We start from the raw sequence: 144,179 nt of genomic DNA on the forward strand, positions 1-144,179 counted from the left end.
TGCGACAGTGCGAGTGACTCTACGGTGATAGTGTGGAGGTGGAGCTTGGAGGTTGGAGCTTAACAAGCGAGCTTGGAGGCCTCAAGGGACTCAAGTTCGAATCATTGGTAAGTGCCCTACGACAGGTGTGGAGCTTGGAGGTTGGAGCTTAACAAGCGAGCTTGGAGGCCTCAAGGGACTCAAGTTCGAATCATTGGTAAGTGCCCTACGACAGGTGTGATCTATTGCTCATCCTCCTTTAGATGAATGTGTTGAGTTCCCTCTTGGAGATGTGGTAGCCCATAACACTTATAAATCTCAAGTATGGACAACTGGTCAAAGAAGAGCTAGACAAGATCATCAATGTGGGATTTGTCTATGAAATTGAGTACACCACCATTGTCACCCATAGTGGTTCCTCCCATGAAGAGAAAAAACCTTAGAGTGTGTGTGTTAACCTCAAAAAGCTAATGATGCTACCACAATGTGCGATCATTACCCTCTACCTTACACCGACCACATGTTAGAAAGATTCACCAGAGCAAAAGCTTACAACTTCTTGGATAGCTTCTCAAGTTGCAACTAAGTTGACACTCAACCCAGCCAATCACCACCTTCCAACGCTTGATGTGTACAATCTTCAAGGATCTCTTTCAAAAGCTCTTGGAGATATTCATTGAAGAGCATCTTCGAAAGATCTTGGAGCTCCTGTGACCTAGTGGGCACTCCAAGTGGAAGTGCATCTTGCTCAGCTCAGGCTAGTGTTTAAGAGATATAAACTCCACTGCATCTTGTTAAACCCACTCAAATGTAAATTTTGGGTTAAACACAATGTCACACTTAGACACAGTGCTTTGACATCTCTAGAGAACAAAATAAGATCCACATGATCTTGGAGTTACCACTACCCACATCAACTACAAACGGGAGTGTAGAGATTCATGATGGGGCATGTAGGGTATTATAGAAGATTTATCTTCTAATATGTCGTATATGCCAGAGCCTTATATACGCTACTGCTAGCTGTCTTCGAATGGAGAGACGAATGCTAATGGGCTTATGAGAAACTAAATAAGGTATTAGTACAAACACACCCATCTTGAGATCTAACTTTCCATGTGCATATCAATGCTCTTCAACCACAAAACATACAAAATGCACGTGCACACTCCCCATAAAATAAAAACTTGCACATCTAGACTTGCTACCCACACATACAATATACACACCCCAAAAACTAGGAAAGAGGGCACATCGGGACCCAGGCTTCTAGAGAAGAAGGCCCACAAGCCGATGAGGCACACTCTTTTGGTAGTTTGGGCAACAAAGTAAACACCCCCCAGGAGCCAAACCTAACCCCAGCCACCACCATGAGAAATCCCACAACCACCCCACCCACCACTCTTCTCGAGATCCAAATCTACACCCCACCCATACCCATAACCCATTTGCATGATCCTTCAAGGGATTCCTCCACACGATTCCCCCACCCTCCCATTACCCATAATCCATCTGCATCAACCACTTAGGAAGAAGCTAGTGAAGACGATGGGAAGGACCCAGGGGTGTCCTTGCTATCCATGAATAGCAACTCACATATCCCCACCCAATATGTGAGATCTCACATTCCAAGGAAACTTCTATAATAGCCTTGATATACCCTTCGACATGGCCAAAATTTATCTGGTGAATCAACACATGGATCACGTGTTTGCACAATGGAAGATCGATGGAAGATTGGCCACCCAGAGGAGGTTGGGATGTTGTTGACCTAAGGCATTGCAGATCACATAGGAGTCTAACTCAAGTTGTGCATGCCCTATCTCCTCAATAGCCACCAAATGTGGTGAGAGTACATGGCTACACTTTGTTGATCTAAGGGATTACACAACCACATGTCACATAGGAGTCCAGCTTAAGTTGTGCGTGCCCTATCTCCTCAACGACCACTAAATGTGGCGAGAGTACCCAAGCTGCACCACCCAGACAAGTTTGCATCAACCCCAAGTTCATGCCAAGCAAAAGAAGGTGGCCTTGGCGCAAGTTCTTGCTCATGGAAGGAAAAGTACATGTCTACAACTTCCCATAAACACCATATTGGGGAATATGGGAATTTCTCATAAGTTTGGGACACGTGGTCAAAACTTTGGATTTGCCATAACTTGAACACCATTACTCCAAATTGTGCGCTTTAAAGCTTAATAGATCCCTCTTTTCAAGCGCTTTCCAATGATAGGTCACATGATAGGGTTTTGAGAAACTTATAGACATGTTAATCGGGTCCCACCTTTTTAGTATTACAAAAATGGGACTTGGGAGATTCCCAAACTCACGAATATGGTGTTCATACATTGACGGCTCACATGACCCCGCTATACTGGCCACATGCCGGTTCTTCTAGCTCAACATCCTCATCCATGAGGAGGTGCCCAAGAACCAATGGGCAAGCAAAGAGCGGCTAGTCTAGAGAGGTTCTAGAGAGGTTGGTCTTTGACCTCAATGAAGGTCCTGTCTTCTACCAACTAATGCACACACATCAAGGAGTTGCATTGTGGAGACCCAAAACGACACATGATTCGGTAAGGCTAAGGTAAGATAACACTTAACCTTGGTTGCCAATTTTTGTATTAGATTGCTTAAGGTGTACAAAATCCATGACGGTATCACAAACTCTTATGCATAGCCATGATGCAAGCAATTCTCATAAACAACTTTGTTCTCCAAAAACAACATTCTATTTTATTATCTAGTATCAATGTATGCAAATAGATTTAGTGCCATGATTATGATTTTTTTTGTAGACCCAATGCAAATTGACACTTATAGGGCACTACTTTTTCACAAGACTCTTTCATCTCACAAGAAATTGGCACCATGTAGGAAGCTTAATTAGAGAGAGAGCCCTAAAAATATAAGCATTGTACTATGAAGAATGGAATGGTTTGCCCTAAGCTTTTGTGCAATTAATGAATTATATGATTGCCTCATTCCATAGAGTTCAAACCCATCCATTCCTTTTAAGGATGTATGATTGGATAGTATGGATTGTTAGTAAGGAGGAGTGTTGTTACATGTCCCTAGGAGAGAGAACCTGCAACTCTTGCATTAGGGAATCTAAAGGGGTTTATGGCTCCCTTGTGTGGGTTGATGAGGGCTCATACATAACCTTTTGGCTAGCTCTCTGCCATTTTTGCTTTCTTTTCTTTGATTTGCATTCAAAGATACACAATTTTCATTTTTGTTTCTTCGCTTTACTTTCAACATTGATACGCTACACAGTAATTCTCCCTTCTCCTCTTCGCGACCTTCTCTGGTCGCTTCCCGCAACCGCACAATAATAATTGCCTCCTTGTGGAAGCCCTCGAAGCCATTTCCTTTTACCCCTCTTTTATGCAAGTTTTTAAACACCACCTTATTAATCCTTTCTATCAAGCCAATTTTTGTACCTTTCAAATGTTCCATATAAACAAACCCAACCCTCAAGGAGGGAAGAAGTCTTTTGCTTACATGGAGTTTTCAAAGGAAGCTTGGAGACATCTAAGTGGTAAACCTTCAAAGAAACCCCCCCCCCCCCTCCCCCTCCCCTCTTTCTTCCCCCTCATAGCATTTTTGCTTCCTAGTTTTTTTCTTTTTTTTTGGGGAGGGGGGGGGCTTTGACAAGGTTATCTGTTTAGCCTTGGTTATGTAAGGGTTGTTAGGGGACTTACCTCTCAAAGCTAATCGCTCAACCTCCTAATGGCAAAAGCTACTTATACTCATGTTACCACTCCATTGTCACATTGTTGTGGTCCTCAATTCGGTCATTGGATAAGAGCTTAGAGGATAGGCTATGTGGGTGCTTTCAATCTCACCACACCGCTAACCCAACACACTCTCGCCATAGAGAAGAGTAGAAGAGCTTACTCTACAAGGTATCCCTCTCTCACAATGTTTGGAGGATAGGCTATGTGGGTGCTTCCATCTTCACCACACCTGGCCATAGAGAAGAGTAGAAGAACTTACTCTACCACTCAATCATGCAAAAAAAAAAACCCTCTCACACACACAATGAGAGCATCACACACAAGAGAGTAATAGAGAGTACCCTCTAGTTTGGATAATGGGTTTTTTCCCTTTCTTATTAATCAAAAGTGTATTATATACATGACCGCCTTTATATATGTGGTCGTTCTTCAAGACGATGTGTCTAGGGTGCCCATGGTTCAAAATTACTACTTACAAGGTGATTTCAGCTCGTAGATTTATATACTTTAGACCATGTGTACCCATTATCTTATATTTCAGCTCGTAGATTTATACTTTAGAGCCTATATACCCACTATCTTATATTAAGCTCATAGATGTATACAGTAGAGCCTATATACCCACTATCTTATATTAAGCTCATAGATGTATACAGTAGAGCCCATGGTTTCAGCTCATATACTTATACTTTGGAGCTATATACCCTTACCTTGTATTCATTAAGTACTATGTTGTACCATCACACTTACCAAAATAAGGATGTAATACAAAAACAGCCATGGGGTGGCTAATATATCCCCTTCCTATCTTGGATTTCTCAAAATCAATCATAAGCTAGAGTTGAAATATCTAATGCAAAGCATGCTTATGATGAGGCACAATTGTGAGTGAGGCTCCCTCTTAAATTAGAGGATTGACAAAGAATCAAAGCTTGTAAAAGATGCCATCACTTGTGGAAGAGTTGACTCCATGTTTAAACACAATGCAATTGGTGGTATCAACCCAGCATGTGGATCAACTTGAAGAATTGGATTGTAGGCATTGTTGGGTCCAATCTTATATAGTCATTGATGAACTTAGTCATTTTCTCCAGAATTTTGTGTTCCTCTATCTCCTAAGGGTTATGGAAATATGATAAAGTTGCCTGAGGGAATGTATGATATTACATGCATGCATATGAGACCATTTTTAAAGAAGATTAGTTTACATTGTTTACACTTACAAGAAGTGTCATATTTATTAGCTACTAGTGTATTCAACTTACAGTATTGGGCATATGAAATATTCGTCGTTGCTATAGGAAAGGTGATATGGAGACTATCTTAAGAGTGATTTCTCCTTGGTTTTTCTTTCCCTGCATTTCACTGACCTCCTTCTAAGTCCATCTTCTTGTGATTGGCATGTGACTTGGATTGATCCTCGTATATTTGAGAGCATGGCCAAATTTTTTGTGCATTTCTCAAAATGTGGCTTTTCCCCCTCTAGGATGCAAAACCATAATGTTCCTCAATGGGGTTGTCAACTACATTGTATGGGGGCACTGATATCCTCCTCTTCTTTATGCCATTGACCAATGTAGGGATAATGGTGGAAGCTCCATGAACTTTTCTTTTCTCCATCCCACTCAATTACTTACTCACAATTACTACCCTTGTCTTTGCTTTTTGACCCTTGTCTTTGTTGCCCTTGCCTTTTGACCCTTATCTTACTTATCTCATTTTTGGGCTTCATGTTTTCAAAGAGATAGTGAGCATCGTCTTCATCTTCATCATCATCCACATAGGGTACATGCCTAAAGCTTTGATTGTGTCCCATGCAACCGAGTGCAGACTTGATATAGTGTATATTGCTACTTCTATTGCAGAGCCTAATAGGTCTATTTTGTGCGCCCCTAGCCTCTCTCTTCCATCCACTCTATGCCTGCCGTTATGGCTTCCCTAGAAATCACATAATCTGTTCATACCTTAACAAATTCCACATTCTTCCCCTATGTAACTAATCTTCTTGACTTTTTCGTTCTTATGTTATGGGCTAAGAGGACTGTTGAGGCAGGGGAGTCTGTATTTGTGTGTTGAGCACTGAGTAGTGTGCCATGTAGAGGTCCTTCATGGCTTTGTACATCTTACTATTACACTGGTCTTGGCCTCTCTGCTCAATTTTAAAATTTTGCACTCTATATGCTACTTTCTTTGACATTTTTAAATTTTGAGTCCTTTCACAAGGTTGGTTCTAATGTGGAAAGAGATATTTACAAAAACCCCTTAATCTTAACAATTTTGACATCAAAGGCTGAGTTTTTGTGAGTTTAGGCTCACCCAATTTGCACCAAATTTCATAAGACAAGAGGTTTTTGTGCAAGCTTTAAAGTTGTGGGGAAAGTTGCGTTTATGATGTGATGGCATTTCTAATCAACCATTCAAGTCTCATTCTCAATTGTTGACAAGGGTTGTATTCCCTCATGTGTGAAAGGCTTTGTCTAGATCAACACACTTGCATGTGTGATTGCATAGTAGTATTATCTAGATTTCCTCCAAGAAGATCTCCAAAATATCTAGATTTCCTCCAAGAAGATCTCCAAGAATGGTCGGAGACAAAGCTCCTCTCTCAAACTTCAAGAAGGCATTTTCTCAAAGATTTGGTGAAGAAACCCAACCAAAATCTAGATATGGGTAGAAGATGGGGTGGTCATAGTTTTTTTCAAGCACCTCCATCTTTTTGGTGAAGGATGTGACACTTTCATCTTTTTGATGAAGGATGTGACACTTGCATCCACCACTTGTACTTGGGAAATTTTATTATGATCATGGGAATGTGAGTAAGGTGACCAAGTGTTGTCCTTATAATTCAAAGCATTGTTATTAAGAGTCAGAGTCAGAGTCAGAGTGAGATGGACTATCCACTGTGGCGGGAAATCTGATACACCTTCTGCAAAAGTTGTATTGTGTCGCTATGGAGACTGACCATTGAGTGAGTGACTCTATGGGCTCTATTGGAGAGTGAGAGTGAGACAAGTTACTCGCTATGGAGATAGACCTAGGTGATCAATGAAAGTTTGAATCTTGTGTATCATTCATATGTGTTTGGGCAATGTTTTGAAGTACCTTTGGATCATTTGATGAAGGGTATCTCTTGTTTATAAATAGTGGATGTTTTAATTACAATGTGAATGAGAATTGAGGTTCCATAGTTAAAGTACACTCTTATGAAAATTATTTTAAGAGTGTGTGAATTTTCTATGTCTCAATTATTGCAATACTTATTTAAGAGTGTTGGTGCCTCATATCAATGTTCTAGTAATTAGAGCTTCATTCACATATGAAAATTGGATATTTCGACCATGAATTTTGAGTTATAGAAGGGAGCCTTACAATGTGGTGTTGGATATGGTGTCCTCTTTCCAAATGGCTAGGTTGATCTTGGTATGACATCAATAGCTTTAACCAAAAAAACTATTGTTGTCTTAGAAGAAATTCACAAAAGTTCATTTTCTCATGACCCTCGCAACATCTAAACAATCCTATGGGAAAGAGACACCATATTGTAATGAGGCTTTTTGTCTTATCCTCAAGGCCACCATAGATTTGTGCACATAAGACATCTGCTACTCATGTCGTCTATAGATTTGGTTCCCTTTACCCTTCATCCTTACCATGGAAATTTTGCTTCTTTCTTTAATATTATTATTACATATGCAATAATAACCCCCTATAATCTCATAGAGCATTAGAATCCTACATCTCACAACCTTCTTCTCCCCAAAACATTCTAAATTATCTCCATATGCATTCAAATGCACCAAGCACACAAATTTTGATTCCCACTTCATCCAAAAAATAACCACCCATCTCTTGGCACTTCATCACGTCGCTACGCATGCAGCAATAGTAAGGAGATTGATGTTGCATGTCTTTGTTACCTTTACAATATAATAGATATTGCAAAGACTATGCAAGGGAGCAATTGCAAGCTTGTGGAGAAAAAATATTGGAAGAACATAGTTAGATATTTAACCACCAAAAAGGACTATGTGGGCACAGGAGAGAGTAAAATTGGCAAGGAAACTTATGAAACTATTTCCAAATACAATTGACTCGAGAATCCACTTGGGTAAAGTTTTGTACTAAATACTAACTCAGGCCAACTTCAAGGTTCAATTGGATTAATCGACAACTTGATCAATAACACACAAAGTGCCAAAACAAAATCAAGGAAAACCTCAAGTTGCTCTTTTTTAATGCTTCAATACTTCATTGCATACTGCACATTGGCTTGTTTGGCGTGCCTTAGTAAAAAGATAGGCCTTAGACAAATTTGGCCTACCTTATCTAAAAAGAGAGAAATTCGTGATATGTAATATTTTCTAAAATAGAATCCCCATTTCTTTCCCTTTTTTTTTTTTGCCATTTCTCTACATTGATGAGATCTCGAGCTTCATTGATGTATTAGGCAGGGCTGGTCCCATACTGGCAGGCATATTGATCCCCATACTACTTTATGCAGATGACATCGTCCTCCTCTTAGACTCAGCCGAAGGGCTTCAGAGACAGTTGGATGCCTTACATGACTTTTGTACTCAACAAGACCTCTCTTTTAACCTTGGTAAAACCAAGGTATGGTCTTCAATACCTCTCGCCCCGCCAAAACCAAATTGAGCTTCACATATAGAGGGGATCTTGTGGAGATTGTTCCTATGTCTACCTTAGTGCCACTTTCAATGGCCCACGCTTTACCATGCTTCTCGTAGCACATGCTAAAGTGACGCAGGGATATGCAACCTTGAGCTTACTTGAGTGACAGTGCTTCCAGGCACATTTCCAGGAGCCCAGGACAAAGGGCTGGCTTTTTTGACACCCTCGTCACACCAGCCTTGATGTATGGAGCAACTTTCTGGGGGGCCAAATTTATCCGATGAGGATTGGCAGCGAGTTGAGAGGCCCCAGGTCATGATGTTCTCCCGTATGATCCGCAGCAAACCATGAGTCCCACACCAGATTATCCAGGCAAAGTTTGCTGCAGCCCCGATGATAGTGAAGGCACTCTTCCAGACATTCACATACCTCCATTGCATCAATCACATGGATCCCCACAAGTATCCGAGGCTTGCCCTGGAGTCCTCCAGATAGCTAGCACTTGAGGGGCACTCTGGAGTATGGTATGCACTAGTTTCCACTTGGTTCTCAGTATATGGGCTCTACATGGACTGCCTGCCCCCCCCTTCAATACAGTTTGGACTCCCCTTTTCTCCGGCTATCTCACAAGGATACCAATCGGGTTATCCGATCAGATCTTCTTAGCCTCTACACATATTGCACATGGATCACACTCCCGGAGCTCCCCACGAAGATGCACTTTTACAGAGACCATTTCCTCACACTCACTGAGGATGGATTCATCCAATATACTATAAGATCTGCGAGAGGTTTCACTGTCTATTTTGTGAGGGATTGGGATTTGGTCCTCTCCAGGATCATTGACTTCCAGGACTAGCGTAGCCTGGGCCTCTTCTTGCTTGAGCTCCGCAAACATAAGGACACCTTCTTGAGACACAGGCCCCAACCACCCCGCCCCCTCCCTCGGCAACCAACCAGTTTCTTTTGGACCCAGGAGAGGTGGAGGACACCTACATAGTGGATCTTGTGGACCCTCCACGAGATGCTTTGGACCTGCCTCACCCGAGAGGAGTTACCGTAGACAGAGCCTTACACTCCAACATGCCCAACGCCCTTGAACCCCCACCAGCCACGATCACCTCATCAACTCCAAATCTAGGACATGCTCCACCCCCATCGAGCTACCTTTCCACGTGACATAGCTGAGGGAGACCTCTCGGCCATACTCGTCCGCCGCATGCTTGACATTTTGGAGAGTGGTATACGATCTACTCGGAGCTGATGTTGCTCCCATGTTTTTTCGTTCTTAGTATTCCATGATGAGTTTCCATGGACAGTTTTGTATCACCCTAGTGAGATAGCTATATTTATGTTTTCTTTCTATTTTATTTTCCATTCCATGATGAGATATGCCATGGACATTATTGTATCACTTTGGTCTCATAGGCCCATTGGGTCTTTAGTAGACGCTTAATCTCTCTCTCTCTCTCTCTCTCTCTCTCTCACACACACACACACACATTTTGATATCTTAATGTTCTCCAGTGTTGTAGATGTTCTTTTTTTGCTTCTTCTCACCTGTGCTCCTTGAGTCAATGCAGAGACTAGTCTACTTGCGTTCCATGAATTTTGCTTCTTTGCATTTATGCTCATGCGCTCTCTCTCTCTCTCTCTCTCTCTCTCTCTCTCTCTCTCTCTTGCCACACAGGCTTGACAAATTGTGACCACAATGATCTTCCAAAGAAGAAGTTCTTGATGTGAGTAGAAAGCTAGAACTACTAAAAAGAGCTCAAAGCATTCATGGTTCTGTCATGAATCTTTTGGTGCTTTAAGTTTGGCCAAGGGATCAATCAAAACCTGTCCCAATCTTAAGACAGTTACCCTGTCCATACCTTGAAAAGTTAATATATAAACTATTTATTGAATAACCACCTCAGGTCCTAAATAAGCTTAATAGACCAATCTTCAGCAATTGGAATATTAGGCTTCCTTATGATGTGCGCATTAACTTGAGCTCCTGAACGAAGTAACAGAGAACCAGCCTCAAGTTCGACTCTTCTGTTAAGAGGCTCCACAAAAGCATGCTTAGCTCCTGCCAAGTCCTTGGTCCTCAAACCAAGGACAATGATCCTTTCAACCAAACAAGGTGAGATGAACACCTTTCCATTCTTTTTTGGTCCAAAACTGGATGATGTAAGGCGGCCCTGAGAGAAGACAAATTTGCGATGAATGTAGGCTCCTTCTGCAAAGTCATAACTTTTTCCATCGTCTACATATAACTCCCCTTCAGCTTCATATGAGCTATTCAAGGCCACAACCTGCACATCATCCCAGGATTTTGAAAAAGGCAAATAGAACCTGGTAACGAATCATTTGACAAATAAACAAGCTCAATGATGCTTTGAAAAGAGAGGAAGGGGAGGGAAAAGGGGAAGATGGGGAGGCAGTATCATCAGTCTCCCTAAGCATGTTGACAGAGTGGTTATGGGGTCAGAGTCCCAGCAAGAAGTCAGGGGTTTGACAGTTGATCCCCCTTCGATGCAGCAGTGGACGTTGCAAGGACTAACAGGCTCTTGCTAACTGGGGACCAAAAACCAGATCTGGTGAGCCCTAATTGGAGGCAGTAAAAGGCATGCCGATTTGGCAAGCCCCATGTCATATCCCTTGGTGAAAAACAGAAGACATCACAACTAGTTTACAGGTGATACAACTGAGAGTACTCATAATGACAAGTTGAGAGAACCTTTGAAAATGAGGGGAGGCTTGCTTACCAAGGTATAGGGGTCATTCAAAGTTTGAGTGGAGCTCCGTCGAGGCCTGTCCTTCCTTGGTATTACTGTACCACCCCTCTGGAATACAGGTATTGCCTCCATTGTGACAGGTATTTTATGATAATCACCTCCCATGTAAGTAGCACCAGTCTTCACATCATACCAAGGTTCCACACCAGGCAAGTAGACTGTCTCCGAAGTTGCTCCCTATTATCAAGCATAACAACATACATAGATGCCACCATGAAGCACCTCAGAGATTTGAACCAGAACAGAGGTCAAACAATGCTTACTGCATATCCATTCTCAAAAATTTAACACAAACCTCTGTGTAGACACCATGAACCAACAAGCCACTTCCCACCATACACTCCTTGTCCATTGCAAAAGTCATTTCCTCCTCTGGAAATTCCATCCACAAGGGGCGCATGATCGGAACACCAGTTGTGCTCGCCTCCCTGAACAAGGTGTAGAAGTATGGTAGCAGAGTATATCGTACACGAATGGCCTCACGGATAAGGCTTGTATATGGTTCCCTACAAGGTCAGATGATAAAGGGTTACAAAATCAGCAATTAAACTTGCCTGCAAAAACTTGTCCAAAACTACTATTTGTAATAGCACCCCCATATTCTTCACAGACCCCGCATATGGAGTAAATATATGCAAGCAAGTGCTCCTTGAGACCCCCAACCTAAGCAAAAACAAGTACAGAAGAGCCCGTAAAAAGGGCATGTATGATCGACTATGTAAGAACCTTTTTCTTTCTTTTGAATGACCTTCAGGTTTAGTGTCTGAGGTAAGAGACCCAACACTCAAAATACAACACCCTGCTGAGTTTCAGAAGACCGGGCATAATGGAGGAGTCACGTGCATCATACTCCATTGATGCAAGTTGACATATCCATTCACAGGCTGCTTGTGAGCCCCTAAAAAGGAGGTAAGCAATGAGCTTTGAGTTGCACAGGGCTGTTGTCCATGCATATCCCACACTTGGACACCACATGTACATACTGTACAGACAGGTGCAACAACCTGAAGCCAAATATTGTGCATTTTGTGAGCCCTTGTCCACGGACAAGTGTGACGCACCTCACCTGTAGTGGTGCCACCTGGCAGGCTGACAGCCAAGATACCAGTCGAGCTGCAGGTACAATATGCGCGGCAAGCTCACCGATCGGTCTGTCGGGCAGTGTTGCATAGAAACGCGTTTCGTACAGGTTTGAAACGTACAAAACGTTTCGTCCTATACGAAACGCGTTTCTTATTCATCATGCATATTTTAAAAACCTACAACCCGTCGCATCGAATCGTTCCGTACGGTGTACCTTTTCTGTTCGCGTTTCCCAGTGGCGGCCGCCTGTACGTTTTCGCCGTTTTGTGTGCCAGCTTGCCATCACCTGTGTCAGCGACTCAGCCCACCTGCTCCTTGGTGTCCTTGGGCCTTGTGGAGGTCTTCTAAAGGGGTAATGTCATGTTTTGCTTTATGTTGGTTTTCTCTGCAGCACGACTCACAAAGTAGCACGCTTTTTTCTCTTCCATCAATATTTATGGCATATCTTCCACCCTTGCTCTATTGAGGCCTAAGGCTATCTACCTTCTCTTCCCCTTGCTCTATTGTTGGCCAAGATGATAGTTAAAATCATGAATCATATAATGAGATTACTTTATGTTCTGTGTCACACTTGTAGGGCCAACAATCTGCATTTATCCCCGCCTTGTAGGATGCCTCGAACAAGTGATTCTCTTTGGAACAATGTCACCTTTGAGTCGAGATATGGTGGCTCGGGCTCCGGAAAGTGGAAATGCAACTTTTGTGCTAATAAGCACCATGGCAGTGTCACCAGGCTGAAGGCACATTTGTCACAAACAAAGGGTTTTGGCATCGGGCCATGTAAGCATGTGTCACAAGAAATCTATGATAGCCTAAAGGCTTGGAAGGCCATGCAGCTAGGTATCCCCTTTGAGGATATCCCCAATCTGGGAGAGCCTGAAGCACGTCAAAGTCTCCAAGAGGACTCGCAGTATCAAAGAGGAAGATACCAGTGGTGAGGTTGCAGGTGGTGTTGCAGGTGGTTCTAGCTCGGCACCTCGAGCCAAAAGAACTAGTCTTCCAGTGTTCAAGAAAGGACATGTGCAGGCAGGGATGCAAAAGGCTGCCATGAAAGAGGCAACGAGGGAGTTGATGAAGTTGTTTATTCAAAGTGGATTATCCTTCCACATTGTCAAGACTCCTCAATGGAAGAAGGCAATCAGGGCTATCTCCCGCATTGGGTGTCAGTGGGATGGCCCGTCCTACGAAACATTGCACACTACTGAGCTTCGCAAGGAGCAACTGGCTGTGGAGATGGAGATGGAGCCTCTCAAGGCCACTTGGGCAAAGTATGGTTGTACTTTGCTTTGTGATGGATGGACAGATGTGCGGAAGAGAAATGTGTACAACATTCTTGTATCCTCCTGCAAAGGCACAATGTTCATTTGTGCCATAGATGCATCGGTGCCAGGGACAGTGGTTACAAAGGAGTTCATTATGTCCCACATGTGCCAGGCAATCAATGAAATTGGGCCTGATAACATTGTGCAGGTGATCACGGACAATGGGTCCAATTGTGTATCCATGGGCAGGATGTTGAGGAGTTCCCCAAGATTGTGTGGACACCTTGTGCAGCGCACAGCCTTGACTTGATGATTGAGGATGTGGGGAAGCTTGATTGGGTGAGCAATGTATTTTTTCAGCTGCATCTACCATGGTGAACTTTGTCACAAAGAGGCCAAAGGTTTTGACCATGTACAAGGCCAATAGTGATCTTGAGCTTCTAAAGCCCTCCAAAACTCGGTTTGCATATATGTTTATTGTGGTGGAGAGACTAGTGAGAGTGTGACATGGCTTATTACGCACTATTGTGTGTCGTGAATGGACAACATGGGAGGACAAGGATGAGCCCAAGTCTATAGCATTCTCTCGTATGGTCATGAGAGATACTCGGTGGCAAGATGCAGAGGGACTTGTGAAGGCACTTCAGCCCATGTATAGTGTCCTTTGGCTCACAGACATGGAGGGGAGTACCATTGGGTTGCTTTATGAGTTCATGGATAGAATTGGTGAAGCTCTCAATGATTGCACTACCTTGTCGCGTGACAGGTGCTCACCCTTGGGCTTTAACTTTAGTCTTTGAGTCTTTCTCTTGAGTCTTCCTATAAGTTATTCTATAAATCTTGATCTCTTATGTATGTCACATGTAGAGTTCAAGATATTAAGGAGATCTCGAATCCGCGTTGGGATTGGTTTCATAGGCCAATCCATGGTGTTGCTCACATTTTGCATCCCCTTTGGAGGAATGAGGAGCAATACCTCAATGAGGAGCTAGAGTCAGGATGGACCGAGTACATTACCAAGTTGGTGGGACTGGGAGGTGATATACAGCTTATGAGAAAGCTTGAGGATGAGCTTCTCATTTACCGCAACGGTAGCTATATGTTTGGGCGAGCTACTGCATTGCTCAGGGGGAGACAGTTGGAGCCAGTGTCTTGGTGGGAGAAATACGGTATTGGGACACCCAACTTGGTAAGGTTCTTGTTTCTTGAATCTTGTATCTTTGTCTCCTATTCTTTCAAAATCTACATCCAAATGCTACTCTCTTTTTGACTCTAACTTAACATTCTTTTTTGTACAATTTAGAGACGGATTGCATTGAGAGTTCTCTCCCAGGATTGCAGTTCAGGGCCTTGTGAGAGGAGCTGGAGTACATGGGCTCTTTTTCACACGAAAAAGAGAAATAGACTCTCCACAGCACAATTGGAGAGGCTTGTCTTTTGTCATTGCAATCTCTGATTGCTAGAACAAAAGGGTCATCCCATTGAGCCTCGCCAAGTGAATCCAGATAAGATTAATATCATGAAGTGCAAGGAGATTCCCGACATTCCTCAAGGAGAGAGACATCTATTCTATGCTCTATGAGGAGGTCATGGCTCCGGCTCGCACTACACGATCTTCTCGAGAGGCTTGTAGTAGTGGTGCACCTGCACCTCTAGAGGATGAGGCATTTGAGGACTCGGCTACCGGCACTGACCTTGAGAGTGAGGCTGCAGAGGCAGACGATGCAGATGAGGATGAGCATGAGGATGCAGATAGTAGCTAGCAGCTGCCAGCATCATTTTATTTGGACATGTTATTTAGTTTGAACTTTGGACATGTTATTTATTTTGATCTTGGATTTTGAGTCACAACTCATCACCCACGTGGTGATCCTTTTGATTTCTGTTTAGTCATCAGTGATCACCCATGTGATTTGTGATATCATCATATCTTACATGTATTTTGTTTTTATTGAAATGAATTCAATGTGGTCTCTTATAAGTTATGTCAATAGTCTAAACCTAGGCTAATCTCCCTACTCTAGGCTAATCTAAGATTAATCCAAGCTGATTCTAGGATAAACTAGTTATTGCTTTGTTTCATAGCTTAGTTTTGAACCATCTTCAACTTTATTCAAGAAAAATTGAGAAATTCTTGGATTTCTTGATCTTTCTTGAGTTTCTTGATTTTTCCAAGATTTTCTTGAAGAATTTGGTACAAAGTTCAAACATGAAAAAATCATTCAAGTTGATGACAAAAATCAAGGCAATGGTGATCTTGAGTGTTGGCCATGGCATTAGGACATGATTTTGATCCCAAATTTGAGCCATCTGCTTTCATGTCTCGGGCTATGGAGCTGTTATGGAAAACAAAGTCTTCTGCTAAAGCTTTAAGACTTATGCGGATGGCAAAAGTTTGCTCCCCGAGGATGCATGGCGGATTGAATGTGCTGAATATTGCGCATCATGTCTTGGCAAGGAAAATTCCTCTCCTACTCACCTTTTTTCGTCAGACGCAACCATGGACTCATATGCTTGCAACCATGTGCACGGCCTTACGCACTTCTGCACATGGTGCATGGATCACTGATCACTGGGAGGTCATTTTGGGCAGATTTGTAGGTTCTACCCGGGTTGCCCTTTTGCCACTTCACTTATTTGCAATTGGAAACAGGTCCTTTCGCATGCTCATTGGGCACCCTTCCTTTTGTCTCATGCCAATTCCCTTCGGCAGGAAAGCATTTACTGGAGTGCTGTTTTTGATTCTCCATTGGCCCTGCAAGAGCCGATTCGGGCATACAATCTCAGCAAATTGGGGATTAGGTGCATAAATGATGTTGTTGATGCTACTGGTCAAATGCTTTCCTTCCCTCAGGCTATGGCTTCCTATCCACTAGCCATGCATCACAGGTTCATTTGGAGAAAAATTGCTGACTTGTTGCAGCCTTTTCTTCCCATCCCTCCTTTATCTAACAGGGACAGATTACAGGATTGTCAGTTACACCAGGTGAGCTCAAATTCTCGTCCTGTTATTCTTTCTGACCTAACGGTTAGGACGACATACTCTCTCCTCCAGCCATCACCATGGATTCATTCACATGCTAATTCTCTTTGGCATATGACAAAATCACTTGCTTGGTGGCGAAAGAATCTTCGCAATTTATGGAGGAGTAAATTGCCTCTCAAGCAAAAGCTTTTCCTATGGCGTTGTCTTACAGGTTCCTTATCTGTGGGGGTCACTCTTGCTAAACGAAGGATTGCATCTGCTTCTTGTCTTCGATGCATGGCCCCTTCTGAAACGATGCCTCATTTGTTTTGGACGTGCTCCAGCACTAAGACCTTCATCCGCAAAATTTCCATGTTACTTCGCCTTCGTTTCCCTAACTCTTTTTTTGGGAAACACTTTTGGCTTTTTGGCATACTCCCTATAGCCACGGTCCATTACTCTTTACTTTTGTACTGGGTCAGATATTGGGCTTTCTGGACCATATGGCAGGATCACAACATGAGATATTTTGGGAAACCGTTTTTGCAATCTTATCAGTATTTTAGAAGCTCCTTAAGGCAATTTGTTTATGATGCTTGCCACCAAGGAGATCTTCATCAGTCATGCCTGGAAATAGTTTCTCTTTGCTTCTGATTTCCCGTTGAGGCTCTCCGTTTTGGAGACTCTCATGTAAAATTCTTTGATAATATACTGTTCATGGATTTACAAAAAAAAAAGTGTGTGTGTGTGTGTGTATCTATCTTTCAAAATATGATGTCATCCTACACATTCCAGGTATGGTCATTTTTATTGTGGTAAGACATTGTGGAATAATGAATTTGAGATTAGATTTATGGGATTAAAGGGAAAAAAGGGAGGAAGTGAAAGAAGGGAGGAAGGAGGGCATATGGAGCCTGACATGACATACATGTATGGCTGGTAGAGCCTGACATGGTGTGTCTATGTGGCATATGGAGCTTGACATGACAATACATGTATGGCTCATGGAGCCTGACATGATAGTACATGTGTGGCTTGTGGGGCCTGACATGGTGTACATGTATGGCTCATGGAGCCTGACATGATGTGATTCCCTCGGACTAGCTATCCTGGAGATCTTCTGTATTTATGTTCTCGGAAGGTTCTGGAAGGATCATGAGCCCTGGACATTTTAGTTGATACAACTGAGCAGATGGGTGTTTCTTCAAGTCTAACTGCACTCAGGTGTGTGCATGACCTTAATTTTACCTTTGGATGACTTGTTTTGTTTGCCTGGACAATGCCTAAGATTTCTGCATGCGTTGTCCATAGGGCAAGGGACGCCTGGGCACCCTGTGGACATGTATGTGCACACCTGGTGGTCTACATGTGTTTTTGCAAGTGGTAAGTGTCCCCAAAAACCCAATTTACAGCTTTATTATTTCACACACTAATAATTATGGGTGCAGGTTCACACACACTTATAAGTGACCGGACAACTTATAAGTTGTACACACCCGGCAGGACTTATTTAATACACATGGTGGCCAAAAGACGGGTTCTAGACAATATTTGGGCCATCTTCAAGCAGGTGCCCCCTTCTGGACCTAAAAAGCACACTTTACAGCTATTATTGGCAGAGGAGCTCTATTATTGAGAAAAACTCCAGATTTGTGGTAGGCACCTGCTTTTCTAGGTGCATGGGAGCTGGTCGACTGGTCCTACAGGCTGTTTACAGCCATCTACCGCAACAAACACCCACAGGGGTGTGGGAGATGCTCGCCGGCTCCGACGGGAGGTTTCCCTACTGCTGGCAGACTGGTTTACAGCCCTGAAAAGTGGCTGGTCAGGTCCAAAAACAAGGGAGAAGAGCTGGTCGTTTCATCTAGACAGGTTCTCTACTGACCAGAGACTTGCAGGCTTGTGTACTGCTGCTGGTTGCTTCCTTTTGTGGCTACTGAGGGCTGGTCGACTGCTGTAAACAGCCTCTCAAGGCTGGTTGACTTGTTCTATGAGCCATACAGGAGGAAGGTGAAGATGCAGGGTTGTTCCAGGCTGATGTGGGAGTGCTATGGGCTGTCCATAGTTGTCTTGCATGTGCTTGATGCTGGAAGTGCCCTCTTTTTTCGGTTGATCGTTAACGAATTCTGCATGTGTTTTTGTTTTGCTTTCATCCTGTACTGGAAGAGATAGGTGCTAGCCAGTGGAGAATCCTTGGGCACCCATGCAGTTGTATTTGGAAGCAAACTCCTTTTTGGTAATCTAACCATAAAGAGGGGGAAGAGGGGGGGGGGGGGGTCAGCCCATCTTCTGTGCCCTAGTGTGGTGTACTGTGCAGAGTTGTCATCTTTCTTTTATCTGGCATGCTTATGTGTATTTTTCAGTTTTCTTGATTGATAAGATTTCCATGTTACAGTTGCCCTTCCGTTTACATTGGTATCAGAGCTAGGCTTTCTACAAAGCTTGTGCCTTATATGATGCTGGATATGGCTGTAAGGAGTCACATCCGTGAGAGAAGGTTGGGATTATGAGGTAGCCCTCGTCTTATCGTCGTGCCTCGAAAGAGGTTACTTCTATTTTAAGGGACAGTGAACGTGTGGAAAGACTTCGTGGCCCTCCTGTTTGTGTAGGGACACTATTGTACCTTTGCAATATATTCAGTATCATACTTGGGAAGCTGGTAGAGAGCGGTTCCGAGGCACGGAAATTCCTTTTTCTGAAAATCTGGTACACATTATGGCCAGCTAGTCAGATCATTCTCTGAAGGACTCTATCACCCGTAATCACCACATGCGGGAAGAGGATAGAGACAGGGACCATGTTGAGGCTTTGGCGGATAACGATCCACCGTTGTCTGCCAGCACTGAAGATCAGCAAGATATTGATGCCTTGATGAATGAGCTTGAAGAGCTCCGTGCTTTGCAAAGGGACCCAGATGTACAGAGGGTCATTGAATCAAAGTCTCATGTCAAGGCTGATGTGGTCACTTTTGATGCAATTGCCCAACAGATGGGAATTGACAAACCTCGAGAGTTGGTTGTTGCTTATTTGAAAAGTCATGGCGATGCTGTTTCCAATGACGAGGGCAAGTGCGTCTTCACACGGCAACCTCGCAGGCTATCTCGTGAAGGGAATTCAGATGATGTTGTGAGGGGGCATGCATCCCACACCAATGATGTGAGAGGACATGCAGCCCGCACCAGTGATGTAAGAGGGCATGCAGCACGAGCGAGTGATGTAAGCGGGCATGCAGCCCGAACAGATGTTATGACGGGGCTTGCAACCCATGGAACAGATATGAGGGGGCATGCAGGCCGAGGAGATGATATATATTGACATGTAGCTCGAGGGGATGATGAGGAGTTTTCAGCCCATGTGAGAGATGCAAAAGATTTTCATGCATTGTCGGTGGTATCTCCACCTTCTAGATATGTTCCTGCTCCCAGAGTTCCATCCAGAGTGGAGGGTGTTGCACGGGAAACCAACCCTAGACCTGGGCACTGTCGCCATCGTAGACATGACGAAGAGGATGATGTTTTAGAGCGTCGGGATGCTCGCCACAGCAAGAAGGCCAAAGAGTTCAAGTCAAGGCACAAGGACATCAAATTCGAGAGCTATAATGGAAAGTTGGATACCACCAAGGCACTTGCTTTCACAAGGCAATTTGAAATAGACTTTTGCACTGAGGACTTACTGAGAAATCTATGCTCAAGCATGTGGGTATGCATCTTAAAGAGACTACAAGTAATTGGTGGATGGCAAAGCTTTTGGACAAGACGGCTACTGTCACTATTTGGGCATTCTCTGCGCTTCAGGCCTATGGACGAGTTCTGTAGGATGGACTGGCATCTTATGGTTGGGGACTTATGTCTACACCGAGAGCCAGTAGGCTGGATATATGGGTTGGGATTGTGTATCTGCGCCCAAATCCAGAGTGTGGTACCACGGACTACAAGCTAAATGAATAGGGAGACTGTTCAATGCATCCTTGCATAACATGTTTGCAAGTTAAAAATCCTGTCTTTGCATGAACTATTTGATTGCATGCAAGATTTGTTTGTGTAGTTCACATGTAGGGGACGCCCTCTTGTGAACCGTGCGAGTGAAACTGTATTCTGACCTCGTTTGTGGGCTGTAGACAGGTGGTAAGTACACCACTTTACTCTTTTATGAGTTAAAGCAATGTATTCTTTGTTTTGCAGGTCCACACTTTAATAAGTGTGTCCGCCCAAGTTATAAGTGAGATTGGGCGTCCACACTTCATTAAAGCTCGGGCGGACAAACTATAAGTAAGAATAGACTAGAATTCCCTTCCGGTCGGCTAGGCGAGTGTCCAGGCACCCTTCCCACTAAATTTGTGTGGAAAAGGGATGGTTATGGACTGGGTGGCAGTATGAGGACCTGCCACCATGCTATTACTCATTTTGAAAATTACCTCTCTCTACACTCTCTCTCTAGAAATAGGCGCCCCCCTTCAAGAGAGCCTATTTTTGTTATTCTCTCTAACTTTTTGCTTGGTGAGAGTGCTGATTTTCATTCCCTCTTGCTCCCAGCTCCAATGGAAAGCTTGAAGATTCTTCCTTTCACAGTTAAGCCTCCAGTTGCTCACCTTTTCACTCTATCTCTCTCTTCTAAATGAATATGGAGTCTCCTAACCATTCTACCGCCCCCAAATTCTGCTGAAACCCCAATTTTCAGAAACCCTAATTCTGCAGAAACCCTAATTTCAGAAACCCTAATTTTGGAGGAAACCATACCAAGCTGTGCCCCTTACTCATAGGCATCTAAAGAGCCCAAAATGCCCAATTTTGGACTCATATAACTTGCTTAAAACCCTAAAAATCAAAAACCCTAATTTCAGCCGGAAGTGGAAAACGGTCACATTCAAGCTGTAGTTCGTCCGCACGGAGGTGGAGCTCGACATTGATCGTCCAATACTTGGTAAGAGCATTTTGCGAGCAATTTTCAATTTGAGATTCGAATGCTTTGTCAATATGGTCTCCTATGTCTCGGTCCTGGCACACACATGTGTATGTGTATGGATGCCAGTGGAGCATAGCTGCGTTTGACAAGCTTCAAGGAATCAAGGAACGAAGCTACTCTCAAGTGAAGCTATGGATTCCATCGTCTACGACAAATTTGTTTGCAATGCTGTTTTCATGATCATGGATGCACTTGAACAGTTTGGCATGTGAATGCCCGTGAGGCTTGTAACAGTTTTCCTTGATAATAAAATCTATTACAAGGGGGGTCGGCCCTTTCCGGCCCTAGTGCAGTGTGCAAAAATAAAATTCAGCTTCTTACTCTATTGTGTTGCGCCATTTAAAATTGTTTAATTATGTTAATAGCTTAAGTGTTTGCCAAGATTGTGCTCAACCCCGACCGGGGGAATCTCATTGGTATCAGAGCCTAGGATCTTCCTCCTTTCTGTGTGGAAGACGGTCCTAATCTAGCTTACACTAGCTGTTAGCATTCTTAAGCATTATGGCGAGCCAAACAGGTACTTCACGGGATGTAAATCCAAGGAAGAGTACATATGTGAAGCCAAGAGGAGACAATGTGCATGATGATACTCAAATGCATGAACAATACACTGCTGAAAATGTTTTTCTTGGGTCACATGATGGTATTGCACATGCCGGACAGCCATCTTATGTTAGAAGGGAAGGAAATGCAACTCATGTATATATGGGACAGCCATCCCGAGGTAAGGAGAAGGCTATACAGAGTGATGCACATGATGCTATGCAGGCTGAAATTGCAGACCTCAAAAGGCAATTATGTATGATGCAAAAACAACTCAAGGATATGCATGAAGACTCACAGTCAAGGCATGTATCTCGTGTGTCAAAGCATTCTCCTTTTGTGAATGATGCATTGGAAAATGTTGCCATGGAATTGGGGGTTCAACCAAGAGATATGGCTGTCTCTTACCTCATGGGACAAGGTGATGTAGTTACTCGAAAGGAAGGAGGGCTTAGATTTAAAAAGCCTCCTCTTATGAATCAACATGCAGCTGAAACATCAAAGCTTAAATCTATTGTGCGACAGGAAAGAGAAGAGGCGTCTGCTACCTCTCATCATGCCTCTACCGCACATGTTTCTCCTCCCCACAGGTCATCTATTAAAGCTCATGAAAGTCTTCTCAAGGAACCAACTCATAAATCAGCCCCTCCTCATGATGGAATTGAGCGATATGTTCCTACTAATGAAGCAAATAAGCAACCAATCGAGAGAGATGAAGAGGAAACGCATCAACATAAGAAGAAGAAGACTAAAGAGTTTACTGCAGGTGACAAAACAGTTAAGTTTGAGTATTTTCATGGAGAATATGATTCTACCAAAGCTCTATCTTTTATCTCCCAATTTGAAATTGCTTTTCATGAGGGAGAATTTTCAGAATCATCAAAACTCAGACATGTGGGCATGTACATGAAAGGCACTGCTGCTCATTGGTGGTTGGCCGAGAAGCTTTCCGGCAACACCATTTCTACATGGGCTGAATTCAAACAAAAGTTTTATGATCAATTTTTGCCTCCAAATTTTACTCAGGATATATGCAGGAAGTGGGACAGGTTGGAGCAAAAAGAAGGGCAATCCATTACCTCTTACGTCTCCAAATTTTGGGAGGTATTAATGGAAGTGTTACCCTTCATGACCGTTACTGAAGAAGAAAAGAAGAGGAAATTTGAGTCAGGATTGCAACCCATCTTCCAAAGAGGACTACAAATCTATCCAAACCAAACTCTTCGTCAACTCATAAACTCGGTCTTGGCTTCCGAAGAGCTTAATGTCAAATGGGTGCAATCTAGAATTGACCAAAGCTTGGGCAAGGGTAAGAAGAAAGCTGGTTTTAATGTGCAAAAGGGTGGACAGCCCTTTAGAAGAGATTTCAAAGCCATGCACAAAGCTGAAAATTCAGATTTGAAGGATGTAAAGCCCCCTCAAAGAGCTGAAAATGCAAAAGAAAAGAAACCGTGGCAGAAAAAGGGTGTTTATGGCTTGACTCCTCAACAAAGGGTACAATACATTCGTGAAGGCAAATGCTTTAGATGCGGTAGTAAAGATCACATCTCTCCACAATGCCCTAACAAGAATAAGAAGCCAGAAGAGCCTAAAGTGCATGTCAACATGGTATATGATGTACAGGGCAACACGGGACATGCAAACATGCATAGAATGGTATGCAAAGCATGGGGACAACTAAAAGACCAGCCAGCTTTATTCATGTTTGATGACTGCTCCACTGACAACTTCATCTCCACTGATATGGCTGCTCCCTTGGGGATTGAAGTAGGTGACATGGGACCCGAAATTCATGCATGTTCAACTTTTCTGGAAAAAGATGTGACGGTTACACCCCTTATTGGAAAGCTGCGAATGCATATCCAAGGATACCTCGACCACGAGAACTTTCTCGTTGCCCCTCTTAGTGGATGTGATGTATTACTGGGAAAACCTTGGCATGCACGCCTTGAGCCTACCAAGAATTACAAGACCAACAAAATCACTTTTATGTATAAAGGTAGAGAGCATCATTTAGATGCAGGTGTGTCGGGTGATACTATCCCCATTGTATCTCATATACAAATCAATAAAGCAATGAAAAAGAGTGTTTCTTCGTACTTGGTTTTTGTACGTGATAATGTGGAACACAGTAATGTACATGTGGACACTCTTACTAAAGAGAGGCTGAAATTTTTAAGCGAATTCGGGGATTGTTTTGCTGACTCTTTACCTAATGTAATGCCTCCTTCACGGCCAGAAGATCACCGCATTGAATTAGTTCCAGGGAATTCACCTCCAAATAGGCCAGCATATCGTGTTAGTGCTTGCCAACAAGAAGAGATTATGAAACAAGTGGGTGAACTACTTGAGAAAGGCTTGGTGCGGCCTAGTTCTTCGCCATTTTGTTCACCCGTTCTTCTTGTACAAAAGAAAGACGGTTCATTCCGTATGTGTGTGGATTACAGGGCATTAAATAAGATTACCATCAAGAATCGGTTTCCCATACCGAGGATTGATGATATCTTGGACAAGCTGGATGGATCATCTTGTTTTAGTCGCATTGATCTTAAAAGCGGCTATCATCAAGTGCGAGTGATGCCACAGGATGTACATAAGACAGCATTTCGCACTTCTTTTGGTCTCTATGAGTATTTGGTTATGCCATTCGGTCTTACAAATGCCCCGGCTACTTTCAATCGCATGATGGACCGAATTTTCAGAAATCATAGAACTTTTACAGGTGTGTTCTTTGATGACATTCTTGTATTCTCCAAGAATGAGGAGGATCACAAAAAGCACTTAAGAGTGGTCTTTGAAGAACTAAGGCAGCATAAGCTTATGATCAACGCCAAAAAGAGTGAATTTTTCCTTTCAGAGATTCACTACTTGGGACACATAGTATCAAAGGATGGTGTACGAATGGATCCTGCAAAGATCCAAACCATCAAAGATTGGCCAGAACTTAAATCTATTCATGAAGTCCGAAGCTTTCTTGGTCTATGTTCATATTACAGGAGATTTATCTTTCACTTTGCAATGATTGCTTCGCCATTGCATGAACTCACCAAGAAACGTCCTATGTTTAAATGGACAGAGGTTGAGATTAATGCTTTCAATAAGCTCAAGAATGCCATTATCACAGGGCCAGTCTTAATCATTCCAGACTTGCAAAAGCCATTTGTGGTAGAATGTGATGCTTGTGGCAATTGCATTGGAGCCGTCTTAAATCAAGAAGGACATGCCATTGCATTTGAAAGCAGGAGATTGCAAAATGCTGAACTTACTCTTGATGTTTATCAGAAGGAATTATTGGCCGTCATTCATGCTCTCACAGTATGGAAACATTACTTATTGGGAGCTGAATTTGTTGTCAAAACTGATCACCAAAGTTTGCGGTACTTTCTTACGCAAACTAAACTCTCTGAGAAACAAATGAGAATGGCCAATTTTCTCTCAATGTTTCATTTTCAGATTTTGCATACTCCTGGCAAGAAAAATGTGGTAGCAGATGCATTGTCCAGAAAACCATATGTGGCTGCAATTTCGGTTGCTTCTCATCAAGACTTGTCTACTATGCGAGAAATGTACCATTTGGATGCTGATTTTTCAGATTTATGGGCTGATTTAATGACTGGTCATACACATGCTTCTTATGTGGTCAAAGATGGTTATATCATGAAGGATAACTGCTTATGTGTGGTTTCAAACATGAGACAAAAAGTTTTGGAAGAATGTCATGCACCACCTTATGCAGGGCATAGAGGGATACTCCCTACTACTCAAATGATTGAGAGATACTTCTTTTGGCCAGGTATGAGGAAAGATATAGAAGCCTATGTACGTGCATGTGTCACCTGCCAAAAGGTAAAATTTGATAGGCAAAAGACTCCTGGTTTGCTTCAGCCTTTGCCTATTCCGGACCAGCCATGGGAAAGCATTGCAATGGATTTTATTATGGATTTGCCCCGCACCCCAAATGGCAATGATGCAATATGGACAATTGTGGACAGGTTTAGTAAACAAGCACATTTTCTACCTGTCAAAAAGACCATAAAACCAGAACATATGGTCAAAATTTTTGTGTCACAGGTATTTAAACACCATGGTATGCCCAAATCAATTGTGGGAGACAGGGATCCCCGAACAACAAGCCTCTTTTGGAGAGCTCTTTTTGATAACATGGGCACAAAGCTGAATTTTTCTTCAACTTATCATCCTCAAACGGATGGACAAAGTGAAGCTGCAAATTCAGCTGTGTTGGATTTGCTTAAATGCTATGTGACAGATCAGAAATCTTCTTGGGAAAAGTATCTACCGCTTGTAGAATTTGCATACAATAATACGGTACATGCTTCTACAGGCAAGGCCCCATTTGAGATCATTTATGGCAAAGTGGTATTGCCACCTATCTTACGCACAAAAGATGAGATATTTGCTGCTGATGACTTTGTCAGGGACCTTGATATTGCCTTTTCACAAGTTCGGACAGCCATTGCACGCTCTCAAGCAAAGCATAAGAAAGCTGCCGACAAGCATAGAAGGCAATTGGACATTAAAGAGAATGACTTGGTATTGCTAAAATTTGAGAAAGCTAGACTCAGGAAGAGGTCTGGCAAGGAGAGAGCATGCCCAAAACTCTCTACCAGGTATTATGGACCCTTCAAGGTGATCAAGAAGATCAATGATGTGGCTTTTCGACTTGCTTTACCGGATCATTGGAAGATTCATAATGCATTCCATGTGAGCCTCTTGCGCAAATATGTGGGACCGGAACCTTTGGAACCGGTTATGGAAGATCCACCAGAGGTGGAAGAGCTGGAAGAGGTATTGCAGCCAGAGCAAATTGTGTTTCATAAGGAGCGAAAGTTTGCAGGTGGCAAACTCCAGAGGCGCTACCTTGTGAAATTCAAGAACTATTCTCCTATGGATGCAAAATGGATGGATGAAACATACTTTCAGGAGTATCCGCAGCTCCTCCAAGCATATTTGGAAGCATTTCAGTTGCGGTCAACTGTTTAGAAGCAGGGGAGGATGTCACTATTTGGGCATTCTCTGCGCTTCAGGCCTATGGACGAGTTCTGTAGGATGGACTGGCATCTTATGGTTGGGGACTTATGTCTACACCGAGAGCCAGTAGGCTGGATATATGGGTTGGGATTGTGTATCTGCGCCCAAATCCAGAGTGTGGTACCACGGACTACAAGCTAAATGAATAGGGAGACTGTTCAATGCATCCTTGCATAACATGTTTGCAAGTTAAAAATCCTGTCTTTGCATGAACTATTTGATTGCATGCAAGATTTGTTTGTGTAGTTCACATGTAGGGGACGCCCTCTTGTGAACCGTGCGAGTGAAACTGTATTCTGACCTCGTTTGTGGGCTGTAGACAGGTGGTAAGTACACCACTTTACTCTTTTATGAGTTAAAGCAATGTATTCTTTGTTTTGCAGGTCCACACTTTAATAAGTGTGTCCGCCCAAGTTATAAGTGAGATTGGGCGTCCACACTTCATTAAAGCTCGGGCGGACAAACTATAAGTAAGAATAGACTAGAATTCCCTTCCGGTCGGCTAGGCGAGTGTCCAGGCACCCTTCCCACTAAATTTGTGTGGAAAAGGGATGGTTATGGACTGGGTGGCAGTATGAGGACCTGCCACCATGCTATTACTCATTTTGAAAATTACCTCTCTCTACACTCTCTCTCTAGAAATAGGCGCCCCCCTTCAAGAGAGCCTATTTTTGTTATTCTCTCTAACTTTTTGCTTGGTGAGAGTGCTGATTTTCATTCCCTCTTGCTCCCAGCTCCAATGGAAAGCTTGAAGATTCTTCCTTTCACAGTTAAGCCTCCAGTTGCTCACCTTTTCACTCTATCTCTCTCTTCTAAATGAATATGGAGTCTCCTAACCATTCTACCGCCCCCAAATTCTGCTGAAACCCCAATTTTCAGAAACCCTAATTCTGCAGAAACCCTAATTTCAGAAACCCTAATTTTGGAGGAAACCATACCAAGCTGTGCCCCTTACTCATAGGCATCTAAAGAGCCCAAAATGCCCAATTTTGGACTCATATAACTTGCTTAAAACCCTAAAAATCAGAAACCCTAATTTCAGCCGGAAGTGGAAAACGGTCACATTCAAGCTGTAGTTCGTCCGCACGGAGGTGGAGCTCGACATTGATCGTCCAATACTTGGTAAGAGCATTTTGCGAGCAATTTTCAATTTGAGATTCGAATGCTTTGTCAATATGGTCTCCTATGTCTCGGTCCTGGCACACACATGTGTATGTGTATGGATGCCAGTGGAGCATAGCTGCGTTTGACAAGCTTCAAGGAATCAAGGAACGAAGCTACTCTCAAGTGAAGCTATGGATTCCATCGTCTACGACAAATTTGTTTGCAATGCTGTTTTCATGATCATGGATGCACTTGAACAGTTTGGCATGTGAATGCCCGTGAGGCTTGTAACAGTTTTCCTTGATAATAAAATCTATTACAAGGGGGGTCGGCCCTTTCCGGCCCTAGTGCAGTGTGCAAAAATAAAATTCAGCTTCTTACTCTATTGTGTTGCGCCATTTAAAATTGTTTAATTATGTTAATAGCTTAAGTGTTTGCCAAGATTGTGCTCAACCCCGACCGGGGGAATCTCAGCTACTCGTACATGGAGTGCTTTCAAAGAGCAATTCTATGATCAGTTCCTTCAACTTCACTTCGAGAAGGATGTACGAAAGGAATGGGATTGGCTAACACACGGTGAAGGCGAATCCGTTTCCTCTTATATCTCAAAGTTTTGGTGGATTCTTCTCAAAGTCACACCTTTCATGACGATTAGTGAGGATGAGAAGAAGAAAAAGTTTGAGTCAAGGCTGCAAAGAATCATTCAAAAGAGCCTTGCAATGTATCCCCACAACACTCTACACGAGCTCATATACTCGGCTACTATTTCTGAGGAGTTACATGGTAAGGGAGCATCAAAAAGACAAGAATTCAGCTCATACAAGGGAAAATTTAGAGCTGGAAATGAGTAGAAAAAGGGTGGACAGCCCCCTAAGTTTATGCCCAATGAGTCCAAGGATGTAAAAGGGGGCTCGGAAAAGAAGCCGGGGGGTAAAAAGGATGACCCTAAGCTATCCAGACAGCATATTTTTGATTGCATAAGAGAGGGGAAGTGCTTCACATGTGGGAGCAAGGATCACATGAAATCTCAATGCCCCCAGAATCCCAAAAAGAATAATGTGCAGGATGCAAAACTGAGTGGGAATATTATACCCGATGTACAATGTAACACTACACATGAACCAAAAGCAACATTTTATGCAAAGCTCAGGGCAAGTTAAAGGATCAAACAGCTTTGTTTCTTTTTGATAAAGCCTCAACAGATAACTTTATATCCATACAGATGGATGCTGCTCTTGGGCTAAAACCCAAGGAATTGGGTATGGACTTTCATGCAGATGCTGCCTTTGAGGGCAAGTCAAGGTCAGTCCGTCCCATCATCGGGAGGTCAGTCCCATCATTGAGAAGCTTCGCATACAGATACAGGGATATTTGGATCATGAAGACTTTCTCGTAGCACCACTTACAGGATGTGATGTGATACTTGGGATGCCTTGGCATTATCGTTTGGATCCCAAGATTTTGTACAAAGAAAAGAAAGTTATGTTTACTCATAGGGGTAGGGAAATTTGTATTGATGCAAATACTACTGGGAGTACCATACCCGTTGTAAGCCACATTTCTATTTCCAAGGCAATAAAGAAATTAGCTTGTTCTTACTTGGTCTTTGTACGTGATAATGTTGAGCATGATGCTGTAAATCTCGTAAGTCAAGATAAGATTGATTTCTTAAGTGAATATAATGATTGTTTTACTGACTCCCTACCAGGACAATTACCCCCAAAGAGGCTAGAGGATCATTGTATTGACATAATCCCTAGTAGCTCTCCTCCTAACCGACCTCCTTATAGGGTGAGTGCTGCCCAACAGGTGTAAATATTGACTCAAGTGAATGATTTGCTTGACAAGGGGTTGATAACGCCAAGTTCTTCGCCTTATTCTTCTCCAGTTTTACTTGTGCCCAAAAAAAAAAAGATGGAGTTTACAGAATGTGTGTTGATTACAAGGCCCTTAACAAGATTACCATCAAGAACAAGTTTCCAATTCCTCGAATTGATGATATTCTTAATAAACTTGAGGGAGCTGCTTGTTTCAGTCACATTGATCTTAAGAGTGGCTACCATCAGATTAGAGTAGTACCTCAAGATGTGCACAAAACGGCTTTCAGAACATCATTTGCGCTATATGAGTATTTGGTGGTGCCATTTGGTCTTACAAATGCTCCCGCCACTTTCAATAGAATGATGGACAAAATTTTCAGACCTCACCGTAAGTTCACAGGAACATTCTTTGATGATATTATTATCTTTTCAAAGAGTGAGGCTGAGCATAAAGAACATCTCGCCATTGTTTTTGAAGAGCTTAGGAAACACAAGCTTTTCGTCAATGGAAAGAAGAGTGAATTCTTCTTGTCAGAGATCCATTATTTGTTTCAAAGGATGGTGTACACATGGATCCCGCAAAGATTCAAGCTACTAAGGACTGGCTAGAGCTTCAAAATGTTCATCAAGTCATGAGCTTCATTCGTTTATGCTCTTATTATCGTTGATTTATTCGACACTTTGCTTTCTTGGCTTCTTCGTTGCATGATTTGACGAAGAAGAAAGTTGCATTCCGTTGGTCTGATTCAGAAAAGACAGCTTTCCAAAAGTTGAAGAATGCCATCATCTCAGGGCCTGTTCTTATTATTCCAGATTTGCATAGACCTTTTGTGATCAAGTGTGATGCATGTGGAGATTGTTTGGGGGCTGTTTTGAATCAAGAGGGACATGCAGTGGCTTTTGAGAGCCGCCGCTTGCAACATGCAAAATTGCATATACCTCCGTGTGGGTATTGATTCTTTCCCAAAAACCACGGGTCTTCATGCAATAGAGCTGGTACAACAGGTTCAGCTCTCCATTCAGCCGAAACAATAGGTACAGTGGCCAGTACAGTAGGTACAATGGCTGGTACAGCCAGCACAAGGGCTGGTACAGCCAGAACAGTGGCTGGTACACTCGGTACATCAAGTACAAATGCTGGTACAACAAGTACAATGGCTAGAAATCATAATAAATGATTGAATACCCTTGCCTTCAGTATTTCTTCGCGATGGAAGCCTCCAAAACAGTCCCCAACAGTCGGTATTCTTCATGGGCAGCCTTCAAGAGAGAGAGAAAGAGAGTAGCCATCATTAGGGCAGCCTGTAATGGTGGTAGAGGCTAGTGTGCAGCAAGAGAGATTCCATTAATGAAGAGAGAGGGCTCCAATTTATAGATTTGGGCCTCCCATGAGCTAAAATGGCAAGAGAAGGCTACAATGACAAGTGGAGAGCCACACAATAGCTGAAGTGACAAGTGTGAGGCCACTTGTCTCACTTTGATCCACTTTCTGACAAGTGTCAGGCCACTTGTCTCACTTTGGTCCACTTTCTTGCCACATGTCCCAATCTAAGAGATGGGTCCTTCCATAAACTTTATCTCTAAAAACATTCTGTCATAGGCACTTTGCCAACTCTTGGTATCTCCTCAATTCCAGATGTAATGACGCGAACAGAATTTCCATCGGAGTCGGGCCAAAAATAGCAACTCTCCTAAATTTTAGGAGTGTGGTCCTTTGTATTCTAGGATAATCCCCCATTCCCAAAGCTTGTACTTTCCAAAAATTTAAACATCCTGGAGTCCACCAGATCCCTTTCAGGCGGGGAAATGTCCAGGCTGGTGACAATCATTACCATGTGCCGATCGCGGCAAGTCCATAATGAAATTCATGGCAATGCTTTCCCATGGTTTATGTGGAATGGGTAAGGGTTGAAGAAAAGCAGTTGTTTTGTGCTTGTCAAACTTGACTTTCTAACACACTAGGCACTCACGAACATAAGCTTCAATATCCCTACATAGAGCTGGCCAAAAGAAATATCTTTCTAAAGCCTGTGTAGTAGCCAGAATACTACGATGGCCTGCATATGGAGGAGCATGACACTCTTCCATAACCTTACACAAATACGGTTTTGCATCATTAGAAAACCATTTAGAATCGAATAAGATGGGACATCATTACCATCATTCAAATTAGCCCAAATAAGCTGAAAATCTGTGTCCAAAGCATACATATCCCACATTCCGGACAAGTCCTGATGATAAGCGGTAGTCACTGCATGCACCTGAGGCCTACGTGACAAAGCATCTGCTATCAAATTCTTCTTGCCCAAAGTATGCAAAATCTGAAAATGAAACATGGACAACAAAATTTGTCCACCTTAGATGCTTTTCTGAGAGTTTAGGCTGTGTAAGAAAGTGCCGTAAACTCTGATGATATGTTTTAACCATAAATTCAGTCCCCAAAAGATAATGTTTCCAAGTTTGAAGGGCATGAATAACGGCCAATAACTCTTTTTGGTAAACCTGCAAATAGATTATGTTATTGGCTCGGCATTTCTACAGCCTATGTTCCGGCTCAGTTGCCTTGTGTTGGGCTGTGTTATGGCATTTGTATATGGATAATCCGGCATCTCCCGTGGGGAGAGTAAGGCCCTCAAAGCTTGTACATGATATTATTCTCCTTGGGTAATAAAATACTCCAAGGGGGGGGGGGAGGGGGTCGGCCCATTCCGACCTCTAGTTGCGATGACTCCATTGGACTGTGTAACCGCTCCCTACTGGAGGCCTACAAATCGGAAGACAATACACATTTTTAGAACACTTAACTAATATCAACAATGGACATTATTAGGACATTATTAGCAACATTAAAACTGAAAATGACCAATAACACTTGACACCAGCTCTGGGGCCGGAAAGGACCAACCCCCCCCCTCCTCCCCCTCAATACATTTGTATTTCTTAGAGTATTTATATGTACAAGTGTCACGGCGGGCCAATAGGCCAGATTTCTCCTCACATGGAGTGAATACAACTCAAATAAATTGGGTACTTGTCGATGAAGTCTGGACAGTCGAAGAAGTCCCAATTCACAGGCACACTCCCCCCTTCACTGGATGCACACCTACCTTTCACTGGTCTTCCGGAACCGTGCACCAACAGGCACGCCCGTACTAACACAAGCAAAGGGGTACACCGCAGAGGGAACTTTGCCGCCTAGTTCTCCCAGATAAGCTTTGCTCCCAGATTCCCTAGTGTGTCTAACCTTCACTGGCTCTCAGAAGTTCTGAGGGCGCGGTTAGCACCACCACATTAGGAAAACTAACACCACTAGGAAAACTTCATAAGCATGGCTAGGTTAAACATGCTTTGTTCCTGCTCTGCACAAGACTTAAAGAAATCTCTAAACTTAATTTAACAAATTTTAAGTTTACACAAATAAGAAACATGAGGCACCTGGTACAGCAAGTATAATTCAAGTACAGCAAGTACAATTCAGGTACAGCAAGTACATCACACGTGTGCAAGTACAATCAACCAAGTACAAGGAACATCAATTACAATTCAGGTACCACAGGTACATCACACGTGTGCAAGTACAATCAACCAAGTACAAGGTACAACAAGTACAATACTTACAAGTACAAGGTACAACAAGTACAATCGACTAGGTGCAGCAGGTACAATACTTGCAACAGGTACAATCAGCCAGGTTCAAGGTACAACAGGTACAATCGGCCAAATACAAGGTGCAATAAGTACAGTACTTACAGCAGGTACAATCAGCCAGGTACAAGGTGCAGCAGGTACAGTACTTACAACAGGTACAACAGATTCAACACAAGCGGATACAGTTTACAACAGCCGTACAGCTCACATGTGCAAGTGGGAGGCGGGTACAGAGCAGCAAAATTTCAGCAAGCGATGGAGAGAAAAGTGATGCCAGCCACCCACGTGGGAAAAATACTAAAATATTTCATGCAAAACCTTTTCCAAAGGTTATATAACCTTAATACCTATTTAATACTATGGACACCTACACTAGAAAATGTCCAGCCCCTCTTTTAAATGTGTGTAGACACATTAGCTTATAAATATTAAAGTGACCGTAGCTTATGGATTTTACATTTTAAAAAGGGCCAAAATGGTAATACCTACCACATGTTCACATGCCACACCAATGTGTCAGCAAGCAGCACTCCCACGATACACTGGGGGCATCCCCGTCCAGTGTACTGGCACGGCAAAATAGGCAAACACGCAAACAAATCATGCGAAAACAAGTTTATGCATGCAATCATAAATGCATGTGCGCATGTAATGGACGAAATCTCCCTTTCATGAAACTTGTACAAAGAGTTCCTGTCAGGCACAAAACTGGCATGACAAAAATATGAATATATGTCCTGGTCTTCCTATGGAGTGACAATCCCATAGGTAAGATGCCATCCTGGCCGTACACGGGTGGCACCAACAAGCTCCCGTCCATCCAACACGAAGTAGGTCACACACGGGTGGCGCAAAACTGGTTCCCGTCCATGTGACGCAGTACTGGTCACACACGGGTGGCACAAATCTGGCTCCCATCCATGTGACATCGAAAGACTGGCCCTTTCACATGGAACACCGGCCTGGCCCCATGTGAACATGGCACAAATCCGGCCGCTCTATGGAGTGACAGTCCCATAGAAGTGGCTCCAAAAATGGAGATGGACCAAATGGTGACATCCCCCCGGGCTTCTAAACAGTTGTCCTCAACTGAAAAGCCTCAAGATATGCCTGCAAAAGCTGAGGATAGTCAACAAAATAATCCTTGTCTACCCACTTTGCATCAATTGACAAATAATTTTTAAATTTCACAAGATATCTCCTGGAAAGCTTCCCATGTGGTAACTCTCTCTCCTTGTGAAATACAATCTGCTTTGGCCGGAGGATCTCCTCAAGCTCATCAACTTCTGGCGGATCTTCTGTGACAGGCTCCTCTGGATCTGGCCCCACATGCTTCCGCAAAAGACTCACATGAAAAGCATTGTGAATCTTCAAATGGCTCGGTAAAGCAAGCTTGAAGCACACTTCATTGATCTAGTCAACCACTTTGAAGGGTCCATAATATCGAGTAGAAAGCTTTGGATATGATCCCTCTCGTCCTGGCCTCTTCTGAAAGCCTAGCGTTCTCAAATTTCAGCAATACCCAATCACCTTGCTTGACTTGCATGTCCCTTCTATGCTTGTCAGCAACCCTCTTATGCTTGTCTTGTGACCTTGCAATGGCTGTCTGCACCTAAGCAAAGGCTACATCCAAGTCACGCATGAAGGAGCTTAGCTGTTAGGGTTAGGGTTTGGAGGGTACTTCAGCAAGAAACGTGAGTGACAGAGAGAGGAACACGACTTCTCTTCTATTGAGTTGTTATAAAATGAAGTACAATAGCCACATAAAGAAGTGACCTAAAAGGTGTGTTCACATGGTCCGGCCATAAAGTGTGCCAGGTGGACCAAATCACTTATAAACTATTATAAGTGGAACTAAGCTAAAACTGGGAGAAAAAACCTCCACTAACTGAAGTAAAAAGTGCCCCAGTAACCTACTAATGATCACTAGCACTCCTCTGGGTGCATACACAGCATAAAACCCAACAAACCCCCCTGGAGTGATATGTGATCACTGTACATCATCCACCAAAAGGAAACAAATTCAAAGCAGTGCGGAATGCTTTGAATTTCGGACGTGGTAATGCCTTGGTGAAGATGTCTGCCACATTCTGATCTGTAGGACAGTAGATCAGACTGATATCACCTGCCTGGAGTCTCTCCCGAACAAAATGATAGTGAATCTCAATGTGTTTCGTGCGAGCATGAAACACAGGATTCCTGGCCACGGCAATGGCACACTGACTATCAGTATAGATAGGTGTAGGCTCCTCCACTGAAATATCCATATCAGTCATGAGACGACGCAGCCAGATACACTCAACGGTAGTAGTGTAGGCTGTTCTGTACTCTGTCTCACAAGACGAAGTGGCCACTGTGGTCTGTTTCTTGCTTAGCCAAGAAATACATGAAGAGCCAAGAAAGAAACAATTTCCACTAGTGGAATGTCTGGTATCAAAATCACCAGCCCAATCTGAATTGTTGTAAGCATATAACTGCATATCACCCCCCTCAGGATAAAGCAATCCTAGAGACAAGGTACCCTGCAAATACCGAAATACACGCTTCACAGCTTGTCAATGTGACAATCGCGGGCTGTGCATGAATCTGCTCAACTGAGATACGGCATACTGAATATCTGGCCGTGTAGTACACAAGTAAATAAGGCACCCAACAGCCTGAGCATATGTAGTGGCATCAAATAAAATATTGTCATCTTGTAGTGACAGTTTCATCCCAGGCTCCATAGGAGTGCTAATAGGCTTGCAATCCTGAAATTTAAACTTCTCCAGAAGTTTAGCAACATACCGAGATTGCAACAACCCAATGCCTCTGTTATCCTGCACAAACTGTATGCCCAAATAGTAGTGTACGAGCCCCAAATCAGACATGTCAAATGTCTTTTGCAGTATCTCTTTAAAAGCTGCAATTTTGTCATCATTTGATCCCATGAGCAAAAGATCATCTACATAAAGACTGATGACCAGCAGATCTTTCTCTTCTTTCTTTACATACAAAGTGGCTTCTGATGGACTATTCACAAAGCCTTGAGTGAGCAGGAAAGCATCTATTTTTGCATACCAAGCTCGTGGAGCTTGTTTCAAACCATACAAGGCCTTTTTCAGCCTGCATACTTTCCCTTCATGACCATGTTCTGCAAAACCTATGGGTTGATGTACATAAACTTCCTCCTCGAGGTCCCCATGTAGGAAAGCAGTCTTGATGTCCAACTGATGAACAACCCAACCACGATGTGCAGCCAATGCAATGACACACCTAAGTGTCGACATACGGGATGTAGGAGCAAATGTCTCCTCATAATCAATGCCCTTCTTCTGTGCATAGCCCTTTGCAACTAGACGGGCTTTGTACCTCTCAATGGATCCATCTGCATGTCTTTTCAACTTATAGACCCACTTAGTACCAATGGCTTTCTTGCCTTTGGGCAGATCAACCAAATCCCATGTTTGATTCCTTTTAATAGAATCAAGCTCATCCTGCATGGCTTTATTCCAATGCACATTGTCTCGTGCATCCACAAATGAATCGGGCTCATCATCATCCTGTAAACTGGCTGCCATAACCATATTTAAATCCATGATGTGTGCATGCTCATTGGTCTGTGTCTCCCTACGAGTATGGCCAGCAAGAGGACCCTCTAGATGGCTGTCCTGTAATGTCCTCAAACAGGTATGTGTCCGACCTGTGGAGCCTGCTGCCCCATATTTGGCTCAACTACTGGCTCAATAGCCTGCTGAATTTCTGCACCATCTTCATGATTAGCTGGCTGTCCTGTACCCTCATGGGTTGGATCACCAACTGTGGAATGAAACTCCATAGGTAGTAGACCTTCAAACACATCATTTTCAGCCTGATTTACATCATAACCAGCCATGGATATTTCTGATTTTTCATCAAAAATCACATCCCGACTAGTGAATATCTTCTTGGATAGTGGGTCATATAACCGGTAGCCCTTGCTCTCACGGCTATACCCAACAAAAATACATTTTGTGGCTTTATCATCCAACTTCCTCCTCAACTCTTTGGGTATGTGTGCATATGCAAGACACCCAAAAGTACGAAAATGTGATACCGAAGGCTTGCGGCCATGCCAAGCCTCAAAAGGAGTAATGGAAACCAATGCCTTTGTGGGACATCAATTTAAAATATGACAAGCACACATAACAGCTTCCACCCAAAAGATATGCGGTAGCTTCTTTGCCTTTAACATACATCTGGCCATCTCCATGAGTGACCGATTCTTCCTTTCTGCAACCCCATTCTGCTATGGAGTATAAGGAGTAGTATACTAATGTTTGATACCTCTACTCTCAAGAAAGGAATTCAACATATGTGACACATATTCCCCCCCTCGGTCAGAACGGAGAGTCTTAACCTTGCATCCTGACTCTGTTTCAGCAAGTGCTACAAAGGCCAAAAATGCATCATATACCTGTGATTTCTGTGTCAACGGATAGACCCAGCATATACGAGAGAAGTCATCAATAAATGTAGCAAAATAGAAGCAACCTCCTAATAACTTCGTCTGCATGGGACCACAAAGATCACTGTGTATAAGCTGCACCTTTGCAGTTGCTCGTAGAGCCTGATCACGTGGGAAGGAAAACCGATGCATTTTTCCCAAAATACATCCTTCACATATGTGATCTGGAGGCATCTCCATAAGAGGTAGGTCTGTCAACATGTTCTGTCGCTGCATAAGCATAAGACTTACCAAAATTTACATGCCCCATGCGAGCATGCCATAACTCCACATCAACCATAGCTGGAGTAAGAGTGAATGCATTATCCACTGGCTGAAATGCATCCAACTGATAAAGTCCATGACATAATGTACCAGTAAGCATCAAGGTCAAAGCATTAGCTTTGTCTCTGACCATGCATTTGTCATCATCAAAGTGGACTTGCATAGCACACTGTGCTAAAGAAGAAATAGACAACAAATTCTTCTTTATCCCTGGTACATATAAGGCATCTGTAAGGCGAAGAATAGAGCCATCAATGGCTGTGAGCTGAATCTCCCGAATGCCACGAACTGGATATGAAGCATTATTGGCACACTGAACGGTTTTGCCAACAGGGACAGGGCCTACATGACAAAACAAATCCCTGCGAGATGTAATATGCTTTGAAGCACCACTATCAAAATACCAAGTACATGCATGCTCTGTCACACTGAGTGCCTGTGAAGACCAAGAGGCATCATAGCTGCATGTGTAGAAACAGTAATCCCTGTCCTCAATAAAAGAAGCAGTCTCCGGAGGAGCTTTAGAGGCATCATTTACAGACATTCCAGATTCCTTTGCCTTCTCTTTGGCAATCCTCTTCCTACACTCTGTGATGTAGTGACCTGGCTTCTTACAGTAATGGCATTTGCCCTTCTTCTTGGGCTGTCCATCACCTTTCTTGGTATCCTGAGATGAACCACCATCACCTGAATTCTGATTTGAACTCTTTGGCTGAGATTTGCCTTTCCCTTTTTGACCTATAGTAAATGCTTGTTCAGCACTTGTGTTCATATTCATGTTCTTCCTGATTTGCTCTTCTTGTAGCAAGAGACCAACAAGTTCCTGATACTTAAGGGGTTCAACAGCATTCCTCATGCTGAGGTTCAAAGAGGTATGAAAAGCCAAGTAAGATCTTGGCAAAGAGTTCAAGATGGTGGACACAAGCTGTGTCTCAAAAATAATCTCATCCACATTGATGAGTTGCTCTAGTGGCTAGACATATCATCTCCTGCATGCATTTTCTGATTTTCCAGCTCTCTTTTCAAAAACGAGATCCGAGCCTCATTACGAGCACCATACATCTGCTCCAAAGTCACCCATGCATTCCGTGAAGAGCCAGCTGAACGAATATGAGGTATAATAGACCTCTGTACTGACAATGCAATAAGTGACAAGGCTTGTGCATCTCTGGCATCCCATGTCTTCTGAGCATTTGTTCTTTGAACAGGCAATGGCTGACCTGGTGCCTGTACCTATTGTCCTCGTCCACGAGCACCCCCTTGGGGAGGAGTCTCTGGAACCAATGGACCTGGACGTGGTTCATCACCACTAACAAAATCCCAAAGACCTTTTGCCACGAGCACATTTCTAAGCATAAAACTCCACAAGGAGTAGTTCATGCCATCCAACTTGTCTTCCTTAGACAAGTACGTAAACACATCACTTTGCTGTTGATTTGCCATTATGCCAATGCACAATGTTGTACCTGTGTATCAAAAAACCCAATAGCAACAACCCTGAAAGCAACTGTACTCCACTGAATACAGCTGACCCAAATATGCCTGCACTCTCAATCCTCTGAATGTGCAACAAAATGCACCACTGACTGAGTAGAGCAATGAAAATGGCTCACACAGTGCCAAAATGCCCAAAATTTTCTGCACCCAAAACCTTGCAAAAGCCTGTAGAGATTTCTTTGCAAGGAAACCTCCCTGTATCTGCCAAAAACTTTCACATAGAAAATTCAAAAGTTGTAAAGCTTACCACAAATGTGATTTTGCAGGTACAGGCGGCTGTAGACTGTACAGAGTAAGTTTACGGTACAGTGCAGGTACAGGTCGACTGCACGCTGTACGAAACAGTTGTACGAAAACCGGTCGCCTGTACGGCGACTGTACGGAGTAGGGACACGCAGCAAGTACTGTACGAAAACAGCAGTCGACAGGTTGGCAGCAGGTACTGTACGGAGCTGGGCGAGCAGCTGACGGCGTGTGTAGGTCGCCTACAGGTACTGTACGGGGCTGGGCGAGCAGCTGACGGCGTGTGTAGGTCGCCTACAGGTACTGTACGGGGCTGGGCGAGCAGCTGACGGCGTGTGTAGGTCGCCTACAGGTACTGTACGGGGCTGGGCGAGCAGCTGACGGCGTGTGTAGGTCGCCTGCAGGTACTGTACGAAGCTAGGCGACTGTGTACGGAGCAAAGTACAGAACAGGACAGGCACCTGTACGGAGTGTACGGCTGAAGGCGACTACCTGTACGTGTGTGCAGCTGAAGGCGACTAACTGTACGAACACTGATGGCGTGGAACAGTACGGGCAAGGCACGTGGAGCAGCACGGGCAGGGCAAGCCAAGCTGGGAGCTCTGATACCAAATGAAGGAACTTAGCTGTTAGGGTTAGGGTTTGGAGGGTACTTCAGCAAGAAACGTGAGTGACAGAGAGAGGAACACGACTTCTCTTCTATTGAGTTTTTATAAAATGAAGTACAATAGCCACATAAAGAAGTGACCTAAAAGGTGTGTTCACATGGTCCGGCCATAAAGTGTGCCAGGTGGACCAAATCACTTATAAACTATTATAAGTGAAACTAAGCTAAAACTAGGGGAAAAAACCTCCACTAACTAAAGTAAAAAGTGCCCCAGTAACCTACTGATGATCACTAGCACTCCTCTGGGTGCATACACAGCATAAAACCCAACAACGCACATACTCATCAGCTGCAAAAATCTCATCCTTTGTACGAAGGATGGGTGGCAAGACCACTCTGCCATAAGTAATCTCAAACGGGCCCTTTCCCATGGTGGCATGAACTGTGTTGTTGTAGGCAAACTCTACAAGTGGAAGATATTTCTCCCACGCACTCTTTTGATCTGCCACATAACACTTCAACAAATCCAACATGGCTGAATTCGCAGCTTCACTTTGGCCATCCGTTTGGGGGTGATAAGCCGATGAGAACTCAAGCTGAGTGCCCATGTTATCAAATAAAGCCCTCCAAAAGAGGCTCGTAGTCCAAGGATCTCTATCCCCAATGATGGACTTCGGCATACCAGGATGCTTGAATATGTGAGCAAGAAAAAGCTTCACCATATGATCAACTTTTATGGTTTTCTTGACAGGCAAGAAGTGAGCTTGCTTGCTAAACCTGTTCACAATGGTCCATATAGCATCATTTCCATGCTGGGATCTAGGCAAATCCATAATGAAGTCCATAGTAATGCTTTCCCATGGCTGCGAGGAAATAGGCAATGGCTGAAGCAAACCTGGAGGCTTTTGCCTATCAAATTTCACCTTTTGGCAAGTAATACATGCGCATACATATGCCTCAATGTCTTTACGCATGCTTGGCCAAAAGAAATATCTTTCGATCATGCGTGTCGTAGGTAAAATACCTCTATGACCAGCATAAGGTGGGACGTGACATTCCTCCATAACCTTTGGACGCATATCCTTCACGACACATAAGCAGTTATCCTTCATAAGATAACCCTCTTTGATCACATAAGAGGCATGCGAGTGACCAGCCATCAAATCAGTCCATATATGGGAAAAATCAGCATCCAATTGATACAAATCACGCATGGCAAATAAGTCCCCATGAGAAGCCACTGAAACTGCAGCTATATAAGGCTTCTTGGACAAAGCATCTGCCACCAAATTCTTATTTCCCAGAGTATGTACAATCTGAAAATGAAACATGGAAAGAAAGTTTGCCATCCTCATTTGCTTCTCCGAGAGCTTAGTTTGAGATAAAAGTACCTCAAGCTTTGATGATCTGTCTTGACTACAAATTCAGTCCCAAGAAGATAATGCTTCCATATCTTTAAGGCATGAATTACAGCCAAGAGCTCTGTTTCATAAATGTCCATATGGATCTCGGCATCATGCAATCGACGGCTTTCATAAGCAACTGCATGACCCTCTTGATTTAGGACAACCCCTATACAATTTCCACATGCATCACATTCCACCGTAAATGGCTTTTACAAGTCAGGAACAATCAACACGGGCCCACAAATGATAGCATTTTTGAGTTGCAAGAAGGCATCTTGCTCATGTGAAGTCCATTTGAAGGTGGCTTTCTTCTTTGTAAGATCATGCAATGGCGAGACAATGTCAGCAAAATGCTTGATAAATCCCTTATAGTATGAACATAACCCCAGAAAGCTACGCACTTAATGTACATTTTGCAACTCTGGCCAATTTCGAATGGTTTCAATTTTAGCAGGATCCATTCTTACACCCTCTTTGGATACGATGTGCCCCAAATAGTGTATCTCTGAGAGGAAGAACTCACTTTTCTTAGCATTTATGAAGAGTTTATGCTTTTGCAACTCTTCAAACACTGTAGCCAAATGAGTCTTATGCTCCTCATTCTTGGAGAAAACCAAGATATCATCGAAGAATACACCTGTGAACTTACAATGGGGTCGAAATATCATGTCCATCATGCGGTTGAATGTAGCCGGGGCATTAGTAAGGCCAAAAGGCATTACCAAGAATTCATACAATCCAAAAGTTATCCTGAATGTAGTCTTGTGGACATCCTGGGGTACCACATGTCATGTGCACAGTGGGTATCTACCGTGTGCTATACGCATACAAGACTAGTTTCGAGGCTTGGGGAAGCTTGGAACTAGGCAGGCTGATTGACGAGCTGAGTTAGGGATATACTAACGGGCGGGCACCCAAGTATGGACGGGCGGGCACCCAAGTATGGACGGGCGGGCGGCCAAGTGTGGACGCCCGATGACCGGCCAAGAGCCTATAAAAGGGTGGCCAAGGTTAGTTATTGTATTATAGAGAGTCTCGCGAGTTTGTGAGAGCTCTATGGTCTTGGAGCCTGGATCTAGTGCAGACGTGCACCTGCTTTGTGCAGCCAAGGCCGGCAGCAATCTCGAGGCCTGCGAGGGCAGCTTCGTGGCGGTATGGGACGTCACGAGGAGGAGATTGGTCGGTACATCATCCTAGTTAGCTCAGCTCGTGGCTCGGTGGGGACAGCCAAGACTGTGGGCTTGCCCACGACTGTCATGGTTGGGAGGTGAGTCAGGCCTGCACCCCCTTGCTTGTTTGTTGTTCGTTTGTTTGCAGGATTCGAGTTTCGAGCCAAGATCGATCACGAGGGGATCCGTGGGGATTTGACAGTGGTATCAGAGCATACCTCGTGAACGAGCAAGTCGGTAGGTAGAGAAGAAGAGGTCGAAGAACGGTATGTGTTTAAAAACTTGCTGTTTTTTCTGTGCATACTGCAGTTTTCAGTTTTTGTATGTGTTTTTCCTTCATCAAAGAACCCCATGTTGATGGGAGATGGTAGGTTGGATAGGGTTGATTGCTTTTGCAAAGAAGAGGCCTTGTGTGCAATCGCATATCTTGCAGGAAGAGAAAACAGAAAAAAAAGAAAAAAAGCATGATGCTTTTCGTGGCTTTTTGGCGCATGAGAGAGAGAGTGAGCGGAGAACTGCTTGATTCGTTTGTGGCGGGTGTGCGTTTGGCCGCAAGAGGCCCTGTTGGCAGGCGCCTAAGGCCGTGTAGGCGGGCAGCCAACCGCCTAGGCTTACATAGCCAGGCCTTAGCGGCGCAGGCGGCCCAGGCCAGGCAGGCCAAGCACGCCAACGCTCACGCCAGGCAGGCCAGCGCCCAGGCAGGCCAGCGCCTAGACCAGCACAGGCCGACGCTCTGGCCACGATACCTGGTCTATACAGGCGCAGGCGCAGGCGCAGGTTGGCGCAAGAAAGCTCATGCGACGTCAGCAGCAAGCGCCGGCTAATCCAGGCGCCAGGAGGGAAGCGAAGAAAAAAAAACACACGTAAGGAAAGCAACGTTTTTTATGCTTTCGTTTTTGTTTTTTTTTAAGGGGAGGTTAAAATTTTTAAATTTTAAAAGACCCCCCCCTCTCTAAGGTTTCCAAGGTTTTTATTTTTTTTAAGACAAAAGAATATATATATCCATATATATATATATATTAAAATATATATATTTATTTATTTATTTATTTATTCAAGAAAAAAAAACAAAAAACACAAAAGCTAAAGCAAAAGCTAAGCATAGCTTTTCGAGATTTTTTGGCTTTTGGGAAACCTTTATAAACCCCCTCACGTGGACTTCTTGCCACACATCTCTCGAGTTCTCGAGTTCTCAAGTTCTCAAGTTTTCAAGCTCTCAAGCTCTCAAGTTCGCTCGCACTTTTGTTGTGCAAAGACCAAATTTTCTCTCCACGTACCCTCTTCACGATGTCGACCCAAGAATCAGAGTTGGAGCCCCTCGTGGAACGCGAAGGCTTGCCGGCTACGGAAGGCACTGATGCCGATCTTTTTGACGAGTTTGTGTCAAAATCAGATTTCCAAGAGTTCAAAGTAGCTCTCGAAGCTTCTTCGTCGGAACGTCAGGCACAAATCGCAGCCCAGATGCAGGCTTTGCAGAACTCCATCGCTCTCTTGACCACTACCCTCTCTACTTTCTCGGGAATGGATACCTTGGCTTCTGCTTTAGGCCCCAATATTACTCCGGAACCGTTCGGGGGCGAGCAAAAGCAGAGAACCAAGGAGATCGTGGACACTTGGCTACACAAGTGGCAAGTTCACTTTCAGTTTCATCCATATGATGATGGAAAGAAGATACAGTTAGCAGCAGGTTTCCTGTCCGGCAAAGCTTTGCTTTGGTGGAAGGAATTGAACCCTAAGCCAACGACTTGGGCACAATTTGAAGACATTTTCAAGAAAGAATTCCTCAAGAAAGAGGATGATTATGATGTTGTAGCCCGGTTTTCAGCTTTGACCATGACCTCGCAGCACCTCACTTATGAGGTCTACCTCCAGAAGTTTCGTGACTTGCAGATGAAGGCTACAAAGATGGATCCCACTACTCTTTTGGGGTTTTTCGTAGCTGGTTTACCAGACTCGTACCGATTACAGGTTAAAAATAACAAATGCAAAACATTGGACGAGGCCATTCATTCAGCTCGTATCTATGATGATACGATGGTCTCTTCCAAGTCGAAACCCGTTACCGAGCAGGGGAACAAGCATAAAAGAAAGTTCTCCGCACCTATGGCTAACACGACTGAAGGCAAGTCTTCGGACCAACCTTCGAAGAATACAAGTTCGACACTAGCGAAGAAGAAACGACTCCTTAGGGCTTTAAAGCTCAAGAAGGAAGGACGTTGTTTTATCTGCGAAGAAAAAGGACACATGCGTAATGAGTGCCCGAAGCAAAAGGGTACCAAGTCAAATGCAGGACCCAAGCCAAAGGCAGCTAACCAGTTGTCTTTGACAGGTAAGTCAATTACTGTACTTTCTCGCCCTAGTACTTGTTCTGATTGTCTGTTCAATTCTAAGGTATTTGGCATGCATGATCTTCTCCGAGTTTATGGAGAAGTGAATGGCCATAAAATTCACATTCTTTTAGACCCTGGCAGTTCGCATAACTTTGTTAACTACAAACTTGTGCAGAAATTGAGTCTTGATACGACACTTAGCGACCATACCTATGAAGTACGTCTACCTGCGGGAAGACAAGTTTGGGATCGCAAGGTCGAGATGCTTCCAATCCAGATTCAGGACTACAAAGATACTCTGGAATGCTATGTTATGCATCTGGAAAATGTAGACTTGTTATTAGGGATTGAGTGGTTTAAGACTCTTGACGTCCAAATAGATTAGTCTAGTCATATTTTTTCTTTTCAGCATAGGGACACCAAGTATAGTATTTTAGGTGATTGTATTCATCCCTCTCAGGGACCTCTTGTAAATACAATTGATTTTGAAAATATAATGAATTCTTCTTTGTACACCGCTTTCCATTGTGTCTTGATTCCACTTTCTTCTTTTCTCATCCCTTCCATGGATGTGAATGAATTAAGTGTGTTTGAAAGCAAAGAATTACAGAAGATACTTGTTTCGTTTCAAGATGTATTTCCTAAGGAATTGCCATCGGGTTTACCACCTGAACGGGCAGTAGATCATCGTATTGACTTGATCCCTCGTGCTCATCCTGTGAGTATTCCACCTTATAGGATGAGCCAAGCTGAGGAAGATGAGTTGGCTAAACAACTCGCAGATTATTTGAGGATGGGCCAGATCCGTCCAAGTAAATCACCTTGGGGTGCACCTGTGTTGCTTAGGAGAAAGAAGGACAATACTTGGAGAATGTGTATAGATTACAAAAGATTGAACAAGTTGACTATTAAGAACCGTTATCCTCTCCCGACCTAATTGACCGGTTAGCAGGAGCGAAATATTTCACGAAGATAGATTTGCGTACTGGCTATCACCAGATACGTATTCATGAAAGGCATGTCGAAAGAACCGCCTTTAGGACTAGGTATGGCCATTACGAGTTTCTCGTATTACCTTTTGGGTTAACCAATGCTCCAGCTACTTTCCAGCAAATGATGAACGATCTTTTTCGTGAACATTTGGGGAAATTTGTGGTGGTGTTCCTGGATGATATTTTGATTTATAGTCGTACTCTTGAGGATCATGTCAGACACCTCACCATTGTCTTAGCTATTTTAAGACAGAATCGACTATATGCCAAGTTGAGTAAATGTGAGTTCTTTATGACCGACATCATTTACTTGGGACACAAGATCACTAGAGATGGATTGAGCATTGACTACGACCGAGTTCAGAAGGTTTTGGACTGGCCTATACCACGAACAGTGAAACAACTTCGTTCTTTTCTCGGTTTTGTAGTTTTTCTTAGGAAATCTGTACGGGAGTACTCTCAGCTCACACTACCGATGACCGACTTATTGAAAGGTCGTGGACGTAAGTCCAATCAGCCTATCACTTGGAATAACGATTTGGATATGGCCTTCAGACTTTTGAAAGATAAAGTCAAGGAAGCACCTATCTTAGCATTGCCTGATCCTAGTCGGCCTTATGTTCTTGAAACTGATGCCAGTGACTATGCTATCGGGGCTGCTTTATTTCAAGATGGTAGACCAGTTGCTTTTGAAAGTAAAAAGCTAGACGACACTCAATCTCGTTGGCCAACCCTTGAGAAGGAGCTTTATGCTATGATTCATGCTCTCAAGGTTTGGAGACATTATTTATATGGCTCCAAGTTTGTGGTATTGACTGATCATCAGTCAATCAAGTATGTGTGTGATGCGGATGATTTGAGAGGAAGGAAAGCTCGTTGGGCAGAGTTAATGCAAGATTTTGATTTTGAGATCCGTTATCGGAAAGGGTCCATGAATAATATTGCAGATGCGCTTAGTCGGATTAGAGAGGTGAATACTTTGTCGTTCACCGAGATTTCTATTGACTTATTTCAGTCATTGAGAGGGCTCTACAGGACTGATAGTTATTTTGGTCCATTTTGGCAGAAGATCCAGGACGGGAGCTCATTGATTGACCAAGACTCGGTGACTGAGCAGTCTACTATACAGGCTGCAGGAGGTCAGTGGATGATTCGGAATGGTTTGCTATTCCGTAATGACAAAATTTGTGTACCACAGATCCCGGACATTAGGTCCAAGATTCTGAGGGAGTGTCACGACGCCCCTTCTGCTGGACACCCTGGGGTACACAGGACACTATCATTAGTGAAACACACTTTTTATTGGCCGAAGATGAAAGGGTATGTAGAAGATTATGTTCTCAAATGTCAGATTTGTCAGGCAAATAAAGCTGAACGCTTTAGACAGGCTGGGTTGTTGCATCCTTTGCAAATTCCAGGTAATAAATGGGAAAGTATTTCCATGGATTTTATTACCGGATTGCCAAGAACACATCAAGGCCACGATTCTATTTGGGTTGTGGTAGATCGCTTGACAAAGATGGCTAGATTTTTACCGACCCGGAAGACTATTACAGCTACGCAATTAGCTCGGCAGTTTATCGAGCAATTGTTTAGACTGTACGGGTTACCGCAGGACATAGTCAGTGATAGGGACTCTAAGTTTACGAGTGACTTTTGGAAACTTGTTTTTGAGAAGTTGGAAACAACTTTGAATTTGAGTTCCTCTGATCATCCTCAATCTGATGGCCAGACTGAAAGAGTGAATCAGATTTTGGAGGATATGCTTCGAGCATATGTATCCAAAAGACAAAGTTCATGGGAGGATTATCTTCCTATGTTACAATTTGCATATAACAGTACTAAGCATACGAGTACAGGGTTTAGTCCTTTCATGCTTATGTATGGTTAGGATTCTCAGGACTTCAGCATGATGCAGCACGTAATTTTTTGCAAGATATGCAGGAAATGTTACAAGTTGCGAAGGAATCTATTAGAAGTGCTCAAGACCGAGACAGGTTTTATTCTAATAGACATCGTTCACCTAGAGAGTTCTCTGAAGGAACGATGGTGTATTTGCGAGTTCCGAAAGATTCTGAGACTTTACGGACAGGTAGATCTCCAAAATTATCCCCTAGATACTGTGGACCATTTCGTGTTACACGACGAATTGGTTCAGTTGCATATGAATTGGATTTGCCTTCTCGTGTGAAAGTTCATCCTGTATTTCATGTCAGTAGACTTAAGGAAGTACTGGGTGGAGCAGATCAGTTAGTTACTCCTCAAGAAATTATAGATGTCCAGGACATGACATTTGTTTCGCACGAACCTGAAAAGATTCTTGGATTTCGTGAACGAAGATTGCGTCATACGCTTATCACGGAATACAAGATCAAGTGGAAGGATCGTGTTGAGGAGGACGCTACATGGGAAACACTGACTTCTCTTCAGAGAGATTACCCTGGCTTTTTAGTGAGCTCAAGAGTAAGCTCTTAGAGGAAGGGGAGTATGTCGTGTGCACAGTGGGTATCTACCGTGTGCTATACGCATGCAAGACTAGTTTCGAGGCTTGGGGAAGCTTGGAACTAGGCAGGCTGATTGACGAGCTGAGTTAGGGATATACTAACGGGCGGGCACCCAAGTATGGACGGACGGGCGGCCAAGTGTGGACGCCCGATGACCGGCCAAGAGCCTATAAAAGGGTGGCCAAGGTTAGTTATTGTATTATAGAGAGTCTCGCGAGTTTGTGAGAGCTCTATGGTCTTGGAGCCTGGATCTAGTTGCAGACGTGCACCTGCTTTGTGCAGCCGAGGCCGGCAGCAATCTCGAGGCCTACGAGGGCAGCTTCGTGGCGGTATGGGACGTCACGAGGAGGAGATTGGTCGGTACGTCATCCTAGTTAGCTCAGCTCGTGGCTCGGTGGGGACAGCCAAGACTGTGGGCTTGCCCACGGCTGTCATGGTTGGGAGGTGAGTCAGGCCTGCACCCCCTTGCTTGTTTGTTGTTCGTTTATTTGCAGGATTCGAGTTTCGAACCAAGATCGATCACGAGGGGATCCGTGGGGATTTGACACCACACGAATCTGGTGGAACTCCTGAGGAGAGACAGGCTTTGAGGGATGCTCGGAAATGTTTTTACTGTACAGAAGAGGGACATATGTCTTTTAATTGTCCCAAGAGAAAGTCCCAAAAGGACTCTGACAATAAAGGAGAGCCCAAGTCAAAGAAACCAAAACCTTTTGCAGGGTTAGTTCCTGATCTTGTTGGGGAACAGCCAGGTGGTGAAGAGACTGAGTTGTGTAGGGCATGGGGCAAAGTGAGAGATCAAAATGCCTTGATATTCTTTGACACAGGTGCTAGAGCCAACTTTATTTCACCGGATTTGGCTGGCCGATTGGGGATTCGTGCAGAGGAGATGGGGCCGTTATATGAGGCTAACATGGCAACGGAACCTTGAAACCGGCCTCTAGTTAAAAAAAACCAAAGTGCGGTAGACTAGCAGTCACCCTTCCACTTGTAGTCCAGATATGAAAACAAATTTGATTGGAGCTAGAGTGCCCCAAATCTGAAATAAAACCGACACCTGTTGGCCCCAAAGCTTGGCGCCCCTTGCGGTATTTCTTTATTCAATTTCAAAAATATGTAAGGCTGAGTACAACAAAACCAGCCAAGAGAATACACCTGTATGTCCAATCTGGCAGCCCACAATACCTCTTAGCACAGAGGATTCACACACACACAGATCTGTGTCTCAAAGCAACACTCTGTGCTTCCCTCTGATCAACCAAGACCATTCAGCAAGACAGCCTTGAGCATACATCTGGCATATCTCATGCACATGATTCCACAACTCAGTTCACATATACATCCACTGTCCAATCTCTGTTTCCACCCTTTCAAACTGCCATACCCCTCCTCTCACAAGGGGCCAGATAACACAACTCTGCAGGCAGACATAAGCCAATGGAAAGAAAGACAGATGAACAAGTTCAGAGCTTACCAAATCAGCCCGTGGTTTTGCACTCGTGGGACAGTTCGTACCAATCTGTACTTGACGACTGTCTGTACTCTTTCCCCTGCAACCACCTGACTGTTGCACCAAATAAACTCTGACAGAATCCCACGTGTAGCTGGAGACGCGCCGCTTTACTGTCCAGAACTGACAGGTCAACGCCGGCCTGTACCTGTCCGTACAACACAACAGAGTCTGACTGTACCTGTCCGTACAGAGCTGTACGGACTGTGCTGCAGTTGCCTGAATCAGCCTGCTGTACCCGACTGTACCACCTGTACAGTTCAGCGCCTGCAATCAGCCGCCTGTACCTGCTGTCCGTACGACTGTACCTGCAGCACAGCCTGTACCCACCTTCAGTCCCAGCCAGCGCCGCCTGAATCAACAGTAGCTGTACCCTGTACTTGCAGCAGTCGTACACTGTACCTGCTGTCATACAGATCTGTACGGGCAGTTTACACATAACTGTACGGCCTGTCTAATCAGTTTTCTCCTCTCACACACAGCAGCAAGCATATGCAGTCGACCAGCTTCTCTCCCACGCTTGAGAACTTGCACGACTCTCCAAAAAGCAAGAGAGAGAGAGGGATGAGAGAGGCGTGTAACTCCAAAAGTGGAGTTGCCCCCTCTCCAAACTTATCCTAGGGCCCCAACTTTAATAATCATTAAAGTTCCCTAGGGGCCACTAAGGCCTAGGGGTAACCATAAATAAAACATTAAAAACATTAATGTTTTGGTTCCCCTTCACATCTGAAGTGTCCACACATCATTCTCATTTGTCCGGGCACCCCACATGTGAATCTTTTAATATTTTTGCTCAGCAACCACCATGCCCACACTTGTGCTGTTCCATTTTCACAGGGCCATGACATACCCCCCTCTTGAAAAATGGCAAGCGTCCTCGATTGCATTCTGGTGATACAGCAAAATATCCAAAGTGAAATATACAATATGGCAAGATCAGCGTCCCAATCTCTCTAAGCCATGCACATGTATCAACATTCACTGCAAACCAATGGCGTAGTAGTAGTCCAAGTTGTATACCACTGTGAACCATACACAACCACAACATCCAATGTGACTAGTACACATATATCATAGAAGTCCCATAAATAGATGTACTGTCAGCCATCAGTACCTTCGGGTGAGATAAAAACTACACCAAGCGACCTCTAGATGTCATCTGAACCTGTCTGTATCAAGGGAGTGGAGGTGCTACCCCCCTCTTGAGCATCGGGTAATGCTCCAGACCCATGCTCTGCTGAACCTGAATGAGCCACAACAAGAGTCGGCTCTAACTCAAAGGCATCGAGATAAAGCTGCAAAACCTAAGGTGAATCTGTTAAGTCACCTTCCTCCATCCACTTCGCATCCATCGGTGAATAGTTCTTGAACTTCACAAGATAGCGACGGGAGACTTTACCTCATACCTTTCTTTCCTTATGTGCCAGTATCTACTCTGGAATAAGAACCTCATCAAGTTCCTCAACTTCCGGCTGAGCCTCATTTGATACATCCTCAGGCACATCCCCACGGAAAGGTCTAAGGAGACTCACGTGAAAAGCATTGTGAATCCTCCAGTGATCTGGGAGCTTCAAACGATAGGCTACCTCACCAATCTTTTCCAATACCTGAAAAGGCCCATAATAACGCATGCTCAACTTAGGGAATATGTATGGTGGTATGCAGTCCAGAATGCAAGGAAACATGTTTGGAGGCATGCAACCAAGAATGCAAGGAAATATGTATGGGGGCATGCAGCCCGGTATGCATAATGGTATGTTTGGAAACATGGCTGGAATGTATGGCATGCTAGGTGTGGGAATTGGTAATGTTGACCCTATGATGGGCATGAATGCTGGGGGTAGCAATCTTGTGAAGCCACTTCCTTACGATAATCTAACGCGTATGGGTAAGGCGAAGGATTATAAGGAAGGGGGAGCTGCTGTGAAATTTGATACATTCAGTGGGGCCAAAGATAAGTTAAAAGCACTTACCTTTTTGCAGCAGTTTGATGCTGCTTTTTCTGGTGGTAATTACACGGTGTCCTCTAAGGTGAGAAAAGCTGCGACTTTTCCCAAAGGCAATGCATTGCAGTGGTGGTCTACTCTTCTTCTGCAGGGCATAGCACCCACTACTTGGGTACAATTTAAACACGTGTTCTCTTCCGTATGGCTCACATCTACATTTGAGGTGGATGTAATGACAGCATGGCACAAGTTGGATGCATCAAAATGTGAAAATCTTGAAGATTATAACAAGAAGTTTTGGGAAGCTTTACTCTCAGTTACTTCTTACCGTGCAATGCCTTTGTCTGAGCAGGTAGAGAAGTATTGTTGTGGGCTGCCCAAGGAAGTGCGTGACTATTGTATCAAGACTCGAGTAACAAACATGTCACAGATGATAGAGAATGCTATGACAGCTAATGCGTTACTCATCACTGGAGTCTCATCTCGATTTAAAGGCAGTAAGAACTCGAGCAAGAAATCTGAAAAGTCAGGGCATGCTTCGCGTGATGCAAAAGGGTCTACAGAGACGCAGTATAAGAAATTGCCAATGCCCAAGAGAACTCCTGAGGAGGGACAGGCTTTGAGGGATGCTCGGAAATGTTTTTACTGTACAGAAGAGGGACATATGTCTTTTAATTGTCCCAAGAGAAAGTCCCAAAAGAACTTTGACAATAAAGGAGAGCCCAAGTCAAAGAAACCAAAACCTTTTGCAGGGTTAGTTCCTAATCTTGTTGGGGAACAGCTAGGTGGTGAAGAGACTGAGTTGTGCACGGCATGGGGCAAAGTGAGAGATCAAAATGCCTTGATATTCTTTGACACAGGTGCTAGAGCCAACTTTATTTCACCGGATTTGGCTGGCCGATTGGGGATTCGTGCAGAGGAGATGGGGCCGTTATATGAGGCTAACATGGCAACGGAACCTTGAAACCGGCCTCTGGTTAAAAAAAACCAAAGTGCGGTAGACTAGCAGTCACCCTTCCACTTGTAGTCCAGATATGAAAACAAATTTGATTGGAGCTATAGTGCCCCAAATCTGAAATAAAACCGACACCTGTTGGCCCCAAAGCTTGGCACCCCTTGCGATATTTCTTTATTCAATTTCAAAAATATGTAAGGCTGAGTACAACAAAACCAGCCAAGAGAATACACCTGTATGTCCAATTTGGCAGCCCACAATACCTCTTAGCACAGAGGATTCACACACACACAGATCTGTGTCTCAAAGCAACACTCTGTGCTTCCCTCTGATCAGCCAAGACCATTCAGCAGGACAGCCTTGAGCATACATCTGGCATATCTCATGCACATGATTCACACAACTCAGTTCACATATACATCCACTGTCCAATCTCTGTTTCCACCCTTTCAATCTGCCATACCCCTCCTCTCACAAGGGGCCAGATAACACAACTCTGCAGCAGACATTAGCCAATGGAAAGAAAGACAAATGAACAAGTTCAGAGCTTACCAAATCAGCCCGTGGTTTTGCACTCGTGAGACAGTTCGTACCAATCTGTACTTGACAACGACTGTCTGTACTCTTTCCCCTACAACCACCTGACTGTTGCACCAAATAAACTCTGACAGAATCCCACGTGTAGCTGGAGACGCGCCGCTTTACTGTCCAAAACTGACAGGCCAACGCCGGCCTGTACCTGTCCGTACAGCACAGCAGAGTCTGACTGTACCTGTCCGTATAGAGCTGTACGGACTGTACTGCAGTTGCCTGAATCAGCCTGCTGTACCCGACTGTTCAGCGCCTGCAATCAGCCGCAAAATGTCAGCAGTCGTACAGCCACCTGTACCTGCTGTCCGTACGACTGTACCTGCAGCACAACCTGTACCCACCTTCAGTCCCAGCCAGCGCCGCCTGAATCAACAGTAGTTGTACCCTGTACTTGCAGCAATCGTACACTGTACCTGCTGTCGTACAGATCTGTACGGGCAGTTTACACAGAACTGCACGGCCTATCTAATCAGTTTTCTCCTCTCACACACTGCAGCAAGCATATGCAGTCGACCAGCTTCTCTCCCACGCTTGAGAACTTGCACGACTCTCCACTCTCCAAACTTATCCTAGGGCCCCAACTTTAATAATCATTAAAGTTCCCTAGGGGCCACTAAGGCCTAGGGGCAACCATAAATAAAACATTAAAAACATTAATGTTTTGGTTCCCCTTCACATCTGAAGTGTCCACACATCATTCTCATTTGTCTGGGCACCCCAAATGTGAATCTTTTAATATTTTTGCTCAGCAACCACCATGCCCACACTTGTGCTGTTCCATTTTCACAAGGCCATGACAATAACCCATAAGTCACTTATATAGTGACTATTGCCACTATAAATAGCCAGTAACTATGGATTATCACCAATAATGAACCCTAGCCGTCTGCAACCTCCCTATGGCCTTCACCAGATTAAGACCTAATCCCGAGGATTAGTGTTAGGTACAACATATGCCACATGTCAAACCATGATGCCAAGTGTCCCTACATACATCATTGCATACATAAGATCCTCTTAAGAGGTTGTTCCCACACACAAAAACACCCTCACACTAGCGGTTGTTCACACACACTAGAACCGATTTATATAAACCTAGAATACTATGTTATTAGGTGCCAATTTACACAACTACCTAGCACCTGTTTGTACGCCAAATATTCCTATAAAAAGGTACTACTTCTGTATAAATGCTGCAATGATGATCATGCCAGTGTGTCACTGTGTACCCTAGCGCATGTGTACCCTAGCGCAGGGTGCACGCGACATGTTTATTCCCACATTCATCACTATTAATATTTAACATTCCCCCCCATAGTGATAATGTGGCTAGAAAGCCCGGTCGTCCTGGACTAGGTTGGCTGCATCTTCTTGTTGGTTGCTTCTCATCGGAGGTAGACATGGCAGAGTTTACCGATTCATCTTCACTCTTCAGCTTGGCAAGTCGTTTACAACACTCGTTAATGTAGTGCCCAGGCTTGTGGAAGTAATGACATTTTCCATTTTTCTTGGTGTCACCCTAGAAGTTCACTTTGCCTTTGCCCCTGGAGAAGTAGGTTGGTCTTCTCTACTAGCATCTCCTCTCGCAATATGTTCTTCCATGTACGCTCTTCCAGAAGGAGTAACCCAACCAACTCTTCAAACGAAATAGGGTTGCCTCTGACTCTCATGGACAGATTTAAAGAAGTGTGAAAGCTTTGATAGGAAGGAGGTAAGGAATTGAGAGTAGTGGTGACCAGCTTTATGTCTCCTACTATCTCATTGATGTTCAGCAGCTGTTCTTTCAGGTCCTTTACCTTGGTTAGATACTCTGCCATAGAATCTCCTTGCATATCAAGGTTGTCCAGACATCAAGTACATGACTCTAGCTTCATTGTGGGTTTGGAACGTGGCTTCAAGGACCTGCCATGCAGCCCTAGCAAAGCTGGAAGAGCGGATGTGAGGTGCTTCACAAAAAGAGCGACCATGGACATGGCTTGGGCATCCCTGGAGTCCCATCTACGTTCTTCTTCAGTAGGAGTAACCTCTGAGACTGCAGCTACCACCAGAGGAGCTGTATGGCTTGTGCAGTTGTTCAACGGGATGGTGAGTCCAATTGATTGTTAGTCTTATACTTCTGTGAAGGCACTTTCTGGCATCCATTTGCGTTGAGCTTCTCATATGCGTGCTTGATATCGTCATCTTCTATGGCCAATGCATGATGCATGCAGGCGGCACATTCCCTCTCTAGGCATGCAACCAATGTGAAACTACCCAACTCATTCTTCACTCCCTAGCCATCTGTGCACCCTTTGAAGGGCACACAACAGGGTGTTTGGGTCTCAACCTTCAAGAGCTAGTACTAAATTTTCGCATGCATCTATGACAGGCCGTGATGCATGCAACATCTGTGGAAGGTGGTGATGCATGTGACAAAGGAGGAGTGTCAGATCATCAATTGAAACCACCAGTGAAATTTGCCAATCTTGAGCAGTAGCTTGCCAGTCCATTGCAGATATCAGAAAGAGTCGAGCAGAAACCTTCTTAAAAAATTCAAAGCCAGAGCTAAAATGCCATGGCAAGGAACTCAAGCCAGCCGCTTCTTCCATTGGGTCACTATTTTGAGCCCGTCACTAACTCTATGAATACAAGGACCAGCACTCCTCTTAGAAGTCCAGCAATCCACAAGAACCGACAAAACAAAAAAAGTGGCAAGGATATATGGGTCCAATGCTTCAACGAGAAGCACTCCTAATGCAGTGAGGTGGAACATTTTAAGTAAGTAGCAATAAGCAAGAAACACATAGACAAAAGGAAAAGATTCGAACATCATAACCCACACAATAAATATATGTAGTGCAAAAGTCCTACCCAAACAGCCAGGGTTCTCTTCGCTTCGTATCAAGGTGTGCATGTGCTCTGAAGAATGGATAAAATGTAGCCAACTGATACCAACGAGTCAACAACTCTGGGTCCGGGTTCCCAAAAAACCCCCCCACATCAGCACCTACAAGGAAGGCCAGCATGACAATAAGCCTCTTTAGTAAAAGACTTAAGAATTGCCCGTCAATCATGATGTATCAATGAAAACAAAAGCATACTTGCCTGTAAAAGCCAGCCCTGTAAGACCAAGGCTCAGGACCATTGGAACTGAAACCTGTAAATGATCCCAGTCAGCAGTATTATCCCCTGTCCAAACTGGTCCAACCTTTTGTGAGCCAGCAAAGAAGGCACGTGAAAGTACAAAAGGCCTGTCCTTGCCACCTCCTCTGTCCAGCAAACCATCAGCCGTCGCCTTATGGAAATAATATCCATAGGCGTTATGGACATCACGGTGCTCCACACCCCCATAATGCACACAGTCCCGAGGCATTGTTGCCTACAGTGGCATTACAAACATGTAAAATCTGGCGTGAGAAGCCTGAAACACTCTGCTTAAACCCCCAAAAAAAAAAAACATGCAGTTTACCACTAATTGAAGTACTTCCACTCAAGGACATATACCTCAGGGCCATTGAAAACAGATGGCTCGTTCATGTCATTCCAGATGTACAGTGAAGGAGTGGACCCTGCATAATTGGCATAGGCAAACTTGCCTGCCCACCATTTCTGAATCTCCGGATTTAACATGTCAGGGTATGACGAGGAACCAGGCCAACACCACCCATCATAGTCCCTCCCATGAACATCTTTCACATAATACCCCTTTGAGGTAGCTTCCTTGTGTAAGAAAAATCCATCGTCTCTCTTTATATGGGGATCAACAATGGTTACCAAGTGCCGCCCCTTCGCCATAAGCTTGTCCTGCATCTCCTTTGGATTTGGGAACATAAACTTATCAAACGTGAAGTACCTCTTACCATCTGTGTGCTCAATGTCAAGCCAAAGCACATCATAGGGAATGTCATTCTCATCGAAGGTGGCATCAACATTGTAAACATCTGCCTCGTCTTTGTAGTTCCAGCGGGATTGGTGGTAAGCTGTGGCAAAAAACTGAGGCATTGCAGGTAACCCAGTCACTGTGGTATACTGCCACACTAGATCTTTAGGTGTAGGACCTATGAAAAAGAAGGCATCCACAATGCCACTTTCACTGATCCACTGTGTGTCAATCTGATTGGCAGCATCATTTTCCTCCTTAGGATCCCCTTTTTCCCAGCCTGGAGCTAGTACATCAATAAGCATCTCTGCAGAGTTCAACCAAAAAAAGCCAGTGCTTCGGACTGAGCTGTGTGAGAGCATGAATGGTATAGATCCATAAAGACCAAACGGCGACTCCTCAATATACTCAAACACGTCAAGGTTGAAAAGTCGGTAAGGCTCAGAGGTGATATCTGGGCCGCGGGTGGGCTTCAAGGCCAGACTGGTTGCGTGTTCAGGGATGCCGTAAACTTGGTCTGCTCCATGGAAAGTCACATCAAAGCTAATGGATTGGGGGCCGTATGGCCGGGAATCAGTGTGACTGCGGAAATTCTCTTCCCACTCATCCCCCTCCTCTTTCTTCTCTCTTAACTGCTCAAAGTGAAACAGCCCTTTGCTGTTGAAAGACAGGAGGCGTTCTTCTCCATCCTGCACATAGATTTCGAAAGGCTTATGCTGCACGAAGACCTCTAGCTTAGAAGCCAGGTAGAAAACAGATGCACCCTCCTTCTCAACGACCTTCTGGAGCCATAGCTTCTTATCATCGAGGCTATTTTCAATCACATCAGGGACTTCAAACCTCTTTCTCTTGCCCACTTCATTGGGATCGTGGTGCTCATTGATTTTAAACCTAAGGATGCCATCAGAGTATACTGTTAATTGAAGAAACAGAGGGCTGGAAGGTTCACCTTCTGGATCGGTGAGGGGATGGAGCTTCGCGTGCACATGGCCATCAACGAGCGCAACATCTGACACATGGTAGTTGGATTCTCCAGCCTCCAGAGCTCGAGCTTTTTTGCAGAATGGCGTCTGATTACAGTTTCTAAATTCCTCTCTGCGCCAACAGCAGACATGACACACTGCCAGAAAAAGCACCAACAGCCGCAAGAGAAGCTTCTGCAACCCCAGATTTCGACCCATCGCAAGCAGAGAACTGAATCAATGGGCCATTTTTCCCGATGCGAATCAGACCTGTGAAACCCTAATCTGTGGGTGGGTTAAAACCCTAATTCGAGAGTTAGAGGCGGGGCTCGCACCTCCTAGCAGTGAAAAACACAGAGTCCGAGGGGCCTTCCCAAAGTCTTCACTCTAGTCTTTCTTTACTCCTAGCAAAGCCCTTTACTAGCAAGGGTCTCTAAGCCCAAAAGATGATATGGACATTGTACATCTGCTAAGAAATGGGAAATAGAGAAGGTGAAGATTTATTTATTTTTTGAGAGAGAATTGAATTTGTGATGCCATTCAAACCCATCCCCCCTCTAGAGAAACATGGGTGCTACTTCTGCACTATAGCTGAGGAGGCACATGAAACTTTTCGGTAGGAAAATGGCTTTATGCAACTAAAGGCAAAAATGGTTGGTTTAGATCCAAAAGAGTCACGTGTAATTTAAAACTTTCAAAGTGCAAGGCACTAAAAATATCTCAGGGTGCACGTGTTAGGCTTAACATGGGAAATAGAGACACTATAGAGATCTCTTCTTAAGATGCAAGTGTTAGGCTAAACCAAGGGAAAAGAGACTATGTAGAATCGTATGAATGGTTGAATGGGGGGAAAGGCATGCATACCAAACTAGTGTTTACTTTGACCATCTACATGCTCGTTTTGTGGCCTCGTGTTGTGAGCATCATAAGAGAAATGGAAAGATGGGGTAGGTATCCAACTGCACAAGGTTTGCATGAATATATCTCAAAGGGTAGTAAAGTTTTATGAATATACAAAAGTTAGGCTTCACTCCCATCAATTAAATATTGCAATAGCTAGTCATTCCTCTAAAAAGCATGTCCACATCTAGATAGCAGTGATGAATCGACTTAAAAGATCTCTATATCCACCCTGGCAATAAGTTTGAATTAACCCATTGTATTGCCATTTCGATTCTTGATTGTATCAAGCATGTATGTATTTCCTATCTGCACAAAGGATTCTCCATGGCATTAAAAGATCGTGTTCATCTGCCATTTTGTTTAGTCTTATATAGAATTGTTTTCTCATAGAAAGTGTTGTGTTCATCTAACCACAAAATCTAGACAACTTTCATATTTGTATAAGGGACTCTCCATGGCATTAAATGGTCATGTTCTTCTATTGAGTTCTTTTAGTCTTCTATAATTTTCAATTGTTTTCTCATAGGAACTATTGTGTTCATCTACCATGTTATGTTTAGCCTTATACAAGTTTTATATGTTTTTTTTTGGAACAATAAAGTATATATATTAACTATTGAAAGTCAGACCAACAACATATATCACACCCATACCCGACTTTCTCACGACCTCTAATACCCCACATCCACACTATTGTACTCCTTTTTGATCTCGTGCAGAATTTTACAAAGGAAATCCCATCTATCATCTTCACATAAAAAGCTGGATTGATCCCAAGAAATCTGATGTCCCAGCAATAAACAAGCCTCCATTATAGCCTCGGTAGTGCAGCCCCGGGGAGACTATTTCTCCAACAGTCCTCCGTGTTTTGACCACACCTTAACAATAGGTCTTGTGCCAACTGGGTTCTCAATAAAAAGGCCCCCCAGATTTGGGCACAAGTTTTATATGTTTTGTCATACATTAAGAAAGGGCATACATTAATTTAGCGTTAAATTATTAGGGCTATGTATAGAGGATCTAAGACAAGTAAGGGGCATTTATACTCACTATGAAATAGTTGTGCTTCCTAAAAAGTGAGCTATCACAAGTGCTGGCATGATGGTCAATAAAAAGTGTTTTAACCTAGGGAAAACAACAAAAAATAAAGGGAGAGTGTCAATGTTTAATTCACGTGCAAGGCCACATAAGTTGGGAAGTGAAATATTTGGGCCAGATTGGTGACCTACTAGCCTGAAAGATACCACTAAATGAATTGCATTTCTAGACCGTCGAAGCAATATGATATATGTCATTGGCTAGCCAAATATTTTCAAAAATTACTACATGTGCATCTATATCCTCCTTCTTCTTACCCTAAAACTTTGGTTATTTAAGGGAGCCACGACTGGTAAACAAATGAGGTAGGGATGCTTCAACGCGAGACCAACAAGACCCATAGAGGTCAAATGCCGTGTCAACTACACCCAAGCCAACAAACAACAAAAGTCTCGAAATTAATAGATTTCCTGCCACAATTAGCTTTAATGGACTTGGTTCTAGATGTGGAATCATCGTCTGTGTACTGGCTAACATCATCTTTCGCATGCTGGCTACATCATCTTCCGCATGCTAGCTACATCATCATCTACCTGAGAGTCATCATCCCATAATTGCTTCCGGACTTAGCTCTTGGTGTAGGGTGCATTAAGCTACAGTGATGCTCTTGCCGAGAGTCATAATATTGTTTCCTATTCTGCATAGAAGAACAAGGACACATTGGCTACAACTTAATAGAAGTCATTGCTCTTCCGACACTTTTGTCGAGTGTCATAACATCATTTCTTATCCAACATAGAAGAACAAGGACACTCTTCCGACATTTTGTCGAGTGTTATAACGTCATTTCTTATCCAACATAGAAGAACAAGGACGTGTACTGCAGCTTAGTAGAAGTCATTGTCATGCTCCTCCACTATAAGAACAAGGACACACCATGCTACAGCTTAATAGAAGTCATTGTTGTGCTCCTCCACCAAAAGAAGCAATTCATCCACGTCAAATTGGAGCTATTGAAAACCACATGGGAGAGAGATAAAAACTGCTTAAACACCAAAAATGGCAGGCAATCACAAAACATGACTACCTCAACATCATTTACTAGATGCCAAAACAAGCTAACAAGACAATGATACATGAAACATGTGCAAAAATGATAATAACATGTAAAGAATACACATTGACATGTAAGACAAAAACAAGATAACAAGACAATGATACATGAAACATGTGCAAAAATGATAATAACATGTAAAGAATACACATTGACATGTAAGACAAAAACACGACCGCCATCAGAAAGTTTATGGAAACAAAGATGAACCGAAGGATGCACTTGTAGATAGTAAAAAATCTACGACTTGGATGGCAAGGAGAGAGCATCTACCCAAGCCAAATCCATGCACAAGATTGCATGATTCTCAAAACATCAACTAGAGCATGTTCGAGTAATTGGTTTGCAAGATCGCCAAATTTGTTGGTGGTGGTTAAACCAACACAAAACTTATAGGTTATTAAAAAAATCTCACTATGAAACATTAATTAGACATGCAAGTTTACACAACATGGATTACTAAACATTGTGATATTTATAATCAAGATTATAAATATAGAAAACGTGATGGTTAAATGTGGTTAAACCAACACAAAATTTTTAGGTTAATCAACAGATCTCACTATGAATATAAATTAGATATGCAAGCTTACACAACATGGATTACTAAACATTGTGATATTTATAATCAAGATTATAAATATAGAAAACGTGATGGTTAAATGTGGTTAAACCAACACAAAATTTTTAGGTTAATCAACAGATCTCACTATGAATATAAATTAGATATGCAAGCTTACACAACATGGATTACTAAACATTGTGATACTTACAATCAAGATTATAAATATAGAAAATATGATTGTACTCAAGAGTAAACTATATATTTATTCATCATTATGAATATCATAGAAAGTTTAGCACTTAGTGCAGTACCTATAACTTCCCAAATCGAGGAACAAAATGCCACCTCTAATCGGCATGACTATTTAATTCTCATTCTTAAGCTACCCCTAAGCTAAGGTATAGAAGAATAAACTATGAGCATGAGCTCTCCCTCCTCTACTCTTTTGCTCGTGTTTTATTGGAATCTTAAATAACTTGATGGGGATATTAGTTTGGATTAGGAACCTTAATCACCCCCATAAGCTAAGGTATAGAAGAATAAACTATGAGCATGAGCTCTCCCTCCTCTACTCTTTTGCTCGTGTTTTATTGGAATCTTAAATAACTTGATGGGGATATTAGTTTGGATTAGGAACCTTAATCACCCCCATACAAACCAAGGAACCTTGAAAAATCACAAAAACCATGCCAGACTACTATGACAGAGAGATGAGTCTTCCTAGCTGAGATATGAGCCAAGTATAAGACGTTATATGTGCGTAGGGGTAGTTGGAACCCAATATTGTACTTATTAATTAAAATTGCCTTGAAGAATTGTAAGGACAAACCCATACATCCTTTAAAGGTTTACTTGTCATACAATCTGTACCGATTTTCATATTATACAATCTACACAAGTACCAAACTCAAAGGAAAATAATTACGCTCGCCAACCCTATCATAGGCATAGAACCCCATGCACCACTTGTAGCATTATTATCCTTTTCAATTATTGTTAATAATTATGCTCACACCAACCTTGACATAGGTATGGAGCCCCATGCACCACTTCTCACACCAATCTTGACATAGGTACAGAGCCCCATGCACCACTTGGAGCATTTAACATAATTATTACTCACAATTATACTTACCAACCCTATCATAGGCATGAAGCTACATGCACCACTTGGAATATATGCCCAAGTGTGTCTACTTCATAAAAATAAGTTCCATGAGCCTATTTTATAAAAATATCATGAGCCTAACTTATCATTGTGACTAGCCATGACATGAGCCCACAAGACACGAGACTTCCACACAAGACATGAGGTCTAGATGTGGAGCAATGCCATTGGAAACCGCACAACCTAACTCCCAGCCCCCAACTCCATGGGGCATGAAACTCTAAACCCAAAGATAGAGGGCTTTATGTAGCCACTCCCTTACATTCTACTACCACATGAATATGCAAAAGACATGCCAGCCCCCAACTCCATGGGGCATGAAACTCTAAACTCTAAACCCAAAGATAGAGGGCTTTATGTAGCCACTCCCTTACATTCTACTACCACATGAATATGCAAAAGACATGCTAAGTATGGCATTTGAAGGGGGAATTGCCCACAAACGTAACACCCAAAGGCCTAGAAGACATGCTAAGGGTGGCATTTGAAATGGGAGGGGGGTTGTTATGAGCATAGCACCTAGAGGCCCAGATTTGGGCAAGACTAAGCTAATCCACATGGATGAGAACCAAATTTTATGGAATTAGAGATCCCATTCAGTACCTAGAGTAGTTTGATCAAGTTTGTGAAGCCATGGGAAGATCCCACCAGGGTCTGTTCATTTAGAGTTTTCTTTGAAGCCAAAGCAAGCTATTGGTTTAGAGAACTAAACCCATTAGAAAAGGCTAATTTTATGAGGTCTTGAGACATACCTTCATTGCAAGAACCAAGAAGAACAAAAGAGCTATGAGACTTAAGAACACAAGAGCATAAGAGCTATGCGACTTAGGAACATACGAGCTATGAGACTTATGAACCTACACGACTCATAATGTAAGGTCCCCGCCCTAGATGGGCCAAGGGCATCCTTTTGATAGGCAACTAAGTCCCCTGGTCTCTGATTGACGATACCTGGATCTCTTGGAAACACGAGGATACAAGCAAACAATGGGACTTAACTCTATCTCATCGGGGAAATGTAGTCATTCTAACATGAATCTATTTCTCTGATCGAATGACACTCAAAGTGCATGATCAAGGGGATAGAATAAGTACGCACTTGGTTCCGAGAAGCCAATGCTCTTTTTCTCTTTCTTCTCGAAGCACAATCGCTCGCGGAACTTATTCGGGGCCCTATTCTTACTATGGATTGTACTAAATAAATATGTTGGAGAGTTACCTTTACCAACTCATTGGGTCCACGTATCCATAAGATGGCACCATTGGGCTCCACTTTCCACCCACTCACCCAATTCATTTTTATTCTCTAATTAGGTCCTACCACACTATGAAACACATAAAAAGTAGGTTCTTTAATCAAAGGAGTTCCACAATATTCTTCAAGCAGTATTTATTGCACAAAATTGAAAGTATAAATATTTACACGAAAAAAGTACTTACAGAAAAAAATATTTACGAGACCTTGAAACTGGGACAATGTGGGGGAGAGGGAGAGCTTAAGTTCCTTGCAAGAAAACACACACAAATACGAGAGAGCAAGACAAAAGAGAGAGATGGATTGCTGAATTTTCTTCTATCTTCTTCTCTTCTCTACAACCATATAACTAAAAATATAAGAGTACGTACTATAAAGGAAAGCATTCTCTTACAATAACATACAATGGTCTGTCTCCATAGTGTGAACTCGACTATATGAGCTGGCCCTATAACTATGCCATAACTCTAGTACTCCAAAGATATCTCTCATAATACAACATACTCTCCCATTGTGCAATTGGGTCTTGCTCTTGCTATTCCTCTTGCTAATCTCTCTCCCTAATGCATGCTAGTGAGTGTGTGTGAGTGAATTAAGGTGAGAGGAGGGACGAGTACCTGTGGTGCAACGCGACGGTGTGACAACGCTCGCGGGAGGCGCTGTGGAGTTGCTTCTCAAGGAGTTGTAGAGCTTGGAGACCTCAAGGGTAACAAGCTTGGCCATTGGAAAGATCCTCACGACAGTTGCGGTTCACTAGGTAATCTCTTTTTGGATGTGTTTTAAGGAGGGTTAGGGTGAGCCTTAACATTGCCATTTATATTGAACATACGGATTGGTTGTCACCTATTGTAATAGTGCCTAAAAAGAATGGAAAACTGAGAGTATGTGTCGATCTTAAGAAAGTGAATGCAGCCACTCGGAAGGACCATTACCGTATACCGTATACCGAACATGTCTTAGAAAGAGTGGCTGTGGGAGGGAAGCATACAACTTCTTGGATGGGTTTTTCGGGTACAGTCAGGTGTCCATAGCACGAGAAGATGAGCATAAGACAGCCTTCAACACTATGTTGGGGACATTTGCTTACAAGGTCATGCCGTTCGGTCTCACAAATGCCCCGATGACCTTTCAATGGCTAATGTGCACAGCTTTTAAATACTACTTTGCAAAAGTGATTGGAAGTGTTCATTGATGATCTATGTGCACATTCTCGATGAGAAGATCATTTAACCTGCTTGGAAAGTGTTTGAACGTTGCCAATTATACCGGATATTATTAAACCCCTTGAAGTGCCAATTTTGGGTCAAGCAGGGTGTGATACTAGGGCACATAGTCTCAAAAAATGGTATATCCACAGATGATAGCAAGGTCAAGCTGATCCTGGAGCTACCACCGCCTACCAACTACAAAGGAGTGCAAAGGTTTATGGGTCATGTGGGTTATTACCGATGCTTCATCATATTTTATGCTAAGATAGCCAGACCCTTGTATAAACTGCTCATTGTCTTTGAGTGGACCAAGGAGTGTCAAGAGGCTTATGATCATCTAAAGCAAGCCTTGGCAAGCGCACCCATTTTGCGACCCCCCCAATTGGGATCTCATATTCCACGTACACATCGATGCATCAAATTTTGCCATTGGTTGCATGCTAGCCTAACCTGGTGAGTTCAAATTAGACTATCCAGTTTGCTTTGCTAGTCGTCAATTGAATAATGCGGAGGTGGACTACACCACTACCGAAAGAGAAGGATTGGCCATGGTCTACGCAGTCAAGAAATATCGACATTATCTCTTGGCTAAAAAATTCATATTTTTTGTAGACCATCAAGCCTTTATATATCTAGTGAATAAACCTTGCACCACAGGAAGAATCACACGTTGGCTACTATTATTGTTGGAATTTGACTTTACTGTCACACGGCAGTAGTAAGGGAACATAGCATGTGTTGGCCAACCACCTATCCAGAGTTCCAAATGGAGAACCAGCAACAACTGGTGTTAACGATGACCTTCCTGATGCTTGTATATTCAAATTGGATATGGTACTTGAGTGGAGTGATGAGATCTCAGAGTATTTGGCTTATGGCTTCCCCAGGACCTTCCCCAAGACGTACCCTTAAACAAAGATAAGATGTGGAGGCTTATCAAGCTTGCGGCACCATATCAATTGATTGCCAAAGAATTGTATAAACTGGGCAAAGATAATGTGCTCAGACGGTGCGTAAGAGAGGATGAATTCGTGACCATACTAGAAGAGTCTCATTCTAGGATAGCAAGCAGGCATTTTGCTGGAGAAATTACAGCTCGAAAGGTGCTCCAAGCTGGACTCTGGTGGCCTACATTATTCGGGGATGCCATAGAGTTTGTTAAAAGATGCGAAGAATGCCAACGTTTCGCTATCCCACAAAAAAGAGACAAGACGCCACTAACTCCCATCATTGTCAGACAACCGTTTGAGAAATGGGGAATAGATTTTGTGGTACCGATTAGTCCAGCGGCTCATCCATCTCACAAGCCCGCTACATAATCATAGCCACGGATTATTTCACGAAGTGGGCGGAAGCCAAAACTTCAAAAAGAAAGTTCATGTGCGCGAACAACTGCAAAATTTGTATACGAGCAAATCGTATCACGATTCGGCTACCCATTGGAATTGGTGAGTGATCGTCGCAGGTGGCATTTCATTAATGAGGTGATTAATCAATTGCTTGCAAGATTCTTGGTAATCCATCGTAAATCATCACCTTACTACCCATGCAAATGGTCAAGCAAAAATTACCAATAAGATTTTGTGTACCATACTGACAAAGACAATGGAAGCAAATCAAACAGATTGGGTGCATAAGCTTACAGCAGCTCTCTGGGCCTACCGCACATCATATAAGGTAGCGATAGGATATACTCCTTTTCGTCTAGCTTATGGTGTTGAAGCGGTTATGCCCATGGAATACCTAGTCCCAAGCTTAAGGATTGTTGTACAAGAGCGTCTGACTGAGAATGCAGTAGCTGAAAGGCTAATAGACTTGGAAAAACTTGATGAGACTCGGTTGATAGCATCACATGGGCTCATGGTAGAAAAGCTACGCAGGAAACACTGGTTTGATAGAAACCTCAAGAAAAAAGAATTAAAAACGGGGGACCTTGTCCTAATGTATGGTGTGGGAAACGCCAGGAAAAAGAAACTTAAATATCGAGGTCTGGGACCATTCCGCGTATCAGAAATCACACCTCAAGGGTTTGTCCGAATAGAGATAATTGACGACATCCAAATGGAGGGCTATGTCAATGGGAGTAAACTAAAAAAATACTTTAGACCATTAACCCATGAGATGCTCTTACCAAGAACACCTCTTAAAACAACAAAAACAATTAGCAAAAGAAAAGATCCAGCAAGCGCAAGACGAGGTTTAAGCTAGGCAAGCAAAAACTAAAATGAAGAAGGGCCTAATTCATGTCAACATGGCATCCATAACCCTTGTGGGGACAGAGATGATCTAACCATTGAGCCAGCAAGATTCAAGTTGGGACTCACAATAAATAAGGGCATTGCAACAAGTGTTGCATTAATAGATACAGGATCCACCAGCCACACAACCTAATCTCATATGATACTTGGATAGCCTTAGGGAGACCAAACCTTGAACACAGGCCGAAGGGTATGTAAGTGTTAATATTTCCATCAGTAATAATCCCTTGGTCGGAAAGGTGTTTGTGATGCTTGTAGGTATAATGGAAGAGGAGATGATCTTAGGACGATCCTGGATCGGTGCCAACAAGTGTAATATTCAATGGGAAGAAAGAATAGCATCACTGAGCATCGGCAAGAAGGTCCATACCATTATGGACCTCGGCAAATCAAGGAAAACAAATCATCACGATAGAAGCAACACTTCAGAAAACAGAATATGCACCCATTGTGTTGAATATACCTACACAACACTTCAGAAAATAGAATATGCACCCGCTGTGTTGAATATACCTACGCAATACCCAACATACAAGGGCACACATAAATGGGTGCCCAAGAATCACCTCAAGGATCAACCAGAGAGGAAGGAGACAGAGAGTAATGAACATATTCAGGGGAAGGCCCAATTCAAAAGTCGGACATCGCCAGCACCTACTAAGTGGCAGAACTTCGAGCACTTACAAATGACTCATGATTGTCGTCAGCAATAGATCCGAAAGGACCTACTGTGAGCACAAGGCTACTATCAAGGCAATACAGCAATATGGGTACCACAACAGGTTCAAATCAATATGTAAAGGAGGCCAAGCGCTTGCAGCATCAACTCCCCCAAAAGAGCAAACCCCACACCTGCACATGTGTGGAGAATAAAGTAAATTTAGCAAACTGAGTTGAAAATGACTCAGACAACAGCAATACCTACACTGAATACGGAATGGAACAAGATATGTGAAGGTAAAGGTAAGGGTGTCCCAAATATAAGCAATACACAACCAGACACCGCAACAAAAATATTTAATTTGGTGGAAGGAACACTAAAAACCTCCCAAATAGAATTAAAAAGATTACATCAAAAAATGCCAAAAAGTGCAAAGGAGAACCTTTGGTTTCCATGGTAAGATTAAAGGGAAAGGAAAAACAATGCATTATCATGTGCATGTGTGAGTGTTTGAGTACTAAAGATAAAAATTTGATCTTATAGACTCCAAGTGAAACTGCAGAAAAATGTTTCATGCTGTGAACCACCCTACACTGTTTCACGACGTGAACCATTTTTAATGTTTCACGCCATGAAAGAGTGCGAAGAAGTTCACATCGTGAAATGGTAAGAACTGAGGTACCAATTATAAATTGACACGTGGATTGTTCATTTAACGTAGCCACCCTGTCTGATGGTTACGCTATAAAATTGAATTTCTTTATTTATTTCGTCACTTTACTGTGATTTCGCGTTTTCTCTTCTCCGATTGCTTGCGCAGATTCGCTTCTTTGTCCCGACATCGCCTACCCGAACTAATCAAGGTGGGAGCTCTTCCTTTTGCTTTTACTTTTTTTCTCTCTCTTCTTTTCGCTTTCCTCTTGTGATTCGTAATAATATGAACATGTGTTGAGTCGAAAGTCCTTTGCTTTATATTACATGTTCATGGAATGATCATGGTTGACATGCATTATCAATTAAATGTAGATTCGTAAATTATCATTGTTCGAAGAAAAATCTACATCCATACATAGATTCGTAAACAAGCCTGCATTTTCATGTGAAGACATTCACATCTTCACTTTCACATCTGCTATTTCACTTCTTCACTTTCACGTGAAGACTTTTACACCTTCATTTTCACATGAAGACTTTCACACCTTCATTTTCACGTCACGTCTTCACCTTCACGTCCCTAAACTTCACGTGAAGACTTTCATGCCTTCTCGTTCACGTCTTCACTTTCACACCTACATTTTAAAATGAAGACTTTCATGCCTTTATTTTCATGTCACGTCTTCACCTTCACGTCCCTAAACTTCACGTGAAGACCTTCACATTTGCTATTTCACATCTTCACATTCACACCTTCATTTTCACATCGCGTCTTCACCTTCACGTCCCTAAACTTTACGTGAAGACTTTCATGTGCCTTCTTGTTCACGTCTTCACTTTCACGCCTGTATTTTTACGTGAAGACTTTCACGCCTTCATTTTCACGTCACGTCTTCACCTTCATGTCCCTAAACTTCATGTGAAGACTTTCACGCCTTCTTGTTCACGTCTTCACTTTCACGCCTTTATTTTCACGTGAAGACTTTCACGCCTTTATTTTCACGTCATGTCTTCACCTTCACATCCCTAAACTTCACGTGAAGACCTTCAGGTCTACTATTTCACGTCTTCACTTTCACGCTTGCATTTTCACATGAAGACATTCACATCTTAACTTTCACGTCGCATCTTCACCTTCACATCCCTAAGCTTCGCGTGAAGACATTCACGTCTGTTACTTCATGGGAAGACCTTCACAACCCTCTTCCACGTCATGTGTCACACACACACACACACACAAAAAGAGAGAAAAAGAAAACGAAAAAAAAAGAAAAAAGGAAAAGGTAACTTCCACTAGTCATTCTCGACTGACCGTGTATGGTTATACAGATGTCTATTTTAGAGTCTGAGTCTCGACAACAACCATCCACAACACAAGCTAGCAATGCTACAGGATCCCAGAGTGCAAGCAAGATGAGGACCAACTTCTTGGGCCCTTACGCCCAGTCCTTCCAAGGTACACTCATCAAAAAAGAGGTCACTACACCACATGGCAAAATCACTCTTCAGTGCCACAATAAGGAGTGCCTCCACCTATTGGAGGATGCCAAGGTAAAAGCTAACCTAGAAAAAGTCAGCCTCGGCAAAATGGTTGCAGTGCTACCCTGAGTGATCGACACCGAACTCTGCGTGGAATACCTCCGAACATGACAAGCAAACAAAAAGAGGCAAAATTACAAAGGCAGAAGGCACCACTGAAGAGCTGCTTACAGAAGATCTCATCAGATAATCTTTACAGCTCCCCACGACAGTGAAGGCCCACAAGCACACAATAGATACAATGCCACAATCAAGGAGATGCTAAAGAGAGATTCTTATAACTCCGATGGGGTAAAATATGAGAACATCAAAGATGAAGCCACGAAAAAAGCCTGTCAAGCAATGTCGTTAATGATGCAAATCAAACCAGTTGACAGATATAATAGGGTCGGTCTCAACAGGATAGCAAAATCTCATGAAGAGAAGGAAGATGATTGGGTCTTTTTCATGCACAAAGAGATGGAGAATTACCTCAAGGCACATCAGTCATCATCAAAGATCAGCAAACCCGTACCTATAAACCCAAATACTTAACCATGTGGCAAAGAGGTTGGCAAAGAGGCCGTTAAAAGATGAACCAGAGGAAAGCCTGCCGCGCTAGCCCTAATCCCCGAGGACCCTACATAATCTACTGGTGGAGGGATAGAAGAAGGACAACCAATGTTAATAGAGACACAGCAGCTCATAAAGACAATCAAGAAGGACCGAAAGAAGAAGACAGACAAGAGAATGAGAGGGTTACTAGTGGATGTCACAATAGAATCTCAGCAATTGGAAGAGGCAGTGGCATCAGAGATCAGGACATACCAAGAGGCCCTCCAAGAAAAGCTACAAAGCCCCACTGTGCAGGAATAACACCAATAGCTCTCCCCTCCAACGAGCCCTGCACAACTTATTTTCAAAGACCTCTCCCCGCTCAAGGATTCACAACTAGTGGATATACCAATAGAGGGAGTTGAAGAACAAACACAAAAGGGCCATTCCTTGGAAGGTCCAGTAAGCGAGGAAGCCCCAGTCGTAGCACCAAAATTGGAGGATCCAGCAGAATCCAGTAAGTGGCCACACTCCCCAGATACTTCCAGTCTAAGCAAACGAAGAAGGGTGGATGAAAATGAGCCACTGCCGCAACTTAGATCTTTCAAGGATGTGGATTCTCAATAGTTCCTCCACGATACATTGGAAGGCCTCGGCGCACTACTCCATGATTCCCTTACAGAAATAGATGCTGTCACTACTAGTACCAACTGGGAATAGGAACAAAAGGTGTGGCATTGCCATTTATTGACAACACACATGCTGCATGACAAGAACGCCAACCTATGGAAGCAGCTAGAAGAGGCCAATGCACGAATACAAAGTGTGAAAGATACTTTGGGCGGCAGCAGAGGAAACTCATAAATAAGTAATCATAAAGAGTTTACAGGCTACAGAAGAACAAGAAAATAGATACAGTGCCTTGGAAAGCAATAATTTAGTTTTAAGTCAAACCATTGTACAAAAAATCAACGAAAATGCTGACTTGAATGCAAGACTAGAGCAAACAAAGGAGCAGCTACAAAAAGAGATAGCACAAACACAAAGCCTCACAACTAAAAATGCAAGAGTATCAAGATGGCACAAAGCATAATGAGGATATGCTTTAACAACAAATAGAGCTCCTCACAGCCACCACCTTAAAGAAGAACAAGAAAAAGTGCAAGGATTGCAAAAACAAGAACGAGAGCAGACTAACAAAGCACATGCAAAAAAAATTAAGGCCCTCAATGAGACAATGTCACCAACCAAGCAGAGGCGCAAAGAAGACAAGAGACAATATCACAACTGGAAGCACAATTACAGGATACACAAAGACTGGCAGCACAACATTTAAATCAAATTATTGAGGCCCATCAAAGAGAAGTTACTGTGAAGAGCACAGGAGGTGGCAACAAGAAGATTTGAGGAACTGGATGCTGAGAGGATGGTCAGGGAGACAGCCATTTCCAACCAGCTCAGCAACGCTGATATCCGTATTTATGTAAGAACTGGCTCGCCAACTGGCCAGACAAGAAAGAAGTCAAAGGCAGGAAGGAGCCCACCGATGATTTGCATACCCTCTTGGATGCCTTGCAATTGGGACAATTGCCAGTAACTCCTCAGGCCCCTCCTCAAACTCTCACCTTGTTTTTATCTACACTAACACTCTCATTACTTCAATATGACATCAACTTAGTGAAAGACATAGGCCTAGGAGAATTAACCCTTATTAAACAAAATACCAAACGAGATGTTGATCCAACCATCATTATGGGCATTTTGAGGGGGGATCTTATATTAACTAACCCGCAAGATATCTTCTTTTATCCTTTGCATCCCATAGTCCTCAGCATACGTAGTTGGTGTCGTGTGTTACAAAATTCAGACATCCTGGACAATAGTGTCCATAAACTCAATCTATTTGTTCCAGATGATATACCAGTGACACTAGCATCCCATAGTCCTCAGCCTACGTAGTTGGTGTCGTGTGTTACAAAATTCAGACATCCTGGACAATAGTGTCCACAAACTCAATTTGTTTGTTCCAGATGATATACCAGTGACAATAGTGTCCACAAACTCAATCTGTTTGTTCCAGATGATATACTAGTGACACTAGCCAACCTACGAGGTTGTGACTAATACTTATCAATGGGTAATTAGTCACGGGTGGCTAGAAGTATATAATACTCACCAACATTTAAATCTTTGTGAGTCTACCTTATATCACTCGGTTGGCATACTCAAGCTATATAATAATATACATAAGCATTTAGAGGCTATGCTCACCAACGTAAGCTATAATTTTGATGCCACTCACATAAATTACCCCTATGTTGATGACGAAGAAATCCCTGAAATTCAAAACTTTTTCGAAGTTTATAAACCTAGCCACCCACCCCCTAGTTCGGGTTAAGACAAAGATGAGGGTCCATCTTCTTTTTCCAAAAAAACACTTACCCTGTATAAACTAATATCGCCAATAGGCTCCTTAATCCATATCCTAGCGTGCCACCTACTACCTCTTCACAAGCTGAATGTACCTACTCTACATTCTCTCTGGCGTCAGAAATAGATTTTCCCACTAACACTCTCTGCCCTATCCCATCTCCACCACAGCAACCTCAGGAGGTACGTAGTCTGCCTCCAGTTGATAATATCCTGCCTTACACTGACAATAATGTTTTGGATTCCTTGACAGCTGTAGAATATGAAGAATTCATACAATAAGGCAATCCATTGTTAAAGCCGAAGCTCATGTTCCAGGTGCTTATGCAGATAACTCCTTTTGATCCCACTAGCCAGATTATGCTTATGCTTATGCTTATGCAGATAACTCCTTTTGATCCCACTAGCCAGATTATCCCAGAGGCATATTCTGCAGTCACACCCACACGGCAACACTATGTACCGTACCCTCTCCGTGCCACACGTCCAGAATTAGAAAAACTACTTCCGTTGATAGGAGAGGGAACATTGTGGGCAAATGTCGCAAAACACACAAGGCTTGTGAACCCCCATCTATCAGAATTGTTGGAAATTTGCCTGGTCACTTTCATGATCAACTATTGTTATTACAGAAGATAGAAGAAGCAAAATGGGTTAGCCAACCGCCCAACCACTGTAGTGATGGGATCCAATTAAGAATTTGATTAGGTTTTTGTCCCGGGTACCAAGGAAAAGAGTTCCAAGGCCCCCTAGCCGGAAGTTCATGCAAACATAAAACTAGTCACACCACTTACACACCCAATATGAAATTGCCTTTTTCTTAGCATCATTTAAAACAATCCTTTAATGAAACCATTATGTCACTGAGGACAATCCTCAAAGTCTCTGGTTGAATCCTTATTTCTAGTCATTCATTCATCGGTATACTTATGGCATCATTGGCAACCAGAAATGCTCACCACCTGTTCACTCAGGGGCCTTTTCCATAGTTCCTAGCTCATAGTAACCGGCAATATATTCATATAATAGAATGGAATCTCTGTGGAAGATCAGCAAGATCAACCCACAGATCCATATAAAAGAGCCATGGACTCATCCGTTGAGGACCAGCAAGGTCAATCAACCAGATCCATGCCCGGTTTCAGAAACAACTCTTACTCCTTGTTCCAATATCTTCCACAACGCACATGTGGGTATCTTCGGTGACCCTGAGCCCGAGCACCGTATGGTCAGCACCCTCTAGGATCCTTCGCAGGTGACCTAGCGCTTCACTCATAGGCCGCTTCCTTGGTCCCTAATCCACCGTACCGGAAGCTCACCATTTGAATCGAACCGAGGCTGGTCAAGACCTTGCTACGCGAGACGTCCTCCATTGACTCTCCGTCAGCAGTTGCAACTTTATTAGTTAGGTCTCCATGACCTTAATCCACAAGACGGTCAAAATGCTTCCCCAGCATTCTTGACATAAAACAGTCATTTACAAACAGTTCACAAAATACAGTTTCTATATCGAACTCTCGTCTTTTCCATTTTATCCTCCTTAGTCCACATTACTTATTCCACATCCCATTCATATGTATTCATCATCATCCATTCACTCATATCGACGACACATTATTTCCCATACACATTCACATTCATTATTCTACATACACATCCATGCATACATCCATTTTCACATCCTCATTCATACATCCACTTCCACATACATACATCCACATCCGTATCTACATCCATACATCCACATCCACATCCACATTCATATCCATACATCCACATCCACATTCACATTCATACATACACATCCACATCCACATTCACATTCATACATACATATCCGTATCTACATCCATACATCCATATTTCATCCATTCTCGCCCTACACATTCCATATACATCTTATCATATCCTATCATATCTCATACACATCTTATCACATCTCATACACCTCTTATCACATCTTATCACATCTTATCACTTCCCATACGCATCTTATCACATATTATCACATCTCATACACCTCTTATCACGTCTTATCACATTTCATATCTTTTTATAGAATACAAGAGAATTCTTATATTTGATATAAGATTTCTCTACATTTTTATTTATGCATAAATTCCATTTAAGGAGACTAACACTTTCGAATTAAAAATCAATCTTTTATGCATCTTCCTATGCATAGTTTCATTTTAAATGAAAATGACACTTTTGAATTAAAATTCAATCTTTTATGCATCTTCCTATGCATAAATTCAATTTGGATGAGAATTGACATTTTTGAATTAAAAATCCATCTTTTATGCATCTTCCTATGCATAAATTCAATTTGGATGAGAATAACGCTTTTGAATTGAAATCTTATTCTTTTATGCATCTTCCTATGCATAAATTCAATTTAGATGAGAATGACACTTTGAATTAAAAATCAAACTTTTATGCATCTTCTTATGCATAAATTCAATTTGGTAGGAATTACACTTTTAGAATAAAAGAATTTCTCTTATGCATCTAAGTTATGCATAAAATCCATTTATGATGAAAATCACACTTTTAGTATAAAAAGAATATCTTTTATGCATACCTCTATGCATGAAATCCAATATGATAAAAGTAACACTCTTACAATAAAATAATCAACTTTTATGCATACCTCTATGCATGAAATTCAATTATGATAAAAGTCACACTTTTATAATAAAATAATCAACTTTTATGCATACCTTTATGCATGAAATTCAAATATGATAAAAGTAACACTTTTGATATAAAAATTTATCCATTATGCATACTTCTATGCATGAAATAAAAATGATAAAAGTAACACTTTTGATATAAAAATTTATCCTTTATGCATACTTCTATGCATGAAAATAAAAATGATAAAAGTAACACTTTTGATTTAAAAATTTATCTTTTATGCATACTTCTATGCATGAAAATAAAAATGATAAAAATAACACTTTTGATATAAAAATTTATCCATTATGCATACTTCTATGCATGAAATAAAAATGATAAAAGTAACACTTTTGATATAAAAATTTATTCTTTATGCATACTTCTATGCATGAAAATAAAAATGATAAAAGTAACACTTTTGATATAAAAATTTATCTTTTATGCATACTTCTATGCATGAAAATAAAAATGGTAAAAATAACACTTTTGATATAAAAATTTATCCATTATGCATACTTCTATGCATGAAAGTAAAAATGATAAAAGTAACACTTTTGATATAAAAATTTATCCATTATGCGTACTTCTATGCATGAAAATAAAAATGGTAAAAATAACACTTTTGATATAAAAATTTATCCATTATGCATACTTCTATGCATGAAATAAAAATGGTAAAAATAACACTTTTGATATAAAAATTTATCCATTATGCATTCTATGCATGAAATAAAAATGGTAAAAATAACACTTTTGATATAAAAACTTATCCGTTATGCATAATATTAAAATTCAATTTCTCCATGATTATAATGAAATTCTTTCAATTAATCTAGGATGATAATTCCTAGAATATGGTAGGAAGTCCTCTCTTTATGCTTTGAATGAAATTATTTTATGCATAATTTTTATAAAAATTTTACCATAGCTCCGCTACTATGATTGATAAATCTCAATTTTTTTAAGAGATAAAGCTTATCATTAAGGAAATAATTAAAATGATCTCTAATTGGATCATTAATCCATAATGGATTGAATCATCAATATACATAAACTAAAAGCATAGAAAAAAGCCATTAATTTGGCCTCAAGCATAGCTTAATCTTGGGTTAAGGAAAAGCTTTATGAAAAGCTTCATTTGGATTGAGAATGGGTCATGAGTATGACCATTTCTTGAGTGAGAGAGAGAAATTACATAAAAACCATTAGAATTTAAACATAAATAGAAATTTATGTAATTCTTTACTATCATTAATCAATTAACTTCAATAGCATTCATCAAATTATGTAACTCTTCACTACTATTCACCAATTAACTTCAATAGCATTTAAAAACCATACCAATTAAGCTTCTCAAGCTTGAGAGGGGTTGAGAAGAGAGAAACATTGAGAAATTATAGAAAAGATCAATATTCACTAATTACCTTACAAATTGCTTGATTCTTTGTTCACGGTAGAGGCCCCCAACCAATTGATTGGTTAAGTATGTTGATGGAGCCACCAATGGGGATTGAAGAAAGAGGGAAGCTCCAAAAACTAGTGAATTATTAATGAATTCACAGTTCTTGGCTTAGATGGAGTAGAGTAACGATGCATAAACACTATATATTTTTTTTCAACAAGGGGAGGCTTCTATTTATAGGAAAAATTGAGCTCCTAACCAAACAAACTGATTCTAGAATTTTCCAACTCAGTTTGGTCAATTTTTCACCATTTTTAGGTCAGTTGAGCTAACTTTTTGTAACTAGACTTGAATTAGGAGAGAGGAGAGATGAAATATCTCAATTTTTATGAGTTTAAAACTCATTCAAGCATGTGAAATATGCACCTCCTTTAAAGAACTCCCCTTCCTTACATATGTGTCAAAATGAATCATTATACCCAAATTATCTCATATTTTTAATATTGCTCATAGTTTTTTACTAATAAACCTTGTATATTTTCAACTCTTCATCTTATGTGAAATATGCACCTCCTTTAAAGAACTCCCCTTCCTTACATAGTGTCAATATGAAATCATTATACCCAAAATATCTCATATTTTTAATATTGCTCATAGTTTTTTACTAATAAACCTTGTACATTTTCAACTCTTCATCTTATGTGAGCATTTACTCATTTTTGGATACCCAAAATATCTCATATTTTTAATATTGCTTATAGTTTTTTACTAATAAACCTTGTATATTTTCAACTCTTCATCTTATGTGAGCATTTACTCATTTTTGGGTATCTTCTTTTACAAAATTGGATTTATCTCCTCCCTACACATGGATTGATGCTATTGGCCCATAGGAACCTTAATTGGACCATAATCCAAAAATTTCTGAAAATCTAGACCCTTAGGCTAAGGTCCTTTATACACATTTCCAATTAATTCCAATTGCACATTGGAAAGTTCTTTTTGAATTTCTGTTTCAGGGGAACTTATTTTAATAAGATGAGATAATTTTCTATCCAAAAATATTAAAAATATGAATATTCTCTCTCTAGAATATTTTCTCTCTCTAGGTTAAAACAGTTAGAAACAAGTCTTTTATATTTCTGAAGAGGGATTGATTACAGGGGAAGATGCTGGACATTTTGAGAGGCTGGGTAGGAATCTTACAATTTTAGAACCCTTCACGGCGTGAACCATTTTCAGTTCATGACGTGAACCAATTGCTTTTCATCACGACATGAACCTTCATCACACGGCGTGAACTTTTTCTACAATTTCATGTCTTAATCAAATCCAACTCACGAACCTGGTATTGTCAGATTAAGGTTAAGGAATTCTTGAGAAAGAGCATTGAAAATCATAACAAGGTAACCTGGAATTCTGAGTCCAAAGCAAAAATTTTAAACACGTGAAAGTGCATAAAATCGTTCACGACATGAACTGTTTTCTGAGACTTCATGCCGTGAACTGTTCTCTATAATCTCATGGCCTCAGAGAAACAAGTTGACATAATCTGACCAAAATTTAATTGGGGCAGCAAAATAGCTTATCAAATCATATTCACATGCACTTGAGGTCTAGAAATCTCAAGAAGCGCAATCTGCGGCATGGGTCCGTCAACCTGCGCTGGGCTTGGTCCAAGGCAAGAAGTACTTATCCAAACTTCGAATTCGGGACTGTCAAACATAGGCACCCCCCGAATGAGAAGAGACATGGAAAGTGCAGCCAAGACTGGTCAAGTATTCTTCCCATCCTTAGAGGAAGTAGAATTAGATCTGAAAAGGATTGAGGTAGAACGATAGCTACGAGAAATGAGCTTAAGAAAATAAGAGATCGATACTCGAAGGGCTAGAGCCAAACAAAAGGAGACTGGTCAAGTATTCTTCCCATCCTTAGAGGAAGTAGAATTAGATCTGAAAAGGATTGAGGTAGAACGATAGCTACGAGAAATGAGCTTAAGAAAATAAGAGATCGATACTCGAAGGGCTAGAGCCAAACAAAAGGAGATGGAAGTGTAAACTTACTTCAATCACGGGGTAAAGAGCCGAAAATAGTCATGGGCAGAAGTGAGGGAGAAATTCCAAACTTAGAACCCATTAATGAAGAGCCGAGAGCGGAGGAAGGGTTTATAACCCTAGATGAAGGGGATAATCTACCAAGAGAAGCGGGTGAAGTGGAAGACCGCCTGTACACACCAAAAAGGACATCGAGCAGATGATCAATCATCCCGTGTTCCTATAGGACATGGAACTCTTAATTCTACAAAGGCGTACAAAGGCGGCTAATGAGATGAGCCATTCCAGAATGAAGTGGCAGGCGGACCATCCCATAGACCAGAGTGCCTATCAGATCCAACACAGGAAGAAGACGAGGTCTAGGTAGGGGGGAAATTCCTCAAAGACCAAGGAAGGGTGGATCCAACCATAGATCTTAATGCAGCCACAAGGACGGATTTGTTGAATATGGCTACGGAAATGTGCCGAGGAATGGTCAGGGAACTAGGCACTGCTCTAGAATCCCGACCCTCCCAAATGAATCCACACATCATTTCAAAGCTTGTTCTCAAATTCTCTGGGGATGGGGATCCTATTCAACATGTAGAGATCTTTGAGTCCACATGCGAAACCTGCGGGCCAGTTAGTGATGTAGCAATGATTCATGCATTCTCACTGACCCTAGATGGGAAAGCACATCAATGGTTGTGAACCCTCAAACCCGAGGATACGGTTAACTTCACATGACTCAAGAATGTGTTTGTGCCCAGCTTTGCCAGAAGTGGCGACAGATGAAGTCCTGTGGCACACCTACATAACATCAAACAAAAGGAAATGGAGTCGATGATGCGAGACTATGTGTCTTGGCTAAAGCACTTACATTCAAGGTGCAAACTATGGGAAAGGCTAACGGTCGGATCAGTTATTGCCTTGTTTCCAGAGAGGAGTTAGAGACCACAAGATGCATGATTATCTGGTATTAGCCCAACCGGCTACTCTGGATGCATGTTGTAAACTTGAAATTGAATATGAAGATAATATGTTGGAATTGCCACAACCGAAAGATAATATGCTGGAATTGCCACAACCGAAAGATGTCAGAATATCTTCGGCAGCAATGACTTCGCATGTTTCAAGTCACAGATTGGAACTCGGAGCAAGCAAGTCAGAAACATGACTGTGGAGGAACTCAATAATGCAGTACTGGAAAAATTGAAGGTAAAGGAGGGAAGAGAAACATCTGGGCATGGACTCATCCTGAGCATCTTCTACGAAAAGGCCACTACTCTATTATGCACACTGTGTAAAATTAGGGAATCACGACACCTCCATGTGCAGGTATCCAAGGTTCCAAACAGTTGCATAGCTGCCGGCACATAGAGCTCCATTAACCTTACCAACACCAATTATGCAAATCACTATAGCTACAGGACATCCAAACTCTTCCTATTTACCTAGGGGGATGTTTCGGGTACAAGACACTTCACCTCTGCCCCGCCACCTGTTCTACCACCACAACTGCCACCACAGGCTAAAATCAACCGAGTCTTGATTGAAGAGCCATCAGAAGATATGGATATGGTGCGTGAAGTAGAACTCAATGGAGAGTACTATGAGGAAGCTGTAGTAGAGAGTACTATGAGGAAGCTGTAGTAGAGAGTACTATGAGGAAGTAGAACTCAATGGAGAGTACTATGAGGAAGCTATAGAGATTGCACCACAATTTTATGTCCTATAAAATAACACTTCAGTACCTGTGTTTCAAACCACAGTACAGTGGAAGGGTAAGGCCATAAACTCAAATATGAGGAGAGGACTGGTACAATGTTTTGGTTGTTGCGGTGGGCTGCATCGAATCACTAAGTGTCCAAACAAGAATGTGGTTCATACGCACCAACCCCAACAATTGACTGTTCCACCCTATGACATGCCAGTACTTACTTGTACTAAATCTGGCATTGATCATTTGATCAAGGACTATCCATACTGCGCAAGTGGTTCGACTTCCACTTCTAACCAGGCCACTTTCCGGACCATTGGTGTGCAACCTAGAAATATCACGCCACTCAATGTCCTGACACGAGCCCAGGCCCAATTAGGGGACAAAGGGGAAGAACCCAGCAAATGCAACCACTTTCAAAACTAGCCGGAGAAGGAGAGTGAAAAAGTGGGTAAGGGTGACACCAGGGTCACAATCCAAGATGGATCCGAAGAAGATATGATTGACATTGGATCCACCCAATCAAGAGAAGAAGGGGATCAAGCAGTTAAACAAAAAGAGCCTGACCTAGAGATGCAAGGGGAAAGAGGCGGGGCCAAAGACTTCATTATTTGCACATTTACATGCCCAATTCTCTTATGCCAAATGTCTGTATCTGCAACAACTCCTGAACCATTTGCAAACATTGCAGAACTCACTTCAGACATATTTACATTCAATGTAAACATTCTGCCCACTCTGTTGCCTTTTGCAACCAACCTGCACTATCTTTAAAGTCTTCTACATAGCAACCATCAAGGTTAAACCGGACCTGCAAACCCTACTTAATCATCTGGCTTAACAGAAACCAGATTATTTATAATGTTCGGAACACGAAGTACATTTACAAGGTACTTCACCTTACCATCCTGCATAGACATGAAAAGATGCAGGGGAGAAGAGAGCTTGAGCTCTTGCAAGCACACACACACTCACAAAACCCTAAAGAGAAAACACAAGAAGGTGAGAAGCTGAAAATCTTGTTCTTCACTCAACACTCAACACACCATATACAAAGATAAGAGTACACACATATGAAAAGGTACTCAACCAAATACATACTAGGGTTCTCTATAGTGTGAACCCAACTAAATGAGCTGGCGCTATAACTATGCTAGTCTCTAGAATGGCTGTCATACAGCTTGTCATCCCACTGGCCGCATATCACCCATGATCTATCGATGCTCGCGCAATCTTAGCAATGTGCCTGTTTTTCCGCTCAGCAACTCCATTTTGCTGCGGAGTGTATCTGCATTTTTAAACTGTCTCTGAATACCATTCTTCTTCAAAAATTCAGAGAACTCATTGGAGAAGTACTCTCCCCCTCCATCTGACCTTAGGCACTTTACATATTTCCCTGTTTGTGCTATTGTGTGCATGGTTCATATCAGACTGGTGTATTGTTGCACGTATAACCAGAGACACTCAATAGGTTGATCGAGACAGCGGTTAGTCTCCGACAACATGTACATACCTCTTAGTGATAAACAATGGTGGAAACTAGACTATGTGCGGCTAGCATGCAGGATGGCCCAGCTAGCATGGAGTGCAACTAGACTAGGGACTTGGGGGATTGGCAAGGTGCTAGCATACATGCAAGGGAGGTTGGTAATGCGGACATGTCTATGGAGTGGACAAGCCGAAACAATCCATCATTGTTCAAGATGTTTTTCTCGATGGACATTAAAACTTAGTGACTTCAAAATTTTACAATTATTTTGAAAATTTATGGATTTTTGAGCTAAATGATTAAAATGCATGAGACTTTGTAAAATTTATGGGGTAGGGGAGGACTAGTCTACAAAGAGATATCAGGCTGAAAACAAAATACTTGATTTAATAAATAGAAGGATTGACTTTGACAAGGCTAGATGGCTGGAGAGGGATATTGAAGTAGATGAATGCTGGGATGCCCTTCAAAAGCTGGGAAAGGAAAAATCACCAGGCTGGGATGGGCTCTCTGTAGAATTCTTCATAGCTTTCTGGCCTTACCTGAAGGATATTGTTGGGAGAACTTGTAAAGAAGCTTTTAGAATAGGCAATTTGGAAAGGGACTTAAAGAAGGGATTAATCAAGCTTATTTCCAAACAATTTGCTTATGAGAGATTTAATCATTGGAGACCAATTACTTTGATGATCGTGATCTACAAAGTCCTAGCTAAAGTCATTGCCATCAGGATTACTGCTACTCTTCAGGATATTATTTCTAAGAGACAGCATGGCTTTATTAAGGGCAGTCTATATATGATAACATATATGCTACAATGTTGTGCAGAGACTTGCCTTTGAAGACAAGGCAGAAATGTATTATGATGCAGTTGGATCTAGAGAAAGCATATGATAGAATTCATTGGTCTTTTATTACCAGGGTGATGGAGAAACTAGGGTTTGGGATAAGGATGGCTACATGTATATATACCCTCACTTTTGGAAGTCAATCTAAGCTGTTGCTGAATGGCAGGATTGTTGGAGGGTTTCAAGTAAATAGATCTGTGAGACAGGGTTGTCCCCTTGCCCCTTTACTGTTTGCTATTGCTTCTCACCCTTTGATTGTGGATCTGGAATCTGCCTGGCTTGAAGCTGAATAATGGGGAGTAGTTGATAATACATTGTTTTGTTAATGATTCTCTTTTATTTTTGCAAGCAGATAATGAGAATGCTAGGAGAGCATTGGGGATAATTCAGGACTTTGTTGATGCCTCAGGATCCAAATGAAATATTCATAAGTCAAAATCATAAGTTTGTCCGAGGATAATAACTTAGACCTTGAGAGATGGGGCTGTGAAGTCATCAAAAGAGGACAAATACTTAGGCACCTTGGGGTACCATTCGGAGTGGATGTAACTAATAAACACCTTACTGACTAGGCTTTGGACAGGTTTCAACAGAAACTTAGGAAGTGGGAGGGTATTAGAGTTCCATTTCATGATAGAGTTGACATTTGTAATACAGTATTAAATGCATATATTATGTTTTTATGTCCAGTATTGGACTTTGGTAAAACTAATTGGTAGAAGATTATAAAACCCATCAAAGAGTTTCTATGGAGAAATGGCAACTCTGATAAGAAGGCTAGCATGGAATAGACTGACATTGCCCAAGGAAGAAGGAGGCATTGGCATTCTTCACCTTCCTTCTCACACAACTGCCAGAATTGCACTACTGCTTCCTAAATGCCTACAACAAGAGAAAATTTAGGCAAAGACATTTAGGGAAATTGTTGAAGATCATCAAGTTTGGGCTAGAGGTAATTGGCAAGGACAAGATTGGAAAGACAAGTTATTTTCACATGCTCCTTTGAAAATTACAGGGTCAGCCTTGGCTAAGATGTTCAGTAGCAAGTGGAAAGAGATCCTGATTCTTACAGTTTGGGAAGGATGTACTAGGGCCTCACGGAATTCTTTGCTATGTCTTGGGATATGGTGGACTCATAAGTTCAATCCTCCTCTTGTACTTCAGGATCTTAAAACTGCTATGAGGCTGAATAATAAAAGGGCTCAAGAAGCTGTTTGACCGTAGGGATAAGGTTTTTGTGGGATGAAAAGAACCTGAACAGATGGATGAGGATTTCAATATGAACTACAGGGAAGGGAAACTAGTCAGAGTTGTGCTAGAAAAGGTACAGAAAGGCTAGGTATCCACTGCTCAGGGGGATGACACATGTTGGGTTAAGGACTGGACCTCGTTTAATGGGACTAAGCTGGATAGGGGGAACACTAATTGTGTATATAAGGAACTTAGGAAAACTAAGGATAATGTGGTATACTATAACAAGATCTGGAAAATAAATTGGAGTCCTCACAGTTGGAAGAAAAGATGGGAGCTGGATATTCCTGTTAAGGCCCAAACATTTCTATGGAGGGTCTGTATGGGAGCCCTTCCTTTGGGAAGCAAGCTAATACAGAGGAACTTCACTAGTGGATGCTGTCCTAGATGTAGAACTGCTATTAAAGATGGGAAACATGCATTTTGGGACTGTCCAACTATTAGAGGTGCTTGGGCCAAAATATGTAAATGGGTGTATGATTGCATTGGGATACATGGATCTTGGGAGGATTGGTTGCTTGGCAAATGGACTGTTAATGAGGAATGTAGTGATTTTGTGTTTAACATTATAAGATTTTGCTGTATGTGGGAAATTTGGAACACCAAAAATTGCATTGTTTTTCAAAAAGCTGTTGATATAGGCTTGGACACAACATGATTGATGTATAAGTGTGTGCATATATGTGTTGGTCTATTCACTTGGTAAATAAGTTGAACAAGGTTGTGATGGTGCAAATGATACAGAATCTGCAGGCAGCTATCTCTTAATTTCACCTATGAAAGGGGATACTTGTAGGCATACTAGGTTGAGTCTAACTGTTTTTGTTGTGTTGGTATATTCAGGTTTGTACAAAGCCCAAGACAAGGACAAGGCCAGAGAAATATGGGCCAAGAACTAAAAGGTGGTACAAGAAAGTTAAACAAATGGATTACAATTTTGTAGCATTCATTGAGAACCCTCTGGGTACCATACCAATGGTCAAAGTTTGGTCAAAAAAAAGGGGAGGTTTTGGAGCAGCAATCACCTAAATGGTGCATAGTAGAAAGTTTAATGAAAGCTTGCATTCAGCTTGGGTATCAAATTTCATGGGAGAAATCCTCCTTTGTGTTTGAGGATGAGAGATGGATATTGATTAATGATCTTTTGAACAGGGTTTGACTATAAACCGATGTATAAACATATGCAGGGCTTTGGTATTTTGATAATAGAAGCTCTGGATACTTTGATGTAAAGAATTTCAGTCAATATATATATATATAAATATAACTTTTGATCCAAAAAAAAAAAGAGACTTTGTAGAGTTTTTGAAGGTATAGGGTATAGTTTGAAGGCCCATGCATTAAAACCGCCTTTGAGCACACATTTAATTGGAAAACCGCCTTTGAAAAAAAAACGTATGTGTTGGAAAACCGCCACGTTTGCAATACAAATAGGAAGCATCATGATGAGCTTCGCAGTTCATCTCTCAAAATCAAACCAAACCCAACTTTTCATTGCTTGCCTATAAGAACAAAAGATCGCAGGAAGCGTGATTTGGGCAGAGAGAGTTTCCTCAGCTTTCGACATAGCCAAGCTTCCATGGTGACTTTTGTTGGGAAAGCAAAGCATTTTACAATACTTTTCCCCTATTTTTTCCTCAACAATTTTACAATTATTTGATATTTTCATTATAAATCTCCCTATAATCTTCCATCCGTTGTGTGTTTTTTTTTTTGGGTGGATATTTTCTTTCTTTCTTCCAGTGATCTCTGCAATTCTGGCTGTAATTTGCCACCATCCGGGCTCAATTATTTCTCAATATTCCTTTTTTTTTTTTCAATCCGAAATTTTAATGGGCTCAGACAGAATCTAGGGTTGCTGCAAGGTGTGGGGGAGTGAGTGGCATAACTTGGTGCCATTTTGCGGAAACCCTAATCTTCCATAACCCTAGTTTACTGCTTTTTCCCGGACTAACGTCATATGTTATCAATGGCCTCTGCTTGTCAAAACCCTGCCCTTCAAGTAACTGAGATGGCCATGCGCGGAGCTTCTTCTCTTAGAAAGCTCAGATCGGCAAGCTCCAAACAAACCTTCAGAAGAAGCGGTATCCCGAAATTGTCCAAGGTAAGAGAACCTGTTTAGCACTTCTCTACGATCTTCAATGGAGATATGTTTGATTATCCTCGAATTTACACACTCCCACATACATGCATCATTTACGTACATAATACATCATACATACATGCATACATCATTTACGTACATAATACATCATACATACATGCATACATCAATACATAAATACATACGCGCATACCTCAATACATAATACATATAAACATGCATACATTATATTCATTTATTGGTGTATGTGCACATACGTACATGTGCATCAACAGAGACCGTAATGCATGCAGCAATAAATGATATGGATAGATAAAAATGTGACAAAAATGCTTACATACATGGATAGAGGGATGCAGGCAAAGTATTGCTAGTTTACCTGCAAAATTTCTGTATCATAGGAAAATTTACTTTTTTTTTCATGAAATCAATGACACCATTGCTGTGAACTTGTGCAACAGCTCTATACACAATTGTGCGATGGTGGACAGAACAGCCATGGCCATGGCATGAGAAGAGGACATGATTTGAATCTGGTGTTTTGGTGTTCTTACCCTAATGAGCATATGAAGAGGGATGTATGGGCACATTCTAGGAGGAACGGAGCACAAATGACTGGCACCATTCCTGTATCCCAACAGGCACATCGAGACGTACCCCATCCTAACTATGATTTTTCTGCCCTTGAGGTTCTCAAGGTCAGTCAACTGAAGCAAGTCCTTGATTTGGGGGGTGTCGATTACCGAGACTGTCTGGAGAAAAGAGAGTTGGTAGAGCGGCTTGTAGATACGCAAGGGTACATACCAGTGGCCGCCCAACATCTGCTACAACTTTACTTGAATGAGCTTGAGCCTCCGTTGGATTCTCCTGAACTTTATTCAAAGACTAGTCCAACACTGAGACAGGAGGAAGGTGCAGCCGCTAACTGTTGGTAGTCTGAATGCAGTCAGCTGGAAAAATTTATTGTTTTTATGTATCCTTAACACAACTGTGGATTGGCTAGATTGGTGGCTAGATGCGGAGCGCAACACAATCAAAGTTTTCCAAGAGGCAAGCTCTTCCGTGGTGAACATCACAACCTCAAATGAAGTCTCTCTCAACACCATGGATATTCCTAGGGGCACGGGCAGTGGTTTTGTGTGGGATAAGGATGGCCATATTGTCACGAACTATCATGTCATCATGAATGGGAACCGTGCTCGTGTAACGTTGGCAGACACAACAACATGGGATGCATCAGTGGTTGGTGTTGCCAAGAACAAGGACCTTGCAGTCATGAAAATTGCTGCTCCATCCTCTAAGTTGAAGCCGGTCTGTGTAGGCACGTCACAGGTTTGACCCCTAAGCTGATGTATATATTTATGTATGTGAATGTATGCATGGATACAGACAAAGACCTTAAATGACATCATTTAATTTGACTGCCATCTTTTTTTCATTGAAAACATTTTGAATCAGGGAGGTATATGAAGGTGATGTTGTGTGTATGTGTGTGGTATGCTCCCTGGCAGGCTTTACAAGTTGGTCAGCATGTCTTGGCCATTGGAAATCCTTTTGGGCTTGATCGCACCCTCACTAGTGGAATTATCTCAGGGGTAGGAAGGGACATAATGGGTGTGAGCGGGCGCATGATCCGGGGTGTCATTCAAACCGATGCATCCATCAACCCGGGAAACTCTGGAGGCCCTCTGCTAGATAGCCAAGGTCGATTGATAGGCGTAAACACAGCAATTTATTCACCATCTGGAGCGAGTGTAGGGGTTAGTTTTGCAATCCCGGTGGATATTGTCAGACGGGTTGTCAATGAGATTATAAGAGATGGAAAAGCAGTGAGGGCAGGGCTGGGCATTATATGTGCAAGTGACAGTCAAGCAAAACAGGTTGGAGTCTTGGGTGTGCTTGTGCTTGATGTGAGTCCTAATGGCGGAGCTGCACGGGCGGGTCTTCGGGGCACGTCAAGAAATGCGGCTGGAAGGATAGTATTGGGAGATGTAATAGTTGCCATCAATGGCCAGGTTTGGTTAATTTCCTTTGTGCCTAGTGCCATTTCAGTGTGTTTCGGTCTCTTACAAGGCAGTTGGTGTATTATTATATTGGCTTTGTGTGTAAGCTCACAATGCCACAATGTCTGGTGGCAGATGTTAAGTGCCGTGGAAGATCTTTTAGCAGCTTTCGACAATCGTCAAGTAGGAGAAACTGTGAGGGTATGGCTATTCGTTTTGAATTCAAAGCTATGGTGTTTTTTTTAAAAGTATTTATTCAGTTATAGGAAACATGGGCAGCATGAGTAGCATGAGTATACAGGTCGAAGCCTGTCACTGCCAGGCTACACCAAAAGCTTTAGTTTCAAAAGCATCTTTTTTTTAATGTGCTTGCAGGTTACAATTAAGAGGGGAAGTTCAGTCCGAGATTGCTACATCACTTTAGAGGAGATCAATGAATGACATGTCCTTACAATGAGCTTAAACTATATTTTGATGAATTCCACACCTTAAGATGATCCATTAGAGATCTTGCATCATGATTCACATGCGCATATAGATACACACATGAGCGTAGTGTCTGGCTCTGGCACATGTTAGCGTGTCCACACAACTGTCATGTGCACTATAGAAAGCATGAACCCCTACCTATAGAGGTGCAAAAATTCCATGGCGTGCATTGTTGAAAAAAACGGCACTGATCACGTCGGCAGATACATCCATGGTGTGCTCTGTGGGTCTGCAAGGTGCTTGCAGACCCATAGAGGGCTGATTACGTTGGCAGATACATCCATGGTGTGCTCTATGGGTCTGCAACGTGCTTGCATTGTTGAAAAAAACAGCACTGATTACACTGGCAGATACATCCATGGTGTGCCCTCTGACGTGAAAGCCATGTAGATTAATATAATGCTTTGCTATATCTGATTCACTGTATATAGTTATGTTCCTGACTCCACAATGATACCTTCTAATTATGCTCATATAACTAAATTGTGGTCTAATCTGGCATCAACTCAAAAAATTTTCACACACTTTTGAATGTGCCATAAGTAGCGGTAGAGAAAACCAAGTTGGCCACTGACCATCTAAAACGTTATCGAGCAATTTGGCCTATATCAATCAACTAGCTGCACCCCAGTACTTGTCACAGCTCAACCTCCAAGGAGAACAGTAACTTTACATGCAGAAACTTGATGGGAGGAGCTCTGTCAAGAATAATAATTATAGCATGGCATACTTTGTTTAACCACCCGGCCTTTTGTGCGTTTGGTGTGTACTTTACCAGCCAGACCATACTCATGTGATAGATCCATTCGTCGAAACTAGTGACAAAACTGTTTGGTCTTTCGAGTTTAATAGGGCACATCTGTGCCTTAGGGTTACACATATGTGCCTAGTTAACCTCATCTTGAAAAACAAAACAAAAGAAAATGAAAATCTTAGCATGCCATACTTCGTTTAACCAGCCAATAGTTTTGTGACTCATGCATCCAATGTGTACCCTACCAACCACACCATACTCATGCATCCTTTGTGCCCGATTGGTATGGGTGACAAGTGTTAACACTAATTACCTAAGAATGGGTCTCATGCTTTGGTAGTGTGTTTGATGCTTTGTCACCGTGTACTTGTAGGGGTTGTAGCATTCTCTCTTTTTTAAGAATAATCACTCTCAATGCTCAAGGTAATGCTCTTGTATTGAGTTTGTTTCTCAAGTTTCATTTGACAAGGTGCATTCTTGACCAAGCTTTTGCAAAAAAACCATTTCGTCCACAAAGTTATCATTGTCATAAAGATAATATGCCAAACGACATATGAAATGTTGGGTGGACATAATAGTATTGTGGTAAATCCAACACATGAAATATTGAGTGAACACAATAGTCTTCTGATAAATCCAACATATAAGCCACATATTTGACTCATTAAATTGTTTGCAATCTCCAATATCTAGATGACAACTTGATGGATTATCCTAAAACTTCAGAGGGTTGAGTAGGAACATTTTCTCCTCGTTCAAAGAGTGTTTGGTCCATTTGCACTTGTTCTTCTTAGAGATAATCTAATTGCACTTGGTATCAGTGGATTAAACCCATGATTCAATTTAAATAGAGAAAAGTTTGTAGAGGAATGGGGCTAAAATTTTATGCAACTCTAACAAAAGTGAATATTTTTCCCAATTCTTATGTCATTCCCCAACATTAGTCCTCCAAGACTTGGTTAACTCTCTTGGTTTGACAATCTTCTCGATCCATGGCATCCAATATCAACGTTTCATACTCAATTTTTAGATTCTTCCTTGCGTGTTGTTCCTTTTCGCTTGCACCACAACAAAACATGCTTTAAGCTACTTAAATAGAATCGAATGGTGAGACCAAGGCCTACAACCTGTTGATCCCAAACCTTTGGTCTTTTACCATTTGCTAGCTCAATTATATATGTGTATTGTCAAGGTTGAGTTTTCAACTTCAATTTCTTGACTAATTTCAGAACTCACCACATTATGTTTTGAAGAGAATTGATTGGCTTCCCTTTTATCAAGTCCTTATTATTCAAGAATTGATATTTGTAACTTACCTATGAAGGTATGATTGTATTTATAACAGTTGCAATATTTTTCCCAATGGTCTTTGGAAGAATCCTATGAGAATGTTGGGTTGCCTACTTAGGATTATTGTGCAAACGATTCATTAGGTAAAATTTGGACTTAAAAAGGTCCCTCTAGGAAATGCCATGTCTAACTTTTTCTTAAAAAAATAAATCAAATCAAAATTGATCAGAGATTGTATATTGGGAATCTACTCTTCGAGATCTTTCCAATGATACATAGCATGATGGGAAATTTTGCATATTTAAGAAGTTTTCAAATTGGTGACGACATGGCATGTTACAAAAATTTTACATATTCAAGAAGTTTCCAAATTGGTGATGATGTGGCATGTCGTCATCCGATTTGGAAACTTCTGAAATATACAAAATTTTTCATTATGCTATCATTGGAAAGATCTCGAAGAGTAGATTCCCAATCTATAATCTTTGATAAATTTTGATTTGATTTGTAAAAATTTAGCCATCAGCCCATTTTTTAAGAAAAAGCGAGGAAAAAGCTGACATGGCATTTCTTAGAGGGCCCTTTTTGAGTGCAAATTTTGCCTAATGCTCCTTTGAATCAACCTAGTGATCTGAGTCCACTCTCACTTCCATCTTTGCTGCAAAGACTTTGTTAAAACAATTTAGCACATTCTAGCCTCCATAGAGACTTAAATCTAAGATCTCCGAGGTTTAACCATAATCATGAGAAAAATAATATAACTAAGAAGAATATTCATCTCGATTTTGATCTCCTTCTTTGTCTTTATCTAAGCCTTACTTGCACTCATATCATCACAAGAAAGGATCAACTTGATCTGAATCTAGATCTTAATCACCTATAACTTATGGAGAATAATACACGTATAATCTCTCTCTCTCTCTCTCTCTCTCTCTCTCTCATATCTATCTCTCTTTCTCATAATCTATCCAAATTAAATATTAGATTTCTAACCATAAAAAAGGTCACATGCATAATCACATCTCAAAGCATGATTTATGTATCAAGCATGCATATATGAAGTATGATTTATGTATCAAGCATGTATATAAAAAACTATTAGGCGAGGAGAATGTACTTCCTTTTAAACTAATCCTTTCTTTGGCCCGTCTATCCCAATCTTGGGACTCAATGGTGCATAAGCTTATAGCAGTCAGAAGTCTCAAGTTACGCAGTCATATTAGATTGACATATTCACTCCATATCCATTAGTTAATTAATGGGTATATCGCTTGATTAATTAATTAATGAAAACTTTAGGTTGTTCTAAGGTTTTATCTCTCTCTCTCTCTCTCTCTCTCTCTCTCTCTCTCTCTCTCTCTCTCTCTCTACGTTGGGTGTCCATATTGTTCACAGTCCTATACCTGTCTGATCACACATGGAGAATGCAGCTACAAACATCACACATTCACGCTCTCCTTTCCTAAGATTAATAACAAATTCTCCCATCCTCGTCTCATTAATTAATGTTAAAAAACATTTGGGACCCATATCTATGTTAGTACTTAAAATTAGTGGAGCGGCCTTGGTCTACAACTTGGTCTACAACTTAGCATGGGTGGTTTTCCAAAATTAGCGACATATATAAAAATTGACTTACTTTTGGGATAATCATAAAAGTACATAGTTTTATCACTCTTTATTTTTATGCATATAATATCAATTTATTTTAATTATATAAGATTTCTTAAACCATAATTTTATATATGCCATTTGAATGTGGGGCATTAAATAAAGAATGTTTCTTAGAAGTCGCTCTAATATCACAATGTGAGATTTAGGTGATCTCTAATAATTAAGAAAATATTGAAGATAACTATTCAAATAATAAAAATAACCTTACCATCAAGAATCAAGAGAAACATAAATCATTTATTACATTTTTGAGAAACCTTTTATTGGAGAATCCAATCTTATCTCAGTTTCAAGGGTATGCCCACTCCCACGATATTATGTGTAACACTCTTGATGATTTTCCTTTGTTCTCTGTATATATTTTCTCAATTTTTGAGCTAAAAATTATCTTGCTTTTCTTGATAAGTTTCGAGAGAGTGAACAAAAATTAGTGATTGTTGATTTCCATGCTTTTGGACTTTTCTTAATGCCAACCTGTAATGATAGAGTGTTGTCGCCATCAAATTGTTCTAAAATCTAATGTTGACCATTGAACCATCAACCAACTCAACTCAGATCTCATCCAAGTGCATTTATTCAAACTTATGAACTTGCCTAGAGAATTTGGTATGGCTTTAGGAATTTATTAAGAGCTCTTAATTTCAATCTACATAATTTTGGACCTCTTACAATATGGCATGGGTATAGGAATTTATTAACAACTCTTATGAACTTGCAAAAGTATGGTATGGCTACAAGAATTTATCAAGACCTCTTATAATTTTGGACATTAAGGCCTTTTTTTTTGTAAAATAAAGAACCATGAACTAAAGATCTACTACTATGTTTTTCTTGAGGCATAAAGTGGATTCTTCCCAAGTGGTTACCACCCTTTGGTCTTTTTAAAGTTTGTGCCACCAATAATGAACAACATCATGCAAATTATACATTTCATTGTTAACCATTTTTGGAGTGTCTACATTAGTAATATTATACTTTTATCATTTGTTGTTATAAGAACTCTTAAGATTCGCTCAAGTCTTGAACTTCAAGGTTACAACATGAAGAACCTAGCTGCAAAGGCCAAACACTTGAAAAATCCTTATAATTAGTCACGGACGCCTTGAGTCACTTACTTCTAGGTGGCCTAGGGGGAGAAAGGCTTGTGGAGCATAAAAGCCAACTCCTCAAGTTTGTAACACATTCAATCTCATTCATGCAGTAGAGCTAGTATTCTCTCTACTCTCTTGCAACTAGTATTCTCTCTACTCTCTTGCAACTCTAATATGTGTGGATGGGATTAGGATTAGGATTAGGATTTAGGCATACTTTGCTCTAATTTGCTTGACTTCTCCATATTCTCCTTCTTCTCCACTCTCTCATTTTTCTCTATTTCTCCTCCTTCTTGCTCTTTCTCTTGAGTGGTAAGGAATTATTAATTAAATTTAAAATGAATTTTTATTAATTAGAGTATATTTAACGTAATTTCACTTTAATCCTTTGTTATTTGCTTGTTAGGTTAGATTTACCCTTCTAATCTTATTAATTAGAGTAGTTTTAACATAATTTTTTATTTAATGAGAGTTAAATTAGCTAGGATTAGTAAAAGAGAATTGCTTGGTTGGGGCTTTAATTAGGATAATAATTAGATATAAATTAGATAGCTTGAGATCTTAGTTAAGCCAAGTGGCTCTCTAATTTAGTCTAGAATTGAAGTCATGATTGGAGTGATGGCTAAATAAGATCTTACAAGAGTGCAGCTAGTTGGATTGAATTAGTGTTTAATCATAATTAACTAAGTCCCAAATAAGATCTTAGAAGAGGGTAATTAGTTGGCTTAAATTAGTGTTTGCTCATAATTAATTAAGTCCAAAATAAGATCTTAGAAGAGGACAATTAGTTGGCTTAAATTAGTGTTTAATCATAGATAACTAATGCCGAATATTAGACCTTACTTAAAGTTTAAATAAGGCATCAATCATTACCCTCTTTACTGGCAATATATACGAGTAAATCTAAGACCTTGAAATTATAAGCAAAAATGCTATCCAGACGATGAATTCGAAGTGGCTGGTTGATATGACTTTAGAATTCTGGTTGAGAATTGATGAGTTGATTTTGATTCTGATTGAAAGATAATGATTCCTGAATTCTGGTTGAAAGAAGATAAGTTGAATAAAGCCACAATGAGGATGAATGGGATGAATCCCATTAATGATGTTAATAACTGGAATGGCAATAATGACTTCAGCAAATCATTACGAGATTAGTGCATTGTGCTGACAGATTGCTACTTGTTAACCTATGGCAGACATTGAGACGTATTACTTTTTACGTCATATAATTATTTTAAGTATTCTGAGTCATGGGACTTGTCGGCACACCCAATGTAAAGGATAAAGGGATTGGGTGATCGCCGATGAGAGGCGCACCTCGAATTTCATCATCAAGATAAGGGTTAGGATCGGGCGCCCATGTGTGAACGGCTAGGTCACATATAAGAGTCAAATGTAAACCTAAAATCTCTCATTCTCAATGTGTTGAATACAAGGAGTGCTCTTACTTTATCTTCTCCATCCCCTTCTCCTGCGTGCGTGTGTGTGTGTGTGTGTGTGTGTGTGTGAGAGAGAGAGGGTAGCGATCGAGCATTGTGTGGCGGCACGGCGGTAGAGCGGCGACGGTGGCTTCTTCTTCACCACGGTGCGAGAATCCTTCTTCACGACGGTGGTCTGAGCGGTGAGTGACACACCATTGCTCCCTGTTTGAGCTTGCTGGTTTCTGGTTGTGTGCTTGTAGCCATTCGTGGCTCATATACGGTGCCTGGCAAGTCCCTAGCTCTCACATGTGCGACAAGAGCGCACATTTTTGGCGCCGCTGTCGGGGAAATGCCCTACACCAAGCTCCGGATGCATCTTGGGTTGTTGTTTGAAGTCAAACTTATTCTGCAGGAAAGGCAAAGAGAGGCGTGATTGTGTGTATGATGTCGATTTTCATTCTTTCGAATTGTTTTACCCAGTCATTTCTCAGTTCTGCGCACGTGCGCGCATGTGCGCGTGTGTACACAGAGGACAGAACAGCAGTAGCGACGCCGCGCAAAGGCGCTGCGAGACCGGTCCTAAAACATCTTCGTTAATATTCACCGCAAAAAAAAAAAAACGAGGAAAAAAATCCCGCGTGGAGTGGAAAGAAATTTTTTATTTGAAAAATTTTGAAAAGAAAAAACTCCCAATTAAAAAAAAGAAACTTTTTATTTGAAAACAATTGAAAAGAAAAAACCCCCATAATTAAAAAAAAAGAAACACGCGTGGAGTGAAAAGAAAATTTTTATTTGAAAAAAATTGAAAAGAAAAAACCCCCAATTGACCCTGACCCCGGCCTCGGTCTTTTGATATATATATATAGGAGAGTGAGCCTCCATAGCTTTCTTTCAAGTGAAAGCTTAAGGGGAGTGAAGCTCTATATGTAGTCTACCCCCCAAGGAGTGGACTGGGCATGTGGGACAAAGCCTTCACCTTTCCCCCCAAAGGCACCCTTGGACTTTCAAATTTAGGCCTCACACCTAGACACAAATAGAGTGTTCTGATGACCACGGGAGCTCCGGGTAGGTGAACACTGTGCTGTAAAGCACGCTAGGATCCCTTAGACGACGATACGCTTGTCTTGAGCTATCACACACCTTAGTCCAATTTCGACCATAAGTAAGGGGGTAAAAACGGGTTGAAAACAAGACAAAAACAAGTAAAAACGGGTTGAAAACAAGACAAAAACAAGTAACAACGGGGTGCGAAACACCTGAGAAACCACTTGTGTGGGTTTTAAGGGTAGTTACCAACGCCCGTAGGATACCCACGTCACATACATCTACGCTCTAGAAAGCGTTTCAGTTTACGTAGGCTCACACCATCCCTCCACGTTAGCATCTTGGCCTTCAGTTGGAACCCAAGGAAGTGCAACCCAAGATCCACGAATAGCGGCTAGTGACTCGTCGTCTGACTCTGAAGTCATGGAAGGGCACCCTACCAAGAACTCTGAGGAAGCAAGCCAAAACATGCCAGTTTGGGCCCCACAACCCGGATCTAGCATGTTTAGTCATCTAATAGAGACTTTTAGTAGAGCTACGCGCTCTGAACCTGTGAGGACAAGTGAAGTAAACGAAGGAGGAGGGAAAGTAGATTCGCCATTCACATCTCATGTAGACCCTGCCCTCCCCAAAAGTGTCCATGTGGATATTCTACCCACTTCATTTAATGAAGGCCCTACTGAGCTACCACCTTCTGACGCTCTTCCTAAAGTAGAGGTTCCTAGAAGTCAAACCACAAAAAGTGACATTGCGTCCACTTCGAGAGAACCTTTTGGCATGCCAAGTTTAGATGGGATATTTCTCAATGAAAATTGGGAATATGACCTACACACGGAGACTCTGACTAACCTATACACGGGTTACACATACCATGTAGGTTGGTTAGAAGTCATACGATCTACATCTAGTGCCACCAATCTAGATGAACAACAACAAATGATATGTGAAGTTATCCATGAAATTATCCAATTCGAGAGGCAGCATAGGGGAGTGAACCTAGTTTCCACTGGCCCTATGAGATTTTTGGATACGGGCAAGGCTAAACAACCAACCCTGTCGCAATTGGAGGCTCGGTGAGTCTTGTAGATCCTTCGTATGTTGTTTCGCCTGGAGTCTCAATGCAGGTTGAGCCCATGTGAGCAGTAACTTTAGCTTTTCAACTTTGGCTCAACTTTCCATTAGGGAATCCACAATGCCTACTCCGATGATGAGCATGACGGAATGTGCACCCGTTTTACCACTGTAGTTAGTACAACACCGCTACCTAGTGGTACAGTACCTACAACAGTGCGTACCAACGCATATCGACCATATGTACCTATCGCTACTCATGCTCCTACGCCTCATGTTATGCCAATGGCGTATGCTCCACGAATGCCTTATCACAATCCTTATCCAAGAGGAGCTATGCCTAGTCACATATCATATCCTACGTCAGAGGAGCTATGCCTAGTGACATATCATATCCTACGTCAGCTCCTATGCCTCCTGTTATGCCAATGGCGTATGCTTCACGAATGCCTTATCACAACCCTTATCCAAGAGGAGCTATGCCTAGTCACATATCATATCCTACGTCAGCTGCATACATATCAAGACCAATGCCAACTCCTGTCAACCAGGCCATCCCAGAAGTGCCTCCACCAGCTATGCCTACTCACGTAGGTGATCTAGCAGCGTTTGCTCAAACAATCGGATGATCTATTGTGGAAAACATGCGTGGCATGCTTGAGAGAAAGCCTAGAAAGCAAGGCGATACAAGTTGCTAAGCTCACTCAGAACTTCAGTGGGTAACGAAGATGTTAGGAAGCACATTGAAGTTTTTGAACATGTGTGTGATTCCTTGGAAGAGCACAATGAGCTACATAAGTGTAAAGCCTTAGGCTTAACCTTGAGTGGAAAAGCCGGAGATTGGTATCGAACTTTAAGGGTTGAAGAGTACTCACTATCCCACTCTCAAGAGATTGTTCTTGAAAGAATACATATGTGAGGGTGTGCTTTGGGGAGTAGCATCTCAACTCCAAAAAGTTGAACGCGAGGAAGGAGAGTCAGTGTGAGAGACTTTATTAGTCGACTAAAGCATCTAAATTCTCGTTGTACTCCCGATGAGTGCTTCAATAACAACCAACTTCTTGATAGATTCATCCGAGGATTGCGCCACGAGGACATATACAATGGCCTAGTCATTAGAGGTCTTATGACGTGGGAAGCAGTCACTGCTCAATGCAATCCAGTTAGAAGATAACTTGATGATTGCAGGTAAAAAGGTGTCTTCGGAGATAAAGTCTGTTAATTCGCAAGTATCTGGGCACGAGCCAATGACTGTAAAACCTATTTTGCCAAGGAGCCCAAGATATCCGAAATGTCTATAGCTGACCTTACTAAGGCTCTCCAAGAATACTAGTAGGGGTAATTGAGCTCCTCAAAATAGCCATATGTACCCAAGAAGAGAGCAACAATGGTGTTTGGTTTGCTTAGGACCACATAGCACGAGTGAATGTCCCACATTCAGAGTTAAATTCAATGGGACTTGCAATACATGTGGTAAGTATGGCCATCAATCTAAGGATTGTCTAGTACTTAAGTGTATGTTAGCAAATCAGGCACCACTAGCCTGGTCAAACACATCTCAAGTACCCGCACTGATGCCTGCACCACATGTCGAGCAACCGTCACAACACGTAGTTTCAAGGAACCCAAATTTAGTCCAGTCTATGCCGTTACCATCGCCAGTGTGCTAGGACCACAACCTCCACATCCAAGGATTACCCCTATAAACCAGATGGGTTGTGAGTCACATGGTGTGTGTGAGGATTATGAAGAGGATATGGACCCCATCGTTCCATATGGGATTGATACGTTTGAAATGACTCCCCAGTACTACTTACATGGAGGATCATTTCGGTCAAGTCAAGCCTGTATATCAAGCGGCTGATCTCGCCACAAGAGGGCAAAACCTTAATACCTTGGCGAGGAGACCACCTCTTCAATGCTACAATTGTGGTGGACCGCATCATGTAGCGGAGTGCCCTAATAGGCTACAGAAGATCGCTACTCAAATGCAACCAAATCAAGGGAGCACGTTGGGGATGCCGGTACTTACATGTAATCGTTGTGGCATAGATCATTTGATTGCTCAATGTCCACATAATCTGAGTGCACCCAAGATTACGCCATTGAATTTGGTTGAGGTCACCAATGAGGCACTGAGAACCACACGTGTTGTACCAACGAATGTAGTCACACGGTCAATGCTTCAAAATCAAAACTACATTCTTGAAGAGAGGGATACTGCATCAATTGCTCGAGCAAAGAAAAAGAAAACGCGATGGAAGAGATCGCTTAATGCCACAAGCTCCAAACCTAGTTCAAAGACTAATATAGGGACAGGAGACGACCCCGTGCATATGAATGATCCTGAAGATGATTCTGATTCAATAGAAACCATGGGGACCAAAGCCACTACTTTAAGGGAGGAACCCACTCGGGAGCTCAACAAAGGAGAATCAAGCGAATACATAAATCAAGGGAAACAAAAGAAAACTCCTCTGGCCCCACAACCAACTGCCCTCTCGGCTACCTAAATATATGAGACTCCCAAAGACAAGCCACGTGGGCCAAAAACCCTCAAGAAAAAGATTGGAACTTACCCAAACCCAGTAGAGGAGATTGAACGAGTGCAACACTTAAGGGGTTTGGTGGAAGAAACACAAAGAGAACTGGAGCCAGCAGATCCTAGAAGAATCAAAATTCCAGACATAGTGTTTCCTACACAAGTTCAGCCTCACAGGAGCCATAAACCGTTAGCTATACCTAGTATCATTTGGGAAGAAAGTGAGGATAGGACATCAAGAAGTGGGCAGACACCCTTCTTGCTTGAAAGAATGTTTAGTGGAGGGAATGCCTGACCCCATCGAAGAGGAAGCGATTCCATCTTCACCAGCCCCTAGTCAGGGGCCGATATCTCGAAAAGTACCGTTGAATGTGTCCAAACTAATGGATTTCATGTCCTCTGAAATTAGAACCACGATCATATCCAAGTTATACAGAGATCCTGAGCTATTCTTAGCTCTTCGGGCATTTCTCAATGGAGAACCGAAGGCGGAGCTACCACAATTTGCAAATATGGATAGACTCGACACGCTTCAAGATGAAGAGGAACATTTGGATATGCAGCCCAACCTAGATGAAGACTCAGTCGTTGAAATACTTGTTAACAAGTTGGGACAGTACTTTGAAGGTGATGAATCTAATGCAACCCTCCCCATTACTACCAAAGGGATTAACTCTAAAGGGAATCCTTGTTGATGGTGGTACTGGAGTGAGCATTGTGACTAAAAACTGTTGGGAATCTATGGGAAGACCTCACCTAGAAGTCACAAACATAGTGGTTAAGATGGTAAACGGAACTATAGCTAAACCTATTGGAATGCTAAGGGACCTTAAGATCAAGGTTCTGGGATACAAGGTAAGACATACCTTCATTGTAATGGATTTCTCTAAGCATCCTATGTCATATCAAATGATCTTAGGATGTCCCTTCATGAGGGAAGCACAAATGGTGCATGACTGGTCGAAAGACCATGTCTACTTACAATTCCAGGACTCTTTCATTCGAGTTGATCTTGAGAATGGTCGCGCGTATCCTTTAGGAAGCAAGGTTATCATCGATAATCGATTGGATACCACTATTCACTCAGCCCCATTAAAGTATTGCTATACATGCAAAAAAGAGACTGATGATGGGAAAGATTCTCCTTATATGGATGTCCTACCGGGCATGACTGAGTCGGATAACGTGGATGGGGTACACCTAGCGGCAACCATAGACACATGGGGAAATAGAGGCACAAGTTGGGTAATGCCTGAGGGGCAAGATATGCCACCATTAGTGCCAGTAAACATGATAGGTGTTATGCACTTGACTCCTGATGGTGGCAAGAAAGTGGCAAACTCCCATGACACTGAAAGTAGCGACGAGTCTGAATCTCAAGAAGAAACTGACTCTAAGCCTGATAGGGGACACAAGTGAAGATCGATCAAGTGAGTTCGAATCTGATATAAACAAAAATCAAAAACTAGGTAAAAAGAAGACGAGACATAAGCGACAACACTATCGAGCTAATGTACGAACTAGAATAAACAAAGAGAGATCCACTGCTGCAGAATGGCTTAGTTATGTAGGAGCATATGACGCTCATCGAAAGTTAGCGGATAATTGGGGAAAATACCTCCAAAGTGTCATGTGGTGTATTCTGCAACCTCATGACATCACCCAATTAGAAATCGAAGAGAAGCCGAAACTAAGTCGTACTGCGAGAAGGCGTCAAAACCGAGAGTTAGCTCAGCAACAAAAGGATGTGAAATTAAAAGAAAAAATCATGGTACAACAAGAACCGGTAGACTTACACCCCGCACTTGAGCATTTCAAATCATTTACCCACGGGGGAACGTAAAGTCGTCTACACAAAAGCCCAACGAACGCCTACCAATGGGAGTAGCGGTGTCTACGATGGCCCGCCAGCGGTAGTTAAGGAGATAGAACTAGCAGATCCAGGTGAGGAGTCTAAACCAGTTTTTATTGCTCAAGACCTCACCAAGACGGAAGAAGCTACACTTAAGAGACTTCTTAAAGAATTCAAGGACATATTTGCTTGGACATACCATGATATGAAGGGTGTTCCACCCTCTGTGGTGCAACACACAATTCCAATGATTAGCACTTCTAAACTAGTCCACCAGCAACATCCCTACCCAATGAATCCTAAGTATGCAAAGATTGTACAAGAGGAAATTGAAAAGCTTATAAAATGTGGATTCATATACCCTATTGATGAGCACTCAGAATGGGTTTCTCTGATAGTCATTGTACCAAAGAAGAATGGGAAACTCAGAATGTGCGTTTATCTCAAAAAGGTTAATGCAGCCACCAGAAGAGATCATTACCCCTTGCCGTATTCTAAACATGTGCTTGAAAGAGTTACTTATAGCTTTTTAGACGGGTACTCTGGTTATAATCAGATCACAATTGCAGTAGAGGACTAAGCTAAAACAGCTTTTATAACCGAGTTTGGAGTGTTTGCCTTTCGCGTCATGGCCTTTGGCTTAACCAATGCACCTGCAACATTCCAACGATTGATAAACACAGCCTTTAAGGAATATCTAAGGGACTTTTGTCTTAGATGATCTTTGTGTTCATTCCTCTTGGGAGGACAAGCACTTGATGTGTTTACGAAAAATATTTGAAAGGTGTAGATTATATCGCATCTCATTGAATCCTTTCAAATGCCAATTCTGGGTTAAACACGGAGTTATTCTAGGGCATATAGTGTCCAAAAATGGGATTTCCACCGACGAAAGTAAAATCAAGGTCATTCTCAAATTGCCCCCACCCACCAACTATAAGGGAGTCCAGCGCTTTATGGGCCATGTTGGTTATTATCGAAGGTTTATTTTATTCTTCGCCGCCGCTGAGATAGCTCAACCATTGTACAAGCTTCTCATCAAGTTTATTTGGACCGAAGATTGTGACCGTGCATATGAGCTCTTAAAGAAGGCCTTGGTGAGTGCTCCAATCTTGCCAATGCCTAACTAGGATTTAATCTTCCATGTGCATATTGATGCATCAAAATTTGCTATTGGGTGTGTACTAACTCAACCTGGAGAACATAAACTAGACTACCCCATTAGCTTTGCCAGTCGGGAGGAACGATGCTGAAATGAACTACATCACTACGGAGCGAGAAGGGTTGGCAATGATATATGCAGTAAGGAAATTTCGTTATTACCTTCTTGCCACCAAGTTTGTTTTCTATCAAGCATTGTTGTATCTGGTGAACAAACCATGCTCCTCAGGAAGAATCACATGATGGTTATTGATTCTTCTTGAGTTTGATTTCACTGTTGTTGTGAGACCTGGCAAAAAACATGTCATGGATGATCATTTGTCTCGCATACCTAATGGTGAAGCTCCTACGGGAGTTGAGGATGACTTACCCGACACTTCCTTGTTCATGGTGGAGACAATGCCTGAATGGAGTGAGAAGATTGTTAACTTTTTGGTTAATGGCTTTTCACCCAAGGAGCTTCGTAAAGATCTAGCTCGAAAGCTGATCAAGGAATGTGAACCCTATTGCTTAATGACCGGGACTCTTTATAAAAGAGGAAAGGATGACGTTCTTAGGCGTTGCGCCCAAGAGGATGAGTATCTATATATTTTGCAAGAGGCACATATGGGCGTAGCCCGGTGGTCACTTCTCAAGAGACTTAACTGCGCGAAAGATCTTACAATCAGGGTATTGGTGGCCCACTATGTTCCAAGATGCATCACTTTTTGTGAAGGGTTGTGATGAATGCCAACGCTATAAGAAACCCCAGCGGAAAGATCAGATGCCCCTACATCCAATTAAAGTAAACCAACCATTTGAAAAGTGGGGTTTAGACTTTGTAGGTCCAATTAGACCAGCGGCCCGCAACACACAATCTCGCTATATTATTGTGGCCAGTGACTATATTATTGTGGCCACTGACTATGTGACCAAATGGGCTAAAGCGAGAGCAACACATAAGGCAGATGCAAGGACAACAGCCAAGTTCCTCTTTGAAAATATAATCACACGCTTCGGTTGTCCTTTTGAACTTGTGAGCGATAATGGTACACATTTTATAAATGAAGTGATTAAGGAGTCAATCATTTAGATGGGAAAAGAGAAATTCCTAGCATATTAGAATTAATGGATATTTTATTTAAATTCAAAGATGAATTTTAGATAAATTTATTTTATCTATGAGAAATATTAAAATGATAAAAGAGGAATTTCTATGACATTTGGAATTCAATCATTTAGATGAAAAAGAGAAATTTCTAGAATATTGGAATTAATGGATATTTTATTTAAATTCAAATATAAATTTTAGATAAATTTATTTTATCTATGAGAAATATTTAAATAATAAAAGAGGAATTCCTATGACAATTGAAATTCAATCATTTAAATGGGAAAAGAGAAATTCCTAGCATGTTGAAATAATGGATATTTTATTTTAGATGAATTTATTTTATGAGAAATATTTGATGATAAAAGAGGAATTCCCATGACATTGGAATGCAAATAATCAAATGCAAAAAGAAGAATTCCCATGATATTTGAGGTCCAAGAAATTAAATAGAAAAAAGAGAAATTCTTAGTATAATTCGATTTACGATTATTTATCAAAAGTGAAAATATGGATAGAATTGATTTCTGTAAATCCCATGAATTCTTCTATTCCAAAAGAGGAATATTGAATTTATTTCATTTGAGAAATTGAGAAAGAATATGAAAATAGTCGTCGAGAAAAAGAACCTTTATCGAGGCCAAGCAATTGGCAGGAAAAGTCCCATTATCGGTATCAAAGTAGTAAAATGGGTCTTCAAATGGAGTACGGCACTTGTATGGAATCCGTGACTTGCTTGAGGCCTAGACATGATGGTATTTACCTTATAATTCTAAGGACTATGACTACCCGTATATACCGAAGGGTATAACTGCAGCTCTTTACTGGTAGTATATACGAGTAAATCTAAGACCTTGAAATTATAAGCAAAAATGCTATCCAGATGATGAATTCGAATGCTAGTTGATATGACTTTAGAATTCTGGTTGAGAATTGATGAGTTAATTTGGATTCTCATTAAAAGATAATGATTCTTGAAAATAATTTAAAATTATCAGTAATAGCAGTGGAGCTATGGTAAAATTTTTAAAAAATTAACACATAAATCAATTTCATGCATAATATGAAAAGAGGACTTCCTACCATATTCTAGGATTAATCATCCTAGGTTAATTGAATAATTCTCATCATAACCATGGAAAGTTTGATTTTAATGTTTATGCATAAATAGTTAATTAGGAAAAAAGAAAATTTCTAGTTATTCATTTTTATGATAAAAGAGGAATTCCCATGACAATAGAAATCCATGTATTCCAATGAAGAAAGAGAAACTTTTGGAATACTAAACTAATGGATATTTTATTTAAAAACTAAAGAAGAATTCTAGTTAAATTTATTTTTATGCATAGATATATTCAAATGATAAAAGAGGAATTCCTTTGACATTTGGAATTCAATCATTTAGATGGAAAAAGAGAAATTCCTAGCATATTGGAATTAATGGATATTTTATTTAAATTCAAAGATGAATTTTAGATAAATTTATTTTATCTATGAGAAATATTTAAATTATAAAAGAAGAATTCCTATGACATTTGGAATTCAATCATTTAGATGGGAAAGAATATGGAAATAGTCGTCGAGAAAAAGAACCTTTATCTAGGCAGAAATTTAAGAAATGTCCCATTAATCGGTATCAAAGTAGTAAAAACTACTAAATGGTGATAGGATGTGAATGGATGTGATAAGATGTAAATGGGATGCGATAGGATGTGAATGGATGTGAATGAATGTAAATAGGATGTGATGTAATGAGAATGGATGTGGATGAGAATGATGAGATGAGAATGAGATGAGAGGATATGTGAAAGGGTGAGATTGGAAGTACATGGATGTGGATGTGGATGTGTATGTGAAAGAATGGATGTAGATGTGTATGTGAAAGAATGGATGTGGTTATGTATATGAAAGAAGGGATGTGCATGTGTATGCGAAGAATGGATGTGGATGTGTATGTGAAAGAATGGATATGGATGAGTATGTGAAAGAATGGATGTGGATGTGTATGTGAAAGAATGGATGTGGATATGTATGTGAAAGAAGGGATGTGCATGTGTATGCGAAAGAATGGATGTGGATGTGTATGTGAAAGAATGGATGTGGATATGTATGTGAAAGAATGTGATGTGATGTGTATGTGAAAGAATGCGATGTGATGTAAAGGGATGTGGATGTGTATGTGAAAGAATGGATGTGATGTAAAGAGATGTGATGTGACATGAATACATGTGGATGTGAAGTGATAGATATGAATGTATGGATAGATGTGGGTAGTCGTACATGTGAACGATTGGATGGATGTGGATGAATGAGATGAGATGTGTATGAATGAGACATGATGTGGATAGATGTGATGTGATGTAATGTGGATAGAATGTATGTGATGGGATGGTGATGAGAATGAATGTGATGGATATGAATGAATGTGATGTGATGGATGTAAATGGATGTGATGTAAATGAATGTAACCCAGATATGAATAGATGTGATGTGATGCGAATCGGGATGTGAATGAATGAGATGTGATGTTATGTGAATCGGGATGTGAATGAATGAGATGTGATGTCATGTATGTGATGTCATGAGATGTGATGTTATGTGAATCGGGATGTGAATGAATGAGATGTGATGTCATGTATGTGAATGAATGAGATGTAATGTCATGTGAATCGGGATGTGAATGAATGAGATGTGACATCATGTGAATCGGGATGTGAATGGATGAGAGGTGATGTGATGTGAATCGGGATGTGAATAAATGAGGTGTGATGTGAAATGGATGTTATGAGATGTGATGTGATGTGAAACGGGATAGATGTGAATGAATATGATGTGATGAGATGTGGATATGGGTAGATGTGAGTGGATGAGATCTGATGAGGATAAATGAGGAAAGATGTGATGAGATGCAAAATGATGTGATGAGAATGGGAATACATATAAAATGAATGTGGATTAAGTAATGTGGATTGATTTGGAACAATGTGGAAAGACGTGAGTTTGTTATAGAAACTGTATTTATGACCTGATTTTAAATGACTGTTTTATGTCAAAAATACTGGGGAAGCATTTTGACCGTCTTGTAAATAAGGTCATGGAGACCTAATTGATAAAGTTGCAAGAGCTAACGGAGAGTCAACGGAGGACATCTCGCGTAGCAAGGTCGGTCGAGGTCTTGACCAGCCTCGGTTCGATTTAAATGGTGAGCTTCCGGTACGGTGGATGAGGGACCAAGGAGGCGGCCTATGAGTGAAGCGCTAGCTGACCTCCTGCGAAGGATCCTAGAGGGTGCTGACCATATGGTGCTCGGGCTCTGGGTCACCAAAGATACCCACATGTGCGTCAAGGAAGATACTGGAATAAGGAGTAAGAGTTGTTTTCTGAATTCGGGCATGGATCTGGTTGATTGAACCTGCTGGTCCTCAAGGGATGAGTCCATGGCTCTTTTATATGGATCTGTTGATTGATCTTGTTGATCTTCAACGACGGAGATTCCATCTGGATTTTTATAAGTGAATATATTACCAGGTACTATGAGCTAGGAACTATCGAAAGGGCCCCTGAGTGGACAGGTGGTGAGCGTTCTGGTTACCAATGATGCCATAGGTACACTGATGAAGGAATGATTGGAAATTAGAATTCAACCGGATTTTAGAGGATTATGATTAGTGATACTATGGTTTCATTAAAAGATTGTTTTTAAAGATAGCTGAATCTGTGGAAAAAGGCAATTTCGTATTGGGTGTGTAAGTGGTGTGACTAGCTTGAAGTTTGTATGAAGATCCAGCTAGGGGACCTGGGAACTCTTTTCCCTAGTACCCGGGAGACAAAACCTAACCAAATTATTAAATGGATCCCATCACTACAGTGGTTGGGCGGTTGGCTATTGGTTAACCCATGGGACTAGGCTGGACTTATGGATCCCTAAAACGAGACTCAATTCTGTTATGGTATGATAGATGAAGTAAATCCCGGACAGTTCTTGTTCTATGGAAAAGAATCAACGGCTGTGCCTCTCAATGAGGAAAAAAGCATTGGCCTCTATGATCCAAGTGCAAGTCTTTTCCTTGGTATGACCTTGGAACTTATGGGTTCGGTCGGATTAGTTCAGTTAGTTAAGGCTCTTGACTACGTTAGAGTAAAAATATCCTGGAGGAATCGCCTGTGCTTTTTGGGTGGGGGAAGTTTTTTTGGGTTCGATTTTGGAAGAACCGAGGGACTAGTCTCTTGTCCAGATATCCGTGGGCGATGCCCCAAGTGAGATGCCCTGCCCCGCGCAAGAAGTGCTACTTCCGCTGCTAGCACCCCCGAATTCGTTGCGCGGAGGGGGCAAGGATCTTTCATCTTTAGTTTATGGTTGTAGAGAAGATAGATGAAAATTTAACCATCCATATCTCTCTTGTGTCTTGCTCTCTCTTGTGTGTATGTGTGTTTGCTTACAAGAGCTCTCCCTCTCCCCCCCTCATTCCCTTTATTTATGGTGCACCAATGGTATCAAAGAAGATAGAAGAAAATTTCTTTAGTTTATGGTTGTAAAGAAGATAGAAGAAAATTTATTAAGTTTATGGTTGTAAAGAAGATAGAAGAAAATTTAGCTATACATCTCTCTTGTACCTCTCTCTCTCTCTCTCTCTCTCTCATGTGTGTGTGTGTGTGTGTGTGTGTGTCGTGCTTACAAGAGCTCCCCCTCTTCCCGGTATTCTCTTTAATTATGGTGGACCAATAGTATTAAAAGATGCTTAAATGTCGGTTTAGCCTAGTGCCACAGACTAAGTGCCTAAAAATTTCAAACAATTGCAATGTTTATCAGAGGCTAGGGTTTACCTAATGCTGTAGACTGAATGCCATAATTTTCTATTACCCATGGAGTTATTCCAAAAGTGAGGCTTGGATTTATGGAACCATTCAAACCACTAGCTTAATGGATATGAAAATTTTATATTTTAGTGCTAGTAGATTATTTTACGAAGTGGAACAAATGAGGAACTAAGATTCACTCTCTCGTTTTGATGATTGTGTCGACATTCCTCCAAATCCCTCATCCTTTCTCCTCCATTGCTAATAAGCCTTTCAACCACTGCAAACTTGAAATAATCAATATAAACCTACTTGTGATTGTATATATACACACACACACACACATACATACAGACATACATATATATATACATACATACATACATACATATATATATACATACATACATACATACATAAATACATACATACATACATACATACATATATATATATATATATATATATATATATATATATAGACATCAACACACACACACACACACACACACACATATATATATATACATAAATATTTATACACACACACGCACACACACACACACACACATATACATAAATATTTATACACACACACACACACACACACACACACACACACACACACACACACATATATATATACATACATACATACATATATATAAAAGCAATCATTCGCAAAGACCCCCCACCCTATTTACTAATTTTATTAGTTTACTAGCCTTCCCCATTTCTTCTGGAGGAACAATGACCTTTGGACATTCATGCAACAACATAAGTATCAAAAAACAGCTTCTTAAATTTTCTTGGTAACAAAGTCTTCTACTCAATTATGAGGACTAAGGGGAGAATGTTAATCCATTTTGGGGTTAACAAGAGTTTTCACTATATAATTCTACAGGAAATAGTAAAGATGGAGACACCAAAAGCATACATACATACATACATACATACATACATACATATATATATATACATACATATCTATGAAGCAATGGTGTCCAAATCTATAGCTTGGATAGGCACCCAAAAATTGTTTAATAGAGTACTTATGGTGATCCCCACTCTGGAAATAGCATGTGGCAACAAGATAAAGTGGATTCCTTGTGAATGCACTAAGCAATAGGCCACTTATGAGCCTTGGGTGCTCGGTCGGCCCCATAGTTTAAGTGTGCGAGCCTTGGATGCTCGACCAGCCACAATTTAACTATGTGTGAACACTTATGGCCTTGTATATAAGTCACTTTCTCTCATAACATACATACATATATATACATACATACATACATATCTATGAAGCAATGGTGTCCAAATCTATAGCTTGGATAGGCACCTACATACATACATACATACATACATACATACATACATATATACATACATATCTATGAAGCAATGGTGTCCAAATCTATAGCTTGGATAGGCACCTAAAAATTGTTTAATAGAGTACTTATGGTGATCCCCACTCCAATAGCATGTGTGGCAACAAGATAAAGTGGATTCCTTGTGAATGCACTTCGTGCATATATTAAGAGATTAAGCTTTGTATAAGCAATACGCCACTTATGAGCCTTGGGTTCGGCCCCATAGTTTAAGTGTGTGAGCCTTGGATGCTCGAGCGGCCACAATTTAACTATGTGTGAACACTTATGGCCTTGTATATAAGTCACTTTCTCTCATAATGCAATGTATGCTCTCCCACGTGTAATATAGTCTTATGCTTATTAATCCTCTTACTAATTATTTTCTCTAGTGCATGTTAGTGAGTGTGTATGAGTGATTTGAGGTGAGAGGGATGAGGGCCCGAAGTCCAATGTGATGGGGTGATAACACTTGGCGAGAGAGATGGTAATAGAAACTACTACCCACAAAGGTGTGGATCTCTTAAAGTGGTGCACTTGAGCTTTGGCCCATTAGAAATATCCCCACGATGGTTGTAGCTCGTAAAGGTAAGCTCTTATGAATGTGATTCTAAGAGTGACCAATGGCCTAAAAAACAAAGGCAAAAGAGGATGATGGAAAAGACATGATGTCAGTCCTCCCTAAACAATTTAAATTGTATACAATGAATGGATGATTGGACAGTTGTTTGCCTCAAAGCATAATGATCTAAGGAGGGCCAAGAAGGTGCTTCATATAATGAACCCATAGAGGTCAATAAAGTAGACTAAGCCAAACCTCAGGAGGAACCCACCTTGGTAAGTGCACCCATCTTGAGGCCCCCAAGCTAGGATATAATCTTTCATGTGCAAATTGATGCTTCAAACTTTACCATTGGTTATGTGTTGGCATAACAATTGGAACACAAATTAGACTCACTTGGTTTTCTAGTAGGTAACTCAATGAGGCTAAGATGAATAATATAAACATAGAAAGAGAAGGGTTTTGGTCTATGATGCTATGAAGAAGTACATACATTTTCTTTTGGCTAACAAATTTGTATTGTTTAAGGACCACTAAGCATTGTTATATCTCATCAACAAGCTTTGCAGAGATAGATGAATTACTCAATGGTTGCTTTTACTTTTAGAATTTGACTTTAGAGCCACTGTGAGAAAAGGATTGCAACATGTTTTATAGTAGATCATATGTCACGAATTCTTGATGGCAAAGTTGCCACTAGAGTAGATGATGATCTTGCACATGTATGCTTATTAAAGATTGACATGGTGCAAATATCTCAATACATTGGTTATAGTTTTTCATAAGATCTACCCTTGAATAAGATAAGATGCGGTGGCTCATCAAGTTAGCGGCCTCTTACTAATAGCAGGGCAACTATATAAGCTTTACAAAGATGATGTTTTATGAAGGTGTGTCCAAGAAGAGACGTGTGTTAGAGGATGCACACTCATTGTGCATAGGAAATTCTATTGGGGAAGTAATAGCATGAAAGGTCCTCCGAGCACAACTATGATGGTCAACATTTTGTTTACCGATGTGTAGCAGAATTTGCCAAAGGTTGGATGAGTCTCAAAGATTTGATGTACCATTCTAGAGGGACATGATGCCCCTCACTCCAATAATAGTCTAGAAACCTTTTGAGAAATGGGGAATTGATTCATAGAACTCATTAGTCCTACCACACATAAAACCCAACCCACTACATTAGAGTAGCCATAGACTATTTTACTTAGTGGGAAAAACGCATGACTACCAAGAAGGTTGATGCTCATACTACTACCAATTTTTTATATGAGCAAGACATTTCTAGATTTGGATACCCATTGGAGCTAGTTAGTGTGACCAAGGGTCACACTTTGTCAAGCCTTTGATTGATTGCGTCATGAAGGGTTGCATGATAGTACACCAAAAGTCTTCATCGTGTACTACCCACCACCCGCTGGCTACAAGCCAATGGTTAGGCAAAGAGCACCAAAACAAAATTTTATGTGGCATCATTCAAGCTAATATAATGGATTGGGAGTGCAAGCTTATAACTACATTTTGGATATCCAAAACGTCTTACAAAGTGGTGATTTGACCCATAGGCTTGATGCTATAATCTCTTGTAGCAAGCTTGAGGGTGGCAACAATCAGTGAGAGTTTGACTGAGAACACTATGGCTAAGCAATTGATTGACCTTGAAAATTTGGAAAAGATGAGACTTTGGCCACGTATGGGTAGAAATCTTTGATGAAAGAAATGGTTTGACCAAAACATTAGAGGCAAAGAGCTTAAGGAAGAAAGGCAACCTAGTGCTCCTGTTTGGAACATGGGAGCAATAAAAAAAACTCAAACTTTGAGGATCCTTTGGAATTGCAAAAATCACTCCACAAGGGTATTTCAAAATCAAAAACCTTAATGGCATAAAGACTAACGAGTATATCAATGGTAGTAAGCTAAAAATTTACTATGGGCCCTTGACCCAAGACATGCTTGCTCAAGTCCACAAGAAAAAAGAATAGAAAAAAGACATGCTTGCTCAAGTCCACAAGAAAAAAGAATAAGATAAAGTGAAAAGAAATTCCCAAGAAGAGGCTACAACTAGGATAAACATGCCTAGACCACGATGTCGGTGTCTGACACTTACATGGTTTCAGACCACCCGTCCGCTCAAGAAGAGTAGCGACTAATGCAACTGTGCCCAATGCAAATAAGTCAACACTAGGTTGTTGAGCAACCTGTCTGGCTAAGCTCGGGGAGTTGATCACAATTTCAAAAGTAGGTTAGTTCTAGCTCCTTTGGCCTTCTCCACTCGGCCCCCGACTCCATTTCCACCCATAGGGTGGTATGCATGTAGGTTAGTTCTAGCTCCTTTGGCCTTCTCCTCTCGGCCCCCGACTCCATTTCCACCCATAGGGTGGTATGCATGTAGGTTATGTCTTAACACTACCCTTCCCCTTTCTGCTAGGTAACTCCATTTTGGCAAAGGGGCATTAGCAGTGTCTCTCTTCGAATGAGTTGTTGCCTCTTTGTGAGTCCCAAGAACCTGTTGCTTCCACGCACTACTCTGGATCTGGGGAGGGGCTTCTTCCCTATCCGGCTACTGTGAGAGCTTCTCTGGCCCTGTCTTTCTGCCTTAGGCACTTCCAACTAGTTCATGAATTTTGCAATTTTATCCCAGTTGGAAGGCCTCATGGCACATGCCTACTAAGCCGTCTGGATTAAATTTTGCGTACATTTTAGAGCAATCTCCTTCCAGATGCCCATACTCTTTGGCCATACATTTTCGAGTAGTCTCCTTCCAAATTCCCATACTCTTTTGGCCCATTTCTTCTTGGATCCTTTTTTGCAGGTCCTCGTTTGCCCTTCTTTCCCTTAGTTTCTTTGTAGCTTCCCATGTGTGTTTTTTTAGTTCTTCATTGGGGATTAGGTCTATTGATGAACCTTTCCATAATACAATTTCCTTCCCTTCCCTTCTTGACTGCGTGGCAAGCTTCTTTCTGTCTCCCTTCAAGATAGTAAACCTCCTTTTCAAAAATTTAATTTCTTACCGTAGTAGCAAGTGCTCATTTTCCATTTGCAGATCTCTTCCCCCTGCTGGCACCTCCCCCGCTGCTGTCAGCCTCCTTGCCCACTTGGCTGGGTGTAGTTGCTTCCAAGGCTTTTGTTAGCTCTCGGGTGGATTTGGATTTCCAAATCCTCCATCTAGATTTCCACCCTGTGAATATGGTATGGAACCATCTATTTGCAAGAAGGTGTGGGGGCTTGCATTACAGCTATTAATTTATCAAGATACTCTCCCCAGCATGACCTTCCCATTGCTCCATTTTTTTTGGCATCTAGCTCATAGACTTCTGGAAACTCCTATGTGCCAGCCTGGCTTCTACTTTGAGTTATTTGTTCCTTTCCTGGCCATCATCTCCTTCAACCTTTCCATTTCCATCTTCATTTCTCCGTTGGCCTTCTGGAGTTCTTGGAGTTCTGTGATAGGATAGACTTTCCAATGTTATCCAAGTGCTCCTTAAGTTGTCGGCTACCCATTGCCTCTATTGCCCCAGTGGTGGTCGCCTCCTTGGCAATCCTGCCCTTCTTGCTACTGCCTATCTTTTTCTCCTCGAATTCAAAGACTCTTTTCTTCATGTATCCTCCTTGTTACCTTCCTCCTTATCTTTTCCGGCTCTTGCGTATGCCTTAAACAAGGTTGTCGAATATGGGCCAATTTTTGTTTTTATGTTTGGGCGGTGAGTTTCTCTAACTCATCCTTTAGGTTGTGATACAAGACCTCTTCTCATGCCACCTTCGTTCCAGCCTCAGTAGCCTTCACCATCGTGAAGGTCTTTCTTGACATGCAATATGGTTTGTGGGTGAGATTGATCATCTCCACTACAAAACGTATTAGCTTTTGTCGGTCCTCGACTATTGAGCCTGTGCTTTTGAAGTCCTTGGCCTTGCCCTCAAGTGGGCCAAACTCCTTAATTAGGTCTTCATCACATTGGCTAGCTTGATCTCGGCCTCTCCCCCTCTGCCAGCAATTTGAATACTTCAACAACATATAGAGGGTTGAATACTTTCTTCTCACTTGATGAGAGCATGATGATATTGCACTTCTGTAGCTTCTCCAATTGCTCCACAGCTTTGGAGCTCCTCCTAGGGTAGTTTCGTGAATTGTTTTAATCCCATCATGTCCAACCATTTAGCACGCCTTTCTAGCTCCTTGTATAGGGTGGGGACAAGAGGTACTCGAATTCCACTATCATTTTAGCTTCAAGAGTGTTAGGGTTGAGGGACAGAAGGCAGGGTGAAATCAAAGTTTAGCAGTAGAGTAAAAGTTTTGAGAACATATCGTAGTAAGGAGTTTTTGCATGTGACATGCAAATTAGGCCTTTGATGGATAGGTATCCAGCTGTCATGATGCATGCCTCCCCTAGGTATGGCTATAACTGCTCGACCTATCCATGATTTTTCCAAATCCCTTTCAAAATGTGACCATGAAGTGCCTACTACACTAGTTGCAAGGGCATTAATGGCCGGGTTGAGGAGAGGCAATGGTGATGTGACATGTTTACTTTTCCATCCATGCACCCTTTTTCGGGGTGGCAACCATGATTTTCTCGCACATTGCTGCCACAGCTGGCTCCTTGTTCTCTATGCACATTGCAATCATATTTATATATGTAATGCATAATTTTGGATTTTGTTCTTTTCTATTTTCATTTTCTCCAGAATCATGTCTGACTTTCGATTCTTGATCTTGACTGGATTTTGCTTGTTGGACATTCCCCGGATTTGGATCCGAACACACTTTTCCTTCTTGTTATGGCAGCATCCATCCATGATAAGACTTCAGCCTATACCCATTCACAAATTTCCTAAGCTTTTCACCATGCAAGCTTGCTAGCTCGAATCCCATTTTCTGACAATTCTAAATGGGCCCGTCCATCTCATTTTTAGCTTTCCTAGGTGGGGTCCCATTCTTGACGAGAAAAACAAGACTCCATCTCCTTCTTTGAAGATTTTAAATTTTTTGTTTCTATCCAGTTGGAGCTTTCTCCTCTTCTGTACAATTTTGGTTGTCCATGCACTATGCAATCTCCTTTCATCTAGCTTAAGGAGTTGCTCAATCTCGTGAACTTTTGATTCTTCTAGAGAGAGCCTTTCTGCCTACTGCTATCCTAAGGCTCTATGTGAGGAACTCCATGGTCACTACTGCTTCCAATCCATACACCATGCTGAAAGGTGTAAGTCCTATTACATTCTTGTAAGCTATTCAAAATGCCCATAATGCTAAGTGCAGCTTTGTGTCCCAGTCGGTCCTTTTTTCGTTCACCGTCTTTATCAGGATTTTATTGGTGGATTCTTCGTATGTATGATCATATGTTGCTCTGTCAGCTTCTTGATCACTTCATTGAAAAAGTGGCTCCCTTGGTCACTGACTATCTCTATTGGGCATCTGAATCTTGTCGTGATAGTTTCATAAATAAACTTTGCTAATGACGATATCTTACAGTCTCTCGGAGCTTGGCTTCTACCCATTTTGTTCAATAATCCGTAGCCACTAGAATATATTTATTTCTTGTTGTTGTTGTTGAGTTGTTGGCTTGAATGGGCCGACAAAGTTAGACCCCACTTCTAGAATGGCTCTAGGGGAAATATTGGGTTGTGAGGCATTCTATCTGCATCATTTGGTTTCCCTAGCCTCTAGCACATGTCGCACTCCTTAGCAAACTTGTGTGCATCTTTTAATGATGTCGGCTACCATAATCCTACTTGGAATGCTTTCTACCCCATGATGTCTCTAGAAAAGTGCCCTCTGCTTATTCCTTGATGCACTTCAGCCAGCATTACATGTTGTTTCGCGTTGTTTATGCTCGGGGATGCATTTTCTCAGTATTTGATTAATGCCCATCTTATAGAGTTGTGCCCTGCCACCGCCATGAATGAGAGTTAGCTTTTTCCTCTGATCTCTAGACATATGCTTCAAAAAGGACAAGTAGGATAGGAACTTCATCATCTCATCTTACCAGTTGGGTTTTCTCCATCTATGATGAAGAGATGCGCATCCAGGAAGTCATCTTGCACCCCTTTTAGATCTTCTCCTGACATCTGCTATCAAACTCTTGTACAGTAGCATCCATCTTGCTAATTTTCTTGCCAAGTCTAGTTTGTTCACCAGGTAGTACAAGAGTGCTTTGTGATCCGCATGGAATTCAAACCCATTTCCTCTAACAACAGGTAGTGCCTAAATTTCTTGATCAAGTAGATAATCCCTAATGACTCCTTTTTTTATGGTGGAGTAATTCCTTTCTAGCTTGGACAGCCTTCTGCTTGCATGGTAAACTAGCCAAAACTAGCCCTTTGTGACTTCTGCATCAAAGCACTCCCAATGGCAAAATCAAAACCATCAACAAATACATGGAATACCAAATCAAAGTTTGGCTGTTAAAGAATGGGTGCCAATGACAATATACGCTTGAGATTTCAGAATGCCTCCTAACAAGATCTTGACTAGACATATTCTGCAGCTTTCATTGTCAAAGGCTATACAGGGGTATTGTCAAGGGCTATACAGGGGTATTTTCACATTGGCTAGGAACCTCATGAATCTGTTATGCCATTTGATTAGTCCCAAGAATCTGGCGTGATGCATTTTTTGGCATTCTTGGGTGGCTGTAGTTTTACAAATCCCGCCGGATCTACTGCTAGCCCTTCTACAGATACTATGTGCCCTAACAGGGATCCACTCCGCAAAGGCACACTTGGTTGGATTGAGCCTCAATCTAGCATTTTTGGACTTCTCCAGGCATTTTTGGACTTCTCCAGGCATTTTTGGACTTCTCCAGGCACATTATGAGGTGTGTTATGTGGTCTCCTTTCTTCCCGAACAACACACTGAAATTATCCACGAAGACCCTCATGAAGGAGGTTAAATATTTGTAGAATATTTCTTGAACCATCCTTTGGAATGTGGCTGGAGCATTCTTCAGCCCAAAAGTCATTACATTGAAGGCAAAATTCCCCCATTCTGTCATGAAGGCTATTTTTTCTTTATCCTTTGGAGCCATCCATACCTAGTTGTACTCAGTGAACCTATCCAAAAAGGAGTATGTCTCATGCCTAGCTCCGCATCTAGCAACAAGGAATCTATGAATGGTAGCGAGAATGGATCCAATATGGTGGAGGCATTTAGTTTGCAGTGGTCTATGTAGACTCTGAGCTTCCCATTCTTCTTCAGGACAATTACTATTGGTGAAAGCCATTCTGCTTTGATAGATGAACCCTACTTAGGAGCTTATCAATCTCCTCCTTCACATGTTTGGCATAGTTGGGTTTCATCCTATATCTTCTCTACTTGATAGGAATTGCATCCTCTTTTAAGTTGATCTTGTGTTGGTAGAAGCTAGGATCAATCCCCTTCATGTTGGATTAGTTCCATGATGCGAACACATATTTATAGGATTTTAACTGTTCTAGGAGCCTTCCTCTCAATTCTTGTGTTGGTAGAAGCTAGGATCAATCCCCTTCATGTTGGATTAGTTCCATGATGCGAACACATATTTATAGGATTTTAACTGTTCTAGGAGCCTTCCTCTCAATTCTTTATTCAGTTTAGCACTGTTTTGGGCTCTTCCTTGTCACATAGGTTCACTTCTTTGAGCTCATCTTTCTGGACTCTGATGTTTCGCTTCCTCAGTTAGGCTTCCTCTTGCTTGAGATCCATCATGTCCTTTTCTTGCTCGGCTTGCATTTTTGCCACATTGTACTGAGTACCTTCCTCATCTTCTTTTGCATTCTCTTCATTCAGTATTACTTCAATATGGGTGACCAGGACTTCTGGATCGTATCTCTATATAATCCTCTCAATATCCACCTCAAATACTGACACAGATCTGGATTTTCTTTCAGGATGATTTGCTCTTGTTTGTCATCTTCTACCCCTTCCACCTTCCAGGTAATTTAGGCCTCTGTATACAGCGTCTTCACTCCATGGAGAAGGTCTTCTTCTATAAATGGTCGTTGGCTGGCCAGATTCAGCTTATCTTTTTGTGCGAGACCAAGATGTAGACCTTCTTTTTTCCCCTCTAGATTGTAATCATGTCCGTATCCCAGTTGTGCTTGATCCTTCCAATTATGAGCCACGATCTTCCCCCAACAGCACGCTATTTTGGTCATTTTGAGGACTATGAACACAGCAGTGAAAGTGTATCCTACCACTTTGATTTGTTCTCCCTGATTATTCCAACTGGTCGGACTCTTCTCTGATTAGCCATGCAGATCTCGAATGGAGCCAGCTACATGTCCATGATTCCTAGCTTTTTGGCCAAGTTGTTTGATATTATGTTCACTCATGATCCTCCATCTAGGATGACCCTTGCCACCTTCTCCTCTTTGATTGTCACCTTTGGAACGGATGTGTCACAGTCTTGAATTGTTTCCACATTCCTACATTCTGTTCTGGATTCTTCATTTCTTGCACAAGAATCTGCACCAATATCTCATTTGGTATTATGGCCTGAAGCACCTTTTGCCTATAGTAGCTGGAAACTAGATTCAACATTTGGTCCAGTGTGATGTTCAATTTCATCTTACTGAGATCCTCCCACATGTCATATTCCTTCATGGAGTTGTTGCTTTCACCTTGTCATGGACATACTTTGGCCTTTGTACATTCTTCCTTCCTCCTCCTTTGCTTCCCCTCCTTTTTCATGGCATTCACTTGTCAGCTTTCCTATCTGGACTTCTTTCGGATTCCTTTCCAATTCCTTCCTCAAGACACTTCCGCTGCTCTGGGGGGCTGTAATTGGCTCTAGTTAGCACCTTGGCATCCTTTCTCCAGTTTCTCTATCATTGCATACTAGCTTCTTTCCTATCACAATTTCTTCCTTCTTCTTAAGCAAGATTGTCCTATCTAGACTCTCATCAGAATGTTCTCCTAGGAGTGGGCTATCCAGATCCTCGACCTTGGTTTCGACAGCTTGTTGTCCTTTATTTTTCTTGGTTTTGGAAGGTTTTGTTTTCTCTTTTAGGTTCTATTTTAAAACATGGTTCTTCTACCCATGTTGAGGTATTGTCTTTTATGTTTTTTTATTATTGTTTGTCGTACCTTGGCTTGTAAGCGTGTATGCGTGAACTATTGCCTGATTTGTACACTTAAGATGTTAAGAGTTGTATTTTGTGAGACAAGTTGCATTGAAGCAACTCGTCTTGGGCAATCTTGGAACATGTGATCAATGCCACATCGTTCACACATTGGTCACACAAGGTGTGAGTGACTATGGGCATGAAAGTATTCCAAACTGTGCAGTTTGCCACCTTGTGAGGTCCATGACAATAGAAACACTGAAGTGTTCGATTAACTGCTTCCTGAGATGAGCAGTTTCTACCCTTTGGACTGTTTCTGTTTGGTGCACCAGAGATGGAGGTTTTGAGTCCATTGTGGATGAAGCGGGACACTTTTTACCATCATGGTGAAAGGTTTTTACAATATATGCAGTATAGAAGAACAAGTGCCTTGTATGCACAATGAGGATTGGGATGGTCATATTGATTGCATTCAACACAAGGCATTTCGCTCCTCACTATTAGAGGCATTAAGGATGCCTAGTTCTGAAGGTTTTCATCGTGTCTTATAGATGTTTGTTGTAATGTTTTAAGCAAGGCTGCATTAAAATCTGGGAATGCCAATTCCGAGATCGATCTTTCTTTTGCCATTGCTTCACTTGGTTCAGATGATGAACAACTTGTAGCATGATCATCTTCTAGCATGTTGTCATCTAAACATATTGCTTCTTTACAACATTGATCGAATGTTTTCGGATTGGATACAATGATCAAGTTGTGTAAGCTGTTATTCTATAAGCCCATCATGAAGCATCTCCTCAATTGAACATCGTTTAATTTTTCCCATGACTCACAACGTGAGTCCAAGAGTTTTATTCGAAGGATAAAATCTCTAATGGATTCATTTAGTTGATGCTCAATTAAATAGAGTTGTCTTACTGCACTCCATCGATCACCTTGTCTAGAAAAGTCATGTATAAAGGCTGATTTCAAGGTTTTGAATTTGGTCTTGATCACCAGCATCAATGCGATGAACCATCGACTAGCTTTTCCCTCTAAGCATAAGTTCAACGCATGTACCTTAGTGGGGTAGTTGGGATTTTTAAAGGCTTCACATCTCTGTTCAAACATTTGAATGAATTGAACAGGGTCTGGTGTTCCGTCATACACATGGGTGTCCTAGGCAACGCGAGCCCGTGCATCTCCTGGTCACCCTCTAGGATCCTTCTTAGGTGTCATGGCACTTCACTCAGGAACCGCCGGCCCTCGCCCATCGTACTGGAAGTGCACCATTTTTTAACCATACTGAGGCTAGTCAAGACCTGGGCAGGCTTTGTCACGTGAGCCATCCTTTGAACACTCCCCGCCAGTTGTTGCGACCGAACTTTCCTTAGAAAAACATATACCAAATGCTCCCTCCTGAATTCTGGCGTAAGACAGTCCTTTAAGAAAATAAGGTTTCTATGCAAGTTTTCAGTTTGATTTTCTTTGAATACAAGGAATATTTCTTGAATCGCTATCCCCAAAACTCCTTGATCGTAAATATTTCTTGAATCAGTATCCCCAAAACTTCTTGATCGTAATTCTAAATTTCATACTAGAATTCCTCGAATTCTATAACCTTGATCCACAGATCAATCCGAAGGGTCTCAAACTTAGTTTCAGATTTGGCGGGAGTTTTGAGTGTATTTTTCTAAACTGGTCACATCTTCTTTCCTCGAAACTGACGAAAGAGTTTGGTCTTGGTCATAGTCTGATTCAAGGTTCGAGTCGGATAAGATTTTTCCTGAACTATCTTTCTCGAAAAGGTTTGGTAATTCAGTTACTATTTTACTATTTTACTAAATTTCTTTCTCGAAAAGGTTTGGTAATTCAGTTACTATTTTATTGAATTTCTTTCTTTGAATATTCACTTAACTGATTTCTAAATTAGTTACGAATTCCAATGAGGAATAAATTAATCATTTATCTAAATATTTTGATCTCAATAGATTTTTTGAATTTTCTTTTTTACAATCCGTGTGAATATAAAACGATAGAAATTTCTCTCTTAGAGTATTTAATTATTCATTTATCAAATACTCATAGAATTTAAACATAAAATTTAAGAGAATTCTATGTTTAAATTTCTCTCTTAGAGTATTTAATTATTCATTTATCAAATACTCAGAATTTAAACATAGAATTTCAGAGAATTCTAATTTTGATATAAAAATTCTTTATGCATCTATTTATGCATAAAAATCATCTTCAATGGGAATAACACTTCTATAGAGTTTTACCAAGGTGTCCCACGCCTCGTTGGGGGACATGGAATCTTGAATGTGCCCAATCATGGTGTCATGTATACTAATGGAGAGCCAATACATAACTTTCCTAGCTCCTTGGTTCCAGTCTTTAAACTCTTTTACATCTGTAGCAGTCGGATTTTTGTCTGGTATCTTCGGTGCCTCTTTATGCTCACCTTCTATGTAGTCCCAATAGCCCTTTCCCATCAGGAAGTTCGTCAACTTGAACCTCCAAGCATGGAAGTTGTTTTTATCAAGCTTCTCAACCACAATCTGGGTTATGCCATCATTTGACATCTTGCCAGACACACAAATTTACCAGAAATAGCACTCTGGTTTGTCCTGCACAAACTGCTGTATTTTCTGCAGCGGTACTGTAATACTCTCAAATGTCACAACCAGTGACTTTATATGCATACATACACCCAATGGCAACTGTTGACATCTTTGCAGCACACACAGTGTCTGCACAGCCAATCTGTCTTCCTGCAGTTCTTAAAGCAGAGTTCTGCAGAGAATTGATGACTTACCCGCAGTGCTCAAAATCGCCTACTTTCTGAAAACCGGAGGTCCAGATGCACCCGAAACGCTTTTTCGGTTCAAAATTTTTTGTCCGATAGGACGTCATAGTTGCCCTATAGCTTTACTCCCATGAAGAAAGCTCCTCAATCAGAGATTGTTTGTCGGTGCCTCCCGTAGAGCTCCCGACAAGGGTGTAGTCACCAACACAAATAGGGAAGAGTAGTTGAAGCTCTTACCCTCGTACCGCTTCCTGTGGTTCTCTTGCTTGTAGCTCAGCCCTTAGCATGAACCAGGCTCTGATACCATGAAAAGATGCAGGGGGGAAGAGAGCTTGAGCTCTTGCAAGCACACACACACTCACAAAACCCTAATAGAGAACACACAAGGTGAGAGGCTGAAAATCTTCTTCTTCTTCACTCACTCAACACACCATATACAAGATAAGAGTACACACAATATGAAAGGTACTCAACCAAATACATACAAGGGTTCTCTATAGTGTGAACCCAACTAAATGAGCTGGCACTATAACTATGCCAGTTTCTAGATGGCTGTCACACAGCCTGTCATCCCACTGGCTGCATATCACCCATGATCTCACCAACCATGCCAGTGGTGTAAGTGTGGGGCCTATCCCCCATCAGTGTCCACCGCCTCACTAGACGAGCTTGATATCTCAACAAGCTCTGATGATTTGTCATCAAAGTGAATCTTTGGCCCAGTAGGTAATGTCTCCATAACTTCAGGGCATAGACTACATAATTTCTCTCATGGACAACATAATTTCTCTCATGTGTTCAGAGTTTTCGGGATTCATAGGCCACTGCATAACCTTCCTGCATGAGCGCACCTCCGAGGGCAAAACCACTGGCATCAGTTACTATCTCAAAGGGTAGAGAGAAATTTGGCAACTTTAGAATGAGATTGGTTACCAAGGCAGTCTTCAGCTTATCAAAAGTGCTCTGACACCTGGCAGACCATTGAAACGGGGTGTTCTTCTTGTTGAGAAGATTAGTCAAGGGGGAAGCTATGAGAGCATACTTAGGTATAAAAATTCTATACCAGCCAGTTAATCCCAAGAATCCCTTGACTTCTTTCACTGTCTTTGGTTCAGGCCAATCTATGATTGCTTGCACTTTTGCGGAATCTGGAGAAATTTCCTTAGAATCTCAAGAACTTTACAGACGTGAGCTTCATGGTCAGCTGTATTCTTTGAGTAAATTAGAATATCATCAAAGAAAACAAGAACAAAATCATCCAAGTATTCTTTGAGAATGTCTTGCATTAGACGATTGAATGTAGCTAGGGCATTTGTTAATCCAAACGGCATGACAGTAAATTCATAGTGCCCATAGCGAGTATTGATGGCTGTCTTCGGGATATCTTGATCATTAATCCTGATTTGGTAATACCCTAATTTGAGATCTATCTTTGTGAAGATCTGGGCTCCATTTAGCCTATCCAGAAGCTCATCAATTTTGGAGATCCTATCTCCAAAATAAAGCTCATCAATTTTGGAGATAGGATACTTACTCTGTGTGGATTACAGAGGTCTCAATCAGCGTACGCAAGCATCCTAGGGAGATAAATGAATGAGTACTGCATGAATCAATCATCAAAAGCTTAAATGGCTTACCCTTATACTCAGCTGGAGTATGGATGACAGAGAATTGACGATTTGGTCCTTGGTTTTCAATCGCGGCATAAATCTGACCTTTTTTCTCTTCCACTACTTTTGCTATCATAACTACTCTGGCTGCTGTAGATTGGGACGAAACTCTTTCTCTTCGGTTACCCCAGTTCTGGGAGGGAGTTCTGAGACTACCTTGAATAGAGGCAGATGGTTGAGCTGGAGTCCTCCTGGGATTACCGTGATTTTGGCGAGACGGACCCTGATTTGATTGATTGATACGAAGGGGCAGGTCTCAGCACTCTAGGTCCTTGACTTCCCTGTCCTCTTGACATGGCAGGAGTCGGGTAGTCTTTAAGCTGGTGACCGAAACCCTGACACCCAAAACACTTGTTCTCACTTCTAAGCTCATCCCTCTGAATCCTTGAAAGAGGTGGGGCTCCTGAGAAAGTGTTTTGAGGGAAGGATTCTTCCTTCACTTCTGAATTTCCCAGCATCTTGATTCTGATTAGGGCCTTGCTGCCTCTTTGGGGGTGGAAAGTTTGAAGCACTTCCCGAGGTTTGGAACCTTTTAAAGTTTGAGGATGCAGGCTTCGGTGGGACCTTAACAACAAATGCTTTGGCAAAGTCCTTTGCCATTCTGACAGCTTCTGCCATTGAGACTAGTTTGGCATTTTTCACTAAAGTGTCCAATGGCTCGTTCATCCCTCGAATGAATCTGGCCATCAGCTTCTCTTCATCTAAAAAGTGGAGAATATTTGAGGAGAAGGGCAAATGCCTGATGGTATTCTTCAATCGTCCGGCTATCCTGCTTCAGTTCTAAGAACTCATTCATTTTGGTTTCTAGGAAGCCCAGAGGATAGAACCTCTTCCTGAGGTAAGCTTTAAGATCTGAGACTAGGTCTGGGAATTTCGGTTGAGACGGTTTGTCTCTCGTTATGGTTCCTCCATGCGACCCTGGCCGTTTTCACAATTTTCAATCTGGCGAGAGCCATCTTGCTCTTCTCGTTATAACCAGTTACATCAAAATACTCTTCCATTGCCTCGATCCATTTTTCCACTACTTCTTCTAACTGTTCCCCTTCACCCTTGAAGGGACCAGGTTGGGATCGGTGTAGGGCTTTATGAACGTCTGGATCTAACTCTTCATCATCGGTAAGTGGATCCGGCTGCCTAGCATGGGCTACGCGCCTCATGATTTTGACAAAACAATATCTTTGTCAACTTAACTTTGCCAATAGATTTATGACTATTCAATTTTTGAGATTTATTTCTTAAACAAATAAATATTCCATCATAATTCTTGAAAACAAGATTCACTCTGATAATTTTATTAACCAATATTCACAACCATAAAACCAATTGGGAATCTTTTGCAAAACATCATTTATAATCAAAAGTTTTTGATATATACATAGAGCGTCTTGGCTCCAAAAGTCACCGTCGCCTCAATTGCGTACGCATAAAAAGGAGATAGTGCGATGGAGACATGCTATGATATACACGATTCATCACTGATAATGATGCTGTAATTCTTCTCCTAGGAATAAAGCGGCTAAGAAGTCTAAAAATATGGCAAGAAATTCTAAAATTTTGGGGTGAATGATTATAGAGTTGTACATAATGAACAACTCCTCGCCTTATCAAGATGATGGTTAGCGAGATATTTTGTCTAAGTCTCTGTCGTTGATTGGTATTGACGCAAATATTTCACCCTCCAGAGAACCACATATGTTGATGTCACTCCGCTGGATCAGGAAAGCATAGATCCTCAAAGTGACGAGCGAGTCTCACTCTGCTTTCTTGGGTTATAGTAGAGTTGATGAGATTTTTGAAGGCAAAGGTGCTCATAATGTCCGGACACGGGACTAATTTGGTAATCATTTTGAAACCGAAATCGAGAAAATTTCCCTAGATGATTCCACCTTTTTTATTTTCTTAACGAATTTTCTAACGAGGTCAAGAGACTAAACTATCCTTCACCTGATTAAACTAGATAGAAGGAAAACTACCACTGACTTAGATTGAAGAAATCAACGCTTTTTTCTTAACCGAAATCAGGCACAGCCATTGATCTAATCATTTGAGAAAATCAACGCTTTTTTCCTAGCCGAAGTCAGGCACGCACAGCCATTGATCTACTCATTTGAGAAATTCTTTAGGTTTTTATTTAACTACTTGAATTCTAAGCGTATTCCTATTACTTGAGAAATTCTTTAGGTTTTTATTTAACTACTTGAATTCTAAGCGTATTCCTATTATTTTAATTTAATTATTAAAACTCCATTGATTCTAACCTAACCCCATCCGGCCCATGGGTTTTAGCCACCACCCAACCACTGGAATCGGTAGAACCAGAAAATTACTCACCCACCCAAACTTTTGCTTTTGAATACAGATACGCACACACTCCTCTTTAAAACTTTAACATATAAAATAATCCATTGATTGTGGTTACAGATGTCATAACTCAAAAATTCCATCCAGTGTCTTATTTCTCAAAAAACAGTATCACTCTGGACTCTCCGTTAAGACCAACTGGTTAGCAACAACGAGATCCAGTAACAGATTACAATAATCATTTCGTCCATCATACATATCTTCCATGACATATGCATGGGTGTCCAGGCACCGTGAGCCCGTGCATCTCCTGGTCAGAACCCTCCAGGATCCTTCTTAGGTGTCCTGGCACTTCACTCAGGGACCGCTTCATTGGCCCGCCCATCGTACCAGAAGCGCACCATTTTTTAACCATACCAAGGCTGGTCAAGACCTTGGCAAGCTTTGTTGCCGCGTGAGCCGTCCTTTGAACACTCCCCGCTCAGCTGTTGCAACCGAACTTTCCTTAGAAAAACATATACCAAATGCTCGAGGATTCTGGCGTAAGACAGTTCTTTAAGAAAATAGGGTTTCTATGCAAGTTTTTAGTTTTATTTTCTTGGAATACAAGAGATATTTCTTGTATTCTCTCTCCACATTCTCTCTCCACCAGCATTCTGGCATAAGACAGTTCTTTAAGAAAACATGGTTTCTATGCAAGTTTTTAGTTTGATTTTCTTTGAATACAAGGAATATTTCTTGAATCAATATCCCCAAAACTTCTTGATCGTAATTCTGAATTTCATACCAAAATTCCTCGAATTCTATAACCTTGAACCACAAATCAATCCGAAGGGTCTCAAACTTAGTTTTAGATTTGGCGGGAGTATTGAGTGTATTTTTCTAAACTAGTCACACCTTCTTTCCTCGAAACTGACGAAAGAGTTTGGTCTTGGTCATAGTCTAATTCAAGGTTCAAGTCGTCGGGATAAGATTTTTCCTGAACTATCTTTCTCGAAAAGGTTTGGTAATTCAGTTATTTTTTTACTGAATTTCTTTCTTTGAATATTCACTTAACTGATTTCTAAATTAGTTACGAATTCCAATGAGAAATAAATTAATCATTTATCTGAATATTTCGATCTTGATAGATTTTCTTAATTTTCTTTTTTTACAATCCATGTGAATATAAAGCGATAGAAATTTCTCTCTTCTTAGAGTATTTAATTATTCATTTATTAAATACTCAAAGAATTTAAACATAGAATTTAAGGAAATTCTAATTTTGATATAAAAAATCTTTATGCATCTATTTATGCATAAAAATCAACTTCATCAATGGGAATAACACTTTTATATATAAGAAATCCTTTTATGCATAAAATTAAATTTAATAGGAATAACACTTTTAAAATAAAAAGAATTTCTTTATGCATCTATTTATGCATAAAATTTAAATTTAATAAGAATAACACTTTTGTAATTAAAAAAAATTCCTTTATGCATCTTTCTATGCATAAAAATCAATTTTAATAAGAATAACACTTTTGTAATAAAAAAATTCCTTTATGCATCTTTCTATGCATAAAAATCAAATTTAATAAGAATAACACTTTTGTAATTAAAAAAATCCTTTATGTATCTTTCTATGCATAAAAATCAAATTTAATGAGAATAACACTTTTATAGCGGGTGGAGGGATTACTATGACGAGGCTTCTCTCAGTGTGTAGTCCTTAATTGTTTCCTAGAACATTATTTAAGCTTGAGCAGCTTTGAGTAATAATAAAAGATAAGCATTATTTAGTTCTTGGAGGCCAAAGTGGTTGAGTTATTTTTGGACCCTTTTGTTTGTATTTGGATTGTTTATGCTTTTGATTGAATGGACTAATCGATTGCACTAATACATGCAAATGTTCTTCCATAACTCTTAGAGGCATAACACAAACCTTTTTGGCCACACTACAGGGTTATTGTTTGATAATGATTTGAATCTTTAAACTTCATTTAACACTTACCACACTTTCATGGAAGCGACAAGTACTAGTGTTTATTGGTTCCAAGTCTGGTTTTTAGCCAGAGCTTCCCATGTCTCAAATGATAACAAGTTGTGGCTTACTCCTATGTTAATTAGAGCAGCCCTTGTTTTATGGTTTCCAACAATAGACACTTGAATGTTGATCCTTGCATGGTTAATATCCAAGTCATCATCCTTTAGGGATAATAATGTAGCTATATTTTTTGTTAGAGTTTTTCCAGTCATAGCCTCCTCTTCTTAGGCATGTCTTTTCACTTTGTCTTGTTCTTTTTTCTTATGGGCTTGAGCAAGCATGTCATGGGTTAAGGGTCCATTAATAGTAATGTTTTAGCTTACTCCCATTGATGTACTCATTAGTCTCAATGCCATCAAGGGTCTCAATTGTAATAGACACTTGTGGAGTGATTTTTTATGATTTTAAAAGTTCCCAAGGGTTTCATCTTTTTCGATTCATTGTTCCCTATAATCACTAAGTTTCCCTCCTTAAGCTCTTTGTCTCTAAAATTTCGATTAAGCCATTTCTTTTATCAGAGTGTTTCTACCATTAACCCATTCATGGTCAAAATTTTGGTCTCTTCTAATTTTCAAGGTCAATTAGTTGCTCAGCCATAGCATTTTTAGCCAACATCTCACTGACTATAACCCTCAATCTAGGTACTATATTCTCCATATAGGCATTACAGTATCAACCCCATAGGTCAACTAAATTGATGTAAACCTAATTACCACTTTGTAAGATGTTTGGTATGCCCAAAACATAATTATAAACTTAATGATCCCAATCCATTCTACTGGCTTGAATGGTTTTTGTTAAGATGCCACATAAAATTTTATTTGCTTTATGCCTAGCCATTGGCTCGTGGGTGGGTAGTACGGTGAAGAATTTTGGTGTACTATCATGAAGCTCTTCATGAGACAATCAATCACCTCATTGATAAGCTGTGACCCTTGGTCATTAACTAGCTCCAATAGGCATGCAAACCTAGAAATGACCTACTCTTATAAGAATTTGATAGTAGTAAAAGCATTAGCTTTCCTGGTAGCCTTGGCTTCCAAAAACTTAGTAAAATAGTTTGTGGGGCTATGATGATGTAGCGGAATTGGGTTTTATGTACAACACGACCTAGTCATATAAGAATTTGGTAGTAGGATGAGCATTAGCTTTCCTGGTAGCCTTAGTGGAATTGGGTTTTATGTATGGCAGGACTAATGAGTTCTACAAAATAAAATCTCCCCACTTCTCAAAACACACATCGTGTCCCTATGCTATGGTATAGCGAATATTTGACACCCATCATAACCTTTGATAAATTTTACTGCATCACCAAACAATGTTGGCCACCATAGTCCTACTTGGAGGACCTTTTGTTGTATCACGTCCCCAGCAAAATTTCTCATGTAATTCATAAGTGTGCTTCCAACACACATATGAATTTTTGCACTCCTTAAAACATTGTATTTACCTAGCTTATACAATTGTCTCGCTATCAGTTGGGTAAGGGGATGCTAGCTTGATGAGACGTCACATTTTATTTTTGTTCAAGGGTTGATGTTGCAAAAAACATAGGCAAGGTATTGAGATATTTTGTCACTCCAATCAAGCACCATGTTAATTTTGAATAATAATGCATATGGAAGATCATCATCTACTCTAGTGGGGCGGGTTTACTATTCGGAATCCATGACATATGATCAGCTAAAACATGTTGTGATCCTTTTCTCCACAGGGACTATAAATCAAATTCTAAAAGTAAAAGAAACCATCAGTGATTCGTCCCATTATGTAAGGCTTGTTGACAAAATATAACAATGCTTAGTGGTTCACAAAGGATACAAATTTGTTAGCCAAAAGAGAGTGTATGTACTTCTTTACAACATAAACCATGGCCTACCGTTCTTTTTATTAGGTCAAATAATTCATCTCTACCTCATTAAGTTGCTTAGTAGCAAAGCAAGCAAGGTAGTTCAACTTATGTTCCCCTGGTTGGGCTAACACACTACCACTCGCAAAGTTTGAAGCCATTAGGAAATTTTTGAGGTCATTTTGGGGCCTTGTAAGGAAGTTTGACCGGAATATTCCCTCCAAAAAGGGGCACCGCGGATAAAATTTTTGCAAACGAACTCCAAATTTGTCGGACCTCACATATTTAGATTCTACTCTTCAAAAGCTATCCATTGATATATAACACGATAGGGTTTGGAGAAGGGACAAGATAGATACCTAGAAGATTCCTTTTTGCCTGGGAAACTTGGTTGTAGCAAGAGAAACCATCCAAGTAGCTATAAACGTCCTCATCGACAACTCTCTCTAAAATGTGTAGAGAAGTTAGCTCCAATGAAGGGTCAAGAGACTACCTCATGAATAGGATGTTTAAAAAAAGGGATGAGGGATGATATTTATACACCTAAGAACCACATGGTAAACCGAGAAATAACCCAATATTGATCCCTCATAACCTTTCAGAGGATAGTAATTCTCCTAGATTCATTATAAACATGATAACACAAATGCTACCATTCCTTTCTACCATAACGGTGGATATCAAGTAACTATAATCCTAGATGGCAGAGCAAGAGTGAGTGTCATTATTGAAAAATGCTAAGAAAAATGGAAAAATCTACCTTAAAACGAACATATCTTATTGTAAATATGGTTAATGAAATATCAACAAGACCTATGTGTCTTGCAACAACAATGGCTCAAACTAAGTATTTTTATTTATTTTTATCATCACACTTTTGTAGTGATAAATTTCTTGCACCAACTAGATTTTTATAATTTCATACTTGACAAACCTTTCATGAGGGAGGCGATGATGGTACATGATTGAGAACTAGGCAAGTTTATTTATAAAAGGATGCTCAAGTTCTAAAGAGGTAGACCTGTGAACATGGAAGACTCATCTGATGGAGGGTAACCTTGTTAAGGCTAAGAGATAGCTTCGAGGGTCATAAACTAGGTGGAACTTGCCAAGTAGCACTAAGTTTTTGTATATCTTATTAAAACCCAATCAAATTTTTTTTAAACACATGCCAAAAATCCACACAATATTTGTAATTACTTAAAATGATGATAGAATCAAAGCTAACAACATTTTTGGCCCTTTAATAATCTGTTGAATATTTCAGCCACTTTTGTGGGCTTTTTACTATTTTTAGTAAAGTATTAGTTTTAAATTTTCACTTTTTTAGGTCAAACAAAATTCCCATATGATGCAATTTGTTAGGGGAGCTCATCTATGTGCTACTTGCTAAGTTTTAGTATGGTTACCTATTCCTACTTTTGATAACCTAAATGAGACCTTGAGCCACTTTTGTGGCTATAACCACTTTAGTGGCTCAATTACAAGACTAGTGTTAAGTTTCCAATGCTCAAGATTCAGTACATTTTGGAGTGTCTCAATGGGCTAAGTATTTTTTTCAAAATAGATCTCAAGAGTGGTTACTATGAGGTTCAAACCATGGAGTGATAGGCAAGCCAAGTGGAATCAACTTTTTCAATAGTTTAGAGACATGATTGAGTGTGTACTTGTCAAAAATAGCCCCATTGTTGTTGCTAATTCTTTTAGTCAGAAGGTTACAACAATTCAGACATTGGAGGAGCCCACTATGTTGGAGGTTTAAGGAAAATATTTGGATAGTATGAAGGCATAGTATGTGCATTCTCTAGAATTTAACACTCAGTATAATTTGGCCCCTCAGTTTTGAATAAATTCATCTTGGAGTAACTCAGACAACTATTGTTCTTCAACTCTCCCTCTGATACCTTATATAAGTAATAAAAAACTTACTAGGTGGCTCTATCCCAGGGACAAACTCAATTCGATGATCCTCGAGACAAATGGGTGGGAGCTTAGGTGGGAGATCATCCCTTAACATGATGTTTTGGAATCATGGAAGGAGACCTGCCAACTATTACACTAAAGGTTTTGATGTCTAAATAATGGGATTGCTTTGACTTCGAACATAGATTAGCATACACTCAGGTCCTTTTTTGATTGCTTGTTAGACCTAGACATGCAAAATGAGGGGAATTCCAAGAATGCTTCTATTCCTGTGAAACGAATGGTCAATAATAATGTAAGTGTCCTGATACCGATTAGGGATGGATGAAAATTCTCAAAACCATTGGATGCAGAGAATTATGTCACCTCAAAAGTGATAAACCAATGAAGTCTCACTAAAATGTGGCCTTTTGAACATGAAACTCAAACTATAGAACTTTGTGGCAATGTGCATGTGGAGACTACGTGTGAACATGTCCACAATTAGATGATGTGATACTAAGATTCAACCCATCTTAGCAGCCAACTGTGAAGAGATGGCATCCTCAGAGCTACCCGTGTTGAAAAGTACAATGCATTGTTATCTCTTTGCTATGCCATAGTCATAGATCATAGCTTGTGTTTGCTCTTTAGCCTTGCCCTCCTGCTTATAATCAAATACTACACTAGAAGCACTAGATTCAAAGCAAACAACAATTTAACAACATTCAAAATTGAGAGTAGAGTACATGTAGCTTTGGCGATGGCCATTGTTGAGAACAATGCCTTAGCGGCTTTCTCATCTTGCCACTTGGTGTAATCCTTCTTACCATGGCCCACTTGTTGGCATTTTCCCCCTTAAGGAGTGAATAAAAAAATATTGGCCTAACCAACGAAAGATTTGGGATTCTAGATCCATGTAACATGGATCTTTTTGTCATATCTTTTCCCAAATCTCTTAGGATAATTAAAAAATAGAGTCCATAAATTTAAAAAATAGAGAAATGTCATATTTCCTTGTGGTTTTCATCATAAACTATTCTTTCATGTAGACGTATCTTGTGGTCAGCACATGGGAGTTTTAAACCCGAGTTTCATTTTTTTTTTCATTTTTTTATGATTAACTTTCTACTTTCCCTCCTTTTGCATTTGACTATCTTTTCATTTCTCCCCTTTTTGGCGGAATTCTATTTCATCATATCCTCTTCAACTCTGGTTTTTTTTCATGAAATTTTTCAGTTATGTTGTTCTCCACCATATCTCTCTTCTCATAAAATTTCATCTCATTTGGATAAAACCTCAATGACATGCATGTTTTCTCACGTGAACTTTCTCTTCTCTGCACCATAGATAGCTATCTTGATCTGAAGTGGCATCAAATTCCTGTGAGTGATGATTATAGGTTTAGGGTTTGTTTATGTTTTGTCTTGATGTGAGTAATAATTACTAGTTTAGGATTTTTTTTGTGTGTGTGTGTTTTATCTTGATGTATTGCTGTTTATTTTCATAGGAGCATGGTTGTGAGCAACAAGGTTGTGTAAATCAAAGTAATAGCTAATATTTCTTATTATTTTAATCTTTATTTGTTGCTCACAATCTTTATTTCTTACTGCTATAACACAGCCATTTAGTAATAAAGGCTAACTTTGTTAATTTGGTGTTTTTTTAATTGTAGATGTCGCTTTCAAGTACTCATGGGAGTTTCAAAGTCAAGCTCAAAGATGTAATAGACCCCACCAACAAACAATGGAAGGGTAGAATTATAAAGTTCAAGAGACGCAACAATGATATGGGTAAATAATAGAGGCTTTCATTCGGCATGTTTATATGTACAAAGATATTTGCATCATGACAACTTCAGTGCAAGACATAAGCCTAACAGTAAGTTTATATCTTTGTGCTTTATGTTCTTGTGCTTTCAGTCCATGGTTATTAGATAGAGTTTTAATATAAGCATGTTTGTTTTTTGCAACTTATATCCATCTACTCTACATGAATGGCAAAATGTAGAGTGTTTAAGCAAAAAGATGAATGTTTTCCATGCAAAGATAGGTGCTTTGATCTATGACAAAACAAGAGTGCAAGCAAATTGGCATCTCAGAATGTTTACTTTTATGATTCATTATATGTTGAGAAGAAACATATATATGTTGAGAATGTTTTCCATGCAAAGATAGGTGCCTTGATCTATGACAAAACAAGAGTGCAAGCAAATTGGCATCTCAGAATGTTTACTTTTATGATTCATTATATGTTGAGAAACATAGTTTGGAGTACATTTCACTACCACTGTTGTCTAGTCACAGGAATGGTATAATCCTAGCTTAGACATGTCATATGCATGTAGGGTCAAGATAAAAACTGATGTGCATGGTGCCATGAAACCCTCCCATAGACTCTAGAGATGTGCATATAAGCTGGTTTGTTCCATTTGGTTTATTTGCACATTTGTTTGGATCTTGTGAAAAGTAGTGAAGAGAACTAAAGATTACTTACCAATGCAAGTGCCCATCTGAGGAGGATTGGATGACTTAGTTATTGGGTGAGTCATAGAATCTTAAGAGGACTCACCACAATAATATCATTGAGTGCAAAATCACTCTGTCATATCTTATATTTAGGTAAGATTGCACTTATGTTGATTGTTGATAGTTTTTATTCACAAGTACTTATGTTGATTGTTGTTTATTTTTATGTTGGTTATTGTTGTTTTTATGTTAGTTGTTTGTTTTTAATGATAGGTACTTCATTGCAAAACAAACTTTATGCCTTCACTTCAGGAATAAGAGGTGGCAACTTCTACAAGGGGAGTAGCTCATCTTGGACTAAGATATGCGAGATGGCATGCATTCAGCTCTCATTAATGTGGCTATTCTTTGGGAGGATCATGACCCTTTTAGTGTTAATGTAGAGAGGCATTGCCCTCTCAATTTTCTAAGGTAAAAATCCAACTGATGTTTAATGATCCCCCTTGTAACTTCTATTTCAAGTTGGAGAAGGGAGTTGGACAAACATTGCAAAACATGAAAGCAGTTGCTCCATACATCCTTGAGATTATGGAGTCAATGTAATTCTTATTCTTCCAAGTGAATACAAGAAACCGTTTCTCTAAGAGTGTTGTGGTTTTTTAATTTTTATACATTTTAATAAAGTATTATGGTTTTTAAAGTCTACTGTGTCTCAAGTCCATGTATATATAAGCAAATAACAATAAGTATAAGTAAGTATAAATGTAAATATAAGTATAAGTATATATTTAAGTGCCAATAATAATATAATTAACTATGCTAGAGATAAAAGTATTGTTTATGATTAATTATATTTTAATGAAGTACCATTAATTTTTAAGTCTATAGATATAAGTATATGTACATATAAAAATAAATATAGCTTTAAGTATATATTTAATTACAAATAATAATATAATTAACTATGCTAAAAATAGAAGTATGATTCATGATTTAATATATTTTAATGAAGTACCATCAATTTTTAAGTCTATAGATATAAGTATATGTAAGTATAAAAATAATATAACTTTAAGTATATATTCAAGTATAAATAATAAAATAAGTAACTATGTAAAATAATATAATATAATAATAATAATAATATAGTGTAACATGAAATAAAAGTACGATTTATGATTTATATATTTTAATGAAGTGTCGCTAATTTTTAAGTCTATAAACATAAGGTATAAAAATAAATATAAGTTATAGCTATTTGTAAGTACAATAGTAAACATAAGTATAAATTTATTAAAAATAGTATAAATTTGATTGTAAGTATAAATATGAGTATAAGTTAGATCAAACTCATTCATACTATCTATTCTATAGCTCTCCATTTGTGTGCTAGCTCTCTACGACTCATCATGGACACCTCTCCTGCTTTCATTGTGTGGCCACCTCCCTTACTTTCATCACGTGGCCGCCTCCCCTGCTTTTGTCATGTGGATTATCAACACTTGCTATGCTCACCTTGGAGATGAAATCTACCCTAGGTTTTGTGAGAATGTAGACCTCAAGGCTGCCATTTTCCCCTTGGATCCTAATAGCTCGCTGTTAGTTGGATTTTGTGATGTAGTTGCTGACATTACCTACTCTATCCCAAACTCCACCTTGATTTGGATTCCTTTGGAGTTCCTTTTTAATATAAAGAGTGGATCCAACCACAAGAAGGCGGTCAGTAGACCTCTCTCTCATGTTGGACATCTCTGCACTACCCTCTGTCCCAACCTCCTTTGAATAGCACATCCCACTCGAACTCATTGAGAGGGATATTGCTTTTGCTATTTACATCTTGAGCCCTGACATTGAAGAGCTTGAGAATGATGACACCCATGATCTCCCACTGGTGGAATACACAGGCAAAGAGCTAGAGGAGACCATTCTAGGCCCTACAATCAAGGCCCCAGAGAGCTCTTGCATGGCTCTTGTAAGCATCCAGCCTGACAAAATGCCAAGTCGCAACCCACCACTAGCTTTATTCAAGGGGTGGAGTACCTCCTCATGTAGGATGTGTTGGAGCTCTTAGAGTTGAGGGAGGAGGAACTCTACAGTATACTTGTGCAAGATGCCAATGATCAATTCTTGGACTTTGATCTCCAAGAAACTCTATCACAAGTTAATGAGACTGGGCGATATGATGAAAGCAGTGTAGATGACATCTCTGCTATCATTGCCTCCAGAAGAAGATTGAGGATGTAACTCCTCAATATGAGATTTTTTATGAAGAGTTTGAGTGCTTGAGGAACTCTCTTCGGACCTTGGCCACACCATGCCACCCTTGTCATCAAGTCATACGATGGCATGCCCATTTGAGGAGCAGACCTGGAGACACCCTTGTAGAAGGAGCTCGACAAAACAGAGAAGGTAACTTCTTTTTACCAGGTAACTTCTTTTTACCAGATGCTCCCCAAATTTGATGTGTGAGACATTGCATGTGATGGCATATGCTTTGAGGATGTCCATATGATGACCAAAATTCAAAGGTTGGCTAAGTAGATGTCCATATGATGACTAAAATTCAAAGATTGGCTAAGTAGATGTCTTATACTTTGTTGATCAATTATAATCATAAACTCGAAGCCCATCAAATTATGTTTCCACATGAGAAGTGCATGAACAAGAGCAAGTGGTTCTTTGTTGTAAAGCGTTATACTTAATCTTTGAAGATCTCAACTTTCGGCTCTTATATTGCATAAGAACCACACCGATGCTGCCTAACCACTAACATCAATGACTACAAGAATGAAGGGTCAACAAAAATTTGGCAACTATAGTGCACAAAACCATGTGCCAAGATATGGTTGAGAATGTCAAAGGATTTTTGTGTTAGTTCTCACTCCAACAAAAAATAGTCTACTTCTTAAAGGATGTTAAAGGAAATGTAAAAGAGTGTGAATAAATTTTTTATAGTAACCACAAAGACCTATAAAAGAGTGAACCTCGTTCACATTCTTAGAAGTAGGTCAAGTTTTTATGGTTTGAATCTTTTAGGGTTTACTTTTATACCTTCTGCAAAGAAAATATAACCTAGATGTTCAATTTCTTTCAAAAACAAACTTCTCAAGATTGGTATATAATTGGATTTCTTTCAAAAACAAACTTCTCAAGATTGGTATACAATTGGATTTCTTTTAAAAGGAATTATTCCAAAGGCTCGCATGAGAAAGCCTAATTTTTGCAGAACCATGCTTCTCATGTTTGCATTGATGCCTTATAGGCCTTAGATGGGCATGCCATCACACACAGTGCCTCTGCATTCCTTGGAGGCCCCACACATCAAATTTGGTTCCATTTTGAAAAAAATCTACCTCTCCCATGCATTACATGTTCGATGCTGACATTAATTCTTATTGATGAGCAAGAAATTGCATATCTTAGTGAGTTTGTGTCGAGGTTACCAATGATGTGATAGTCTTCCACAAGAGTTTCTCTCCATGGTACGAAGAGAATTTCTTAAAGCTTAAAGCACTTACAAAGGGTGCTTCATTCAAACTTATTCCGACTAATTCAAGTTTGAAAAAAAGTTGTTCTACTTCGATGCTTAAAGTTACTTTGTTCTCAACTCAAAGGTGCCCCCTTGCATTTTGTGATTCGTTGTGGGGGTAAAGGATCCCACCGTCATCTAGGAAGAGCTCAAAGGGTTTCATGTTCTGATTCCAGCCATCAAGGTGGCTTCACATTTTGGAGAGCCCAATAGTAAGAAGCCTAGGATATAGCCTTGATGACTATGTAACTTTTTTTGCTATAAATGAAAATTTAGGTTGCGGAGTTTTTTGTTTTAACACGTCTTGTAATGTGTTCTATTAGTCGACTCAAGAAAAATAAATTATAGCCATTCGAAGATAAATAAATCAACAAATTATATAAAGTAAAATTAAATGAGACTAATTTGCAACATAAGATAAGAGCAAAAAGTTTGAATATTTATCAAGATATACACTTAGGTTTACATAGCTTTTGAGAATTACATTTATACAAGATATGTAAAAATATAACTAAAGATCCTGGCCCGGAGGATCTCTTTAGTGTTGCATGCATTGCACCAACTGTATGTCCTTTTCAGTGTAGTGACCCTTTTTGCATGGATAGCTGCAAGCACGACGGTGTCGCCAAAAATGTCCACTAGGTATGCCTCCGCAGCCTCCTAGAGTGACTCCATGGCATGAGTTGTCCATCATGTACGTAGTGGGGACTTGTTGCTACGTGAGCCCAGAACCTCCTGTCCATACGGAGTTGCAGATCCTACATTATCTTGTGCACCGCACATTGGAAGGATGCCTTCAACATGAGTGGGTGGACCGTCTTTTGGTATTTCCTTATCTCACGAACGAAGAGACAAAGTGCCTAGCCTCCACTTGCGCTTGCGATGTTGCTGTGGTTTTGAGGGGGCTCCTCTACATCTCTCCTTCGAGGGGACATACTCTCTTTGCAGTTTCCTTAGTGCGAGCCATGCTCTTAGAGGTGAGAGAGATAAATGAAAGATGAGAAATGAGATAAATGAGGGTTACTTTCATACTTATAGATGATTTTTTTTCAAGAATTAACCTAATACATAAATTTAAAAATTGTTAATTTTTTAAAATTATTTCCTTGATTTGAATGTGCTCAAACTTTATGTGCGCATGGATGTATCATATACCACCTCCTAAAAAAAAATCAGTCCCATTAGAGGCCTATAGAGCCCCTATCAGAAGCATCACGTGTGGGGGGGGGTTGCTTTAAAAAAATCAAGCCTCCACATATAAGCCTTCAAAAAAGGGCCTATAGGGCCCCTGTCCAAAGGATCACGTGTGGAGGCTTGCTTTTAAAAAAGCATCAAAGGCCTATAGAGCCCCTGTCTGAAGGGTCACATGTGGGGACCTACTTTTAAAAAAGCAAGCCTCCACATACAAGCCTTTGAACAAGGGCTTTTAGGGCCCTTGTCCAAAGGGTCGCGTGTGGAGGCATACTTTTAAAAAAGCAAGATAGGCCCTTCCCTTCTGTTGATTCAAGCGCTTCCCTGAGGCTCCGAGGGGGGGGGGCAGCCAAAAGCCGGGAAAAGGCTTTACGCTTTACCTGATATCCCTGCTGAGCTGCCAAAGGGTCGCATGTGGAGGTATACTTTTAAAAAAGCAAGATAGGCCCTTCCCTTCTGTTGATTCAAGCGCTTCCCTGAGGCTCGGGGGGGGGGGGGGGGGGGGGGGGGGGGGGGGGGCTAAAAGCTAGGAAAAGGCTTTACGCTTTACCCGATATCCCTACTGAGCTGAGCCTTAAGGGCAAGCAATTTCACTAGGCAATGGTAGGTTGGCTACACGTTTAACATATTAGAACAACTGATATGGAATCATTGCGATGATACGACAATGTTCTACAACGCACTAGAACGCCCTTTCTTATAATCCTTTACTCCTACAGCATCTAAGGTTCCTCTAACAATATGATACCTCACACCGGGTAGGTCTTTCAGTCTCATCTCTGGATATATCCTTGCCAGGGAGTGAATCCCTCATATATGCAGACCTTCCATCTATCTGAAACCATAGGATTCATTGCACCATAATGAACTTGCTTTTCTTCTCTCGTCGAACTTGTTGAAATATCTTCGTTCGAACCTAAATAGTAAGAATCAGGTGTTCTTTTCTCCCCACATACGAGCCTTCAAATAGGAGACCTACATGCCTCTCATGGGGCTAATATCTTATCAGGACTATGTAAGCTGCATGATCTATGCACAAAACAAATTTCAACCTATTCTGATCACTACACACCATGCTTTAATTTTTTCTGGAAAAAAAAATTATCATATAAAATAACACCTACACATGCACGTGTATGCTCATCATGTTGTAAGACACATGATCTATGCACATAATAAATTTTAGCTCATTGTACACCATGTATAAGAATATACAATGACATTAGGACAAAATATTGAAAATAAAAAACTTAATAGTAATTCCAAATCCAATACATCACACCAAGTACAACTAGTTGAGTACAACTAAACAAAAACATGAAAACACAAAATGATACATGAGCATTATCGCAGCTCTTTAAACCATGTCATGGTTAAGATTGAACACATCACTATTGTTACAAATCCTACAAATAAGATAGAGTTTTGAGGGCTTGAGTATGATGCGCCGAGCATGGATCGCTAACAACTGACCATCATGCATGAGGTCCACCATATGTAAGTTTCAGCCGTCTCTTGAAGAACAAGCAACACTTGGGTTGACCATCGCTCTGCATGCTTGATCTCTTGAAAAGTACTTATAGTGATTTTCCCTTTGTAGATCTTGTAATATTTCTTGCACCAACCTCAAGAAAGATGCCTTGGGTATAATCAACTCAGGACTCTTCTGGAACCTCCTAATTTCACGAGACGAAGAGCGACGGTGCCTAGTCTCCATCTTCTCTTCTTATGTGTAGCTGGAGCAAGGGGAGCATCTTTCCCTTTTGGAGGATCTTTACCTTCATCATTGTTGGTGATAGTGCATTCAATAGATCCTGAGATGAATGAACCAGTGCCTTTGTACACACCATACAAGCTAGAAGGAATGGATAGAAATGAAAGAAGCACCTTCATTTATAAATGGGACTTACTATAAGTTATTGACACTTGCTTTTGTTTTATTTTTTTGGGAACAATATGTGTTTATATTTATATTTACAAGAAAAAAGATACCATTTACAACAGATCACTGTTTACACCTACCACATCCATCCTACTCCCTCCCAATCCTTGTTAAGTAAATTACAAATTTGATCCCACCTCTCTTCCTCCCACACAAAGATGAATGCTCCTAGGATATATGATAACCCAACTGCATACATGCCATTAGAAGAGAGTCAGAGGTACATTCCTTAGGGGTCTATTTTTCAAAATAATCTCCCTTAGTCCAAATTTTCACCACCAGTCTCATGCCTAAAGGATTTTCAATTAATGCTAGAAATGTATACACTGGCTACTTCTCCTTTTGGTACCATATCCTGGTTTTGGGTCCAATTTTAGGGTACCATAAATCTTTCCCTATGTAGCTCATCCACATATCAAAAGTTGTCAGGAAGCCCTAGTATGCACTAATATCCTAGTAGCTTGGACCTAGCTCAGTCTATCCCAGCTTGTAAGGCATGAACTAACTCAGCAAACAAGCTATCATTCAACTTATTTATATGATATATAGACCAACAATGATGCAAACACTTAAACATCAGCTCTAACACATCCAAACCATGACTAGACTCTTTTTGAAATATCAACAAATTTATAGAGTTCCAAATCTCCCAAAGACAATGGTTATGGCTTACCCTAACCCCCCTTGAAACACATCCAACAAGAGATTACATAGTGAACCACAACTGTCGTCGTGAGGATCTTTCCAATGGCCAAGCTCGTAACCCTTGAGGTCTGCAAGCTCTACAACTCCTTGAGAAGCAATTCCACCACACCTCCCATGAGAATTGTCACATCATCGCATTGCTCTACGGGTTCTCGTCCCTCCTCTCACCTCACATCACTCTCCATACACTCACTAGCATGCATTAGAGAGAGAGATTAGCAAGAGTAAGACTTAATTGTACAATGGGAGAGTATGTTGTATTATGAAAGAAATTCACTTATATACATGGCCATAAGTGTTCACACTCACTTAAACTATGGCCGATCGGGCACTTTAGGCTCATAAGAGACCTAATGCTATTACAATGACTACTCTCATAATATATCCATAAAGTACATCAGTTCATCCTAACTTGCTATCACACGCTCTTGAAGTGGGAATCGCCTTAAGTATTCCAGCACACCATTACAGGCACCCGTCCAAGTTGTGGCTTTGGACACCATTACTTCATATCTTGAATGTATGACCTTTTGGTGCATCTACCTTGACTCCTTGATGTAAGATAATGGCGGTAGCTCTTGTTAATCCAAGGAATGGGTTAACATTCCCCTCTTCCTAAACTGATCACGTTCTCATGGTCGCGTTGATGAAGACCTTTGTATGGGGAGAATTGACATGCTTGTAGATGGCTTTGATGTTGATTGACATTCAATGGTCTTTTGTTCCTCTGGAAGGAATAAGAAAAGCTAGTTAGTGAATGAAAAGGTTAGTGGTTTATTGGGAATTACTATAACTGAGGAGGGGGGAGGGT

General features: G+C 41.1%; 2 protein-coding genes across 3 annotated transcripts; one reads left to right on the top strand and one right to left on the bottom strand.

Annotated features, from left to right (window-relative positions):
• Nucleotides 1-10,054: 10,054 nt before the first annotated feature.
• Nucleotides 10,055-59,531, bottom strand: RSW3 (Glycosyl hydrolases family 31 protein). Its single transcript, XM_086810509.1, has 6 exons — nt 57,554-59,531; nt 57,155-57,428; nt 56,921-57,056; nt 11,430-11,640; nt 11,105-11,311; nt 10,055-10,651 (listed from the first exon to the last, which is right to left on the bottom strand). Exons 1-6 carry the CDS (start codon nt 59,108-59,110, stop codon nt 10,274-10,276), a joined length of 2,763 nt encoding a protein of 920 aa, XP_086666635.1. The 5' UTR covers nt 59,111-59,531; the 3' UTR covers nt 10,055-10,273.
• A 27,542-nt stretch (nt 59,532-87,073) lies between these two features.
• On the top strand, nt 87,074-90,682 carry LOC147630588 (protease Do-like 1, chloroplastic). Of its 2 annotated transcripts, XR_015267677.1 has the most exons (7): nt 87,074-87,744; nt 88,206-88,656; nt 88,748-89,076; nt 89,256-89,759; nt 89,883-89,948; nt 90,123-90,248; nt 90,279-90,417. XR_015267677.1 is itself a non-coding variant. In XM_086810515.1 (6 exons), the coding sequence occupies exons 1-6, from the start codon at nt 87,601-87,603 to the stop codon at nt 90,186-90,188; spliced, it is 1,560 nt and encodes a 519-aa protein (XP_086666641.1). In that variant the 5' UTR covers nt 87,074-87,600; the 3' UTR covers nt 90,189-90,682. The 2 variants fall into 2 exon arrangements, 1 of the variants encoding a protein (XP_086666641.1); XM_086810515.1 differs by having other exon boundaries at nt 90,123-90,682.
• The last annotated feature ends 53,497 nt before the right edge of the window (nt 90,683-144,179 follow it).

Source organism: Cibotium barometz, chromosome 16, assembly GCF_041138505.1.
Source record: "Cibotium barometz isolate CiBa-2024 chromosome 16, ASM4113850v1, whole genome shotgun sequence".
Classification (NCBI taxonomy): Eukaryota; Viridiplantae; Streptophyta; class Polypodiopsida; order Cyatheales; family Cibotiaceae; genus Cibotium; species Cibotium barometz.

Excerpts from the sequence above, each read along its gene's own strand:
- RSW3 (XM_086810509.1), bottom strand. The coding sequence starts at position 59,110 with ATGGGTCGAAATCTGGGGTTGCAGAAGCTTCTCTTGCGGCTGTTGGTG. Across the intron at positions 57,057-57,154 it reads TACAGGGCTGGCTTTTACAG|GTGCTGATGTGGGGGGGTTT; the intron begins GCAAGTATGCTT and ends CCTTCCTTGTAG. Across the intron at positions 11,641-56,920 it reads AGAGAACCCTGGCTGTTTGG|GGAACCATATACAAGCCTTA; the intron begins GTAGGACTTTTG and ends CTGACCTTGTAG.
- LOC147630588 (XM_086810515.1), top strand. The coding sequence starts at position 87,601 with ATGTTATCAATGGCCTCTGCTTGTCAAAACCCTGCCCTTCAAGTAACT. Across the intron at positions 87,745-88,205 it reads GTATCCCGAAATTGTCCAAG|CTCTATACACAATTGTGCGA; the intron begins GTAAGAGAACCT and ends CTTGTGCAACAG. Across the intron at positions 89,760-89,882 it reads TAGTTGCCATCAATGGCCAG|ATGTTAAGTGCCGTGGAAGA; the intron begins GTTTGGTTAATT and ends GTCTGGTGGCAG.